Below are 138,529 nucleotides of genomic sequence, written 5' to 3' on the forward strand. Positions count from 1 at the left end.
GACAATGTAGTCTCTTGGACCTAGAAAATGACAAGGGAAGCCATCGACACTAAAAATAGGAAGAGATCTACTCCAGGGGAAGTTCGTCTGATATTAGAATTTATTACTGTTAGATTTTCCTTTTGGTCCTATTGAATTGATTACTGCACAAGATGATAACCTCTTGTTTTTTTATCTGAAGTTGCTCATTTGCTGGGAGAAATTAGAAAAAAAATTAAAAACAAAGCATTGGCATGATTATTTGTTGTCACCATACTAAGATAATGTTTTGTGATCATAAGTTGAATTAAATCTTCTGATATTAGGTCTCAGCCATAGTCTCATGCTTGTTGGGACCAGAGCGAGCAGAACAGATCCAGATATATGCAGGTGATGTGGTTCCTCGCAAGAAGCCTGATCCGGTAAATATCTTATCCTCAAATGTCTGTTCAATGCATTTGTAGTGAAGACAAATTCATTTGCTTAGAAATTAAGAAGCAAAAAGAAACTTCATTAGGAGATAACGCTTCGTCCCTGCATGATCTGAATTTTGGAATCTCTTGCAACAGCCTTCTCTGTACTTCTTTTACTCTCTGATATCCATTGATGTACAAGGATAATCTGTGAACTTCAGTGTGTAGCTATTTTAAACGAATGAACTGTGTTTTCTCTTCAACAAGTTGCAGTAGAACTTCAATTTGAGGGGATATGTCTCTCTAGTACTGTCATAGCTGTGAGATAAGTCTTCAATGTTTAATACCGTATACTTTCTTCCTGGCAGGCCATTTATCTGTTAGCAGCCAAAACCCTTGGGGTTGATCCTTCATGGTACTGTACAAAGAAAACTTGCACTGGGATTGGGAAATTATGTGATGACACCTTTGAGAAGTTATATGATTATAAACTGAAGCTGATAGTAAATAATTTTATTATAATTTTACATTTTCATTCTGAATGCTAAACTCTGCCCTTTATGGTCTCAGTTGTGTTGTTGTAGAAGATAGTGGCATAGGTCTTGCAGCTGCCAAAGCAGCTGGAATGAAGTGCATTGTGACCAAGAGTGGGTAAGTGCTTTTTACTTGAACCAACAACCAGCGTCTCTCTTCCTGGTGGATTTTTCGGTTCTCTTTTGTTAACCGGACTCTTTTACTTGGTTTCTGAAGTTCTATCTTGGTGTGACATCTTGTTAAAGCATAGCCTGAGTAACTTCTTAATCAAACTGAGAGCTTTTCAGAAAAACTTCTGGCGTCTTTGAAGTTCCAAAATAAAGAAAAAAAGAAGTAAAAGATGTATGATCAGGAAGCCAATGGTTTCCAATGCTTAACGTCTTGAACCCGACTCATTCTCCCTAGGATATTTCCTTCAATGAAAATGAAATTATTGACTAGAGGCCTCTAAGCACTTAGGTGAACATGTTGGAGGTGGCAAGTTTCCAAACTTTTACTGTAAGGCCTGAAAAGGGTTTATAGATAACATTTCTGCATGTCTAGTTATATCTGAAGGCTGATTTTTAGCTCTTGTGGTGAGGCTCCATCTTAGATACTTGCTAGTTGTTAGATGCACAAGAGGGTTTGCTTTAGTTGCTTTCTGTTTATACTAGATCAGTTAAATAGTCAAATATAGTACAATGGAGGAGATAGAAGAGAAGGACATGCCTAATCAATACAGGGAAGATAACAAGGGTGATCTAAGTTGGTAGTTACTTTTCATCAAGACAAATTTCAGTCTAAGCATCTATAAGTAATAAGAAGGTATGATTGTCTTATCGTAGCAGTCTAGCAGATACTGTTTATTATTGTTTTTTAAGGACCTTCCATAGTGTATTAGAGGACAGATGCATGCTTTTACAGTCTTAGTGGTTTCCTTCTGAACAAGTAGCAGATTGCATCTTTTGTCTATGCAACTTGCTCTTTCACTTATGCTAGATCTCTCGATCTTTTACCAATTCTTGCAGACCATTTAGCCTGTTGTGAATATCGTTTGATTATTTTCGTATTATATAACTTGTTATTGTAAGTTGGTATTGTAAACGAACTTCTATACTGTGATACTGTCTCAGGTACACAGCAGACGAGAATTTCTCAAATGCAGATGCAGTTTTTGATTGCATTGGAGATCCTCCTGAGGAACGGTTTGACTTGGCATTTTGCGGAAGTCTTCTTGAGAAACAATATGCCAGTTAGTGCATCAGGCACTGTGATTGGCTACACTGCACTTGTTTATGGCAAGTTGTACTCACCACATATCAGTTCATGTACTGTATCTCCCCAGTGACTGTTCAATAAAAAGCCTAAGGTCATTTCATCTCTTGATGCCTTCTCTGCTAAACTTAGTCTCCGAACACAATATATGAACTTCCAGTTTTCCTTTTTCTTTTGTGGACTGGGGAGAGGAGGTGGATAAAAATGGTAAAATTACTATTTGCATAGCTTAAAGACAACTTACAATAAGGATAGAAATCAAAACATAATTTGAGGACAGTAGCACTATGTTGAATTTTTGCCCTATAGTCGGGAGATTTGGTTTTGTAGTCCTTTACAAAAAAATTTTAGTTTTATATACTTCTTATATGAGATCTTCATTTTTACATATAAGAGATGTGAAAAGGTCAGTTAATCCTAAGAGATCATTTCCACTACAATTTTGATCTAAGATAACAAAATCTTAATGAATTTTATCAAACGTTAACATATTTTTTAACGTATGATCCTAAAGTCGAGGGCAGGTTCATATTTCAATTACTAATAGGACTAGTTTGAAAGACTCGTTGAAATTGATCCGCTAGAAAATTAACATTATATACAACATAAGCACATGATTGTCTTTCTTATATAACACTGGCCAAATGAAGTCTGTTGAGTTTATAGAATGAGAATACTTTGGTCTAGCCTAACTAGATCCCAACATATTTTAAATATCAAGAAATTTGCCACATGATAGACAAACGTGCACACCGGTGCACAAAGTTCCTATTACGTGCGGGTATGGGGTTAGGAAAAGATGAGATTGCATGAATTTATTGTGTGTAACTATATTATGTATATTTTATAAAAGATTATTTTACGACTTAAGTTCATAATCTCTTGTTTTACCTTGCATTCAGGTTAGGTAATAACAAATTTGGAGCGATATATTGAAAAAATCAAAAAATACGCCAAAATTTATAGAGAGTAATTAAGAGGAAAAGTAACTTATCAGAGAGAATTGCGTAACTTTGATGCAAAGGAACATATGAATATTTAGTTTGGAAATGATAACAAATCAAATGAACCATACTCATCAAAATAAGTGTTTCCTTTTTTAAGGATAAGCCTTTCTATTAATTTTTAAAAACTTGGCCAAACATATTATATTATTTTTCAATCCTATAAAATATTTCCATCTCCGAATTTATGACATATATATATTTTTAAAAATTTGTTCAAAAGAAAATATCACCTTTTTTATATTTAAATTATTTTTTTAAAACCCTTTTTATTTTAACCTTACTGATATAATTTATGATCATACCAATTCTAAGATTTGTTTTGGAATCATATTACCTAATCAAATAATATTATATAAATTGAGACAAAGACAATAATATATTTGAAAAAGTATACTTCAATTTCTAGTCAATGGCACAATGCTTAATTAAATTTCCTAATTTAAATGATTCATAGCTCCCCGCTAACGTTTTCAGCCCAAAGGGCAGTATTGTCATTTGACACTTCGACCTCTGCTTTTATAAGCACTGGTTCCTTTGCACGGAACTGGACACCAAGAATCAGAGTTCCACTGCTGTGTCCTCAAGAAGAAGAACACAAAGATGAAAAGATTTTTCCAACCAATTGAAAAAGATGGATCTTTCAAGAAACCCACTATTTCTTCTGTCTCTTCTTCCGAGAAAGATGGAGAACAAACGACAGAAACAATTTCTGAGGGTGCTGGTGAGAACAAGAAAGAGCCAAGAAAGTTCTTGACATGGAATGCTAATAGCTTTCTTCTTAGGATCAAGAACAACTGGACAGAGTTCACCAAGTTTATTGAGAATCTTGACCCTGATGTCGTTGCCATACAGGTTCTACGACTATGCCTTTAATTTATGGTTTAGTAGCTTTGTCATTGTAATTCTTAATGTTGCCCTTGTCAATGAATCTTGATTTTAGGGAAAAAAGGTGTTTTATTTTTGGACACTTTGATTGTTGATACGTCAAGAAATTTAGGATATTTTTCATCAAATTGGGTAAAGGGGCAGTGGTGTAGTTAGGATTTTCACCAAGAAGTTAAAGGGATTCAACATATACTGTGTATACATAAAATGAAACTTTAATCATGTATAAACAATGTAATTTTCTGCGGAGGGGGTTTGGCCTACTTGGCTCCGTCCCTGTTTAAAAGGGGTGCCAGTTGTCTTTCTTTCATACACTGTTTTATGATCATAGTCTATAGCCTCAAGGCTTGCTTTGTGTTAATACTGAATTTTCATCATCAGTTCCTTCTCGATCCTTAAGCCACTCTTCCTAATTTCTGGATCACCTGTGAAGAGAAGTTGAACTTAAGTTGAAATGTTTCTGATTTTAATCACATGAAAGAAAAATGCTTTGGAAGCAAAATGATAACAACATGGGAAGGAGTAAGTGTCACAGGTCACAGATTTTAACAAGTTGGTTAATGCTAACAGCTGAAGTTGTTTCCTTATAAGTTCTCGCTCGATGGGAAGGAAATAACACATATGAAACCTTAGCCTCACCGACTTTATGAGGGGGGCGGCACGGAAGATTGGTCTGCTCCGAAAAGCTGAGCTTCTCTCACCCTCCTCCCTTTCCCAGGGATAATTTATATAACAGCTATGTAATACAGTAACAGTGGATAAGGTCCATTATAGCTTAAAAATTGTAAGATTGTGCATAAGATGAAAGGAAAAATCTGTTTTGTAATGAGTTTTTGCAATGCCAAAATTCTATTTTGTAATGAGTATTTTCAATGCCAAAATGCTGTGTTGTAATGAGTTTCTTCCATGCCTAATTTGCAATAAAATGGAGTAATCCCTTTATGAAAAAGCAGTTCAACAGTGAACAAAGGATAAGATGATCTTTAAATCAGTGTTGCAAACTGGAAACAAGAGCTTGATGACTACAAAATTTGAAAAACATAGAAAACATAGAAGGACTACGCAAGAAGAAGCAAAAACTAGAGTAAAGAAATTGAGTGTAGATATTTGAAGAGATCAGTCCTTATGGGATCTTTTGACAGACAACCTTCTGATCTGTCACATCGGTAAAAGATGGGCTGCAAATTCATCTCCCAAAAGTATCAATTGCATATAATATTTCAACTGTCTTCATAACATATTAGTGGCCAAATGTTTGCTCTTGTTCATAGACAGTCGATTTCGTCATCTTCTCCATTGTCTTGTAAATAAGTAAGATATTTGCCGCGGTACTTCACGTTGTGATAACCTGGTGCAGTTATCTTCCAGATGCTGTAACCCCAACATCAATAAGAGTTTTGATTCTTTTACTTAAATGTGTTCCTCTTCTCAGAAGAAGTTTAGTCCTCGACCTTTACGTTCATTTTCACTGATAACCTTACAGTGTAGTTTTGATGCCTTTTTTTCTCAACCCTTGTTGAAAGGGGTAATGAAGAAAATAAATGAAGTATTGAGGACTAGCAAACCTGACTATGGCTACACATTGATGAACATTCCTATTTTCTTATTCATATTGAGTAATGCTAGTATTTCAGTTTGATGTAAATTTTTGCAATCCATTCAGTTGAGGCAATCTATCAGTTGATATTAATTGACTTGTTTCTTGAACCTACTTTTTTTCCTCTCCATTCTAGTACTTCTCTCCTGTGCCCTGCCCAAGACACCTTTCCATCAACATTCATGCGACCTTGATACTAACTGACTGCTTGATTTTGCTCTAGCAAGCGGAAATATGACTGCTATAATTTCTGGATTTAGTCATTTATTTTCTAACTAATTTGTGATTGAGGCATAGCTTTTATAGTTGTTCCGTAGTCGTTTATATCTGAATCTGAGGGAATGTCATGCTAGTCCTAGTCTTTGGGGGATGTGATCTTGTAACTTGTTTCATGACTGTACCCTATATTATTGTTTAGTGGTGATAAGGCTTGAAGAATAACTTATATGATCTCAAACTATGGGTATCTTTTTATAGATTAAATAAAGTGGAATGAGTAGATTATTTTACACTGGAAATTGATTGTACACACTAATGAATAAATTTGTGAAGTTTCTAGTTGTCCTCTTATTTTTTGATTATTTTTGCATCCTTATTTCATGTTATAATACATATTTTTGGTTTAAGTTAGCTTGTGACTTCTTTCTTTTTTCACTCTCTTCATTTATTGTGTCCATCTTTTATTTATTTGAGATATACTTTTGAACCATTGTTCTGAAATTCAGCATTTGATTAAGGAGGAAGTTATTTTGTATTATTTATAATTGGTATGAATTCCAATCTAACTGTAAGTTGGTGGTAGGAAGTAAGAATGCCAGCTGCTGGTTCCAAAGGCGCACCTAAGAACCCAAGAGAGTTAAAAGATGATACCAGCGCTTCACGTGAAGAAAAACTGGTAATCATTGCTGGTCATGTTACTAAAGTAATTTGGATGCGGCATAAATATATCTTGCACTATCGCAAGTAATCCTAAATTCAATGCTTAATTGTTGGTTTCCTTAGAAAATTTCATTTCAACTTGTTTGCTGCAACTTTTTTAAGTGCCAGACAGGATTCCATTAGTTGATATTGAGAAAAATATTTGTCCACTTGTTGTGTGATAATGAGGTAGTGATACTTCTTCATTGGGTTTTCTTTTCCCATCATGCAGGTGGTGACACGAACCTTATCAAGTTCACCATTCAAAAATTATAATGTTTGGTGGTCTCTTTCTGACTCAAAATATGCTGGAACTGCATTATTCATCAAAAAGTGTTTTCAACCGAAGAAGGTTTCCTTTTCACTTGATGCTGCAGGTGCCCATAAGTAGATAATTATTTTTTAAAGTGATTTCATTTCCAAAGGGAAATATAATGATGAAGATGTTCAGCATTTATGTTGAGTACATTAAATACAAATATACGATGAAACCAGGTCTTAGTGCCCTAGGAGATTCACACAATGATGGAGCTTTTTTCCTTTAGGAGAAGCACCCTTTGTACTCCCGCCCCAACTGACACCGGTGGAGGGGGAAAACAATTTATATCACTCAATTGCTGCTTCAGTTTGATCAGTGAATCGTTGTTTAAATAAGTTATGTTCTAGGATATTCTATCATATTCTGTGGATGTCCTAACATGATGTTCGGTCTGGTATAGAGGAAGAAGCAAAAGAAGCCTGGAAGCAGTTGCAATTTGTTTCTCTTGTTGGAGAGGACTTTCAAATAGGCAGTTTCAAGTCCACCCTTTTTCCTTGCTAACTTTATCAGCCCAATGAGGATTACCTTTTACTCTTATCAGTTTTTTTTAAAAACAAGCTGAAATTATAGAGATTGATAGGTCTTTGCTCGTCTTCTGCTAAAGTTTGACACCGTATTATGCAGCTGCTTGATAAGAATTTTTCCATTTAGCTAATAAAAAGTTGTATACTTATTCGGTTTAGGTCTCATTGGAGTTTGCTTTAGAAGTATGTTTCTAGTTGCCATACACATTTGAATTTGGTAGCTTAAATCAGACCTTCAAAGAAACGAAAAGCATAAATATTTATGTACTTCCAAGGATGTCTTGGTCAACTTGTTGCCATACTGTATATGTGATGATAACTCTCCTTCTCCTTACCTTTATCAAAAAAAATAAAAATAAACACCCCTTCGGCTTACCGATATAAGCTTTTTTTCCAATATAGGATCAGTATCATGTTTGTGTTTTGAACTACTTGAAGGTAACGAAGATTTATACCGGTGTTTGTGTCGTACGAGTGTGACATGTTAACTTCTATCAAGCTCCAGTCTTGAAAATGTGTCACCAACAGGAGTCATGCAGCTATATGCTAAATATTTCAGTTATTTTCAAAACAGACACTGACAACAATCTGACTCATAGTGCTCCTCTCTCTGTCGTTCTTTCCCCTAATTGTCTTAATGATATGCTTGATTCAACTGGCTAACATAGATAATAAACTTGAGAAGTGTTTGTATGCTTAGGTTCTAAGCATGAACCAGATGGTCGAGTTATTTTGGCTGAATTTGAGACATTCCGAATATTAAATACATATGTGCCAAACAATGGGTGGAAAGAAGAGGAATCTTCATTTCAGAGGAGAAGAAAATGGGATAAAAGAATGCTAGAGTTTGTTCTCGCAACTTCAGATAAACCCCTTATTTGGTGTGGTGATCTTAATGTAAGGTACAGTTCTGTTTAATTTTTTTATTTTTCACTTTACTTTGTGTTTTTATGTACTTGTTGTACTTGACTACCTAATTCTTTTTCTGTTTTTTTTTTTCCGTTTCTCATTTTTTTTGTCTCCCTTTATGTCATCTTTGAAAAAGTGAAGATCGTTGGATTACTGACAAATTATCATGAATACTCTTAGAGTCTTGGGCAAAAGCATGAGTTGTTTTCTTGATGTTATAAATCCACACAGCTATTTGTCATAATGTTTCTGATCACTTGCAGTTCCATTACTTCTGAATTTTGACATTAAAAAATGACCTTATTTCATACATTCGAAATTTGTTCTGGGAATTTCTATGATACTATCCTTTTTCTTAAATGTCTTCCCTGCAGTCATGAGGATATTGATGTAAGTCATCCAGAATTTTTCAGTGCAGCCAAGCTCAATGGTTACATTCCACCGAACAAAGAGGTAATATGCTATCATGACAACAATATTTCTTTATTGTCAATCTAAATGTATATACTAAATAATACAAAGACCTCATCAATGTGGTGCGGCTATATCCCCTTTCCTGCTGAAGACTACCCGATGTCTTCAATTATGTGACTGGGATTCTTTTTCTTTTCCCCTGTTGGGCTGTAAATCCTTGCTCTGAATTGCTAAACTTTTGGCTTAACCTAGTGTTATTGATGGACCCATGTCTGTTTGCTTGGTGAAGGAATAGAAGTGAATATCGTTAAAACTGGCGATATTCACTTCAATTCCTTCAATAATGCCACACAAATATGGATTTCCTTATAAAAAAAAAAGTGAATATCGTTAAAACTCAATTTTGATTATTCCACTACCTTGGCAGTATATATGTGTTTGCTAATGTTTTTGGAGGCAGAATGAAAGGGTTTTTGGGGATTTGGAGGGCCACAGTAATTTAATTGGAAGTGAGAGAGAAGAGCGTATAGCCCTAACATGTCAAGAGTTTGTTTATAGTCGCGTCTCTTGTCACAGTCAGCAAGGTTGAGACTTCCAGGAAATAACTTTCAATTGCAAAGGCAATGCTCCAGGTGAACTGACCAGTGGCGAACAAGTTTAGTATACTAGGGCGCTTTAGAGAACCACGTCGAAGGAACTTGGCAAAATGACCCTGTAACCTGGGGAGAGGGGATGCTCTCACTAATAACCCGTTAACACCAATAATCAAATTGTTGAATCAAGACGGGCCTGTAGTGTTTCGCAAGAAAAAAAGGTATTTTGTAAAACGTTTTCGCTCAAGAAAAATGCTCGTGAAGAACCGTTGCTCTTATAAAAAAAGCTTTCTATTTTTTTTTCTGAAAATGTAATCACTAGACGTATCACTACAAGATAATCTCTTGTGTGTCTATTATTTGATACTTTTCAGTTACCTGTATAAACAATATTACCACTAGGTGGTCATGGAAAAAACAATATTACCACTAGGTGGTCGGGCTGTGATCTTCAGTATGAGTAGCCCATGATTTTTTTTCTGAAGATAGTAGACAATATCATATATAAACAAGATGACTATACAAGTTGTGGTCACCCAGGCCAAACAAGTATTACAATAGGAAGACCTAAAAAGCTTTCTTAATGTAATTTAAAATATGAAAGATAGACTCTGCTTCTTCAAAGTATTCTTGTTTACATCAAAAATAATAAAGGAATAAGCATTTCATCTTTAACTTCTGTATAGAGCTCCCTTTATCTTCGAAGCATCTTTGATTCCTTCCATAAAGTCCACCAAATACATGCTGGGACAATCCTCCATTTCACTTTTTGACTGGAGAGTCTTCCTTCTCTGTTCCAACTTATAAGAACATCAGTTAAGTCCTAGTTGATGCCTCTCAGATTAATGAAAATTTTCCATAGCTGATCTGCCCATTTACAGTGTAAAAAGAGATGGTTGATTGTCTCTGTTTGCTCGCACATAAATAACATCTGGAGCATAGTTGAAATCTCCTCCTTGCTAGGTTATCCTGTGTTAGGACAGCCCCGTTTGCCAGTAACCAAACAAACCAGTTTACTTTGTAGGGGATCTTTACTTTCCATATCAACTTCCATGGCCAGCATTCCACCTGGTTGTTTTATCTGTTAAAATCTCTATAAGCTGATTTTACTGAGAATCTTCCTTGACTGTCCTCTTTCCACACCATGCAGTCTTCGCTATCAGTCAATCCCTGCAATTGACCAAAGGTATTTAGGAACTCTGTCATTCTACCCATCTCCCAATCATTTAGGAGGCCTTCTAAGTTGAAATTCCACCCATTATCTGACCACATTTCTTTCACAGTAGTGTGTTGATTCTTGATTCTAGCATAGATTGTAAATATCGGGATAACTTTGCTTTCATTGGACAGGCTTATCCAACTGTCTTTCCCTGAAGGATGCTTTTCCACTTGCTTAGTAGTAGGCTCTGATTTTGGGCTTTGAGGTTGCATATACCCAGACCTCCTTCCTTCTTACTGTTAATTAAAAGTTCCCACTTCACCAGGTGTATCTTCTTCTTCTCAGAGTTTCCCTCCCAGAGGAAATTTCTTCTCATGGCATTGATCCTCTCAGCTGCACTTACAGGCATAGGAAATAAGGACATCATGTATGTGGGAATAGCCCATGATTTTAGATGGATAGAATGTTTGTGAGACAGAAGTCTTACCGAAGAGACAACATACCTGCCAGTCTGAAAGGGTTTTTCTATAAGAAGAGAAGCAAATTTAAAAATAACTCCTATTGTTATTTCGTGGTGCTTTGCTAATATTCTGGATTATGGCAAATTGGAGGTTTTCAACTTTTCATGGCAACATCTGCTTATGTTTCCTGAATTAGCTTTTATACTTGGCTGTTCCTCCTGCTATGTTGGATTAAAGTTTTTAGGGTATGTTCCAATAAGTCCTGGATGAGATCGAAGCAGGACCTAGAATAATTTAAATTGCAACTATCTTGTGGTTTTGTCTAACATCCTGACTTTAAGCTATCATGCAGGATTGTGGTCAACCTGGATTTACCCTGGCTGAAAGGAGGAGGTTTGGTGCCATATTAAAAGAGTATGTAAATCTATTCATACTTCTGAATTTCTTAAATATGTCATACATGATTATGCGACATGAAGCTAATGGTTTGTTGTCAGTTATGATTGTTGTGATATTATGTTAAACGACAAATAGCTTCTATCAAGCCACTTTTTTGATAATGGAAAGTGGTTATCACTTCTTAGGGATTATATATTCACTTTTCTGTTGTGGTATATTTGTAACATTGTGACAATAAATCTGCAATTCTTTTTCTCCTTTCACTCTTTTCTGATGCTAGACATAACTAGTGCTTCTGTTACTACTACAAGTGTATCAAATGTAACAAATCTCTCAAGAAATGTTTTGAAAATTTCATCTCAATTGAAACTAGAGTCAAGGGCATCAGAGAGGACTCGAGAAAATTGAGAACTTTTTCTTCGGCAGGGAAGTAGATCTGTCTCTCTGGTCTATGTTCTGTGTTCAGCTTTCATTTTTAGAAGAAAGTAAATAAGTACCCTGTTTTGACAAGGGAGTCTTCTCTCTACCTCTCTGGTCACCCTTTCATTTCCCCTTTTTCTTTTAAAAAAAATTGTTTTTCTTTGGGGCATCTATCACCTTCTTCTGTCTATTGCAGATGTTGAGCTTTTAGATGTGGTGTTAACGAATTTATAATCTAACCACTGATCTAATCAAATGTAAATGATGGTTAGTGTTAGAAGCTAAGTTGCTCGGACTTTTCACTTTTGGTGCCACACCCATGTCGACACGACGTGGGTGTGGGATCCATACAGGATTTGGTCAACCAATTTCTTGTACTTTGACCAAAATAGAGAAAGATACCTATGATTTTTGTAATCAAACCAGAAAAGCTAAAGAGAAATTGATGAAAACGGAATAGGTTGTCTGTAGAAATTTCTATATCGGTCCTTTTCTTTTTATCTCCATTTGGAGTTCACTTCATTAATATTTTCACCTCGGAATACCTTATAAGTTTCCCACATAATGTCTCATAATTTAGACATATAACTCTATTTTTAGACGAATCCCCGCACCGTATCCGTACCCTTAAATGTTAAAATTTAGATCATGAAGGATCAGACCTCTAGATCCACACCTGCTTCGGACACCTGCATCGAGTTCGAGCAACTTAGGTTAGAATCATGTATGAAGCTCACATGATTGCTTTAATGTTGTTCAAAATCTTGTGTGGTTATGTGATGTAAGCTGATGGAAGATAAATTTGAGAATAAATGATCACTTGGGAAAAAGCTTAAACTAGTTGCAAAAACAAAGCTACTTAACTGTGAGTAATTGAAATACGGGGAAGTAGATTATATGGAATTGGAACTCATAAGGTGCTATGTTTGGTCTCATGAATCTATTTCTTTTTGAGTTAATTTTCCATTGGATAAAACCTATGTAAATTCATTTTATTGTCTGGTTTTGTACCGTTACGTGATATTCCTGTTTCTCAGAGGAAAGCTAGTAGATGCATATAGATTTCTTCACAAGGACACGGACATGGAATGTGGCTTCTCATGGTCAGGAAATCCAGTTGGGAAGTAAGTGATTTTCTTCGTAAACATGCTCTTGTAAAAGTAGTAGTTTGTTTTACCACCACCATGTTATTCGTTCTTTTTATTTGGTCCTCTATAGAAACTGATGGTTCCGATGATAACATTACTTGCAGGTATCGTGGGAAAAGGATGAGAATAGACTACTTTATTGTATCTGAGAAAATGAAAGACAGGATTGTTTCATGTGAGATGCATGGACGAGGGATCGAATTGGATGGTAAGTTAATCTCAAAATGAAACAAAACATCATGAACCTAATGACTGCTAAGAAATTGTCAAAAAGAAGTAAATTTGTGACCTCAAAACATTTAATGTTCTACAATTGTCATAACTGTAACATTTACGCAGATTTTACTGCTTCATTTTCATTTTTAGGATCTCATCCTTCCTACTATAAACCAGTAGCATTTGTTTGTGTGTGATATGAAGTCTCACTAACATTAGCATTTTTCACGTATGCAGCTCGCGTTATTGTCATTAACTGTGTTTTTCTTGTTCATGCCTGTTATTTTGCCGCGTATTTAAAGCTTAATATGTTTTATGAATGGTAGGTTTCTATGGGAGTGACCATTGTCCAGTATCTCTTGAACTCTCTGAGAAGGATGAAGATTCCAAACAAGGTTGAAATGTTTATGTTTAAAGCTAGTGCTCAGTAGTCAGTACTATATGTTTCATGCTAAAACACTACTTGCAGATCTTATTAGAGGTAATTTTCTAGTCCCAACTCCTAATCCCCTAGATTAGCCTAATTATTTCAGTTGTTAGTGTGGACACATTTCCTATTAATTTAATGACAAGATTTGGAACACTGATTGTGATGGTTGTCATTTTTAGTGTGATTTTTTTTTTTGTTTTTTCCCTTCCAAATTAACAGACTAGAAGCGTTACAGAAAGTAAAGTTACAATTTTTATAATTGAAAACATTTTTTTTTATAGGAAAAAAACAAAGCCATAGAAGTTTTGTCACTGTATGTCAGCTTAGAACCTTTTCTTTTCTTAGTTTTTTTTTTTGTTGTTAATTTGTTCATTGGTTTTATTTTTATTCTAAGTGGAGGTCCAGGTTATGATTAATTAATCAAGGTTAGGACATCACTGATGATTAGAAACAATATATTAACCTAATATTGATGACTAGACAAACACAAATATTGACTTTTCTAAACTAGTACGATAGGCTTTTGTGGTCTGGTCCTCTCTGAACTTTGCACAGAAAAAGCTTAGTGAATCGAACTGTTTTTTTTTCTTTTGATTTTGAGGGTAACATCATAAGGAGTTTATAGTGTTTTTAGTCACAAAAGAAAAAAAGTTTCTTTTTAAATTTCCTGGCAACTTCAACTTGAATATCCAAAAGAAATCAAGAGAAGAAACTGAAGTGGAAACTTAATAGATGTTTGCCACAATTTCAGATGATTTTCTGTTTTTGACAATCATGATTAATATTTTAGACATTAATTCCGACTTCAAATCTCATTGGATAATTAATTAGAGAAACTTAAACGTATTTGGTTATAATTTCCTCTGAAGGAGAATATATTCAATGATTTAAAGAACCAATTACTCTGCTCTGTTGGCCACCAAAATAAGCATATTAGCTGATACCCACTTCCCCAGTTAATTGATTATACCAAATTAATGAATTATAAGATATGTATTTATCACTTAATTATGAGTGAGTAATCTATACTCACTATCAAAGTTAAATTTCTTGATTTGATATAACCAAATAAGAATATTATGATTGCATATAGAGGTAAATTATTGGTCTTTCAATAATATCAGAGCATATTTGTCATGAGAAAATTATAAATCATTTATATTTTTATAATAAATAACAAGATAATATTCATAGATTGATGGAAAAAGAACATATATAAACAAATGATTCTTTTGGTATTACCCAAAACAAACTTTATGTTATTGTGCACGCACTAATTATTAGCTACTTCAACAATTGGTTTTTTGTTTTGGTTCAATAGATGCTTATATATAACTTATTATTATAAGGTTAAAACTAATAATCATTTTTTGAGGTTAAAAATGTAAAGGTCGTGTTCAATTCCTATAGTTGCGTGTTAGACCTTTCTCAAGTTCCAAAAAGAAAATTTATTTGTTCTATAACTATATTATTTGTTCTAATATTTTTTTTTATTGTCATAACATATAATATTACGTAATTTAAAAAAATTAGTATGATAATGCGTGCAAGCTGATTCAAATACTATAGTTATCAAAAAGAAAACATAAATGATTTTATAAAAAACATGATTATTATAATAAAATTGTTATAAATAATAACTGTTATAGGTCTGAAATAACGCAACTAAATAACATGTTGTAAAATAATATTTCCATATTTGTTTAATTCAGTGAAAAAAAAATCCTAAAAAGAAATGTATATATAATACAACAAGCGGCCAGTAAAAGCAGTATGCCAGTGTTGCCTCACTTGGAGTGATAAATTTATGTTATAATATTATTTAAAATTAATACACAATATGTTCAAACTCAATGAGGCAACAAGCCAATAGGAAATGTACTTATGGTAATTAGTAGTCTCCTTAAATTGTGAAGATGGTCAATTTTTTTTTAATTTTAAATTGGAGGTAGGGAAAAGAAAAATGGAGATTACGAATCAAATTTTCATCAATAAAGTAAAAATTCAGATAGTCAACCAACTAAACTATTAAGATTTTTCAAAATGATCAAAATTTTCCTCCTAAAAATTGAGCATTTTTGTCCTTTGTTATATATTAGCTCTAATCTTAACTCGTCATTAGAAAAAAATGTTTTAGTTTTTGTTTTTTAACTCCTAACGAAGCTTCAATCTAAATTTTAAAGTATAATGGAAAGTAATTTTTAACAACAGTTCAATATTTTAACACATGAAACTTATTCAGTTTACGCGGAAACTCAATTAATGAAAAGGGCAAATAAATCTGCTAACCAACACGTAACTAATCTGGAAAGAAACGCCTTTTTTTATAGTTATAAAATCACTTTGATGAAAAGCAAATGGATAATTTAATAAATCAAATAAACGCCTGAAGAAAGAGTAGAAGTGAACCCAATGAAAAAGTATAACGACTCTTGTTAACTCACCTTTAGAAAGAAAATAAAAAAACTCATTCTTGATTTTAACTTTGTAAGAAACTCCAATGTGATGTATAACGGAAAGTAATTTTTTACTGTAATTAAATATTTTGATACGTGAGAATTTATTCATTTTATGGGGGAGCTCAGATGAAAGGAGCAAATAAATTTGCTAACCAACAAGCACAGAAGTGAACCCAATTAAAAATGAGCAATTTCAAACGGTAAAAATACTATTTTTTTGACAAACTTCACCTTAAAAAAAATAAAAACTAGTTATATATTTAATTGAACGTTCAAAATAATTATATTTGTACAAAAATATATATTTACTGATTATTATTTTGATTGGCAAAAGAGTGAATATAGTAAAAACAGTGTCATTTTCAAGAGTGTGCTGTTGAAACCCAAATAAAAACCCCACTCACATTTTATTTGTTTTACTTCTCCCCTGTTCTGCCCTTTTTTCTATCCTCTGTTTTTTTTCTTTTTTGCCACAAAGAACAGAGGAGAAATACTACTAAAACACACAGCTCTAACTGCTAGTATAAAAATTACTTCACTTCTCTCTGCTATAAATACCAAAGAGAAATGGGAGAATAGAGAATCTCAACACCTCTTTCTCTCTCCTCTCTCTTTCTCTCTCTCTGTCTACTTGCACAATGTTTCTTTTATAGATAGATCTTACATATACCAAAAAAAAATTATTTTGATTAATGGCAGAGGCAAGTGGGAACATTGAGGTATTTCCATGGCTGAAAACCCTACCAGTGGCACCAGAGTATCATCCAACCCTAGAAGAATTCCAAGATCCCATTGCCTACATTTTCAAGATCGAAAAGGAAGCTTCTAAGTATGGAATTTGCAAAATTGTACCTCCAGTACCTGCACCACCGAAAAAGACCGCTCTTGCTAACCTAAACCGGTCACTTTCAGCTCGGCCCGGTTCTAATGGCCCAACATTCACTACTAGGCAACAGCAGATCGGGTTTTGCCCAAGGAAGCACCGACCCGTTAAGAAACCCGTTTGGCAAAGCGGAGAAACCTATACGGTTCAGCAATTTCAGGCTAAAGCTAAAGCCTTTGAGAAGAATTACTTGAAAAGGAATTCCAAGAGAGCATTGACACCGCTTGAAGTTGAAACCCTTTATTGGAAGGCAACTGTGGATAAACCCTTTTCGGTGGAGTATGCAAATGACATGCCAGGTTCTGCATTTGCCCCAAAGAGGGCTTCTGCGGCAGCAGGGGGTATTGGGGAGGTGGGTACTCTGGCGGATACAGAGTGGAATATGAGAGGGGTGTCAAGGTCAAAAGGGTCTTTACTGAAGTTCATGAAAGAGGAGATCCCAGGGGTAACTTCCCCTATGGTGTATCTTGCCATGATGTTTAGTTGGTTTGCTTGGCATGTTGAGGATCATGACTTGCATAGCTTAAATTACCTGCATATGGGTGCTGGGAAGACTTGGTATGGTGTGCCCAGGGATGCAGCTGTGGCATTTGAGGAGGTGATCAGGGTCCAAGGTTATGCAGGAGAAACTAATCCTCTTGGTGAGTCTTATTGGCACTCCTAGTACATGAAACTATTGATATTTGCTCAAGTATTTGTCCTGTTTTCTGTTTCCTGTCATCTGTACCTTTAATGATGAGGAGCAGTATAAGTCATTACCCTTCTTTTGTTTAGTTGTTTTGCCAGCAGTGGATTATGCAAAATTGAACTAAATATGGGGGCCTCTTCTACTCCTGGCCAGTCTATGAAGCAACAGATTTGCTCAACTCTGTCTCTTTTTGCAGTTCACTGCAAAAGAATACAAAGCTCTGTTTAACAATGTCCAGGGATATAATTCTCTGTTAAGTCATACATGGTTATTCTTAAACAAGTACTTTATTCTGCAACAAGTTTGATCCCTTTGTTTCTTTTTGATGATTGACCTCAGTTAATGTTAGATTAATTCTAGTTATATATTCGTCACATTACATCTTTAACCAGTATACGCAGCGAGCTTGAACTCTATAGTTTTGTATTTTCTTTCAGTTACCTTTGCTACACTTGGGGAGAAGACCACAGTCATGTCACCTGAAGTACTGCTTAGTTCTGGTATTCCATGCTGCAGGTGAAATACTGGTGTTTGCAATTTCCGTTTTTGTGTTATTGGTGGTCTACAAATTAATAGTGTTGGCATTGTGATGACCTCTGGGGGTTTAATTGCTTCTTGTTTTGTATACATTGAGGATATTTTTTGTAAGCTTTTAAGCTGAATGGGTATAGGTTTCATGACAGAGAACTATAGTGGAATAAGAGAAAGGCAGATAATGTATTTTCTGCTGGAGAAGACACTTATATGGGAACCATTAGTTGCTGGTTTTTGGGGAAAAACTATCAATAGTATTTCAATTATGGAGTGGCTTATAGCTGTGTCATATGCGACGTATTGAGGATTGATTTCTAAGCCTCTAATTGTTTTCCCAGTAAACACTATTAGATGAACGTAGAGACATCATCTTTGTGGATGCATGATATATTTCTCTGGTTGCAAGACACCATTTCAAGTCCTGACTATCCTATTTGAATTCAGGCTGGTGCAAAATCCTGGAGAGTTTGTTGTTACCTTTCCACGAGCCTATCACTCAGGGTTTAGTCATGGTAAGACAGTTTATTTGTTAAATGTAATTTTGTATTGGATCTATTTGTTTCTATGTAGTTGTTGTGAAGGAAGATAGTGACCAGAAAATGACAATTGTTGGGCTTTGAACAATTTTAAAATTTAGGATTTAATTGCGGGGAGGCTTCTAATATTGCTACTCCTGAGTGGTTGAGAGTTGCAAAAGATGCTGCGATCCGTAGAGCATCAATTAATTGTCCACCAATGGTGTCACATTTCCAGTTGCTTTATGATCTAGCACTTTCACTGTGTTCAAGGTTTGTTTTCTTGCCATAGGTAAATTTGATTCTGTTATTGTTCTTGAATTATTGGAACCTTAAGGTAAATTATAATAGACTTCCTATAGACCTTTCCACAGGTTTCGCTTTGTAGCTCTAATTCTCTTATGGTTTATGATATCATGCTTATCTTCCTTATTTTGGTTTATTTGTGACGATTCTTTAACCCATTTATTATTGATGTAAAGATTAACGATTTGACTAATTAATATATTCCATTGTTTAATGAATTCCGTTAACATCTTTTTATAAAGAAATCATTTAAAATAAAAATGGTGGTCTGAATTGCAGGAATTATTTCAACAAACATGTTTTAACAACTTCAGAAATTGCACGGAAAAGCAGGTAAACAAGAAATGAAAGAAATAATAGAATATACCTAAAATGAAAAAGGCTTCCTACGGAATAAGAAAGGAAACACACTACAGAATACCCCAATTTCCATTCCAAATAAAAAATAGTAAGTTTTGGAAAGAGGCTTGACGAGGAAGGAGGATGAACAAAGAATTAGCGTTCGAACTTTCGAATTCCTATGACCAGAACTTGTGTTTTGGTAAAAGAAATATATGAAAATAATAGATGTTGGAAATTGAAGAAGAGAATAGTGCATAGCAAAAAGTACGACGACGGCCTTGCTCTTGAGCCAAATGAGGGTTTGGTTAAATCATCATGGGACAAACACACTTCTCCTCTCCTACGTTTCCAAGAGAGAGATAGAGAGCAAAAGGATGGGTGATTATGACAGTCATTTTCCTTGTTCTTTTTTTAATGGCAAAAACAACCATTACTTTGCCCGGCTTCAGTTGCCTTGGTTCGACTAAAATAAATATGGTGGTTTGAATTTGCAGAATTTTTTCTTTTAAAAAAAGATGTTTATAAAATTAATTAAACAAAAGAGTATATTAGTAAAGGGTAAATTAGGCAAACAATAGAATTTTCACATTAATGGTAAATGGATTAAAACAAAAACTACTACGCCTCAGTCCCAAAAAATTGTTACAAAGAAATATAAACAAGGAATGTACACGTAGATTGTAAACCGCAAGAGAAGTTAGTGTTACGAAGCGGAACTTGAGGGGATTTCTCTAAAGTTATCTCAAAGTAAAAAGAAAAAGCAGATTACTAGTATAAAAACATTCTATTTGTTAAGCCTTTTGGAAGGAGATAAAAGGAAAATGACTGGCATAGAAATTTTTCTATACAAGCCATTCCATTTTCTTCAATTTCACCTTAGCTTTTGTTTGATTACAGAAATTATAAGTATCTGTTTCGAATTTCTCGGTTGATTTTGGTCAAAGTACCCAAAATTGATCGACCAAATCAGGTACCGATCCCACACCCATGTTGTGTCGACACGGGTGTGGCACCGAAAGTGAAGAGTTTGAAAGTAATGGATCTCCCATTCTTTTGAAGTAGTTACCCTATGCCTGTTTACGACAATATTTAAGAATTATTTGACCTTCTAATGCGATCACCTTAAAAGATTAGGAATTTGTTGCTGTTTTGTAGTTTTAACAGTGACATTGTATCGCCATGGTTATTTTATGAAACCACATGTTTAATGTCCCTACCAATCTATGCAAGGAAATAAGACCCTTTTAGGGAAGCTGATCAATGCAGTTCTGTTCATATGCTGATACTTCTTTTCTGTTTTAGCGTATTATAAGGGGGTTTGGGAGTGTGGATGGACAATGGTTAATGATAGTTTCAGGTTTTGTGTAGAAATGACTGTGTCTTATTCTCAGTTTCTTTCTGAGGTTACCAGATTTAAGGGTGTTCTCCCACTCCTACTGCATTACATTTCTTCTTGCCATTGCTGCTGTTTCTTTCTGTAGCATAATCTCCTATAGTATGGAGAAAGAAACCATTAAAAGACTGGATCCTTCCAGATGATTTTCCTTTCTTGTCTTGCCCAAAAACTTTCTTTATTCTCATTGGAGAAAGACTCTCCCGCGGATGATTTCATCTTTGTCTATCCGGTTGCAAGGAATCTTAAATTGAACTGGATAAATAGTAAGTTTTGTACTCCTGCATCGAGAGGGTCACACCGACTGATTATATATCTTTGATTAAATCGCTGCTTCCTTGATTTTATGGTGATTTAAACCTATTGGATATGTTTAACAATCTCTTTAGAACATCATGTATGTTAGGTAATGGTCTCTTTGTTGGTTTCTTTATCATCTTTAATCTTCTAATGCAGAGTACCAAAGAACATTAGAATAGAACCAAGGAGTTCTCGCCTGAAGGACAAGAAAAAGAGTGAAGGAGATATGTTGGTCAAAGAACTATTTGTTGAGGATTTGAACTCTAACAATTATCTTCTTCACATTCTTGGAGAAGGATCACCTGTTGTACTTCTCCCTCAAAACTCTACAGGGATGTCTATTTGCTCTAATTTAGTAGCTGGATCCCAGTCAAAGGTAAATTCCAGGCTGTTCCCCAGTTTATCCAGTTCAGATCACGAGGTGAAAAGTAAAAAAGACTCTGCATATGATGATCTCAAGTTAGGCAGGAAACAGGAGATGAAACAATTTGCAGGCATCTCTTTGGAGAAAGGAAAGTACTCTTCTTGGCACAGTGGTAACAGACTGCCAGACTCTGGTAGAAAGGATGATGCCCAATCCTCTCCAGACACCGAAAGGGTGAACCTGGACACTGCAAGAGGAATGACTTACAAATGCGATACACTGTCAGAGCAAGGACTTTTTTCTTGTGCAACTTGTGGGATCCTATGTTATACGTGTGTGGCCATAATTCGACCAACAGAAGCAGCTGCTCATCATTTGATGTCATCTGATTATCGTAACTTCAATGACTGGACAGGAAGTGTAGGTGGCGTAACTGCTACTGGTAGGGACCCAAATGCTGCAGAATTAGATTCCAGTTCAGGTATCTTCTTCATGAAATGATCTGTCACAAATTATGCAATTTCTAATATTTTAAATCCTGTCTTTTTTTTTTACTCACATGTCTGGTTGACAGGACAAGTTATGGTTAAACTTTATGTTTTGATTGCAGGACGGTTTGTTAAAAGGGCTCCAGGTGGCTTGATTGATATCCCAGTAGAGTCATCTGATCGAATTCAGAAATTGAATAATGGAAGTGTAGAAGGGCTTTCAAGGACCAAAGCACGCAAAGAAACTTCTTCTCTTGGCCTGTTGGCTTTAGCTTATGCTAATTCGTCAGATTCTGATGAAGACGAGGTTGAAGAAGATATTCCTGTTGAAGCTTGTGAAAGCAGACATATGGATTCTGAGGATGAGGGTTTTCTCCGAGTTATTGATCCTTACGGAAACCACAGACAAAGAAGAACTGTATCTCAAGGTAGAAACTGTCAAAAATTTGACAATTCCATTCAGTTGGAGAATGAAAGTTACCCATCAGGGGAATCAAATACTTTGTTAGGTAGGTCAAGCCATCAACTAAGATCCTATCAAGTTGCTGCAAAGTGTATTTCCAATATAGGGGAAATACCACAAAACAATGCTGTTGCTCCATTTGATAATGCACATATTCAATTTACTTCAACATCTGATGAAGACTCTTTCAGAATACATGTATTCTGTCTCCAGCATGCTGTACAAGTAGAAGAACAGCTCCGTCAAATTGGTGGAGCACATATTTCTCTTCTTTGTCACCCAGGTGAGCTCTAGTTTGTTTCTGACTAAACAGCTTACTCTTGCTGCAACAAGCTTTTCCTTTCATAGGCTATTCAATGTTCGTCTAGGGAGAAAAATGGAGTTCTGGTCCCGGTTGCACCTGAGTATTTACTTTTAATATTCATCTGTTAAATGAGATAACTGATTTGTGTTCATATTTTTTCATCATGATTTTAAAGATGAAGTGTAACAGCTACTATTCTCTAGGAAAGAAAAGGTTACTGATAAGACTTCATTGGGTAGTTTTGAGAAATATAAAAGACTATGTAACTGAAAACATCCAAGTGGTTTATAAATGTACACTGACACCATGAAAGGTGAGATTGGAAGAAAAACAGCTTTTTATTTTTGTACTCATGTAGCTATAGTGTTGGTATCACCCTATTATTCTGATCTTGTGGTTCAATCACTTGGTATGATTCTTTTGCATATCCTTGACACATCTTGAAATATTGGCAGACTATCCCAAGCTAGAAGCTCAAGCTAAACAAGTGGCTGAAGAGTTGGGGAGTGATCATTTCTGGAGAGAGATTTCATTCCGCGAGGCCACTAAAGAAGATGAGGAAATGATACAATCAGCTTTGGAAATTGAAGAAGCCATACATGGCAATGGGGACTGGACTGTGAAATTAGACATCAACCTCTTCTACAGTGCCAATCTAAGCCGTTCTCCTCTCTATAGTAAACAGATGCCTTATAACTTCATTATATACAATGCATTTGGTCGTAATTCTCCAGATAATACCCCAGAAAAATCAGAGTATACTGGTAGAGGGTCAGGGAAGCAGAGGAGAGCAGTTGTTGCTGGGAAATGGTGTGGGAAAGTCTGGATGTCTAGTCAGGTTCATCCTCTGCTTGCTGAGAGGACTATTGATGAAGAACAAGAACAGAACAAAAGCATCTCAGCCCAGATTAAGACTGAGGTGAAGTCTGAGAGACCATGTGAAAGGACTCCGACTGGTAAAACTGTCGCTTCTACTTCCAAGACTGGAAAAAAGAGGAGTACAGCAGAAAGTAGGAATGCTTTGAATGCTCAATTAATAATAACAGATGATCACGATGATTCTTTACTTAGTAATGTCTTTCAGCAGCACCGGAAAACTAATCTTAGGAGTAAGAGGATTAAATATGAGACTCCTGAACCTCAAAAGGATGTTGATAAGAAGAAGATATTTGGCTCACTCATTGATGATGATCCAGATGGTGGGCCTAGCACTCGTCTGAGGAAAAGGATTCCAAAACCGAGCAAAGAGTCGCCCGCCAAGTTGGTGAAGGCCAAACCAGCTCCACCTAAGCAGCACGAAAGCAAGAAAGGAGAGAAAGGTCCCAAGGTCAAAATTCCTTCTGCAAATAGCAATGCAAAGAAAGAACCAGTAACGAAGGGTCCTAGAAGTAATACTGGTAAAAGGATGAGGGAAGAAGGAGAATATCATTGTGACTTGGAAGGGTGCAGTATGAGTTTTAGCTCAAAGCAGGAGCTTACATTGCATAAAAAGGATGTCTGTCCTGTCGAAGGGTGCAAGAAGAAGTTCTTCTCGCACAAGTATTTGGTACAGCATCGTCGAGTTCATATGGACGACCGTCCTCTGAAATGCCCTTGGAAGGGCTGCAAGATGACGTTTAAGTGGGCATGGGCTCGAACTGAACACATAAGAGTTCATACAGGTGAACGTCCTTATGCTTGTACTGAGACCGGCTGTGGTCAGACATTTCGTTTTGTGTCAGATTTCAGTCGTCACAAGAGGAAGACAGGTCACATTTCGAAGAAGGGAAGAAGTTGACTAAGGAAGCAAATTGTAATTTGACATGACTGATGGAACTGTTCAGTTAACAGACATAGGGGTAGGTGTAGGTTCAAGTCTCGTTTTGTAATTCTCTCTTGGTACCAGATAACTCTCCTCAGTCAAAGGTACCTCATTGGCCCCATTCATTGATTTGAAGTAGTTCAATTGCTTCAATCCTGTAAGAATTATTTCCAAAATCAAGGAATTTAACATTTGAAATTGAAATGTGGAAGTGGATTCTTCTGTTTTTTCCATTTTCTCTCTTGTTCAATTGCTGCAGGATTGGACTCTTGTTATACTCGTGTCAGATAGAGGGACTGAAAGTTCAAACATATTTAATGTAGTCCTAGCAACATCATTATACAATATTTACTTGAGGAACAGATCTAGACATGCTCATCTTCAACTAGTCTTAACACTATAGATCAAAGAATTCAGTCCTTTATTTTCTACATTTATATCTTTTTTTTTCAGAATGCTTTTGTCAAGCTTTCTTAGTATTTTGGCATGGTTTCTTCACTTCATTATTATTATTATTATTATTATTATTATGCTTTTCCTTTGAGTGTAGTGTTTATAGGAAACAACCTCTTTACCTCTCAAGGTAAGGGTAAGATTTATTACTCTTTTGGAATTACACCGGGTGTGTTGTGCACCAGATTAGCCATTCTACACTGAATTTATCTTCCACCAGCTATTGATAGCTTGCTAAAGACCATTGAGTTTGATTTTTGGGGATATTTAGTATTGTAGTCCACAACAAATATTATTTTATGACATTTTCTACTGGAGATCTGTTAAAAAGAACACAAAAGATCTATAAAAATAACACGAGATCTTCGTATAAATAATTATTTTATTTTTTTCAAATTATAAGTGCGTATAGGAGATCATATCCTCGATATTCTTGCAACTCATTGAGTAAATGTGATTTTTCAGCCACTACACAGTATGCATATGTATATATACATGTAACGTATATGTATATCTATAAAACAAATAACAATAGTCAATAGGAATATGCTATGTGCAAAAAATGCTTTTCTTACCAATTGCCTTTTTATAAAGTAGTTGAAGAATCTTTTTCCTGCCAGGTTTTTCAAATCGTGTGAAGAGTGCAATAAAACAACTTTGTGCTAGTACCAAATCTATTCTAAAATAAAAATGAGGATTAATTACAAGCCACCATAAAAAAAATTAAAAAATGAACAGGAAATTAAAGAAAACTGAGGGTTTTTTGTTGATTCTAAAATAAGTATTAAGAGCTTTTTCATATTCTATAATTTATAATCAAAATGAAGGCTTTGTCAATGAATAAATATTATCGAATGAAAATTAAAAGGCTTTGTCAAATTTAAAACAATTTTGGAAGGTTTCAGTACCACATTGTAATTTTAATTTGTTAGATTTATATTTGTTCATCGCATACTTTATAATTTGTACCAGAATTGTAAGTCATAACTTAAGTTGTAATTTCTCCAATATTGACATACTTGTATCTTTATTGTGTAATTAAAAATTATCATGATCATACAATATATACCTTTTCAAATTATATTTTCCAATTTCTTAGCAAAGCTTGTTTTTCAAGTTTACTCGAGCAATCAAATTCTTGGTATTAGGCAGCCTAAAAACAAATTTCATATGTAGCAGCAACATGTATTTTATATAATATAAAATTCAGGGACGATTGAGATTCCTCCGTTCTTAATTAAAGGTTTTGGATTTGAGTTTCTGAGAATGAAAATAATTTCTATTAAAAGCATCGTCTCCAAAAATAGGCAATGTGATGCAGTAAATCAAAATTTAGTATCCCGATGCATATATCGAACAAGAACCAAAATAAAGTCATTAGAAAACTAGAAAAATTTATCTATTTCTCCATCTAGCTAAATGATAAGCACTTCAATATTTGAGAGAGAACATTTTATGGTGAAAGAAATCTTGACAACTTAATTGATTAACCTATTAAAAGAAAGAGTATCACTTATTTGAAAGATAGAAATTTACCGATTGCAACTTGGTATTGCGTTAATATAATAAACTGTGTCCATTATTGAAAGTGATGTCTTAATTAGAAACAAGCTCGAATGGTGTAACTATTGTTCCGTTATCTTCAATAGGAATCTAGAAAAAATGATTTTTTTCATAAAGATGTAAAATGATTTACTATGTACTTCTTCTGTTCTATATTAATTGTCATATTTTCATTTCACACGTCTTATAAGAATTTATAAATAAGGAGTGTTTGCTTTACTAATTTATCCGTACCTCTTTTTAATGTAATAAATATTGTTACTTTAAAAAAATAAATTCATTTAAGGACAAAATGAAAAAAACTTAATTAATTCTATCTTAATTTTGTAAATTGCCAAGTATTTTATGGTCCAGATATTTTTGTAAATTCCATCTTGATTTTGTATATTGACAAGCAAGAAGGGAAAGGGGGACTATATTTTAAGGAAAACACTTTTATTTTATTTTATTCAAACACTATAAAAATACTTAAAAATTATTTTGGCTAAAAAATACTTTAAACAAGCCAATCTAAAAGGCTTCTAAAGAAGTACTCCCTCCATTCCATATCACTTGTCCACATTACTAAAATTATTTATCCCAAATTTCTTGGTAATTTACAAAATCAAGATATAATTAATTTTAAAAAAATTTCATTTTCCAATCAAAATAATTTTTTTGAACATGTAGATAGTATTGATCACCTGCATAAACACTAAACTTTCAAAAAATTTCTACCATTATTAATCTTGATATTGATGAATAAGACATATAAATAAAATGTATTAAAAAGAGTTAAAAGGTAAATTAATAAAAATAATTTTCTTATAAATAATTTTTTTTTAAAAAAAAAATAGGAAAGTAATATAAAACGGAGAAAGTATTACATAAAAGGTTGTAGTGAATTTTACTAAACACAAAACACTCATATTTTTTGCCTAACAAAAACATGGATAAGTGTAATAAATGTCCTAATTATCTTTAACATACATTTGTACAAAATTCATGCGAGTCCAATGATTACTCAGTTTGCTTTGACAAACTTTTGTAGACAATAAGTGTTCTTTTCTTAATAAGGGATTTGATGAAGTTCGCATTAAATTAACACCTTATTATACTTAATAAAATCGAATGACCTTTTATATATCATTTGTTGAATATAATAAATTCATTGTTTGATAAAATACATTGATAATTAATAATAAAGGATAAATCAGAATATAAATAATATTTTGATTTATTAAATTAGACAAATAAAAAAAGATATTTATTAATATTGAACAAAAAAAATTGGAAGAATTTTAAAACACCGACAAAATTAATTTTTAAATTCAAAACTCAACACTCTTTTCTTTATAAATAAATATATATATATAGACTCGAAATTTAAACTTTATAGATTCAAAATATTATAAAATTTTATTATCTAATCGAGTTACTAGAATTGAAATTTAATATTTATACCTGTATAGACTATAGTTGCTCTATGAATATAAAAAATCTTAATAGGGAATAATTTTAAAAAATGATTTGGACATAAATTATTTTCCGTTGGACCACCATTCAAAAAGGAAATGTTAAAAGGATTATGGAGAAAAAGAAAAAGGATAAAAAAGGAAATCAGCAAAGTTAAAGTAAAAACAAAGTACAAATGCGTGAAGTACTATTTATTTTGACTTCATTAGCCACTGTCCCATTCAAGACACTCACTTTACTAAATTCCTCAATTAGGGTTTTTACTGATTGAAATGCAGAGCAACAACAATGGAAGCAATTGAAGAACAGCAAAATCAAAATCAATCACCAGATCACACTGAAGAGTTACGGTTAGGGCTTGAATCCCAGGATTCTGAAACATTGTCGTTACCGTCCGATCTCAATTTCCAAAACCCCGATCAAAATCGACCCAAAGCTGATGAGGATGAGGATGAGGATGAGATGGCGATGCAATCCATCTGCGATGAGATTAAAAATCTGATCTTGAGCCAGGCTTTGGATGAGGATGGAGGAAACGAAGATCTTCACCACCTTGATCGTGAAGAAGGTGGAGAACTCAAGGAAAGATTGGAAGATGAGATTGAAAATGTTGAAGGGAATGATGATGGATGGGGATATGAAGGTGAGTATGGTTTTGATCATTATGATGAGGATGGTGATGAAAACAGGAGTGGAAGTCGGAATGGCAATGAGAATATTGGGGAAAACGAAAATGGTTATGAGGGGGATTCTAAGGAAGCAGGGTTTAATGCTAATAGGATTAATAAGAGGAAGATTAATTACCCTTTAAGACCTGATGCTCAGGATTGTCCTTATTATATGAAGACAGGGATGTGTAAATTTGGATCGAATTGCAAGTTTAATCACCCTTCCAGAAGAAAAATTCAGGTACAATTTGGAGTTGCTATTGATGCTACTTTGTTATCAAAGTTCATTTTATTGATCGATCTAGTAAAATTTGACTGCAAGTAGTATGGTCTGGATGAATCTTTTTCCAGAGGGTAATGGGGTAATTTATCTTTGTTGTTTTATGTGTTGAGTTGCAGAGAATATTAGAGTTCCGTTATTTTGCATTTCTGAAGTAGTGGGGGATTGGAGGTAGAGGTTAGCTCAATGATAGGTTTTACTATATTACTGGCACTTGCAGATTGTACAAGCTAATGTGTGGGTAATGGATGGTCGATTTACTTTCTTGTTTTATCTACTGCAATGCTCTTCGAAGTCATGTTTAGTTGACATATTTTTTCCTAGTCAGTGAGTAGGATTGCAATTCATTGGTTTTAGAGGGAGGTCGCTTTATCTTTGGTGTGGTCTTCATTGCATTTGCTGTCTTAATATTTATTCTATTTTAAAGCTTTGCTGATGTTAGCTTCTTCTGTCAATTATTAGCAGGGGACAAAGGAGAAGGGGAAACAAAGGGAAGACAGCCAGGAGAGGCCGGGGCAGATTGAATGCAAGGTTGGTGGAATTTATCATTGTTACCTATCAGGGAAGAAAAGGCAAATCTTTGGATATACTGTTCTTGTTCTTTTATGAATAATTACTTTGATTGAGGATAAAGATATCATTACGTGGTGCTATTTGATCTTTTCTGAAATTCAGAATGCTTAGATTCACAAACTTGATCTCTGGTGTTCAGAATTAATGCTAACACATTACTTTTGCTGATAGCTGGTTCATGATTATAGACCTTACACTTACCAGTATATAAAATGGATGGTCAAATGCTGTCTCTCTCTCCCCTCTCTGTTTCTCTCTCGTTGATTTATTTGGTTAGTCATCATTGAGATTGTGAAGGTTATGATTACCAACACAGATTGTAGTGCAATGGTGAGACTGCTTCATCTTAACTAGAGGTTTCGGGTTCGAGCCTTGGGTATGGAGAAAATTCTGTTGGGAGTGCCACCCCAAAATGGGCCATGCAGTGGGCTACCCGGATTTTGTCAGTGCTCCAATGTGGGCACCGGACATCGGGTGAGAAACCAAAAAAAAAGGTTATGATTAGGGTGTTCTATAAATGATTGATGTCTAGGAAGTGGTTTTACTTCCTATATCCCATTTTATGTGGCGGTTTTTCCTTGCACCCATTTTATGCGAAATGCCCAAATTGCCATGTGAGAGTTCTACATGTTCTTTCAAATTTCTCCCTCATGGAAGGTGAACTTTTTTAAAGGTAAACTGGGGATGATAAGTCTAAATAGTTATGTGACATTTTCTTGAGACAAACTATAAAAGAAACTATGCCACATAACTGGCACAAAGACAATGCTTAAGATCATGCTGAAGCCCTAGTATATTGGGGGGAAACCAAGAGAAAGCTAATGACTGGGTTAATTTGGTAAACATTGATGTTTTGAACATGGAAGCCAAAAGGTAAAACATCAGTATTTTTGTTGATGGAATGGATGGTTTAATGATTGAGGCATAGGAGCAATACGTCGGTATTCGAACCTCGAACTCCAACTACAACCACACAGTGTGAATCATTTCACTCCAGTTTTGGAGGGTTAGTTTACTGTATATCGATGCTTGTGGGTTTTACCAGGTTTCCCTAAGGACTAGTCGAGGGCCACTTAGTATCCTTACTCAAAAACAAACAAGGGAAAAAATATCATTAATCATAACGGTTTAATCCTTGCCAATTTGTCTTTAATTCAATTAATAAGAGCAAAAGAATCCAGGTGCAAATGTTCACTCGGTGAAGATTAAAGTTGACACACATTTCTTATGTCAATTGCTTGGAAGTTGTTGCCACCCAAGTTCCAATTCCTTTCCTCCATATTCTATATTGATAGGCCTAGCAGAATAATGAGTTTAATAACATGTAGCCATAAGCAACTTTGGGGAGATAGTTTGAATTGGAGAACAAGATGGCATGTCCAAGGGATTCCATTCTGTTTTAAAGTTATTCGAGAACAATTTAAAAATTAAGTATAGGTGGGTGTTTGAAAGAGTTAGAAATAAAGTTGAGGGAGTTGATGAATGGAATTAGAGAGTTAAGTAGAAAAGGAATGGTGTTTGTAGGAGGAGAAAAAGAGAAAAGAAGAGGGGAAAGAAGAATCAGCTAACATGATAAACATTCAAGTGATTAGTTATAAACAAAAATCAGGGTGCTATGGTTGAAAAATTAGATCGTAACAGAATTCTTTCATCAGTTAAGCTATTGGTGATAGAATGAGTAGATTTGTGAATATTATAGGGTTGAAGGATCAGGGGGTAAGAGTTCAAGGAGAGGGATGAGGGGTTATTAAGGGATTCCTTACATGGTTTCATACAGATGATGTAGGTTGGACAACAAGATTGTAGGGAATTGAATTTAGTACCATAGAGGAGAGATGTGGTTGGCATTGAAAGTTTTGGAGGAGGGGATAGGGAGGCAGACAGTCAGTCATAAGTTGTGTGGGGAGATAAAACTCTGAGACAAGATGGCTTCACAACACATTCTTTTATTTATGTTGAACAAAATGAAAGAGAGCATTGTCAATGGGCTAAGCTAATTATATTCACTCTACGAATTTAGGAGGAGTCTCAATTAATCCATTGTTGTGATTAACCAAAGAAGAATGCGGGCTGAATGTCAAGTGAATTTGGGCCTACAAATCCAACAGAAGAGTATAAGCTTTTTCAAAAAAGTACTTCCTTTAAACTTGAGGAAGTGCTAGAGGTCACAACACCTCATCTAAAACTGCTTGTTGAAAGAAGATAGATATTTGATACAACTCTGATTGCCAGTGATTGAGTCAATTACATGATAAAATTGAGTAGGTAGAACTACTTTGCGAGCTAAAGTAAAAAAGACACCTTACAACGAAAATTGATACTTTCTGCATTGGAATGGATAAAACATTATTTAGAGAAAGCTGAATAGAATGGATTCTATGAGATTGGAGAAATATCAATTATATTCTCAATTTGGCCATTTTTGGAATCTCACTAACTTTGTCAGAAGACCAATAAGCATATGTCAAGGGGATCTTTTATCCCTTATGGTGTGGTGTTGTTCATAATGGACATGAGATACATTTATTAGGATGACATATACATTGGGGATGGGGACTATATAAGGTGTTGTACATTTAGTACGGTGGGAAAGACTGATATGTGAGTCGCTATTTGCAGATAATCTATTGGTTTTGGTACTGAATACAGAACGGTGCATTCCCGACCACTTAAAGAATGGATTACTATGCTTCCAAACAATATCAAGGTTGAGGAAAAATATGTAGAAGTATGAGATTATTTAGGGTGTGAGACATTCAATATCAAGAAGTTAACGGATGCCTTCACCTGAATGTTACTCTCTTTTGTAGATGTATCTGTGCCTAGCATTAGGTGCGACACATAAGGATTGTTGTATAGTATGAAAACTAGTCATCAGAAAAGCTAAGAAGATAAACTGATCTAAAAAGGGAAAAGAGATACTTGCTCACAAGTACTTTGTTAAGCAGTCCAACTTATTATATTCCATAACTATCCAAATCTATAACAATACCTCTTCTCAGCTCTCCGTTACTGATTCTGAAGTGCATTAGAGAAGGAGTCATTGCTGATAAATATGAAGTGTATCCCCAGATGAGGATTAGTTAGATTGTGTTACCACATGGAGAACTTGATGAATCAGTGGAAATATAAAGCAGGCCATAAAATTGGAACATCTTCTTGGAATTAAAAATGGTGTTGATATTTCCAAGCAACTTTACATTTTTGAATATGTTTGACATCTCTAGCTTGGTGGCATGGATGCTAAGTGTTTCTTTTGTGGGTAGGGGTGGGGGGAATTACGGTATATAAACTTCAAAAGAAATCGGAGATGAAAGAGTTTAACAATATGTTTAGATTGTTATACAAGCAAAAGTTTTTAATTATGGAAAAACACAATGGGCAATGGGAAGTGTCGAGGATGACAACTTTACCTTAAATCATTTTAAGGTTAACTAGGGTGAATTGAGCCCTTCCCCCTATATAAGTCATTATAGCACCGAAGTTACCTTTTTTACTTGTGCAATAGTATAAGGTGCAATTCTAACTATCGAGATTTTGGAGGAAAAAAATGCATCACTTGGTCTTTTTTGTGCAAAAAAAACAGGAGAGGATGTTAATAATTTGCCACTCTAACACTTAGTTGTGTACATGCTTGACAATGTAGGGTATAATATATATTTGGAATTAAATTGGTGATGTCTAAAGCAATTTGAGGTGTGTTACTTAGGCAGAAGCTAGCATAGAAAGTGCCTACTTTGGTCATTATATGAATGAGTGGAAAATGAGTACAGAAGAGCATTAGGAGTTGAAAATACATTTGTGCAAATTCTGATACTTTTTTGTTTGTGAACGTAAAAGGTAAGTTGTATAGAGTAGTAGTTAGACCAATTTTGTTGTATGAGGCGGAGTGTTGCGCAATCAAGAACTCTCAATTCTAGAAGATGAAAGTTGTGAAAATGAGGATGTTGAGATGGATGTGTGGGCTTCCTATGAGAGATATGGTCAAATGTGAAGATATTTGGGCAAAGGTGAAACCGTGGAAATGATCTCTATGGTGGACAAGATGTAGAAGGCTAGGTTGAGATAGTTCAGGCATATTAAGAGGAGATGCACAGATGCACCCGTGAGGAGGCGTGAGAGGTTGATGTTGGAGGCCTGAGGAGAGATAAAGGTAGGATGAAGAAGTATTGGGAAGAGGTGATCAGGTAGGACATGACAAACCTTCAACTTACTGAGGACATGACCATTGATAGGAGGGTGTGGAGGTCGAGGATTCGGGTACACGGCTATTAGTAAATAGTTTCGTGCCTGGTCTATATGATTAGTAGTATTAGAGCCCGTTTGGATTGGCTTATAAGTTACTTATAAGTTGTTTTCAGCTTTTTTGAGTGTTTGGGTGGCCGACTTAGTCATTTTGTGCTTAAAATAAGCTCTAAATAAATAATTGAATTTGTTTGGATGGATTTATTTTGAGCAGCTGATAAGTTGAAAACAGCTTATAAGTCAAAAAAAAAATAAGTTGGCTTGCACCTACTTAATTTTTTTAACTTGTAAGCAGTTTTCAACTTATAAGTTACTTAAAATAAGTCCATCCAAACAGGCTCTTAGTATTATTTTCGGTATTTTCATTGTTGTACTATTTCTATATTTCTCACTCTCAGTTTTCTACTACTAGCTCTGTCGTATGCCTTTATTTTCTTACTATCTTGCTATTGTTACTACTCATGTCTTCATAAATGTTGTGTTTTTGCTTTCTTTGAGCCGATGGTCTATCAAAAACAATCAGTTTCTGAGACTACCCGACAAGGTAGGGATAAGTTCTGTGCATACTCTACCCTCTCTAGATCTCACTTGTGGGACTATACTGGGTATGTTGTTGTTGTTCTTGTTTGTGTACATGTTTTGAGCACTTATAATATCCCAACCCGTAGATGGTTGGATGCTCTTGGTAAAGAACGATATATTTTGTAGAAGATTCTCTGTGTGCATTTTTTTATGCAAAGATTTGTTTTGATACATCAAAGTTACCTTGTGTGGTGTAGAATTTTCGATAAATTCTTGTGTGTAGATTTGACATGGATACTAAGTTTTTTGGATTGAAGACCGAAGGAGATACATTCATACCCTGCCGATTTCTAGGAGATAAATTCATAGCCCCTCTAAGATTTCAAATGCATCTCTTTGAAACCAGTTTTTTAGACTTTGTTTCAAATTCGATAAATATTGGTTGATATAAAGGAAAATAAGAGGGGCCCTTAAACAAGTAGGAACAAAAGGATGGAAAACTTAATCTGAAAGAAGCAGTAAGAATTTGCATTCCAGTAAGGTCCTGAACTATTTAAGAACTAAAATAAATTACTTGCTATATCATAAATTTGAAAAGCAGCACGTTGAAATCTACTTTTTTCCATCTGTATCTGCGCCTTTAAGTTGGAATGCTGAGGAGAAGATTACCACCTTTTTGTCCTTATGTTGGAGAGGTTTGTTATTCCCTTCTCTCTCTGTTTGGGGAAGTTATCCCTTGTATTAGAACCTTACCTATTTCTTACTGATAGTAGATTTATGGGCAGGGCAGTGAGTTGATTATGATGTTTCTTCTGCTTTTGCTCCATTCAGGAAGTAATTTTCTTATTGAAGTTTGTCAGTGTAGTGACTTTCGATTGCATAAGTAGGTAAATTTTGGGGATATCCAATCAAAGGTTCTATATGGTGGAGAGAATGCTTCTTTTGCGAGGAACTATGTAAATTCCCACATCTGGATTTTAGTATTTTAGTTGAGCAATAATTTGATACACAAAATTCAAAACAACACTGCTCAATTATTCCCTATGCTGCAATTTGTATACATGCAGAAAATTCATAATTTCGTTTATGTAGTGTTCTTAAATATCTTCTTGGATATATTTTGAGATGGGACTGAAACATGGCCGAATGTGTTTTTGGGATAAGGAAACATGATCGTATGTCATGTAGAAGCTATCAGCAAAACCTTGACTATCTTGATGTGTCTACTTATGGATCCTTTGCCTTGTGCAGTGATTGAAATTGATTTTTATTAATGATGCAGACATGCTTTTTTTTTTTGCTTTAAGTGATTAATGGGTTGACAATGATGAAAAAGCTTAATAAAAAATAATGATGAGAACAGTAACTGTTAAAATATTTAGTTGTTGGTACAACTGTTTTTCTTTGTTATTTTCTGAATTGTATGCTCTTTTTAAATGCTTTTGTTGTGCCTTTTAAGCCCTGGTCTTATTGCTTGTGTCTTCATTTTCTTGTTGATGAAACTTAATATCTTTTTTGTGCAGCAAGTAATTATGTTTGGATACAATACCTGAATAACTTTCTTGATTTTGGTGTAATTACTTTTGTCTTGATTTCCCTTTTTTCCCGTTGCAGTATTACCTGACATCAGGGGGTTGCAAGTATGGAAAAGCTTGTAAATTTATTCATAGTAGGGAAAAAGGTGTCATCTCACCAATTGTGGAGTTCAACTTTCTTGGCCTGCCCATTCGACTGGTATTACATCTTTCCGTTGTTTCAGAAGTTTGTAATGAGCGTTTTCTCCCAAGGGGTCATATTTGTTAATCTTCATTTCAGGGGGAAAGGGAGTGCCCTTACTATATGCGTACTGGCTCGTGCAAGTATGGGTCCAACTGTAGGTTTCATCATCCTGATCCTACCACTGTCGCTGGAGCTGATCCATCTTCTGGATATAACAATGCTGGAGCTGTCCCCGGACAAGCCGCCTCCCATTCAGCTGCATCTTCTTGGTCTCCACCTAGAGCATTGAATGACACAGCTCCTTTTGTACCAATGATGTACCCACCAACCCAAGGCATTCCTTCTCCAAATACTGAATGGAATGGGTATCAGGTAGTCCATAACTTAGCTTATTATCTGTTGTATGTTGTTTTTATGATGTGTGCTCTGTATTGTAATGTTGTACCTTCTGGCTTACTGGAATGGGTATCAGGTAGTCCATAACTTAGTTTATTATATGTTGTATGCTGTTTATGATTTGTACTCTGTATTGTAATGTATTCTACCTTCTGGTATGCTAATACTTGTTTCCCATCTTTAATATAATTTTATTACCTCATCAAAAATGATGTGTTTTCTGAAGATTGCATTATCATATCTCTAGTGCTTAACTTAGTCCTTCTGACCTCTTTCCCGAATTATCTGAAGCAGGTACTTCCATCTAGGCAAGTGATATTATATGGTTTTAACGTCTATTTCTGTAGATAAGAGATGGCAATTTTACTGGTATATTTTAGCTTTACCTTGAGGACTATACTTGGTCCATTAAAAGTCAAGGCACTCGTTCTTGGGCTAGAAAGGAAGTTGCTTGTTATTGGACAATATGATAAATGCTAAATAAAATAATAAATTTATATTTATGTTATTCTTAATCAAAAAGTTTATATTCAATTCTCATTTTCTGTGAAATTTCTCGAGTGAGGTTCTTATTTTACTCCGCCTGTTTTCTTAAAAGCGGTTTACTATTCTGAACTTTTGGGTTTTGCATTTTGTTTAATAAGGTCTCTGACTTGGTAGCTAGACACCTTTGCTGCCTGAGCTTACTTGTTTCTTCTTTTTTGCTGTTTGAGGCCCCGGCTTATCCAACATCAGAGAAAAGACTACCTACTCCTCCAGCATTTGCTATGAACAACCCGGCGACCAAGACCAATTTCTATCCATGGCCTCAACAGCCACAGCTGGTTGAAGAATATCCTGAGCGTCCTGGTCAACCTGAATGCAGTTACTTCATTAAATTTGGAGACTGTAAATACAGGTCTAACTGCAAATTTCATCATCCAAAGTCTCGAATATCAAAAGCAAACGCAAGTACTCTTAATGACAAGGGCCTGCCGCTAAGACCTGTATGTTTTTCTTCTTTCTGGATCTTAAACTTGTTTTATTTTTCTTCCTAGAATTTGAAGTTTCTTAAGATACAAATGTGTTATAGTTGATCAAATTATCTCCTAGTTGAGCCAGTACCCTTTTGCCAACATATATTACTTTTCTAGAAAGTATCTTGGTTCTTTATTTGCATTACTCATTTTTCAAGGTATGTTGCTGACTTTTGTTCCTCCTACGTGTCTTGTTTTTTTTTTCCCCATATTTTTTGTAAATGCAGGATCAAACTGTGTGCTCATTCTACAGCCGCTATGGGATATGCAAGTATGGCCCTGCTTGTAAGTTTGATCATCCAGAAAATTACGTTGGATCTGCATCAACTGGTGAGTCTGACTTTGATCAGCATCAGCAATCACAGATGTCTCTTGGATGGCAAGGACGGCAACTGGAAGTGGATCACTGATACAGCAGTTTATACGAGTAATTTTTGGACCAGTTCGATCTAGAGTTTAGTTTAAAACCATAAGCCAATGGTTGATCTTCTGAGACTTGAAACTCCATCAACTTCAGTTCAAGTTCTCAGATCTATTTAGAGGGTGGTGGGATAATCTCTCTATGTTTCATGTTGTTAAAAGCGCAAGCGAAATAGGATACTGTAAATTATTGTTAGAGCATTTTGTTTTAGATTAAATGAAGATATTTGGATACTGATATCGGGTGTTCATGATTTCAGAAGGGGATTGATCTGGGTTATTTATCATGTTTTCCCCTTTGAATACAGTCTCAAATCTCTATTCATGATTTTCGTTTCAAGATTTTCTGTTTACTAAAACTATTTCAAAAATCTTTTTCCTGTGTTCATAGCTCCCATGGGAGGTTACTGCTTCGAGATATGTAAATCTTTTTCGTGTTCACTGCTTTCCTCTTCTTTTACCTCTAAAATATTTAAGGATCGTTTATATAAAGATTGAGTGATATTCTGAGCTATCATATAATTGAAGCTCATTCCAAAATTTACTATAAAAGTACTGGGAGATATAACTTTTATCAGCGTAAAGAATATTTTAAAACTTATTTTGATGCATACTAAAAAAGTTTACAATCATTAGAAGATTACTTTTCAATATTATTTGCCGTGAGCTTACTAGAAAAACAGTTCGTCGGGTGAATTAATCAGTTAATATTTACTTCGTCTTGGTAGACTCTCCATCTTAATTATGTCGTGTTTTTCTTTTTGAAGTTATTTTTTAATAGGAGTTTTTGACTATTTTACTTTTATTTGTCTTACAATAGAATCTCCTTCTGTGTCACTTTTTAGGTGTTTGTAGTTTTCAAGAACAATTACTAGTAAGGATAAAATAAAAATTAATTTTATTTTGAACTTCTAAAATAATAAATAATTTCACTACAATTTTTAGAAATAACAATAGATAATTTGAGACGAAAGAAGTAATGCTTTTGTACATTATTAATTCTCTATTTGTATGAATGTTGTGGTAATGCTAAAATTTGAAGAACAAAATTGTTTTCATGAAACAGGTACCTTAAAATAATGATATTTAATGAACATGATAAGTGAAGCAAAGTGAACGAAGTGTTATTTATTTCTAAATATTTGCGTGAATATTATTAGGGATTCATTAGCTTTAACGAATAGCTTTTCTGTAATAATACCAAGTGTTAACTAGAAAAATTGAAAGGGGGGACAATAACACTTGAGATGGCATGAATTGTCAAAAGTTCAAAAGGAGGACATTAGTTTCTATGACTCAGTTGCAATCTTACTATCTGAAGAGAAGAAAACGACTTTTCAATTCTCTATATGAAAGAAGATACAGAGCTAAAATACAATTAGTCAAGGATTACAAAATTATGGGAAATTAACCTGTTCTCAAGCGGTAGTGTGACAGATGTAACAGTAACTAACATTAGAGAAGATATTACGCAAACTACTACGAAGAAATGTATACAAAAAGAGGAGCAAAATTGTCATGATACTAAATACAACCAAGATAAATTCAGTCACCCCATTAACTAAATCCAGACAGAATTCCATAATCCAACAACTAAAGCCAGGGGAAGTTTAAATACTCTTCAACCATGGAGTTGTATTGCCTGAGCAGAAGGCGAACAAACCCGTCTTCATGTATGCTACTTTATGGGGCTTAATAGTCAAAATGTCACATCAAAACTACAGATGGAACTTGAGATGCCAAAGTGATGTCTACAATAGTTAATGTACATGAAATCTCAGAGTACCCTAACTATGAAATACTTAGACAAAAGGCATATGATACAATCTACCAATTTGCAAACTATACAAATTCTACATGGTTATGGGCCTTCTTATAAGAACTAAAATGTCGAGGGTTCAACATTTGCTTTGTTACCAGCAAGAATGAGAGAGATCTCCAGACCACGACTGAATGCTTGGTTAAAGAGTATCCGCGACTGGAAGGTAGAGACAAATGGAAACCACGATAATATTGCCACTGGAGCAAAAATAATGATACCCATCCCAGCATCATACATTCTAGCAAATTCCTTCACAGATTCCCACAGACCCAAACTCCACACAACCCTCTTCCATGTGATTGCCAGCTGCAAGGAAAATTACAATGTGCAACTTTAAGAACAAAACGGATCTGTAAATATAAAACATATTCGTGTATTATCCTACAAAACAGTCGCATAAAGGTTATCTTTACTTACTTCCTCGCTAGGATATAAATTTTTTAGCAAATAAAAAGATGTCAACACTTAGATAAAAGAGTGAGTGAGGTGGGATCCAGGTTGTGCAATGACTGCAGTATGAACTCACAAATGATGCAACTGCCAAAAACTGAAATTAATACCTCCATGACATACATATGCAAATATATACGCCGGGCAAACACTTAAAAAGGCCATCAAGAGAGGCTTGGCTTTACATTCCAACAGGATGACGGTGAGAATTCACAATTGCAGAAATGAGTTCAAGCATGCTATAACAAATTTGACACAAACTATTCCAACAGTAACTAAAGAAGACAATTTTTAACACCATACAGAAGCAAAAATTGTGCACGCAGTTGTCAGAAAGTAGAAGCAACAAAAATATGTTAGAAAGCAGCCCAGGAGCTAGCTAACTTACACAAAGGACAGCCCAACCAGTTGCAATAAAGGCGAGCACACTAGCAAACAAATCAGGAACAGACAGTCTGGTAAGAGCCACAACAAGGCAAAGAGCTGCAACAAGTCCCAAAGCTGTAACTCCTTGAATAAATCGTAGCATGAGCTGGAAGTTGGTGGATTTTTTAGGACTGAAGGTAAAGATCTGCAATTTGATAGATTCCAAGATTATTGAAAAGTTAAGGGCATTGCAGTTACCTAAGACTCAATAAAGCAAGCCAATAACATCACAGACAGCGGAATACCTTGAAAATCATAACAATTCCCACCAGTACAATCCAAGAAAAGCCATATATCTAGTTGTACAAAGAGTTTCAGTTAGTGCTGTCGTCAGAAGAGAACATAATCAACACAACACAGAAATAAATAGTAGCACTCAACATCAAATCATAAAGCAACACCATAACATCACTAAATCTGAGAACATTATTAAAAATTCAAAAGTTCACAAAACTAGAGAGAATGCATTATTCTGTAATAAAGTTTTCTCGCACCATATATCAATCAAAAGCAGTATCCCTGCTGGAAACGTTTTTGCAGATATAGAGCCCGTTCGGATGGGCTTTAAGTTGGTCAAAAACAACTTAAAGCCCCTTTTTAGCTTTTGGACGTGTTTGCCTAATGCTAACTTTAAGCCATAAAGTTCTTAAAGTCAGTCAAAAATGAAAAGTTAGGATTTCTAACTTATTTCTTTCTAAGTGCTTAAAGCCATTTTGTTTGACCATGGAAATTACTTTTATATCCCTTATATTTTAACTAAATTCCCAAACTACCCTTTTTATTCTTTTAATCCTAAAATTCAAACACTTATTTTCAACATAAGCACTTTTATCCAAACACTCAACTGCTTATTTATAAAAATAACTTTCAGAACTTCAAAGTTCTAAAAGCACTTTATACATAAAAGTTACTTTTTTAAGCCCATCCTACTGGATCTCAATCTATACACTTAGTGGAGCGCGAGCTTTATAACTATAAGTCTTCTTCTTGCATAGAAGAACGCAACTGTTGCAAAAACCGGGATTTTAGTAGTAGGCGGCATCCCGGGCTCATACTCAGTTTCTCTGGTCAGTTCTTATGTCTTCTTTCACTGATATCAAACTCTCCTAATTATTTATTAAATTCGTTAAAGCAAAACCTGTTTAAATGATTCCTATCTATCTGCAAATTGAATAAAGAATTAGTAGAATATGTTCTATTCTTCACTAGCTTTTAGTGAAATGTACGTAATAGATGAAGAGAAAATTAAATTTAAGAAAACAATTCCAACCAGAGTAGCTCCCATTATCTACAAATCCAATAGACATATAACCCAATAAAAGTTTTTTTTCTATGCCCCAAAGATGAAAAAAAAGAGAGGAAGAATCAGCATAAGTAATCTAGGATGCTTATATTGCATGTCCAAGAACACACAAGCTTTAGATCTTTCACACTGAGAAAATATACAAATATACAAGTTCATAGTAGCATTAGTTTTGCATTAGAAAAATTGTATACTATGAATGTGTTTTTTATTCCAAGGATATCCCCTAAATATATTCACATAAAAAACAACCATGTACGCCCATTATAAGAAACTTTATACTGTTGACATTAAGGAATACCTACTGTAGTGCTACAAAGACATTGGTTCATTCCATGAAGAGAGTACTAAATGTTTGACTTAGCATGCAATTAATGCAAAAACATACCGCAAGGGAAGTGTCCTTTCCCGTCAACTGAAGTTGATAGACAATGCCGTACTGGAAGAGAAAAAATCTGAGACTCAATATTGTCTCTAGTATCCGTCCTCTCAAAGTTTGGATATGAATCTGCAATATAAAAAACTTCAGTGATAGAAAGAGCAGTTTCCAGAACTTCCTTTTTTCCTTTTCTTTTCATTTTTAAGTTTCTTTTCGAGGAGAGAGGGAGATCCTTTTTTTCTTCTCATAAGCAGTTACATCTTCCAATTGAATGATTCAACTTCCTAGGAATGGTCTGGTAGCCTAAAACTTCCTCATATTACTTTTAGGCAGAGGGAGTACAGAGAAAGGAGACAGAAATGAATATCACAATTTAAAAATGTCTAAACTGTTTGCATCAAAAAGAGGAGACAAGTGGTTGATACAGTACTGGCCAGAATGCAATTGACAAGGAAAAGAGAGCTCATGAAGGTATAATTTAAGTAACAAAATTTAAAATTAAAAGGCACATAAGTCGACCTGTTCTTCATCCCACCAGGACTCCCAGCTGTCGTCTCCCTTGACACCTACTCCACCCTTGTACATAAGCCAGTTGGTCCAATCATCAAAGTCCTCAACAGTCCTGTAAAATAATGACAAGTATTGACAGAATCACGGAATTATCAACAGCTGTAACAGAATCACAAATCACATTTGGAGGTTGACAAGTGAACAAAAGAATAAGGAAAAAATGATGACAACTATGATGTTTAAAAGGATAGTTACTGTAATTACATATTTTGATTACTTGCTATTATGGTCCATCCATGAATGAACTCTTTCCTTAATTGAAACTTTTAACAATCCTAAAAAATCAAATTACAATACTAGATGATATAACTACTTTATCTTATTTTGAATATGATGTGACTAATCTTATTTTTATTTACCATCTCTTTACCAAACTCAAATTTAATACGTCATTTCAGAATTTCTTCACCAAAATTATGAAAAGAGTTAAATGGGTCAATCAAAATGGTAGGAAGGGAGTATAACTATAATGGTACCAAATCTCATCAATGTTCTCAACTCTGGCAAAAAGCAGTTTGAAAATTACATGGTACAGTAAAACAGGTGCTTGTGTAAAATGATGCAGTGGAGAGCTGTAAGACCCCGGAAGTTGGAAAGTCGAAAAATGGAGTTTTAGATGGAAATCACAGAAAATCTGCACCAGATAGGGACCACGAGACCCATCAGGGGCCGTACTCATCTTCACGGTCCGTGGAGGGGCCGTATAAGTGGCAACAAACAGGGGAAGTAGGGGGAAGGGTCTACGGCATGTGGTGCGTATCACGGACAGTGAAACCATCCGTGAATCTAAACCCCTAGGACCCCAAGTCCCTTTGAGGACCAAGACAGGATCCACGGTTCGTGGAGCCCAGTACCGACTATGGTGGCACCCTACCCCAAGCCAAACTTACCCTCAGGACCACGATCCGCGGCGAGCTTCACGGGCTGTGGTGGTCTTTCGTGAAGGTGACCGATTCAGTTAAGTTCAAGGGGTGTATCTGGGAATTCACCCAAATCCCAAAATCTTCTCTCTAAAGCTTTCTCTCAAGGTTCATCTTTTTTCTCTAGCAAATTCCAAGAGAAATCAAAGTCAAGTCTCCAATTCATTGCATTTAGGACTTCAAAGTGATCAATGTATGTGGGAATTCACCTATGGATCCTTTCATCCATGGAGTACCAAGGTTTTCGTCAAAATCTCTTTTATGAATTTCTTCTTCTAAGCCCTATTTTTTATGAAGTTGCATTGGGTCATCTTAATTATGATTTATCGATTATTGATCAAATTATGCATAGTTCAAGTTACACTGCATGATTTCAAGTTGATTTTCATGGATACATACTATTTATTATTTTCAAGAATTTATGATCATGATTTACAAAGGATTTCTATCAATGATTTATGAATGATTATCAAGGCTTATGAATGACTCATGAAAGTAATGAATGATGATGAATCATGATTTCAATGATGTTTCCAAGCAAGTATCAATGGTTGTGAAAGGTAATTCTCACACACTCATGTTAAAGAGGTGAAAGGCTTTTCTCACCAACTCATGGATTCTTATGAATCAATCATGTTAATGAGCTACTCTTATGATTATTTTATGATGAGGATTGATATCTATTATTGTCTTTCCTAATGATGTTAATGACCATGTTTTCATGAATTCTGTTAGGATAATGACTAAGCACTGAGGGGACTTTAAGATAGGGTTCGGTCCGGTAGCCAAAGTAGCTACCTAAGGGAATCCTAGTAGCAACCTTTAGTCCCTAACTACGTTGCCCGCATAGGTGTATTATGCCAATATGGCCTAGCTAGTGGATCCACAAAATAGCTCAATGTTAAAGAAAGGTCCCATCACGGAGTCCACCTTGGCAAGTAGCCTCTCCCTTCTCGGTGTGGGAGTACATCAAATTTCATGTTATAGCTCACATGGTCTTAAATGTCGATTAAAGATCTTATCCCACAACAAGGTATATGAAAAGGTATAAGTTCTCATGATGATGTTTTGATGCATTAACCACATGATTATGATGATTAAATGTTTTCAAGGTTTTACTCATGTTTTAAGATATTGGTCATGCATCACATGTTCATATTGCTTATGTCCTATAATTATTGTTCATGCATGCTTCTCACATACTTAGTGTATTCCATGTACTAACACATAATCTGGCCTACATTGTATCATAATTTAGGGACCGATGATCATGCACCTCTCACTCGTAGCTAGAGTTGAGATTTACTTTCTCATTGTTGATGACAGTTTATCTTTTCCTTATGCTCTTTTGACGTTTATCTTTTATATTGGGTGAGCTAGGAGCTTGTCTAATGCCCCCATCTAGACTAGTAGAGGCATGTTAGATGTTCACGGAGTCTATGTTGACGCATCCTTCGATGTTGGGTTTTTTCTCTTTTCTTTGAGATATTTCTATTGAGACTTTACATCCGCATCTATGGTGTAGCTTTATGGCTTTATTTACCTTATGTATGCTCATGTATAATATGCTAAGAGGCTTGGTTGGGGTCCTTCGGAATTCTAATCATCGTGTCACACCGAGGGCATAGCTTGGGTCGTGACAAGCAATCATATAGAAGAAATTTCCATAAAGAACAGTAAATACAAGAAATAACATACTTTTGCCATTCAAATCCAGAGGGATTGAAGATGTAAGGAGCAAATAGCCATGATATAACAAGGAACCAACTGCTGAGAGTTAGTAAGATAAAAGACGTGGTGCCTCTACTCGTGTAACCATAAGCCAAGTATACCATAAGAAGCAAAGCCACTTCCAACCTGTGGATTGAAGAGTTTCAATGACAGTTCTAGGAACAGAAGAAAATTCACAGATCAAATTAATGGGGTCTAGGACTCACGCTTTAACAAAATGACTTCTGGAGTAAAGCCTATAGTTCTCTGCAAACTTGATGTGACGAACAACAAAACCTCGTCCAGTCGCCCGGTACTGTTTTATAAGTAACATGATGGGTTATTCTGGTGCCTAGTATAAGTTCCTTCAGAGTGAAATTCATACAACCCACTTACCTTTGCACCACCGTGGAGGATAGTGCGCCCAAAATAGTGAGTCCTGGTCCCAAGAGAAAAAGTAAAGAAGACAGAACAAAACTGAAGCTGCATCGTAATAAAGCTGAAGACAGCCTGCAAAATTAGTGCATGTGAATGCAAAGCAAAATAACTAGAAACACCAATTTAAGCAAACACAAAATGACAAAATCCATTGTTATCTATATGATAACACGAGATACAATGCATACCTTTAGTAAACCAAGTTCAAGAATGAAACCCATTATCATGGGAACTGCAGTGAAAATTCCTATCTGAACAAAAAATTGAGCATTCAAAGCGGCATCTAGTGCGGTGTTACCCAAAATTTTAGCTCTCTTCGATATTCCTTCATCAAGTCCAGAGAAAGCCTGCTTGCAATAAGAGAACTGCTGAGACTTATATAATGGTAGGCAGGAGCAATCAAGTACTGTCAGCAACCGTCTAATAACTGTAGACAAATACCATCTCATTTGAAGGATCAAAACATGTTGTAGAATTGGATGAACAGTGAAACATAAGGATGCTGCAGTTATGGTTTAAAATCTAAACATGTGTATAAAGTTCCTCATCCTTCCATAGAATACAATTAAAACCTGCAGTTTTATCCATCCTTTTTTCTCAATGATATCTTTGTAAGGTTTATGTGTTCATAGAAATATATCTAACTGTGTCAGAGAGAGACGACTGACGCCAGGGAAAGATAAATGTTCTCAAACATCCCAGACCAAACTATGAGCCCGTTTGGATGGGCTTTAAGTTGGTCAAAACCAACTTAAAGCCCTTTTTTAGCTTTTGGACGTGTTTGCCTAATGCTAACTTTAAGCCATAAAGTTCTTAAAGTCAGTCAAAAATGAAAAGTTAGGATTCCTAACTTTTTTTTTCGAAGTGCTTAAAGTCATTTTCTTTGACCATAGAAATTACTTTTATATCCCTTATATTTTAACTAAATTCCCAAACTACCCTTTTTATTCTTTTAACCCTAAAATTCACATCATTTTCCTCATTTAAGCACTTTTATCCAAACACTCAACTGCTTATTTATAAAAATAACTTTCAGCACTTCAAAGTTCTAAAAGCACTTCATACATAAAAGTTACTTTTTTTAAGCCCATCCAAACGGGCTCTATGTTTGCGAAGATTTTTATCTTTCAAAATATAAAGAGGAAAAGCTGAAGAGCTCACTAACGTTGCACTTCTCTCACTTTTTTTTTGTGAGAATTAGTTGGTAAGTTCATCTATTTTCTCTAAATGGTCCTTACCATGATTCATATTAATAGAACCAACAGATCAAGTTAGAAGTATCAGTGGTGCAACAAGAGGCAAGATTAATCTAGTTTAACATCTCAAGAAAGTGCATGTACATCACTCCACACTCATACAATAGTAACAAACAACAGAGACTATTAGAATAATAGAAAAAGAGACATGTTGGAAACATTTTACCAGATATGCTCTTCCATATAAGAAAATGTACACAGTAAGGACTGTCATCTGCAATAAAGAAAAAAAAATTATGAGAAAAGCCAGTCAACAGGAAAGATACATAATTTTCTGTCTAAAATTATATAAAGCTAGCCTTGAAGGTAGGACAATATAGTTTAGACTGATCATTTATAGGAGTTAAGAAGAGAAATGTGCCTAAAGCAATTGTTGGAATGGGTGAAGATGTTAGAATGAAACAAGCACATAAGTAGCAATACTTTTGTTTCAAATATCATATTATGACCTGATGTTGCACCGTCTGTTATAGAAAAAACTGACTCACAATAGTTCATTAGACTGACATCTAAAATAAATATTAAATTAAGTTACTGATCAGAAAAGAAAGCTGTAATGTTTTTTATAACGACTATATGAATTTTACATGTTTTCCCCATTTTAATCCTCCCGGTAGCTTTTATATGTGATTAATGATTTGCGGGGATGAATGATAGCTCATTTTGAGAGTACAAATGGGATGTGCATAGTGAACTGTTTATATCTTGCCACTTCAAAAAGTTTTGGCCACGTTCCAGAAGAACGTTATTTTATGTGGGGGGAGAATATAATAACCAACAATTTAATGGCTATTTGATGATGAAATAGAAGAAAAAAAGAATTAAGAAACGGAAAAAAAGAAAGAGAAAAGGCAAATACCCAATTTAATAATACAGAAAAAGAAATCAACGTGCTGGTCTGCTAAAAGCAGAAAGAAGCAAACAAAAATAAAAGAAGAAGAAACACTGAAATCCTCTCGTCGAGCAGAATCTTTTGGTGGTTGTGAATAGGGAATTATGCCTTATTGAGCAGAGTTGACTTTTTCACTCAAACCTTTGACCGAAAATTTAACTTTTGAGGGTTGAGGAGGTTAGAAGTGCTATTAGTAGAATGAGCAGGGGGAGAGCAACCGGTCCCGATTCCGATAGATTTTTGAAAGAGCACTGACAAGGGAGGTATTGAGTGGTTGACTAGGTTGTTCAATGTTATTTTGAAAAATACTAAGATACCCGACGAATGGAGGTGGATACAATAGTTCCATTGTACAAGAACAAGGGTGATATCCGAAATTGTAATAATTACAGAGATATCGAATTGCTGAGCCACACTATGAAGATCTGGGAGAGAGCGGTGGAGATGAGGATGAGGAGAGGAGTGTCCATCTCAGAGAATCAATTCGGATTCATACCGGTGTGGTCGACTACTGAAGCAATCTGTCTTATGTGGAGATTGGTGGAGAAACATGGAAAAGAAAGAGGGATCTTTATATGATTTTCATTGATCTTGAAAAGGCTTATGACAAAGTTCCAAGGGATGTCCTCTGAAGGTGCCTGGAGGCTAAAGGTATCCCAATGGTGTACATTAGGGGATAAAGGACATGTATGAAGGAGCCAAGATTCAGGTTAGAATGGTGAAAGGAGACTCAGAGTATTTTCTTGTTGAGATGGGACTTCATCAGGGATCTGTACTGAGCCCTTTTCTTTTTGCCTTGGTGATGGATGAGCTGACACGGTCTATTCAGGAGGAGGTACCATGGTGTATGCTATTTGCAGATGACATAGTATTGATTGATGAGACTCGGGACAGAGTTAATGATAGGTTGGAGATTTGGAGACAAACCTTGGAGTCCAAAGATTTCAAATTGAGCAGGACCAAAATAGAATACTTGGAGTGCACATTCAGTGTTGCGATGGATGAAGAGAGCATGGAAGTGAGGCTTGCCACTCATCCTATTCCCACGACAGAATGCTTTAAATATCTTGGGTCCATCATCCAAAGTAGTGGGGACATCGACGATGATGTCGCGCATAGCATTGGGGCGATATGGATGAAATGGAGGCTTGCCTCTGAAGTGTCGTGTGATAAGAAGGTACTATCTAAACTTAAAGATAAGTTCTATAGAATGGTGGTTAGACCGTCGTCGTTATATGGAGTGGAGTGCTGGCCAGTCAAGAACTCACATGTATAGAAGATGCATGTTGCAAAGATGAGAATGTTGAGACGGATGTGTGGGCATATTAGGAATGACAAGATTAGGAATGAGGTTATTCGAAAGAAGGTGGAGTGGCCTTTTTGGCACACAATATGAGAGAAGAAGACTGAGATACTTTGGGCATGTGCAGAGAAGGTCTATCGACGCCCTAGTTAGGAGGTATGAGTGGTTGGATTTAGGGGTTATGCGAAGGGGTAGAGGTAGACCAAAAAAATATTGGGGAGAAGTGATTAGACAGGATATGATGCAACTTCATATCAACTAGGACATGTTTGGGAAGAAGGCTAGTAGGGATAGAACGGTTTAACGTTGGTTATAGGACTAGTCGTGCCTTTATAGTTGTGTTGCTATTGCTTTTCGATTATCACATTATTTTGCTACTGTTATTGTTTGGGTTTGATAGAATTTAGATTGCTCTTCGTTTTAGCCGCTACGCTATATCTATTGTTTTTTCTTGGTGTAGATACATTTGAGTTGAGGGTCTTTCGGAAACCACCTCTCTATCTCCATGAGATAATGGTAAAGTTTGCGTACACTTTGCCCTCCCCAAACCCCACTTGTGGGATTTCACTGGGTATGTTGTTATGTTGTTTCAATTTTCGAACCGAAAATAAATATAGAAAATAAATATAGCAATATGAGTGTCATTGAATTCGTATTCATATGGAGAATGTATATTTGAACAAATTTTGATCATTCGAAAGCGTTATGAAGGGCCATAATAGCACTAGTTTTATATGTCTATTAGCTTTACCCTAGTTCGTAATTTGATGTTTGGGCTTCGATTTGAGGCAAGTAGAGATTTCCTTATACTTTCAAGTGTTAGTTTTGATGTAATAAATTAATGTAAGGGTAATGGGTAACAAAAGGTTCCCGTATAAACTAGATAACGAGCAGTTATGCAGGTACTTCCATGATATGGAAAAATTTACATCAAATAGAATATAGGTAATTAGTATTCCATGACTTGTGGTTTTATTGAATTGTTGATACTTGTGAATTACATAAACTTGATTATCCTTGGTTATAGGTTCGATTGATGAACTCATGTTATTTATATTTGTTCATACATATTCATACCATTCTTATTGTTGCATGATAATTATTGAATGATATTGCTCATTGTATTAATTGCGAAATTCATATTATTATTATGCCGATAGAAAATGAGTCCAACGAGTATATGGACCTAATGAGTCTCCCATGGGTCCCGACTATCCAGCTGAAAAAGTGTGTATACCGATTTTTTGGCCAGTGCATTGCATTGCATTTCATATTGATATGGTGTTGAGATGGTTGTTATATTGATTTGACTTGATACATCTAAAGCATACTGTGATATCATCTGTGGTTTATCTGATTGCAGACAATATATGCCTTACTTACTTTATTATGCTGACCTTGATTCTATAAACTCTGTGTAATAATTTATTTTATGGTATATTTATATTTGTGGAAAAAGGAATTGCTATGATTGTATCTCGTTATCGCTTCTAGGAAGGTTCAGTAATCATAGCTTGTTGAGTACACGTGCTTCCTATACTCACTCTACACTTGCTACACATTTTTGTGTGCAGAGACTAATCCATGTACTAGCGGTACTCAAGTGTACTTGCATTCGAGGTTGTTGTAAAGTTCAAGGCTAGTTGCTTATTTCCTTTTAGACAGTTGTTTTAGATTTTTCCGACTTGAATAGTATTCATAGATGCTCTTGTACCAGTACCAAGCCTTTGGGGTTGATTTAGATTTTGACTCTTTTATTCTACAGTTATAAAAGTTAATTGCTTGTTTCATATTACTTCAACATTTTTTTTAAATGGTTAATAAAGGAACATGGTTCGTCTACAGGGATGGTGGATACCCTCACGGTCACATGGAATTTTGGGCCGTGACAATTTTTCCTTGAGTCAATTGGAAACAGTTCCAAATGAACATCCCATGGGGCAGCCATAAGTTGAACCTACCTTCCTCCCAGTCAGCCATATAACTTCAGTAGCAAAGGTTTGAGCAGCCTCTCTACCTCCCAAGGTAGGGGTAAGGGCGGCGTACACACTACACACTACTCTCCTCAGACCCCACTTATGGGATTACACAGAGTCTGAGTATGTTGTTGTTGAGGAAAAAACAACAAAATTAGTTTAGACTAGCATGACCAGAAGTGAGGTAATGGCCTATCTTCTTCTTTTTTTGCGGTCCCAGGGCGGGGGGGGGGGGGGGGGGGTATGGGAACAGGACAGAATCTGAGACATCAAAAAAAGGATAGATCAAGTAACTTGGGAAACAGGGAATAATAGAAGGAACAAGAGAGATTTGATACCATTGTACAAACATAATAACCAACTGTGGTGAAGAAGAATGAGAGCATCCTAAAGAAATCAAAAAGTTGGCCAATTCTGTACACATCCCTGCTCAGAACCTGCTCTCCATTTCCACCAGCGACCTTGCCTTCAAATAAAGCTATTTGATTTAAACCAACATCTCTTCCCTTTCCAACCTACATTCATCAACACAGCCTTCAGGATAGTAAAAAAGAAATCTAATCAAACGCAAGCAAGTGCAACTAAACCAACCTGAATATACTCATGGTGGGTAATATTACCCTGCCTTAAAGTGGAATTAAAACCTGCAAAGAACGGTGGAAACCACAGATACAAAGCTAGAAAATCATATACCTCAGAAAAAAGAAAAAAACACCACAAAAGTTACAGGCATAGAACTGTCAGCTTAAAAGAAAAAACTGCCATTCGAATAGACTATTGGCTGAACATCACAGAAAGTCATCCTCTGCCCAAATAACAATAGGAACTATCATGTGAAGTAGCTCTATTAGTTTTCATGATCTGAAAAATATTACCCGATCACTATGTGTGGTCCAGATTATAGATATACCAAACAATGGGAACCAGACAGAAAACAATTAGGAGAAATGCGGAAAATAGGAGCTACTATGAGTACGCCAAGTCTCTCAAACTTACCGGCATAGATGTCTTCGCTTATGTTGATAACACGTGATGCTTTACTAATGCCACCCCGTGTGATATGAAAGATTCGATCGAAGATATCAGGATGTCCATAGTGCATTCGAACCCTGCAAGCCACTTGTAAAAATGAAAAACTTTTCCGACCGATTTTTTCACCTAAGCAACTTTGTACAAGAGAAGCTCACTCGTGGAGAGCAGAGTGATTGGCTTTGAACAATAATTTTATAGAACATACCCAGTGTAGTCCCACAAGTGGGATCTTTCGGGGGGGGGGGGGTAGGATGTAGGATATACGCAGACCTTACCCCTATCTTTGTGAGGTAGAGAGGTTGTTACCTATAGACAATAGATTTATATTTTGATAATTATCGACAACAGTTTATTAATAGTAAGAGAATGGCGTGCACAGGAAATGGGAACAGACCAGAGATTCTTGCCACATGCTTCTTAATGTGTTTAGGCAGGTCAAATAATTGTAAAATCAGTGCATGAGTTTCACCTTGCAACAGTTGCACAACTGGTACAAGAGTTTGTCTTTTTCCAATTTTGTTTCACGTACATAATTTTTTAAAAATGGAGAAGGAAGAAAGAAAGAAAAGATGCCCAAACACTTCTTCGTATTTGAAGAAAAAGCATAGCAAACGGTAAACTGTGCCAATCCTACAGCAACCAAACTCTCCCCCCCCCCCCCCCCAAAAAAAAAAAAAATCACAGAGACTGACACACTGATATATACCTATTATATATGTGTCAGAGACTGTTTATTTATCAAGAAAATGTGTACAAGGAGGAGATAAAAAGAATGACTTCACAGAAATAAGGTATAGTCCCTGAATTCCCATGTACTACCAACCCCATCCACGCACATATAATTGTAGTAGGTAGCCAATGAACTGTCACTATTTCATTGCAGATTTTGATAAACAAAGAGTAAAAACCAAAGAGACCGAAAAGAGATGGAATTTTTTCATTAACCTGAGGGGTATTAGATGGACCATGCCTAGGAATGCTGCAGAAGTTAGCATGTTGGAATAGAGATGGAAATAAGTCAGGACACAGGGAGAGATGGAAGATTGTCCCTGCTTGCATCTGGTGGACTATATGGAAGGAAAGAAATCAGAGATGTTATGAGAACAAGAGCATCCCATTCCAAAGCATTAAATTGAATTGCCTAGTGACCTTTTATTTTTGGTGTATCCACAATGTACCTAAGAAGCCGGGGGACATCACCCTCCCTATTTTTAGCTTAGTTTATGAGGGAGATAGGTGCTTAGTTTCTTTTTGACTTTCCCTCTATACTTCTGATGTAATTACTACAGGAGTTCACTATTGGTGTATTTCCTTGTCTATAATACCAGTTAACTTTATCAAAAAAAAGAAAAATAGACGGAAAAGAGTGTGAGAAAGACTGGTTTAGTTCTGTCAACATTGAAACAAGGAGAAAAATCATTCAAACATCCAATATGTCGGGTTCCTTGAAGGGAATGCCCAGATTTCTTAAAACAAAATAGGAAAATGCTCTTTATGTTTCAAAAGACGATGGAGCTTCTCTAGTGCCTGTGTGCAACATACCCCAACCGACAATACATACTACTAGCCTTAATGGGGAAAAAAGAAATAAAAGTTGGGGCAGGGGCGGCAGCCAATACGTAAAACTACTTCTACAAAAAACAAAAGTTTATGATCCTAAAACTAGCCACGTCAGCTTACTACATTGGTAACTGGTACGAAATAAAACAGTTTCAAGGAATCTATTAGGACCCAAAATTGTAGTCTTGGTAGACTAACATGATAAGAACATATACTATAACCTTAGCCCAAAGGCTAAGAAATGTGAGAGTGCTCTTAATAAGACAGATACATATAAAATCTGAAAGAAAAACATAGAATGTAGAGCAGCAATGGGTGCCACTATTTCCAAAAGCTTTCTATTTATATTTGTGAATTAGTACCTTCTCACCATGTATTAACACCTCAAGGTAATCTGAATTGATAATATATAATGAAATGCGAGGAGAAGACGAAAAACTAGAAATGACCAAAACCAATTCTGAATCAACCAGCAATAACATGCTTGATGCTAGTGAGAATTTCTATTAAAGTGATCTCACTTTAGACAACAAGATCAACCTAGGTCAAAAGATACTAACTTGAGAGGCTTTGCTAAAACACGTTGGCCCAAAGTGACAAAACTGGTTTCCTGGTTGGACATAAACCAAGCGAGCGAAGAGACACTGCACAGTTGAAAATATATACAAAGTAGATTAACAATATTATCGGAGGAAAGATAGTTCATCCCAGATTCAACAGAAACTCACCTTCCAGTAAAAACATGCTCCCTAACACCAAGAATAGTGGGTGGTCGGAGCCCATGTTTACCATGGAATTCCTCCAGAAGATTTCTGACTTTCATTGCTTCCTCAAGGTAGTTATCCTGAATTAGAGAGGGACAAATATATTTATGCTGAGGAGAAAAGGAAATGAAAAAGAACCTCTACTTAATTTTTTTGAACCTCTATTTATTTATATTTACACTTCACAGTTAAATGTCACAAAAATATATCATCCAAAATGAGTTCCTGCTGGCAAGACAAGACTAGAACTACAAAAATATACAAATTTACCGCAAAATAAAGAATACTGTAACTTGCATTACATTAATCACGATTCACATAAATACACAGACACGCAAATATTTGAGGACAAAGGTGTCGTGAAAGCAATAATTTAAGAGAGATGCGCTTTTTATTGAAAAAACATGAAGAATTCCTGATTGCATGTTCAGTATGTGTAAGCTAATCATATACATTCTGGACCAAAAAACAACATTTACCTAATAAGACAAGCATTAAGAGGGAAAATTACTTACCTGATTCATATCAATGGTTTGAACTGCTTCCCCACGGGTAAATATTACAGCATGGTTCTGATTTTCCGGTTTGCCTTCTCCAAGTTTTGGATCTCCAGGAAGCTTAACTGAATATATTTCCTGTATGTGTTTTTTTTAGAAAAGAAAAAAAGCCAATTCCATCTAAGTGGTTCATCAAATACAATTATTGCCAAAATACATCCTAAATCCAGAATGACTGTTTGCCCAGTCCCAAATCAGCATGGCTTATCAGGATTTAGAAAACACCACATTATCAGGTCCAAGGCATGAACCTCCATGGTTTTAGTTCACCAATCATATTTACAAAAAAGAAATCATTGGTAAGATAATAAAGAATTGATTACCAAATAGGAGAGTTTTTTTCGAGACATGCACTCAAATAAACAAAATTGATACATCCGTGATCTACTTCTCCTATAACCTCTTCAATACTTGTCAAAATTACTAAAAGCGTTTGCAAGATGCATGAATAACACACCCTCACAGTGGAATACCCAAAAAGTAATTACTTCAAACTCTCAGCACAGCATACATGTCATTCCACTCCAATCCTAACATTTATGAATTTTCAGCATAAAATGCTTTCCAACTGGTTAGTCATCTGTGCTCTACTTGAAGAACTTCTATCATAATTCACTGCACATACAAGATGCCTCAACTATTGTAGCTCTTCACTAATTATCTCTTCTGTTTCAAATTACTCTCCACATCACTTTGCCTGTTTCAACTTGCATCTGGCATATGCTTATAGTTTTAGATGAGGGAGTGAGTTATTGTGTCATCATCTGGTCTTGGGAATCTCTCACATCCTGAGTTAGTTTTAGGAAGAGTTCGATCCAATGTCCATTTTTCTTAACATATAAACATATTAGAGTCTTCTTAAGCTGAGGGTCTTTCGGAAACAACCTCTCTACCTCATCTCTGAGGTAGTAAGGTTTGCGTACATTCTACCATGCCCAGACCCCACTTTGGGGGACTACACTGGGTATGTTGTAGTAAATACATATTCGAGCCAGAATCTTCTCAAATCTTGGTTTACCTAATGCCCCAATAGAATGTTGTATGCACTTCAGATGTCTACTCTTGAGTGCATTGGAGAGTGTCGGAGTTTCTTGTATCAGTTGAGGGTACGGGGTTGTTAAGTCCTAATGTGGCCCTGGGAAATGCTCAACTCATGAGTTAAGTTTTAATGGTTTGAGGTAGGTCTAAGATTCATTTTCTTGACAGAACCAATTTGCATCATTTGTATCCTCTACGTCTCTTCAATCAAATCAATCTATAACCGAATTTCCTTGTAATCCGTCTGGATAGGATCACTCAACTGTCGATGCTTCCTTAGAAACCACAAAGGACAAAAAACAGCTCTGTTTATAAACCCAGCTAATATAGGGGCACATATAGCACCAAGGCCCAACCAACACCAGATATGCCAGCAGTGAAATGCAGGCGACTAGTACTTGAAGCATTTGAGGACCCAGTTAAGGACCAAAGACACCATAACATACTATAATTCATTAACCAAAGATTGCCGCTGTTTGTTGAGAATACATTTAAAATAACAAAAGTGCGCTCTCCCTAACCGCGTAAGCTTTTAGATGAGATGGCCACACACTTGAACATGGTATCAAAGCAGGTATAGGTCATGGGATTGAATCTCACCGCAGTGCGCTCTCCCTAACCGCGTAAGCTTTTAGATGAGATGACCACACACTTGAACATGGTATCAAAGCAGGTATAGGTCATGGGATTGAATCTCACCGCCACCCATTATCAGAAGAATTTCCACGTGCTAGGCCATGAAAAAGAATCAGGCCCGCACATGAGGGCATGTTGAGAATACAATTAAATAATAAAAGTGAGATCTCTCTAATGGCTTAAGCTTTTAGATGAGATGGACACACACTTCAACAAAGTTATTCAACAATAGACCATACCTGATCTTTCCCATGTGCATCAGCTTTAACAAGCTTTGAATAAAATTCCTTTGAAACTTTCCCATCATCCCCTGCAATCTCCTCAACATGAATGAAAGCAACACGAAGTGCTTCATTCCTTGCATACAACATAAGATGCATAAATTCAGGCATCCTCAAACTATAAATGTGGACAAAAACAATCAAGATGTGCACCATCCAATGAAATACTGAGTATAACATCCTCGCAACAAAGCACGTACGAGGCAAAGAGATATGGAAAAAGAATCATGTAACAGTTTGCTCAACTACCATGCATATGATTAATAGTTTAGGGTATTCACATGCAAAATCAAGGAAGGAAAGACTTCCGGTATTTAGGACAAGGAAACATGGGAAAATACAAGACGACTCAAACTTGAAATCATAGGTTTTAGGTACTCCCTTGCAATATGCCAAAAGAAAATAATCTAGAGTCCACAACAATTACTACGCCTCAATGTCAAGTTAGTTAACGATATTTTGCAATAGTATATAAGAAAAAAAATCTGACTGATAAAAATGTCATCAATGTAATGGTGCATCAAAAGAAACTAAATATTAATTCAGACCTTCGCAATAAAAGACCAATATCCGTAGCCTCTGGAGCCTTTCGCTGTTTTTGCTGCCCATAAATTTGGCATGAAATTACATAAGTAAACTTCAAATCAGCTTGAGCCCGTGCTTCTCGTGATAATTCAAACCCTTGACTTGTGAGAAAGTTTGTGTGAGAATGGCCATCCACTCCTTACAAAAGACAAAAGGAAAAACCACATCAGTAAATACAGGCTTTCCATTTGATATAACAACAAATACTAAATATTACCAACCTCCTAGAGATCTCCTTTCCAAGTAACTTTGTAGCATTAATGCCCTTCTGTAATACATCATACCACGCACTATATACAAAATCACATTAAAATAAACAAGCATTGTTAAATAACCAAAAGATACTAGACTACCAATTATAGAAACATAATTACCCTGAGAACAATCAAACCTGTCCTAGCTAGAGTTTGGCCCCGGTAAGATGCCCAAAATCGAAGCTCCAAGGCATCACTGGAGCCTTCCTGAATGTCATTATCACCACTATCACCTCGACCAATCCGCTCCAAAAAATTCTCCCACTCATCTAATATGGAACATACACGGTGGCAAAGATTAAGACAATAAAACAGTAAGGGAAGACAAAATACATAAGGCAGTGATTGATCATAGAGGCATTATCTTATCCAATGAGATGAACAACAAGATAAAAATTTATAATAGTCCCGTAAACAAACATTATATCAAATATTTTAAATAAAAACAGGATACTATCAGGAAATATATGAACTCATTTTCCCTCGATTCACAGGCTCTGCAATTCCACTTTCCAAGAAGAAGCCACATGACTGATGGTGTCTTCTACTAATGGTTTCTTCCACTTCTTCCTCCTATTTTCCTTTCAAACAAATGACTCTTTCCTTTTCATCTAGTATTCGGACCTATTCTTTTACTACTTTTGATTTGGTGCTTCTCTTTCACTTTACTCATCCCTTGCACTAAGTCAATTACAATGTAATCAAATAAGAAACTGAATGCCGCAATTTAACTCTTCTTTATGGTTAATTGGAAATGAAAAATAAAAAATGTGCTTCGTGTTATCTTTCAATGACCTCGTTATTTTTTGATAAAGTAAATAGTTTGGTTGATGACGTGAGAAAACAAACACCTGTGTACAAGTAGTATACTAAAAACTAGAAACTCTACCCCAAAATATGGTTCTCTACAACAGTCACCGACGTTTATACAAGTAAGAACCTCGTGGGTGCACTAAAAACATGAGTGTACTCCTCAAGTTTACATTGGCATTCTTAACACCTTCAAATGCTCTCTATTCCTCCATTCCAAATAACCCATATAAGGGTTAAAGGAGCAACATCCCATGCCCTTGAGCTTCTCTTCCTTTTTTTAATAATCCAACTTCTACAACATTCCCTTTACTTGGAAGCAACCACTATACTTTGACCCAACTCAAAACCTTCCACCACAGAGTCATTGCTCATGACAATGCAATATGAGGTGATTTACATATTCTTCAGAACATCTGGCACATAAAACATCAGCTAACAAGTGTAATCCTCCTCTTCCTCAGGTTATCAGCTAGGCTTCCTAGCTACTAGCCACACCAAAGAACACACTTCATATGCACCCTAAGAGTCTTTATAAAAATAATGCCATAAAGTCATCTTCTCACTCAACAACAGTTTTTAGTTGTAAGCTTTACTAGAGAACATCTTGTCTCTCCTTATAGCCCAATCTGGAAAACTAGTTTTGGATACTTAGACCGAATTCGAGAGAGAAATTCTGAACAGATTCAATGATTTTTGTAAGCAAAACAAAAACTAAGGTGAAATTGAAGAAAATGAAATATCTTGCATATATAACTTTTTATTGCCACTCCTCTTTCTTTTATCTCCTTCCAGAATTTTGCTCCTGATCAATATTTTCTACTCAAGTTTTCCACATAATATCTCATAACTTAGGTTTTATAACTCTATTTTTAGCTATTCGAATTATTTTTAGCCGAATCCCCCGCACCCGTATCCATATATGGATCCATATCCCCGAATCTTAAACTTTAGATCATAGAGGATCCGACCTCTAGATCCGCACCCTTATCGGACACCCACACCTGAGTCTGAGCAACTTAGCCCTTAACTACATATGCATCTGATCACATATGTATTATCTATTCTAACAAATAATACAAAGGAGGTTTCTCAATGCGAGATCTAACAACATCTCTCTCTGTGGCGTCAGTACTAAGTACGCTATGGTTCAGGGCTTTAACAGGTATATTGATAGAGATTAATCGTTTTATCCCTGTGATCGCAAATCCCAAGTTCGTCTATGAAAAGCAGATCTAATTGTATTAGTGTCTATAATTGATTTCTTCTGTGTTACTAAGGTAGTTTCCACCGCTTGTCCAAGGTTGAGCCCTGGGATTTGACAGCGGACTTAAAAAGCCACCTACAGACGCTTTACGCCCAATCATTCCGGATAATGCTTGCATTCTCTGTATTACCGCAGCTGCTAGCACAGAACTAGCCGATGCTCATTCCCCAGATACCGTCATTGCTTCTTCTCCGGGGAAAAGATGTTCAATCCCTAGATCTTTCACTTTAAATCCTCCTTGTTTTTTCTCTAACATCAGCCCCATATTTCAATGACCTTGTTATTATATTGTTTAATTTTGTTTATGCTGATAGCTTTTCTTTTTGATAAAGTAAAGTATTTCATTAATAATATCAAGGCCGAGATGGCCACATACAAAAGAGATACCCAAAAAGGAAAACCTACAATACCTTGTCCTTTATACAAAAAGGAACTACATTGGTGCACCAAAAGAAAAATACGGGAGCGGAGGCTATTCCTCTGATGAGCAAAGCTCATCTCTGTTCCTTCAAAATCCCTCCTACTTCTCTCTCCAAATAACCCACATTAACATGGGAGGAGCAACATACCAAAACCTTTTGCCTTCTTCACCTAACACCAGACCATTAACCTTCCAAGTGAGCATAAACTCCATCAAGGATCCAGGCATCTCCCATGAATGCCAAACCAACTAAAGATATCCCACAATAACCTTGTAGCTAAGTTGCAATGTAACAGAATATGATGCATGTCTTCAACTATCTCCTTTCAAAGCAAGCACCAACTAACGCACATAATTTTCCGTTAGCTCGGTTTCTCCACCATCAAAATCGGCCCCACATCGTCACCTGTCTCCTTACCAAGGAAACACCAACTAACGCAAACAATCTTTCGTTTCCTCAGGTTCTCCGCCATCAAAATCACCCCTTTAGCAGCTATTTAAGTGAAGAGCATTAATAACTTGGCTTAATAACTCAGACTCTTCACTTTCGGTGTCGTACTTTGTAAACACGATATGGGTAATGGGTGTCTGATCCATTTTGAATATAGTCAACCAATTTTGGATACTTTGACCAAAATAGACTAGAAAAATTCTGGACAAATACAATGATTTCTATAATAAAAACAAAAGTTAAGGTGATATTAAAGAAAATGTAATAGCTTGTACATAGAAATTTCTATATCAATCTTTTTCCTTTTAGCTCCTTTTGAGATTTTCCTCTTGATCAATAGTTTCTCCTCAAGATACCTTGTATAATGTTTCATAATTTAGACATATAACTCTATTATTAGTACCTAGATATGTACCCCAAATTTTAAAATTTAGATCATGAATGATCCGACCTCTAGATCCGCACCCGAGTCTAAGCAACATAGATTTACATAAGAAAATAATATCATGAATGTCCAATATACATTAATAACGACCAGTATCATCATTTTGGTATATTGGATGTTGAATTAGTAATTTTAATTGAAATTTGATTTCACAATTACTAAATCCATATATGCATGATAATTTTTTAATTCGTTAAACAGTGTTCACTTCAATAAATTATGCACTTCAAAAAATCGCTTTTAAAAATACTGGAGAATACTTCAAAAGCAACCTCATTTTGAAATTAAAAATTATTACATTTTTTTAAGATTTAGGATACGTTTGGTATGTATGATGGATAAATGGAGAAAATCCTAGGATAAATTTTTAGTACCCCTTACTTCCTTGTTTGGTTACAAAATTTGGGATAACTTAATTCTATGATTTATAATTAGTATAGGGATAAGTTATCCCTGCTTCTGGGTGGAATAATAATCATTGGATAACTAATCCCATGATTTAAAAAAAAGAAGATAAAATGACAAAAATACCCCCACAAAACCTTTTTATACATCACTTTTCTCACCCTTTCCACTTATGGAGAGTGTTTTTGTAAATATACAACTTATTCTTAGAAATTATGCAATGCAACAAAACAAACATTCACTAAGGGGTCGTTTGGTTGGGAACAAGTCATCCCAAGATTAGCTATCCTGGGATAAGGTGGGATAACTTATCCCAGCATGTATATGGGATAACTTATACCATCATTATGGTATAAATGATGGGATAAGTTATCCCAAACTTGCCAACCTAACAAGACACCAAAATTTTATCCCTAGACTATTAACTATTTATCTTTATCGCTTACACCAAACGATCCTAAGAAATAACACTAGGATACCTAACCTCATCAAAACTCTTCTTCAAACCAAACGACCCCTAAGTACTGTATAATTTATTCAATTTGCTCGATCACGCCCACCCTAGAAGTGAACTAGAATCTAAACAAAAATGTATTGTTTACAAATAACACAATATCATCTTACCAACCAAAATTTAAAAGATAACATGAAAATGGTCGGTAATTAATTTCAAGGCGGACTTAACGCCACTGAATTGAAGTAAATGCCCGAAATTCAGATCTCGCAGTAAAAAAAAAAGAAGAGCATTTGTTGTTATAGAACACGGAATTCAACGGTAGCAATGACAAAAAATACAAATAGAAAAGGAAAAGGCAGAAATACAATAGAAAGTTGTATACAGATCACTACTCGTTTCTGCATTTCCTTAATTGAATTTTGGTGAATTAGGACAAAGTTCCTCAAAATCTCCGCTGACAATAAACTTATAACCGATGCATTAGGCATTTAGTTCAATCTTACATTCTTCTCCTCCGTTTTACAGAAACAAGCAATCAAACATGAAAATTAACCTGACCACTTGTCTGGAGCCTGTATTACATGGACTCATAATGGGTGCATACAGGATACAGGTGTGTACAAGTACATAGACGAGATACGTGTCGATTTCAGTGCTCTTAGTGTAACTTAATGAATATCCACAAAACAACCACATCCATCTGACACAAGTACATCAACGAGATGAAGGATCCATGTGACATATCAAACAGCAACACAGTTAATCTAAATTGCTGATTCAAACAAGCTTGGTCAATTAAAAGGTTAAACAAAATTGAAGAGAAGTAGGAAAATCACTTTTCTGAACTTCTCCAACGTAAAAATAGGAATACAAAGAGAAGGAAAGTGAAATTTTCCATTTTCCTTCCTGACGGTTAAAGCCAAGATGTAACAGATCTACCAACAAGAAAGTCTCAACAGCTATGCACAAGAGATTAGTAACTGACCAAATGAAAAAGATACCTGGAAATATTTTCTGAAGATAGAAAAGGGTAGATATGCCATCTTCATTTTCTTCTCGCAGATCAGAGGAACTATATAGCACTGTTTCACTATAGTAAGGCGTGAAGACACTGTTTCCAATATAACCATATTAGGAAACATCCAGATTTTGTTCTTATGTCAAAAATTTAACCAAAAAAAGGTGACAGCATCAAAATACCAGAATGATATCATCTCACTAACTGGCTTAGCTGGTGGCATGTCCATAAATAAAGAATTTGTAAAGAACTCCAATCTTCTTCTTGCTTCGAGATTCTTAGGAATGTTAGCAGCCGAATCCTTCACAGTAAGAAGTAAATGCAGCCTTTTCACCTGTTCTTTCTGTAAGATGCACAAGAGATTAAACAGCTTACTATATCAACAAAGGGGACTAGCAAGGGGGGGAAAAGGGGCTAAGAAAGCTACTGTAAAATAGCATGACACATAAATGAAAAATTCAACAAAAAGTACTAGATTCGTACAATTTCAGGATCTCTAGGCCACTCCACCCTAGAAAAGAGTCGTCCCTCATTCCTTGCCCTTGCTAATATATTCCAAGTATCGAGCTGCTCTCTGCCCAGATAAAGAACATATTTAACTCTCAAAACATCCCAAACAACGAACCATTTGATGTTTGAGCAAAATAATCATGAAAAAGATTCACCTTAAATCAGATGACAGCAGATCATGGGTAACAACCTCATACAGATCATACATAGCTTTGGCAGCACCCTTTGAAAGTTCAGGAGTTTCATTGCGAATCTGAAATGGTACAAGAATTTGGAAATACAATGAGAGACATGAGTGACATAATATCATAAAAGCACAAGATGTATTTAAAATAAGAACCAAGACTAATAATGTGAAATCCTAAGAGTGAGCAGCTTAACACAAAATTTATTAAAAACAATCTCAGAGACAAACAACATAATATGGAAAGAATCAAACTTAGAAGCAGGTGTTAAACATAGATTACCTGTGTGATGCAGTCAGTGAAACACCAAAAAAAAAATATAAGGGGAGCCTACGACATGGAAATCTGCTAGATGTGCTGCATAAGGTTCAGTTAATTTCAAAATTTTGCACTTTCTCTCATTTATGATCCTGACATGGGATTTCATTGAATGCCACATCGCCTAAAATCTGCTCCATCCGACACAATTTGGTCGCCCACTTTCGGTTCGGCAAGATTACTAAGAGAGCGAGTACAAACATGAACTATTTATTATTCGCTGCGATACATGTAAAACCAACTTTTGACTAATGTAGTAGAAACGCCCGTGGTGAGAATAATTATACGAACAAATATCGCTTCAGAATGATATATTGGAAAAGTCAACGAGTTTTATAGGTATGCCAATTTTTAGAATAATTCTCGATTCCTCCTCCTCCTTCAAAATAGCTCCCTCTTCCCTCTGACCTAACTTGGTAGCCCACTTTTAATTCAGCACGATCACTAAGAGAGCGGGTACAAACACGAGCAGTTTATTATTCACTGTGATACATGTCAAACCACATTTTGACAAATATTGTGAAAATGCCAGTGGTGAGAATAATTATATGAACAAACATTGCTTCAGAATGATATATTGGAAAAGTCAACGAGTTTTATAAGTATATCAATTTTTCAAATAACTCCTCCTCGGTTCCTCCTCTTTTTGATGAACTGGTGAAATTTTGATTGCTTGATTTCCTCGCCGTTCTTTTTATGAACCGGGAAAGTCTTGTTTGCTTATTATTTATTGATATAAAATTTCTCTTTACATTTTTAGAATATATAAATTTTGTGTTATATCCTTACTTGTGACTATTTATGCATGGTCAAGATTTTAAGAAATTGAGTATAAAGATTCATATTCAGTTTTAAGGTATTGACAATTGTCATTGTCAATTTTATGTGTGCTATTTCGACCGACTTTGAGCACAAGCTCAAGCCTCTTGCTTGTTACATTGACTTGAATTGAGCTCAAGCTATGAAAGTATTTGTTTAATCAGGAAAAGCTTGAACAAAGAGCAGTTGAGCCAAGCCAAGCTACCCATGTCTCAGCTCACTAGCACCCCTGAGCCAGCCACAGGCACTAATGTTATGAGTTGCAACACATTTGGTATGACAAAACCACTATAAGAAAAACCCACATGCAGTTACATAAACCAGCATTGGCTATTCACAAACACTGAACAAAAGTCTGCTATAAATTTCTAAAAGAAAATGATCTAGAAAATATTAGGTGATCTATATCCCTACATCAAGAAGATCCAAATTGTCTATCCACTGAGATGAACACAAGATTCAATTATGGTAGCGTGTTTTTTACTTGGCTAGCTGCTAAAAGGTTTATCTTGACAGCGGAAAATCTTGGAAAGCAGAAAGTTGCTTGCACAGCAGGTGTTATATGTACAAGGAGGAAGGCGAGGACATGTCATGTTCCTATTCAATGTGATCTCACAATGATATTATAGTGGGATATGCTTAGGTGGTTTGGTACCTCATGGGCAATGCCAAGAACTGTGAAAGACTTGATGTTCCGTTGGAGGAAAAGACGCAGGACATGGAACGTGGTTCCACTAGCGTTAATGTGGGCGGTGTGGAGAGAGAAATAGGAGAGCTTTTGAGGGGGAAGAGTCGAGATTTTCTCAATTCAGTAGTAGCCTCTGATCACTTGCTTTCTTTTGGTGCACCCTTAGAGTTCCCAATTGTATAGAAGATTGGATGGAATTTGTAGAGAATCATCTATTTTTTTTTGTAGATTCTCTACCTTTTTCGTATACCCCTTGCATACTGCCAGACTTTTGGCCATCTTAATAAATGAAAATATGTTTACTTGATCAAAAAAAGGTAAAAACAGATATGATAACACACAGGCAGGTGAGGTCAGTTACCAAGTGGACTACTTAACAATCTCAACACGAACAATAGTACAAGGTAGAATGTTACCAAAAGTCCAGTCAAAGCTGTAAATCTTGATAACACAATTGGAAGTTTCTTCAGTGATAAGGTTATGACAAGTGAACCCTCCATTATGCTACTGTTGATCTCTCGATATATTCTTTCAACCCTACCATCAAGGAAAACATGAACATTGACCACGTCAGAGCAATAACAACATCAAATAAACCATACGCAACAAGAAAAACTAGGTAAACTCTTGTTTGCCAGGGATAAGAAGTCACACCAAAGTCTTCCCTCTCCATCGACCAGAGAGTATAAGATCTTCTCGATACTGTAATAGCACTCCTGGACAGCATAGGACATGTACTCATCCCTGCATATTCTAGTCCACAGATCTCCTTGTGTGTCTTTGCAATCCAAAGCCAAATCAATAGCCAGCAATATCTGTAAATATTGTTCCATTTACAAACAGAGTGTGGATACTCTCCGACATAAAAATTATAGGAAAAATTCTGCTGTGAGCACCTTACTGCAGAGAAGAAACAGAGGCCATTGTACAAGTCGTAGACTTCCCATGTTGCTAGGCATTGAAAGCAAATCCATCTCCCTAGGGAAAATCAGGACATTGGAACCATAAAGAAAATATTTGAGAATGAAAAGCAAAAGATTATAATAGGGAAAGGGACAACTGCCAAATTGGGTCACAAGAGTCAGAAAATTACCTGTTACTGACGTAATCCTCTTCACGCAAACTTTTAATAATATCATTCCAAAATGGTGAAAAGAGAGCTGCATATGCTTTGTTGTTATCTTGAGATGTCTGCAAAATTGAAGAAACTTTTAGCTATACATGTTATAATGGAAGAACATATTAACTATAGACATACACAAAACACTACCTCAGAGTGTTGGACTAAGAAAAAGTAATGATTCCTTAATCATATCACATCCATATCAAGGAAAAGCACAAGTATATTGATAATCCATACAGATCAGAATGCACATTCAGCACATATTTTAGGTTTGAATGGATACTGAAGACTACAGGTACATTTTTAAGTATCTTTCTATTTGTTTTTATCAGGTAAATATTTCATTAATCACAAGGCAATAATCGGTCATATACAAGACGTATACCAAAAAGTAAAGAACCTACAAAAAGAAATGGTTCTCTACAAAAGAGACCCAATCCACTATACAACCCAGAACTACAGGGGTTCACCAAATATAAATAAAAGATCGGACACTACTCCTCAACTTGCTCAACTCTACCCCTTCAAAATCCCTCTTGTTTCTCTCTCCAAACAATCCACATCAATGTCATAGGCACAACATTCCATACCCTGTACTTTCTCCTGCTTCTTCCAGTTTTCCAGCAAAACAACAGGGTTTTTTTTGAAACTGGCAAAACAATAGGTTTCCACAGATCTCAACATTGTCCAAGACATACCAAACCTGCTAAACATATCCCACCAGAGTCTCGCGGCCAAGCTGCAATGTAGAAGAGGATGATCTTTTTTTTGAAAATTGGTAATTCGTGTTCCCCAACATTAAGGCCTATGCTGGCCACCTCCAAAAAATTATCGGCAATGAGCCTAGGAAACACAAACTTGTAGAAGAAGAGGATCTACCGCCTTCTTGCATAAGTAACACCAGCTCATGCAAACAACTTTTCTTTTTCTAGGGGTTCTACATGGTGAAGATCGCCCCTCTAACAATTAACCATGTGAAAAAACAACCTTCCTTGTCATCTAATAAACCAAATCGAGGTTTTCAGAAAAAGTCTCTCCTGCTCTCACCAAAAGCATCTCATAAAAGGACTTGACAGAGAATGCACAATTGTTCCCCAACTTACATCTCATCGACTCAAGTCTATAGATTGGCTCGCAATGCCTATGGAGTAAAGTTAGCATCCTTTAAAACTCAATTATGTCCCATTCCTGGAAAACCCTCCAAAACCTCTAATCCAAGAACGTTTCTTCCTCGTGTCCCCCTTAAGCAAGGTCGACTTCTGCACAAGGGTTAACTTCTCTTCCAAAAATATTAATGAGAGTTCGACTGCTGCAAGCCTGGCACCTTCTCTTCGACTGATGCGAAGGTAAGTTTTCTCTTCGCTTCTTCTGTTCCTCTTCTTCTCTTCTCCTCTATTTTCTATTTTTTCCTCCTCTTCTTCTCTTCTTCTTTTCTCTGTTGCTACTTGACTGCACTGTTGAGGCTGGGTTACTCTTTTTGGTATTCTTCTTTTATATTTTTCAGTTCAACTTGCTGCATTTATTTTTTATATTCTGCTTGCTTTTTTTTCTATTCTGCAATTATTTTCTCTGTTTTGTAATTTCTTTCCCTGTTCTTCTCTGTATTTTGACTCTCTCCTGCAATTTTTTCTCTGTTCTGCTCTGTTTTTTCATCTCAGTTGACTGTCCATTTTCATTGTTTTGTATTTTTTTTGTGTGTGTGATTGTAGTAAATTCTGCTTAAATGACATCAAGCCAAAAAGAGAACCAGCTTGGGCATATGGAACTTCAATGGGAAATAACTGAAAAGTCCAATGTATCTATTGTCAAAAGACATACTACGGTGGAATACATTATCACAAGAAACATCTAATTGGTGGTTATAGAGATGTCGTTGTATATCAAAAAGTTCCAGATTTTGTTACGGAAGAAATGAGAGAGTATGTTAGGAGAAAAATGAGGTAAAAACTCAAATGAGCCATGTCGCACCTATGGTTAATTGTGTTGATGAAGATGATCAAACGGATGAGGATGGTGTTGAAGAAGCCAATGATATATCAATGGGATCTCACTCAAAATCTCAAAGAAAGTCTTCAACTAGTGGAGATCCCTACCTCAATCCCCTTTAGATACCAAAAAATCCAAAACGAACTCCCATTCACTATAATAGAGAATCTAGCGGTGGAAATGCAACTGTTGATCCATGTTCTCCACTTGACCCCAAAACTCATCTTCATCATAATGAAATCCAGAAAACACCAATTTGCATGGTCCTAAGCTTTCTCAAGATCCAGCTTACATAATATCACGACTCACCTTTCTTCTTTCTAGAATCCACCAATTCATATGCCTCAAGAACTGCATCTAGAATCTGCCTTCCTTCCACTAACTTCCACTAATGCATTTTGCAAAGTTGACAGTGTCTCTTCCAGCACCTTCTTTAATCTTCTTTAGTCTATTGGAAAGCACCTTAGAAATCATCCTATAGATACTTCACACCAAACTAATAGGTATAAAGTCCTTAATGTTTGTCACTCCTTCCTACTTCAGTAACAACAGTAATAAATGATGCATTAGAATACTATGGAACTGCCCGATTCTTGGGACTCCACAATGGTTTCCATCAACTCTCCCTTAACTGTCCTCCAACACTGCTGAAAAAAACTAAAGTGAATTCATCAGGTCCCAAGGCCTTGTCTTATCTCATATTTGATATGAAACAGTACATGCGGGATAAACATGCAGATTAATTCCTAGTTTTCAATTTAACCTTAGTCAATTGCTCAATCTTACATAACCCCATCGAAAGTACCCAAAAGCCTGAAATATTTCATCTATTTTTTTTTAGAAAGGTAACGTTTACTTCAATATATCCACAAGTATACTACTCCTTCAAAAAGTTTTACTTACATCATTCCTAAGATCTTCTAGTTACAGCCAATCAATAACATTAAACACATCTCCAGTATCTCCTATCACTATTTGCTTACACCAAAAATAGTAAAGCCCTAAGGCAGTTTACCTTTATCTTCTGAATACTGTTTTGTTTTCCTTCAAAACATCTTTGATTCCTTTCATTCCAAATCATCCACCAAATTCATTGTGTCACGAAATCTTGCTATGGTTGTCATTTTCCAATCATTTAGGTTCCTTCTCAGAGACAGGTTCCACCCTTGTCTAGTCCATAATTCTGCCACTGTTGCTTCTTGTGCTTGGCTCAGACTATGTAGTACAGGGAAAGCATGTTTGAGTGTCTCCTGTCCACATCAAATGTCATTCCAAAAAGCTACTTTTTCTCCATTGCCCACCTTACAGCTTGTTCTCTCCCTGAACAGTTGCCATAGGTTTCTGATAGATCTCCATACACTACAATTATAACGGTTGGTCGCCACCTGTGTCATCCATTTGTCCTCCTTGCCATGTTTTTCTATTATTACTTCCTTCCATAGAGATACTTCAGGTGAGACAAATTTCCACAGTCATTTCATCATCAAACTCTTGTTTTGGGTACTCAGCTCTCTGATGTTGAGTCCACCCCTCTCTTGCTTACCAACAGTTCCTCCCATTTGACCAAATGGTATTTGTTCTTATCTTCACTGCCCTGCCATAAAAAGTTCCTCCTAATTGCATCCGCCTTTTGGTTACATTGGTTGGTATAGGGAATAATGATATCATGTACGAGGGAAGGACATCTAGGACACTATTAACTAGAGTTAGTCTACCCCTGAACATAAATATTGACACTTCTAGTTTGCAAGCTTTCTTTCACACTTTTCAATTATTCCACTCCATATTTATTTTGACTTGCTCTTGGCCCCAAAAGGCATTCCCAAGTAGATTGTTGGTAATTCACCCACTTTCCTTCACAGTTTGTCAGCTAAGTCTCCAATATCTATCACTGTGTTGACTGAATAGACGAAACTCTTGCTCCAATTTATGTGCACACCTGAAACAGCCTCAAAAATATTGAAGATAACCCTCAAAATCAGCATCTGCTCCACTACTGCATCACAAAATACTAGAGTGTCATCTGCATACTGTAGATGAGTAATCTCTAGGTTATTTCTTGTATTATTCCCCATATTGAAACCTCTAATCCAGCCCTTGATTTTTGCATTCTAAAATAGGCTGCTCAACCCTTCCATGGCCAAGATAAAGAGAAAAGGGGATAAAGGGTCCCCTTGTCTCAAGACCTCTGTATGATGAGAAGAAGCCACATGAGCTTTTGTTGATCAAAATAGAGAATTTCACTGAGCTCATGCACTGTCTAATCCACTTTAGCCATTTCGTTCCAAATCCCATCCTTTGCAACATATTCAGCAGAAAGTTCCAATTCAAATGATCATATGGCTTCTGGATATCCAGTTTACATAAAATCCCTGGTTGGTTATCTCTCTGCCTGGAATCAACACATTCATTGGCTATCAATACTGCATCCATGATCTGCCTATTCTTGATAAAGGCCATTTGTTGTCTGTCTACTAGCTTATGTATCAATTTCTTTAGTCTTTCAGCCAATAGTTTTGCAATTATCTTGCACACTCCTCATACTAGACTTATTGGTCTGATGTCATTTAGCTCCACATCCCCCGTAGTATTTATACTCTTCTCAAATACCCCTTCCTCAAGGAATTTTTGAACTGCCGCCACCACTTCTGTTTTGATGACTTCCCAACACTGACTAAAGAAAGCCATGGAGAAGCCATCTGGGCCAGGGGCCTTGTCTCCAGCATATGCTTTGATGCTTTCTAGGATTTCCTGTTCTTCAAAAAGGGCCATCAGTTGGTTATTATCATTTTCATCAATCATAGGGCACTTTCTCATTTCTTAAGCCTGGCCTCCAGTCCACAGTTTCAGCATATAACTTCTCATAGTATTCTATGATTCCTTCTGTATCTCAGCAGGTTCAGTCACTAACTCCTCCCAGACTTTAATATTATTAATAGTGTTGGCTCTTATGTGTGCATCTACTGTTTTATGGAAGAAGATTGTATTCCTATCCCCCTGTTTCAGCCAAACTTCCCTAGATCTCTGTCTCCATCTTGTTTCCTCTTTTTTGACTATTTCTTCAAACTCAGCAGTAAGAGCCAATCTGGAAGTTATCTCCCCTTCCTCCAAATTTCTCTGATCCTGTATCATATCAAATTCTGCTAACTGATTTAGTACCAGTTGCTTCAGCTGCCTCAGATTGCCTTGGCTGGTCTTGCTCCACTCTTTCAACTTTCCTTTCAATGCCCTTAGCTTTGCTACCAGTACGAAGTCTGGTTTTCCATGGAAATGAGAAAACTCCCACCAGGTTTTAACTCTATCATTGAACCTTTTGTAGTCAGCAAACTTGAAATATGATTTCATTCTCCCCCATTATCCACATTGTAGCATCAATGGGGAATGATCTGAGACAATTCTCTGCAAAACAGATTGTTTAATGTTCCTGAAATTTGAGTCCCATTCTTCAGAGATCAGGAACCTGTTTAGTCTTGCTGATGTGGAGTGTCTGTCACCTCTTCTCCAAGTGAACTCTCCCCCTGCTAAGTTTAAGTCCATTAATTCCATGTCTTCAATGAATTCTGATAGTTCTGTCATTGACCTGCTGATTCTGTTGCAGTTGAACTTCTCATAAGAGTACGTTACAGTGTTGAAATCCCCACATAAGAGTACCTTTGGTTGCCCCCAGTTCCCACCAAGTTTCTTCCCTTTCTGCTCTATCATTCGGGGCATAGACACTTGTTAGGTTCCATTTAAGATCCAGATTCTTCCCAGAGAAACAACAAGAAACTGAATATGCTCCCACACTACTCACTTCCCCTCCCATATTCTTTTATCCCACATAATTATTATGCCTTCCCTCATCCCACTAGCCTCTAGTTGTACATAATCTGCCCACCTACTACACCAAACTTCTCAAACTATATTGGAAATCTCCTCATCCATTTTGTCTTTTGAAAACGTACCACATCTGCTTTCCAAGTTTTAATCATGTTCCTGATAATACTCATTTTCCTCCCACAATTCAATCCCCTAACATTCCTAGACACAATGTTTAAATTCATTGATCCGTAATGGCCAAATACCCGTTTACTTCTAGTCCCGTTGCTATAGAAGTTAGAATCCAGTTGTAGCTTTTCTAGTTCCAGTAACCCTTTCCTCTTGCCAATTGTCTGTTCACTCTCTTTCCCCCTATTTTCTTGTTTATTGCTATCAATCTTCATCAACAATTCCTTCACCTTTTCCTCACACCCTCTGAAATTCACCCCAAATTCTGAGCTTAGCTTAATTATATTTTGTTGAACCCAATCTGAAGTGCTCATGTCTTCTTCTAGGAATTTGATACCCAGTGGGATAGCTTCCTCCATACCTCCGTTTATATTCTCCTCCTTCAATGGTTGCACCATTCCCATTATACTCTTCTCCCCAATTCTTCTCTATTTGTGACGGACATCTCCACCACCCATCTCGCGACTTCCAGTTCCCCTCCGTCTCTATTCCATCGTGTGATTTGGCTTTGGAATTTGTTTTCCTTAGCTTTGTTTGCTTATATCTCGATATTTACTATGTCTTCAGAATGGGTTATTAAAGTTTGGACTCTACCACAGCTATTAGGTCCAAAAATTTTGGGCCCAATTCCTTTTGACCTCTATATACATTATATTCCCCCCTTTAAATCCCAAGCCCACTTGCATGCAGGACCCCTCACACGAAGTCCCCACATGCCCATCCACCTTTTACGCTGGTTGTGCCTCATTTTTCTTTTGCAAAAGTTGATCCTCGGTATTGACCACTGGGTATTTGCCTTTCTCCTCTCCTCCGAGAATCTTACGGTGACTAGAGCTTCGCACCACACCGGAATAGTATAAGTGAAGTCATCACAAGTTACTTCTACTTCTCGGGGAATCCTCTCTCCATCACCTCGTACTTTGATTCAGGCCTAGTGAAGGTGATACCTAAGAGAAGTCTCCTCCTCTATCTCGATAAAACCTCCACATATGTCGTCGATCTCCTTGAAGACCTTATGTGACCACAAATTCAAAGGTAAACCCAGCAGCCCAATCCATACCATCTCTCCTTATCTCTACCGGCCAGCAGTCCGTCGTTTGTTTCCACCATACGAGCTCCAACTTCATCTTCCTCCAGATCCATTGACCTATTAAGACATGCTCTGCTACCACTTTGGATGGTAGTTCAAACATGAAATGCCCATCATTCATGGTATACACTTTGATTTCTATCGCCAATTTCCAAGAATTACAAGCCCATCTTCTTACATCGTTCAAACTGGGGGTTTCATTTGCTTGGCACTAGGATTTTCCTAAGATGCACCTATTCAATAGATCATTTTCTGGTTGAGATTCACCACCTGTGATTCTTACTTTGTTCCCTGTACTCTGTATTATGGCCATCTCCGTTGCCTCTGTCATCCATCTATCTCGGCAGAAGGCTTCTCTGTAAGACTTGTGAAGCTGTTTTCTGTCCTTCACTGCAGTCCCCTGTGTTTTGTCTGGTTCATAAATGAACCCAGCAATCTGGTGAGCCATATTCCCTCAACCTCTTTTGGGTGTGGACTCGGGAGTTATTATGACAAATTTGTTTTGGCAATGTCATGCTATAAAGCTGATGTATCTCCCACTTTCATTGTATTAAAGAGTGCAATAAAATTCTGCAAAATGGTCCTTCATGTTCCACCTCTTAATTGTCCTTCCCTGTACTTTTGAAGCTTCAGTGAGTACAACAACTAACCATTTCAGGACTTTAATGCTAACTTTCACTCTTCTAATCAGGTTTCGGCGGCACTCCATCCATTCAAACCAACGTCCGACCTCATCTTTGCATCTCGTGATGTCGTAGGACTTGAACCCTGTGTTGTAAAAGATATTGCCCTCCCATATTGTGAGTGTTCCTGCAGCCTTGCGGGACCCACCCATCTGAAACCCAGAGTTTGGATAATTTAAACTGAAAGCTGACAGACCTCGATTAATGTACCTGAGAGCATTCTTTCCCCTTCAATATCTACACTGATTTTTAGGTGGAAGTAAAATTTCTTCTATTAGAAGACTATTTAGTCATTTTTTACCCCATATAACTTACCTCCTCCCTCATAATAAGCATGTGAGGTTCTCAGGATAACTTACCCAACCCAAAGACATACCAAACACAAACTGTATGAAAATTAGCCCATCCTCTCATCCTTACAATGCATATAAAACGACCCTAAACCTACAGGGGTAACAAAATGAAAACAATTTGATCAAGAAACTAGCTCACAAAAAGATAATTTTGATCACCCTTAGGATGCGATTTGCTTGTCTAGTGAAGCTACAATAACAAAAGGCGGCCAAGTTCAAAGATGCTTCCAAAGTAACAAAGAGGAGACTTGGTTGTTGAAACCGTATGTGTTTTAAAGTGGTATGGCCACTTTTCACCATGCTTCTTACAAATGTTTAAGGTCATATTTTGGGATAGGAATGTTGAACTTTATTTATTAATATCGGAAGATCCATCCGTCTACAGAAATCAGAAAGACTGCATAATAAGAAATGACAAGAGATACTGATTGCTCTGCTAAATAGATGCCTGAAGGAGGATGCTGTGAAAAGGCTAACTGTACATTCAGAGACAGCCAGGGAAGTCAGCTTTCTTTTAACATGTATTTATTGGCATGTGAGGGATATTCAAAGTATCACGAATAATTTTTCAGCCATGGAATGTCAACATTTGGTATCAAACTATGCTGCTCTGTATACGTAACTCAAACGATGTGGTACACCTCAAAGAGAGAAAAAAAAATAGTGAATAGTGTTAAAATAGATATAAACAATATTCCCACAGCTAAAAATAGTAAAAATGAAATTCAAAGGATTTTATCGAGAGGATCCTTCTAGCAACAAAACTGAAACCAAGTTGTATCAATCTACATTTAATAACATTTTAAAATGAAATATTGATTATCTTAGGAATGAACACAAATAGATCCCTGGCCATGATAATTTCAATTAAGTGACTAGATGGAAAGCAACTCCGAAGAGGACGGAATCAAGATGAAACTCACCTCTGATAATTGGCTATCAATAGTCATCCTGTAAAAGCATAAAAGTAGACATGTTACACGAATGCAGTATCGGCAGAGGATTTCAAGATTACACGCTTCACATTAATTGGTAAGAACATAACAGGGCTGACCAACCAACATGTAAAGAAAAAAAATTCTGAGCATATGTAAAAAACTTAATTATACTATTAAGCAACATAATAGGTGACGAACAATTGACTATCCCAAGGGCCATCACCTTTTTGTCTGAGGTGACACAAGGTTCTTCACAAAGGCTTCAGGAAAGCTCTCAAAACGTTTATGCACCATCTCAATTGAGCGTATCTGAGAAATTCAATATTTTAAAAGAAAACATTACTTTAGGATAAAGTTGCTTAAAAAAGATTTACAGCATACAACTAAATTGGCAAGAAGATGCACAAGAAACCTCATTGTTTTCCAGGAAAATTAAGAGAATTGAAATTTGATATTATACCTCCCCTAAGCGAGCCCGCGCTCCCATTACACCGCCAACAATTGCAGATAATAAAGTGTACCATATGTGAATATCCATGAGATAAATCTGGAAATGAAGGGTATTTAAGAGACGAACCAACACCAAACCAATATAGACAAAAGGAATACAAAATCCAACAAGACTTTTAGTAAATGAGGATTACAGCCATAACCTAAAAGGCCCTACCAAAATCAGTAAGGGAAATATTACCAGCAATCTCAAACAGTAATGGATCAGCATTACTATCAACTTCTAAAGGAAATGGCCCTTATTACTGGCAGTATTTGGATAAGTATAAAACTTTAATACGAACAAGTGCGTTCCTAGCGGTAATAATTGGTGAATGGATAGTTTAATATTTGAAAATCTGATGACTTTATTCCCGTTCCACTGCCTTTTTTGCACTTTATCATAGCAATGACTAAACAAACTTAGTATATCTCTTATGGGGCTTGCTTATTGAATAAAACACATTCCTTGAATGGAGTTGACAGGGTAAGAGTCAACTTCTTTAACTATAGATTTGAGTTTTTATATACTAAGGAGAGGAGCAAGATTCTGCAGAGGATCTTCCTCATACCACAGAATTACATTAACATAACGGAATGCAAAAGTGCAAAAAGAGAAAATAACTAGGCATGGGGTTGATTTGAGGATATCTAACTATAATCAGATTTGATTTTATAGGATCTTAGTTGATCTGATAAAATCAGATATGATATCCTATTAGATAGTTTAAGTAATTAGATCAAATAAGATCATCCCTTGATTCTCAAATCAACTAGAATCAAGGGATCAGATTCTTTGTTTGATTGTTTATTTCTCTGTACTATATATTTGTAGTTCTATAGATGAATAACATGTACAATTTTGGTACCAAAACTTACATGATATCAGAGCAGCTTTATTTTTGTGTTGCTTATGACTAAAACATCATTTACTGGGCTGCTTGACCCACTGGCATCAACATAAGCCGAGAGTTCTGTTAACAAAGTTCCGACCGAGACAACAATGAACCAAGGCAGCGATTCTTCTCATATTTCCTTTCAGCTTACTTCTCACAAGCTGAATGGCAAGAATTATTTGGAATGGGCATCTGTCCGTTTGGCAATTGATGGTTGAGGAAAACTTGGGCACCTGACTGGAGAAACGAGCAAGCTTGAATCAGGAGACCCGAAAATAAACGCCTGGAGAGCAGAAAACTCAATGGTAATCCCTTGGCTACTAAATTCCATGGAACCTGCCATAGGTAAACCATATTTATTTCTTCCCACTGCTAGGGATGTCTGGGAGGCTGCTAGAGAAACTTATTCTAATGTAGAAAATGCCTCTCAGATTTTTGAATTGAAAAATTTTACTGTGGAAAGCTAGGCAGGGAGAGAGGTGTGACTATTTACTATAGTGAGATGGTTTCCCTATGGCAAGAATTAAGTCAATGCTATAATGATGAATGGGTTTGTTCTAAGGATTGCGTAAAAGCAATGAAAATGAGAGGGTATATCTGTTTCTAGTAGGGTTGAACCAAGATTTCGACGAATTTCGTTCTCGACTTACTGGGAAAAATCCACTGCCAGTTTGAGGGAAACTTTTTCTGAGATTGGGTGAGAAGAAACAAGGAGGAATGTTATGCTGAAAATAGATTTCGATCTGGAAGCAAAAATATAGATTCCTCAGCTTTAGTTGTTGCGAAAAATGAAAATGACAAGAAAAAGAAGTGGTGTGATTTTTGCAAAAAATATTGGCACTCGTAAGACTTGCTGGAAAATCCATGGAAAACCGCCTAACTGAAACAAAAGAAGGGTAGACAACCATGGCAGCCAGGCCTTTCAGTGTACCAGCGGAGAATCGTGGTGAAATCTTCAACAGAAATGCCACCATTCACCAAGGAACAATTAGAGCTACTACACAAACTTCTCCAATCCAGTAAACCTGATCCTTCTACTCCCACTTGTTCTTTTTCCCAAACAGGTAATGTGCCATCTGTCTTTTTAAGTACTGATTCAACTGGTATAAGCTCTTGGATCATAGATTCAGGGGTTAGTGATCACATGACATGCAAATCCCATTTTTTTCTCGACTTATACTCCTTCATCAAGAAATAAAAAGGTCAAGTTTGCTGATGGTTCCTTCTCAGCAGTTGCTGGAAAAGGAACAATCAAACTAGCCCCTTTTTTGACTCTTTTTGATGTCCTTCATGTTCCAAAATTGTACCATAATCTGTTGTCCATCAGCAAATTGACTCAAAACCTTAATTTGCGTGCTATCTTTGACTCTGTCTCATGCGTATTTCAGAACAAGGTCTCGGGGAGGATGATTGGCAATGCTAGAGAGTTTGAAGGTCTCTATTTTCTAGAAGATGGTTACAATTCAATAAATTTTAGTTCAGCTTGTTTGAAATCTGTTCTAGTTGATAATAAAGTCATGTTATGGCACTAAAGACTTGGTCACCCTAGTTTTCAATATTTGAAACTCTTGTTACCTCAGTTGTTTAGTAATAAAAGTACATCCTCTTTTCAGTGTGAATTTTGTGAAATGGCTAAACACAGATGTTCACCATTTTCTTCCAAAAAATACCATGCCACGAAACCCTTTAAGTTAATCTATAGTGATGTTTGGGGGCCTTCTAGGTTAGCAACTGTAAATGGGAAAAGGTGGTTTGTGAGTTTCATACATGATCACACCAGTGTTATCAAAGGCGAAAAGCGCAAAAAAGCCCTAAGGTCCATTAGGACTTTAAGCGCAGAGCGCAAATAAAGTGTGGGCTCTACTGAAAAAAGGCGCAGAGGGAGAAAAGATACAAATATATATATATATATATATATATATATATATATATATATATATATATATATATATATATATATATATATATATATATATATATATGTTTAGTCCAAGACCAATGATTATAAACATGAATGACAAATATATAACCAAAGAAATTGAAAAAAAAAGTATGATAAAGTAAAATATCAATTGTTTAGGGTCACTTCTTCAAAAGAGGCTCATTGGAAAGGAAAAGTTTGCCTTAGAACCTTGGTGACCACACTAAAGTGCATATAAAGCAAGGTAAAGCACTAAACACGTTTTCAGCCTTGCTTCAGGACTTAAGCGCGCTTAAAGTGCGCCTTTGACGAGACTAGATCACACTTTACTAACTTGGGTGTACCTATTGAAAGACAAAGGGGAAGTAAAACATATGTTTGAGGCTTTTTTATACTATGGTTGAGACACAATTTCATAAGAAAGATTTAAATATTTCGGAGTGATAATGGGGGAGAGTTTTTCAATGACCAGCTAGCCAATTATTTCACTTCCAAGGGAATAGTGCACCAAAGTTCATGTCCTAATACACCCCAACAAAATGGAGTAGCAGAGAGAAAAAATAGGCATCTTATGGAAGTAACTAGAGCCTTAATATTCACAAGTGGAGTCCCTAAATTTCTTTGGGGAGAAGTTCTTTTGACATCCACCTATCTTATTAATAGGATGTCTTCCCGTGTTCTAGGTTTTAAAACCCCTTTCAGTATGTTCAAGACATACTTCCCTACTTCTAGATTGACCATTGATCTATCTTTGAGAATCTTTGGGTGTAGTGTATTTGTTCATGTCCATGATCATAATAGGAGTAAACTTGATCCACATGCTAAAAAATGTGTTTTTTGTTGGCTATGCCTCTAATCAAAAAGGATACAAGTGTTATGATCCAAATACTAGGAAGGTTATTGTCACAATGGATGTCACTTTTTTTTGAATCTAAATTGTTTTTTGGAACTCATCTTCACGAGGAAAAACATAGTGAAGATTCAAGGGATAATAAGGATCTTCTTGACGTCACATATGACAAACAAAAGAATTTAGGTTTTATGATAGATACAGGAAATAGTTCTTTTGGTAATAACAACCTCAATAAGGTAAGAGATCCCAACGAAAATAACGAAAATAAGGAAACTGAGACAATAGAGCTTTTTCATGATACAACTAATGACAAGAACAGGGAACAAAAAAAGGAATTACAGGTTTACATGAAAAGAAATTGGAACCAAGAAAAAGAGATCAAAGACTCTCATCAGAACCAAACGTCCACCCCGCAAGATCTCACTGATATACAAGGTAATTCTCCATAACCTAATTCTGATTTACCCCTTGTAAGTTTAGACCTTGATCTTCCAATTCCCAAATGTAAAGGGGTAAGAAAAGTCACCAACCATCCCATGTCAATATTTGTGTCATATAGAAACTTGTCCCCTACGTATATAGCTTTTCCTTCTCAATTATCTGAAATGGAGATACCGAGAAATGTGCAGGATGCTTTAAACATTTCTGAGTGGAAAGAGGCAATTCTAGAGGAGATGAACGCTCTTGAGAGAAACGAAACCTAGAAATGGTGGAAAGAAACCAAGAGCTACAAGTGGGTGTTCACCATCAAATTTGAGGTATAAGGCACGATTGGTAGCAAAAGGGATCACTAGACCTACGTAATTGGCTATCTTGAGACATGCGCTCCAGTTGACAAGTTGAATTCAATAAGGATTGTTCTAACCATTGTTCCCAACCATATTTGGCCCCTCCAACAACTAGACGTGAAAAATACATTCTGAACGGAAAACTCGAAGAAGTCTACATGGATCCACCTCCGAGTTTTGAAGAAAGGAATGGAACTAGAGTGTGCAAGCAAAAGAAATCTCTCTACGGGCTCAAACAATCTCCAAGAGCTTCATTTGAGAGGTTTACTCAGTTTGTGAAAAAACTAGGGTATACTCAAGGACAAGTAGATCATACCATGTTCATTCGACATTCTATTGAGGGAAAGACAACTATCTTGAGAGTGTATGTCGATGATATCATACTCACCGGAGAAGACTTATCCGAAATGAAGAATTTAAAAAAACAATTGGCATCGCAGTTTGAGATCAAAGATTTGGGCCAGTTGAAATATTTTCTTGGCATGGAAAAAGCATGATCAAAAGAAGGCATTATGGTGTCACAAAGGAAGTACTAGAACTTCAAAAAGAGACAGCGATGAGTGGTTGTCGTCTAGCTGAAATACCAAATTGATTCGAATATAAAACATGGAAACAAAGAAGGAAAAATTCAATTGACCAAAGTCAACATCAGAGACTGGTGGGGAAGTTGATCTACTTGTCACATACTCGACCTGATATAGCTTTTTATGTAAGCTTGGTCAGTCAATTTATGCACTCTCCAAAGGAAGAGCACCAAGAAGCGGTCTACAGGATACTAAGATACCTGAAAAGTTCACCGAGGAAAGGACTGTTTTTCAAAAAAGGTCAGGGGCATTGAAAGCTTTACAGATGCAAATTAGGCAGGGTCTACTACTGACAGAAAGTCAACATCCGGATACTGTACATTTATCTAGGGAAATCTCATGACTTGGAGAAGTAAAAAACAGAATGTCGTAGACTGTAGAAGTGCTAAAGCTGAATACCGATCTATGTCCCATGGGATCTGTGAAATGGTTTGGCTCAAGAAGATGATGGAAGAACTGAAAAAACCATTTGGTTTACAAATGAATTTGTACTGTGACAATAAAGCCGTCATAAGTATTGCTAACAATCTAGTTCAACATGATAGAACAAAGCATGTTGAAGTAGATAGGCACTTCATAAAAAGAAGATTGAAGAAGGAAGTGTGTGCATGCCTTTCATCCCAACAAATCAGTAAATTGCGGATATTTTCACAAAAGGCTTGTTCAAACCAAAATTTGAAATTCTTGTAAGCAAGTTAGGCATGAAAGATATTTACATGCCAATTTGAGGGGGAGTGTTGTGATTTGAGGATATCTAACTATATAAACCAGATTTGATTTTGTAGGATCTTAATTGATCTGATAAAATCAGATATGATATGTTATTAGATAGTTTAGTTAATTAGATGATTAGATCACATAAGATCATCCCTTGATTCTCAAATCAACTAGAATCAAGTGATCTAATTCTTTTATTTGTTTCTCTGTACTATATATTTGTAGTTCTATAGATGAATAATATGGACAATTTTTGTACCAAAACTTATATAGTAATTAGAGGAGGTTAACGGGTAATCCGCAAGATGAGAGGGAGAAGAGTAACTCGACCAAACAAGATTCCGATGAAATTTTAGAAGAGCGCAGGCAAAGTGGGTTTGGAGTGGCTAACGGGATATTTAATATCATTTTCAGGACGACAAGAATGATCGAAAATGGTGGTGTAGCATAGTGATCCCATTCTACAAGAATAAGGGTGATATCCAAATTGCAACAACTATAAGGGTATCAAACTACTAAGCCAGACCATAAAAGTTTGGGAGAGGGTGAATGAGATGAGGAAGAGGAGGACCGTGTCTATTTTCGAGAACCAATTTGGATTCATGCCAGAGCAATTGAAACGGATGTGATTCACCTTTTAAGGAGATTGTTAGGAGCGGTATAAGGACTAGTAAAGTTACTTCATATATGGTGTTCATAGACCTAGAAAAGGCATACAACAAAATTCCGAGGAAGATATTATGGAGAAGCTTGGAGTCTAGGGATGTACCGGTTGCATACATTAGAGTTAGGACATGTATGGTGGACCCAAGACCTGAGTAAGGATAGTGGGAGGAGACTCGAAACACTTCAGAGTAAAGATGAGGTTGCACCATGGATCAACTTTCAGCCCGATTTTATTTACCTTGGTGATGGATAAATTGGCACATCATATTCAAAAGGACATATCATAGTGTATTTTATTTGCAGATGACATAATATTCATCGACAACACACAGCAGAGTTAATGGGAGATATGAAGAAGAACCCTAGAGTTTAAAAGCTTCAGGCTTAGCAAGACTAAAATAGAGTACATAGAGTGAAAGTTCAGTGTTGCATAAAAGGAGGCGGATGGGGAAGTGAGAATTGATACACAAGTCGTCCCAAAAAGACAAAGCTTTAAGTATCTTGGCTATATCCAAAGAAATAGAAGATCAATGAGTATGTAGCACATCGTATTGGAGTCTGTTAAATGAAATAGAGGCTAGCATCTGATGTCCTATGTGACAAGAACATGTCACTAAAACTTAAAGATAAGTTCAATAGAGTGGTTGTTAGATCTACATTGTACGAGATGGGGTATTGGTTAGTCAAGAACTCGCATGTACAAAAGATGAAGGTAGCAGAAATGATGATGCTTAAATAGATGTTTAGGCATACTAGAAGAGACGAGATTAGGAATGAAAATATACGGGACAGGGTAGGAGTAGCGCAGTGGTGACCAGATGTAGGAAGCAAGGCTGAGAGGGTTCGGGCATGGGCATGTAAAAGAGGAGCACATATGCCCAGTGAGAAGGTGTGAAGGGTCGTGGTGATAGGTCTGAGGAGAGTTAGAGATATACCGAGAAAAAATGGGTATAGGTGACAACACAACCCTAAATAGGTTAGCATGGAGGTCAAGGAATAGGGTAGACGGTTAGTAGGCAAAAGAGTGCTTTCTCTTCTCACAATGGTAGAGCAGGTTTCTAGTCTGGAGCATCTATGCATTCACTTATCATACTATAACAACTATTCTAGCATTATCTTATGCTTCAATTTTATTAGTATTGGTGTTTTCTTTACTTTTATCCTCAATATTTATATTGTCAAGACTTCTCTTTCAACAATATTTTCATCATAGCATTTTACTCTAGCATTTATATCATAGTCTCGTTATTCTTCCGTATTAGTAAGCGCATTAGCGCACTATAATTTCTTGTGCTCTGACTTCTGTTATTATCTTTCTATTACTTTATGTGCTTTGATTACTCTATTTTATCGGTGTCGCTTTCGTTATTTGCGTTATTTGTTATTTGCTTTCCCATATCATTTTGAATTTCTTAGCCGTATCTGACCTCCTTTTATGCTTCTTTTGAGCCGAGGGTCTCTCGGAAACCGCCGTCCTACCTTGGTAGGGTAAGGTCTGCGTACACTTTACCCTCCCTAGACCCACGTTGTAGGATATCACTGGGTTGTTGTTGTTGTTGTTGTGTATTTATATCAAACCATTTTCTGGAAAAACAATTTTCTTGAGTCAAAGGTCTTTTGGAAACAATCTCTCTACCCTACAAAGGCAGGGGTAATGTCCGTGTACAGTGTACACCCCACCCTCCCCAAACCTCACTCGTGGGAATATATTGGTATGTTATTGTTAGTCGAGTATAGTGTTGCTATATTGTTAAGATAAGCTTAAAAACATTTCAGAAAGCAATATCTAAAACAGAGAAAGTATGTTATTGAAATCAATAATGAACACTTACAGCTACAACAGGAGCCCACAAGCTAACAATTGTCAAAAAATTATTGTTGTCTGCCAAAAGAAACACAAACATACATCAGAGACCTATTTCCCATCTTGACAAAAAAAAGTTCATTTTCTCTTGGATAAAGAAGAACACTAGATATTCAACAACTATCTATAAGTCAACAAGTATGTAAAGATTTGACCCAAAAATAAGGAGGTTAGACAGCCAGACTAAAAAAGTTGGGTTTCCTCATTCGATGACCAGATTAATGCACAAAACTTAAACTATTACTAAAATGCAAAGTAAAAGCATTCAAAGATTAATTACAGATGAGGACATAGGAGGAGGAATGCATCACAAGAAAATGAACATTTTAGAGTAGCTGGAAGATCTCAAGTTTCCTTCCACACCAGTCATTCATTTCCTTCCTAAGCTGGAAGACAGTGTAATCATTGGTTCAAATGTTATTAATTTACTGTAAACCCAGAATATACCTTTTTGATTAAGAAAACCAGCATATACCTTAAAGTAATGTCACCAGAACTGAAGCAATCCTAAATGGAGTTAGTGTCCATTTGGATAAACTTACAAAAAGTAACTTATAAGTCAAAAGTTAGAAGTCATAAGTAGGGGATACCTAAATTTTGACTTTCAGTTTTTATTTTTTTTGGCTTAAAGGTGAGTGCTTAAAAGCACTTTTTAACTTTTCCAAATACCTTCAAAATTTAAAAAGTGCCTAAAAGCCAAAAACGCCTAAAAATAAGCTAATCCAAACACCCCCTTTAATATTGGATCACACGGACACAAAAAAGAAAAGTTGACTTACTCTTTGATATGAAATCGTGCCAGGAGTATGGCAGGGAAGGCAAATTGTATATGATCTGAGTAGGCTCAACTAGCGGTTTGATCTGCAATTGTTATCATAGCAAACAAATCATCTAAACACAGTGAAACTAAATTGCACCATATGAACTTTAAAAATAAAAGATACAAAAGAGTGATAATTTAAAAGCTAAACACCATCATCACTTGCCTGAAGAAAGTAGGCAAAGGTGAACTTGCACGCAAATATCACCAACCAATAGAGCGAATATCTGCAGCATTTAAAATACATGAAGACCTCAAACATATGAGAACAAGCCATAATTAGCACTCGGCTCAAGTAAAGCATTTCGAAGCAGTTTGAAAACATCAAAAAGACTAGGCTACTGGGATAAATTGACCACAATGGAGCTGCAATTTATAGGCTAAGACAACTTAACAAGTTATACACAAAAAAGTAGAGGAAGTATAACGTAATATAAAAAAAAGAACCAAAATAAAATATAATAAAATGTTAGTCGTGGAAAGTTGTTTGGACTCTTCACTTTTGGTGTCGCACATGTGTCGACACGACCTACGAGTGGTCGTGTCATTCGTATCGGATCTGGGTAATCGATTTTGGGTACTTTGACCAAAATTAATAGAGATATTTGAGACATATACAATGATTTCTGAAATCAAAACAATAACTAGGGTGAAAACATAATTTAGGCATATGCTTTTTTTATCGTTAAAAGATAATTGTATTAAAAAGTCGGCAACCAGAAGGTGCTTTAAGGTCACCTCAGGACATCACTACTGAATGTGCATTGAATTCAAGGAGTCTATCATCACCTCTATATCATTTGATAAAGCTATATTTCACCAAAAACAGAGTATTTGGAGTGCAAATCGGTGTTGTGTTAAGATGAAGCAGATGTGGAAGTGAGGCTTGCCACATAACCTATTCCCAAGAGAGAAAGTTTTAAGTATCTTGGATCCATATCCAGGGTAGTGGGGACATCGACAGTGACATCGCATTGGAGCGGCATGGATGAAATGGAAGCTTGCCTCTGGAGTCTTATGTGATAAGAAGGTACCACCCAAACTAGAAGGGAAGTTTTACAGCGTGGTGTTTAGACCGTCCTTGTTGTATGGGATGGAGTACTGGCTAGTCAAGAACTCACGTGTTCAAAAGATGCATGTTGTGGAGATGAAGATTTTGAGATGGATGTGTGGGCATAATAGGAACGACAATATTAGGAATGAAGTTATTCGAGAGAAGGTAGGAGTGCCTATGTGGCGGACAAGATGAGGGAAGCGAGGTTGAGATGGTTTGAACATGTGCAAAGAAAGTGCTTTGACGCCCCAGTAAGGAAGTGCAAGAAGCTAGTTATAGGTCTAAGTTGCTCGGACTCGGGTGAGGGTGTCCGAGACAGATGCGAATCCAAGAGTCGGATTCGGTATAATCTAAATTTTAAGATTCGGGAATACAAATCCGAGTATGGATACGGGTGCGGGAATTCGGCTAAAATATTCAATATTATAAAAATATAGTTATAAAGATAAAGATATTCTTCCCCTCAAAAAAGATAGAGAAAGTCATTCAAGACCTTCAACCAACTCTTCAACCAACTCTCCTAACAGACCATTGTTACTGTCTACCATAAGTCGGAACGGAACACAACCGCTTGAATATTTAGCATCTCTTTGTTTGGATTGAAACATGAAGCTACGAATATTGATCAAGAGGAAAAGTATCTTGCTCAAAGTATCTGATGTGGGTTGACCGCATCCTCCACCTACACCCGTCTGATGTATCTAATGTAGGTTGTCCATGGACTCTTGGTCAAAGTATCCGATGTGGGTTGACCGAATCCCACACGTATCCCGCACCCACACCCGTCTCGTGTCGACACGGATGCGGCAGCAAATATGAAGAGTCCGCGCAACTTAGTTATAGGGGGGTACCTAAAGGGGCAGAGGTAGGCCAAGAAATATTGGGGAGAGGTGATTAGACAAAATTTGGCATAACTTCATATTACCGAGAACATGACTCTAGATAGAAAGGAGTGGAGGACGCGTATTAGGGTAGAAGGTTAGTAGGAATGAAGTGGTCTTGCCTTATGTTGTGTATTGTGTTTCAATTATCACACCATTTTGTTGTTGTTATTGTTTCTTTCTTGTAGACTTTACATTGTTTTTCTTATTAACGACTATGCATTCTTCGTTGTTTCTTCTTCTTCTTCTTTTACTTGGGTTTGATGCAGTTGAGCCGAGGGTCTTTCGAAAACAGTCTCTCTATCTCCTCAAGGTAGTGGTAAGGTCTGGGGACACTCTACCCTTCAAGACTTCACTTAGTGGGATTTCACTAGGTATGTTGTTGTATATTTCACCCAAAAAAAAGAAGATGCAGTTATACTTAATAATTTGGGACACAGGGGATGGGGCGAGAAGTTCCACTTTGTTCATATGGAGACTCACATACAGAAAAGAAAATGGGAAGGGCTTGGTATTAAAGACTTAAAAGGAACTTAACAAGGTCTTCCTTGGTAAAAGGCGGTGAAGATTCAAAGTCGAGGTTAATGCTTAATAAGGCCTTGCTTGGTAAATGGTTGTGGAGATTTGGGGTGGAGCTTAATGCTTTTTGGAGAGGGGTGATTTTTGACAAAATACGGGGCAATGGAAGGCGATTGGAAAACTAGAGATGTGACTGTGCATTTTGGGTGTGGTTTGTGGAGAAAAATCACGAAGGAATGGATGATTTCGAAGTAAGCGTCTCATTCAAGGCAGGAGATAAGAGAAGGGTTGACTTTTGGGGACATAAGTAGTGTGAGGATATTTTACTGAAAAAGAACTTGCCAAGCTTACTTAGAATATCTTGCCAAAGGGACATCGATGATACAACAAAATAGGGAATCACAAGGTGGAGACTTTTTGGGACTTGTGATTTAGGAGGGACTTCCACGACCAGGAGATGGCCGAGTTGCAAAGATTGTTGGCTCTATTCCACAAACAAGTAATTGCGATTGATATTTCTGATACTGTAGTGGGGGATGGGGAAGAACGGCATGTTCTCTGTAACGCAGTTTGGATATCCAACGTGCTGAGAAAGGTGTAATTTTTCACTTGGCTAGCTACGAGAAGGGTGATCTTGACGGTGGAAAATTTTAGAGAGCAAAAGGTTGTCTACGTCAGCTGGTGTTACAAGTGCAAGGATGCGGGAAAGGATGTAGATCATCTTCGTCTTCATTGTGGTCTTTCCGTGAGGTTATGGTGGGATATGTTCGAACAGTTGTTACTTCTTGGGCTATGCAAACTATGAAAAAATTAATGGTCAGTTGGAAGAGTGGGAGGAGGAGGACGTAAAGAATGGAACTTGGTTCCATTAGCAATACTATGGATTGTCTGGAGAGAGAGAAATAGGAGAGCTTTTGAGGGGATAGAGTCGTGCTTTCCTCTATTGAGAATTAGCCTTCGATCCCTTATTTACTTTTGGTGCACCCACAGAGTTCCCAATAGTATAGAAGTTTTGGATGGAGTTTGTAGAGAATCATCTTTTGTTGTAGATTCTTTACCTTTTGGCATATTCCTTGTATACGGTCACGTCTCTGACTATGCTTATGAACGAATAAACATTTAATTGATAAAAAAAAAGAATAATAATAATAATAATAATAATAACAACAATTAAATATTCAAACTTGCTCTAAATATTTATGCATTCTTTTCATTCCAAATGGTCAACCATAATTTAAGCATATTTTTTTAAACTCTTTTTATATATTTGAAATATTTTTAGTCAAACCCATATCCATACATAGATCAATACCCCCCGAATCTTAAAATTTAGCTCATCAAGGATCCGACCTCTAGATTTCCACCAGTAATTTCAAAGGCGCGTTTAAGCTCTGAAGCGAGGCTCAAAACATGTTGAGCACTTCGACTCGCTTAATGTGCGATTTCGTATCGTCAACAAGGCTTTAAGACATTTTCATATTTTTCCTAGCCAATGAGTGTTTCCAAAAGAGACTATTCTAACAATTGAAATTTCACTTTTATCTCAATTTTTCAATTTTGTTGTCCATGTATTTCTTATTCGTCCAAAGTATGGGTAAGGTCAAGTACACAGTTCCCTCTCCCCATGCCCCACTTTTAGGATTACACTTATATGTTATTGTTGTTGTATAATTTGTTATTCGTGCTTATAATTATTAGTTTTGCACTAAGCATATATACTTGTATTTTTCTCCATTCACGCCTTTTTTAATTAAAGCTCACGATTTACTTGCGCTTTGTGCTTAAATTCCCAAAAGACTTTTGCGCTTTTTGCTTTTGATTACACAAAATTTGCACTCGTCTCGTACATCCACACCCGAGTCTCAAGTAGTTAGTTGAAACTTAGATACAGATTACATAAAGGATTGGGAATCACAACTACAACAATAACCATAGTCAGTACCACAAATTCACATCTCCAGTGTGTTATTATACTTGTATTTTCTTGTTGTGTACCAATGGCGACTGAAGTAACTGAAAACCATGGATGAAATTATCCATTTAACAAAATATTCCACTAGTATAAACAAGAATCAAGACTACCGTTACACAATCCAAAAGCTGAAACGTTAAAAGAACAAACCTTAAATAGTCAGTTGTTTTCTCAACAAGACCACGGCCAACAAAGTATCTCTCCTGGAAATATAATCAATATGTCAAACAAAATGAACGAAGCTAAGTGGGAAGAAAGTCTGATAATATATAGAAGAATACCTGATAGATCCACTTAAAAAATTGGAAAAAAGATTGATCAGACATTTCCGATAGCTTGTGACAGGCAGGTAGCTTCATCAGGAGCGCAAAAACTATTCGTATGCCAGCATAAACACCCAGAACCAGGATATAAAGGCGGAAATAAAAAGGGTCTTTGTTTGTATCCCTCTCTTCTAAAAGTTTCCTGTATTGTGATTACATCAGATAGCAATCTTTGAAGAGAAAATACAAGAAGAAAAAATAACTCCTAGAGAAAAAAGACTTACAGATAGACATATATTACAAATGCTGAGCTCACACCGGTCCAGAAAAACCTGATAACAATCCTTGATATAGCCATTCCTCTCGCAGTACTGTAGGCCCCAAACATGAGAAGCACATCCAACAAACCTAAAGAAGAAGCGAGATGACACAGTAAACAAGAATGAAAGCAGAAGAAAAGAAAAGACTAATAATACATAAGAGCAATAGCACAGCTGCCAACTTACTCTCTATGAAATTCATAACGGCAAATGTAGGGCCAACACTGAGCAGTTTCTTGAAAGTGTCCAGATTGATTTTCTCATGGCTGAAGGCTATGATTGTTAATGCCTGAACATTAGAGGAAAAAGGCGATAAAACCCCTTTTATGTTTTAGATCAAACTTGGAGGATAAGCCAAAACAAAACAAAAAAACTTGGTTGATAAGCAGCATGAGAAAAACGAATATAACCTGGAACATGACAACCAAAAAGATCCACAAACGATGAAAACTTCGGTACAAGTGAAGGAAAGTCCGATGCTCAACAAATGTGCTTTTTCCAGTCTGCCGGTTCAGAGGAATAACAAAAGAGGACAAAATTAAAACTAAAGAAAAATGAGAACAGCATAGTACAGTTAATATTGAGGAAATGGGGATATATACTGGGGGAAAAACTAAAACAAACATAATGCAAGTCAAAATGATTAAAAGGCACAGTAAAAAACAAGCGAAGGAACAGCATGAGAAACATTAGTTAATCTCTTGGGACACGTGACAAATTAAAACCAGATTCCTCAAACCCAAATATTCATGCCTACAGAAAGCCCTTTTAGGAGTCATCCTAAACTTCACCAAATTCAGTCACGAGCCAAAAGCAGTCTTAACACAATCCACAATCATGAAATAGGATAGGAAGACCTTAAGAAACAACTTTCCTCACCATGAACAGAAAACAACAACAACAACCCAGTGAAATCCCACAACGTGGGGTCTGGACCATGAACAGAAAACTAAATCAAAATTATTAGATATGTAACAAGTCTAGAGAATCAAATAGCATGTTTCAGTTTGTCATAAAAATCAACCCAAAGAGACATTCTATCATGTGAGACAGTTCATCGTGTGTTTATTATCTGATGACACAGTAATGTTCTCACGCTTCACATTCAAGTCATTAGTGATACAAATAGAAACCAATTCAAGACACAAAATGAAAAACTAGAAAATACACATAGAGACACAAAACAGAAGACTATGTCACGCTTCATCGGAAGGACATATGGAAAAAGTATTTCAACTCTAGATATTGTATATGTAGCATCTAACTAACCAACTCATAAGTCGAGACAAATTTTAGTACAGAGTAAACCAACCCTTTTGCCTTTCTTAGGAGGCTTCCGCAAGAATGAGGAATCCTTCTTAAAAGGCCAACCCAACTCAAAGCAAGCAGGTGACCTGGATAAGCATCAGTAACAAAGAATGAGATCCAATTCCATGGGGCTAAACTCATTTTGCACATTAAGAAGGAATGTACGGGCTAAATTCAAATTGCACATTAAGAAGGAATGTACCAGAAATATTCATTAAAATCATCATAATTCCGCCACTTTGAGTGCGCAGCTTTCCCATTATTGTTTCTTGCAGCTTCCTGCAGATTAAAAAAAAACGTCAGAAAGAATAAACATTGGTAAATAGGTTAAAGAAAAGTAAACAACTCCCAGAACAAGCACAAAATTTACTGAAATATTACAAGATATCAAGATAGCGTTCTAAAGATTTTATGAAGAGTAAACACCATTGCAGAACATACTAACACATTCCTCTACCAACTTGCCAAAAAGATATCAAATGACACTACAAATATTTTAGAAGATGCACATTCAATACGCTGCACATACACAAAACCTACTGCTTGTAAAACATCACGCACTGCATAACAAGGATTCACCACACCCTTCTGAACAAGATTTTCAGCCATTACAGGAATGTAGCTACAATTGCCACTATCCACAAACCAAAATGGTTGACTATGCTAAAAGATAGACCACTGCGGTTACAATACAGTAATACAGAGCATCAGATAATCCTTATTATGGTTGATATTGGATATGACGAGCAAGAGTCTTAAGTATGGGGAGTTGATGTTCGGTCTAAAATGCATATATTATGTTATTTTTTGCCTCGATTGCACCATAGGAGCACAGAACGAAGGGTACCAAACAAAAGTCAGAAATTAAAAGGTGAACATCATTCATTACCAAACAAAAGTCAGAAATTAAAAGGTGAACATCATGCATTTGCATTGAGATCCTTGAAGATATGGAAGCATACTTTTTTTAAAAAAAATAAACGAGGGAAATGGAAACATAATATGACAAGTATCCACAATTGAATGCACAAGCATTTTCCTACCACAGGCTGGGGAACAAATTGGTTAAGCACGCATACTACCTTTCATAGCATAACTAAGCTATTCAAACTTCACCAAATTCTTTCAGTTTATAGCGCTCCAATTTTGATTTTGCAAGCACATTTTCAAGTAGTGTTCGATCGATTATGCATTAATCAATATTCGATTGATTGGAGCCAAGATCATCTCATCTTCATGGCGCACAATCAGATTTCTTATCAAGTATTATTCATAACTCAAACAGTAGTTGTAAGTACAGAAGTGAATTAAAGTTGGAGTAACGGGATAAAATGAGATAAAAGGGCTCACCGATACTATTGTATCATATATAGGACGAATAATTTGTTCCAGAAAAGACACAGACTGATTCGCGCCCACACAACTCGTGGCTGGACTGGCTTCTCCATGATCCAAAATAGCATCTAATTCTCTAGCCATCTGCATAATTCAAAATAACATGTGAACCCATCAAGATACATATTCAAATATTTCTGTGGCCCCAATTTGGAGTCCACATGTTATGCAAACGGAGAGATAACTAGTGCTGGAGGCTACTTCGCGAAAAGAAAAAGAACACTATAACATCCTTATAATAATCTCATCTTAACATTTATCTTAAAATAATTTCAAACTGACACCACAATGACAAAAGCAGAAAAGGTCGGTAATACTTTAGAGTCTGCATAAACTATCCAACAACGACTAAGCACCAATTATCATGCACTCAACAACATATTTCCACTCATGTTCTCCAAAACTGTCCATTAGGACACGAGAAAAACTGGACTCATGACAGATTCACAGTCACTCAATCCAGTTCACTATGAGTACAAATGCTATGACCTTATGACAAGTTGGCAACATAAGTACGACGGCAAGTACTATTGAGTGGAAGGAGCATATAAACACTTCGGCTATGTGAAGCATGTGATCATGTATATGGCACATAGAAAATGAAGACACATGTGTTGCCCAATCAATAAGTGCAAACAAGTTGAATGGGCTTGCAAAATATATGAGCAACATCTCAATGTATTTGCCACTTTGTTATCAAAAAATCCAAGGAATTCTTTTTCTTAGCATATTTTGATGAATGCAATCAAATAGAACACTCAGAGGCACAGATTTTAATTCAAAAATGTGATAAAAGATCTTCGGCATTCAGAAGAATTACTATCCCAGTGCGAAGAGAGGCAGGCCAACCAACTAAGAGAAGCAGTCTCACTTATGGGAAGTAGAAACAGAGCCAAGAGGTTTTCAAGGAATACACTCCAAGATAGAAGGATATCAGTTGACTTCCAAATAAACAAAAGCTGCGTAAGTTAATTGGAGAAAATGAGAACATATCTTCTTTTCGAAGGAGAGGAGGGAGAGAACCAAGAAAGAGGAATTAGAAGCCTCGGGAGAAAAAACATTAGCCAGATATTATCAACAAGAACACAAGAAAACAAACAGAGAAAGGAAGAGAAATCCCCAGTCAACTGCCTTAAAGATTACTGAGCATATAGTAGGTGGTGATTTAGACACTTCAAACTAGAAGAAGTGCAACAGTACAACACAGTTGGAATGGACATCCTATAAGACTGAAGTGGTTAAATAAAGGACAGATCACAGCGTCATCTTTTTGACTGTCATGAATGCCATGATTGCAAATGAAGCTGTGGACTCAAGAAACAAACAAAAGAAACCTGGTGTACTCTGTAAGCTGGATATAGAAAAGGCATATGATCATGTTAACTGGAAGTACTTAATAAAGATGCTGGAAATGATGGGTTTTGGGCAGAAGTGGCTGAATTGGGTAAAATTTTGTATCTCAAAAGTTAGCTTCTCAACCTTATCAATGGCAATCCTGCATGATTCTTTCAAACTCAGAGAGGACTCAGACAAGGTGACCCCTTGTCCCCCTTTCTGTTCCTGATCACTGGAGGGCTTAAACAACATGATAAAGACAGCTAACTTGAGAGGGTGGTTAAGGGGCTTTGATTTGGCAAGCGAAGGCACTGAGAGATTAGAAGTTACACACTTGCAATATGCAGATGACACCCTAATATTTTGTGATGCTGAGGAGGAACAACTAAAGTAGCTAAGGGCGATTCTAGTTCTGTTTGAAGGTGTATCTGGGCTACATATCAACTGGAGAAAGAGTGTGATGTATCCTATTAATGAGGTGAGCAACATGAGTTGGTTAGCTTCAATCCTGGGTGGTGAAATAGGAGCATTACCAACTACTTATTTGGGAATGCCCTTGGGAGCCAATTCTAAGTCCATAGAAATCTGGAACAGTGTGACTGAGAAGTGTGAGAAGAGACTAGCCAAGTGGAAGACTCAGTACTTATCCATGGGGGGTAGACTGACCCTTATCAACTCAGTACTTGATGCTTTACCAACCTATATGATGTCCCTTTTCCCTATTCCAGCAGGGGTCATTAAAAGGTTGGATAGCATCAGGAGGAATTTCTTGTGGCAGGGTAACAAGGAGAAGAAAAATTTTCACTTGGTAAAATGGAAGGAAGTGAGGACTGATAAGAGGAATGGAGGGATGGGGATAAAGAATCTACAACTTCAAAGCAAGGCCCTAAGCATGAAGTTGTTATGGAAGTACACAAACAATAATCAGATGCTATGGAGGAAGGTGATTGGAGCCAAATATGAGGAAGAGGACAACTTTACAACTAAAGAAGTGAACACTCCTTATGGGGTAAGGCTCTGGAGATCAATCAGGAGTCTGTGGAATGAAGTTAAAAGCAACTCAAAAATAAAAGTTATGGATGGAAGGAAGACCAAATTTTGGAAGGATAACTGGCATGAGAAAGGGAACATGGAAATACTTTTCCCAGACATTTACAACATGGTTTTGTTCCAACAAAGCACCATAGCAGAGCTATGGTCCCCACAGGGTTGGAATTTCAATTTCAGGAGACATCTGAATGACTGGGAGATCATGAGAGTGACTGAATTTTTCAACACAGTGGACACTTTCAATGGAGTGCAGACAGGTGAGGATGTTCTGTGGTGGACAGGAGATGACAGGGGAATTTTCAAAGTCAACAAAGCTTATAAGATGATGGATCAAACAAACCAGTAGGGTACAAAATGGCCCTGGAAACAAATATGGAAGAGTAGGATACCTCATTAAGTTTCATGCTTTGTCTGGTTAATGGCTAAGGAAGCAGTCCTTACAAAGGACAATGTCATGAAAAGGAGGATAACCTTGTGCTCCAGGTGTTTCCTATGTGGTGAAACAGCTGAGACAGTTGAGACATCTATTTTTACATTGCCAATACACCCAACAATTATGGAGAATATTTCTCAGCATTAAAGGCATTTCCTGGACCATGCCTAGGAAAGTGACTGAGGCCTTAATGAGCTGGGAGGAAGAAGGGGTCCATGCAAAGGACAGACATAGATGGAGAATTATACCTAGTGCTATATGGTGGGCTATCTGGAAAGAGAGGAATTCAAGATGTTTTGAGAACATAGAGAACAATGTGCAGAAAGTTTAACTTAACTGCATTTTTCTTTTAGTTTTTTGGCGTAATCAATCATACTCAAATGACACTATCTCGATTATTGATGTTCTAGATTCAATCTAATTATAGAGAAGTGAAATTAGGAGTACACTTGTATATAAGGTTTCAATACAACCCATGTATTGTCTTGTGATATAATACAAAGTTACCAAGTTCAAAAAAAAAATTAGATCCTACCTCAACCAAGGAATGCTGGAAAAAAGTTTAGGACCTTAACCACGAATATTATATAACATTTAAGTTCCAAACAGGATAGATAGTATAGTCAATCCAGCTATCAAGTGTCATACCAGATCCTATGTATTACAATGATTGGCAGCATTCACCTTACAGTATATTTTGAAGAGACCATAAGCCTGTCATGCTTCAGGTTCATTGAAACAGTCTAGGTTACATCATAGGTTCAGCTAAATAAATAGTTCATCAACTAAACATGATTTACATGGTTTTGAAACCGCACCTTTCAGCTACTACACATTGTAATAGAATATCAGAAATTACATCTTTATAAGTCTTATGATATTTGAGTCAGCTTGTGTAAAACGTAATACTTGAGTAGTTTCATTTTAGAAAATATATCTATTATCTTTGATTTCACGCATTTATACTGGGACAGAATATGTCAATAATCTATTTAGCAAATCATCACTAGAAAAGACGGGCACGAATTCCCAGGCGGGGAAACTATCTCACACAAAACAGCTTATCAAACAGCAAAATAGCTCCAGTTCAACCACTAATCAAATAGCAAAAGAAACAGAAAATAGAGACTGACTTACATGGTGGAATATGTAGCAGATGCATTCAGGAAGGAAACGGACATTTGCAGCTTCACCCCATATGCAGAAGTAGAGTGAAACAAGAAAAAGCTTTCTGTCCCTGTTAATGGCTTCTAATCTGTTGACATGATTGAAATGAGAATATATTGTAAATTACATAAGCACTATATATAACAAAGTAGCAGAACTGACTTATTCCACACAAGCCGAATTCGCAAGTATCTACACCACTTGATGTAATTATCCAAGACCTTCAGAAACACCTCTGTGATAACCTTCTCATCTATTGTCTGTCAGAGAAAAAGCACATAATTTGGAGTGTAAACCTTATCCCTGAAAATGAAGGTACAGATACGATTTGGTATATAAACTGTAATGCCACTTTCAACTGCATTGACCATTTGAGAGTATCAGCTTAAGGTTCCTATTAAGTCTTCAAGGGAAAAAAAAATGGATTGTATAGAAGATAGTGCAGCCAACCATCAGAAAGAACTTTGACTCATAAGTAGACCTATATCAGAATGTCTCCAAAACTATTTCAACCAACAAGCTCACAACAATTATTCAAATATTTAAAGAAGACAAAGCTATAAATGTAATCCTGAAGGGTGATGCTGATGCATATACAGCTGAAAAGAGAAACTAGTAGGGAGTTAACGACGATGGTTACTCATCTCAAGGCTGTGACACAGCAATTCTTCTAGATACATTTGAAACGGAAATATGCTCAAATGCATTAACTTGAAGTTCATATGACGATTCTACCATGTGACATCTCAGTCATCATATGAACAATGTTCCATATGCTTATTCAAACATAAATAGAAAAAGAGCCAGTTTGGACATGCAATATGAACCATGATTTGAAATCATGATATGAAATCAGACTGATATTAAGTTGAGGTGTTGTTTGGACATGCAATTTAGATTTCTTAAGTTGTATTTATTTTCATAAACTTGAAAAACCCACAAGTTGTGAAAACTATCAAATTTCCCAAATTCTTACACGATCTTACCAAATGAGCACACCATAATTCATAAACAAGATATCAGGATATCCTAATGCGCCGCATTGATAAATCGCATATCTCCATGTTCCTTCTATAAATAAATAAATGTTTGTAATTACAAACTTTCAAATACACATAATTTTATAAAGACCCACTAGTCAATAATAGTAGTAACTAGTTATATTTAAATATAATCCTTCCATATGGTACGAACAATCTATTTACGTCAAGCATGAGTTCGTTTTTTGACAAAACATGAAATGATGGGTTTTTTTTTACAGAACATAAACTTATGGGTCAAGTATTATATTTAAAATAAATTGAAATCATGACTTGGTATCCCAAATCATGCTTTTTGGAGAACATGATCCCAAATTGCATTTCCAACGCTAATTTGAAATCATGACTTCATATAGCATGTCCAAAAGCAAGCTAAGACAGCTTTAAAATTGTGGTTATAGCCTTATAGGGTTGAAAATATAATAGATATCCAAGGAATTATCAATATTAATAAGCAGGACATGATGAAAGAGGGAAAAAAAATTAAAAGTAATATATTGAAAATAACTCACTTCGCCTTCTTGCTTATCAGTCAACTAGGGGATATCTAGTCGAGAAAGAAAACTACTTCCTTGAACCACGAAGGTATTACATGACCAGTGGGGAGATATACCATTAAGTATTCTCATTTTAACAGTGTTAACAAATTCACCACCACACTAGCGAGCACATCTCCTAAACCTTTCCATGTAACTCTTATTTTGTATATAAAATTGTACACAGAGCTTTTACCCCTTCAATAAACTGAAGACTTATATTTTATGCAACGACATCAGTACACCAAACAGATAACCAGGTGCTCTAATAATCAATTAATAACTCACTGGATCTGCCTCAACAGGTATCCCAAGTTGTGACTGGGCATTTGCAACAATGAGGATGACATTCTCGCGCTGGTTCCTTACATTGTCTTTCTGCACATAAGAAAAACACAGATCAGCAAGAATAGTCACACAACTCAACAAAGTAGCAAGTCAGAACTAAAGTTATAGGACATGAAACCACTAGAGCTAATGGTTAGATTTACAAAATTGGCTTTGCCTATCCTATAGTTGATCATTTTCATTTGCAACTTGCATACAGAGGTATACAATACACAATCCTATGCAGTTTCAGTGAGATTGGTTTGGCAAGACTGTTGTGCCAAAGGAGCAACATCCCAACTCAAAACAACGAGGCCTCCATGGAATAGAAATCACCAACTTTTCCCCATAAGAACACTTTTTACAGCTAAAGAAGTTCTCGTGACGGTCAAAGCTATGCTAAAGCATTCCACCAGTGCAATATCTTGAAATTTAACTACTTACCAATATTATCTGACGAAGGAAATTTTGCAGCATTACAAGGAATTATGCAATAAGACAGTATTTGGTTTTGTTAGAGAACAAAGGTAATGGCTCATATTTATACATACCCTACAATGTATTTTGGAAGGCAGGATAACTTTTTTAATAGCCAACAAGAGAAGTTCACTAATCAAATAGCAAATACTAAATTTGGTAAAGTGAAGCTCACAAATTCTTTTTGAGTGTCTTACAAAATTAGAAATAAGGCATCTCAAAATGGTATTAAACACCAACCTGAAAGCCAAAGACATATTCTAAAAGATCAAACATATCCATATCCCGCTGTCCAGGAATCTCAAAATCAGCGGGAAGCTGAGGGAACTGCTCAGTGTACTTAACTGCTGACATGGCACCCAGAACCTGCATATGTTTCCCAGTACAATTACTTCTCTCTGACACAATACATGAATGAATATAACGGATCTGTAAAAATATTGAAGAATAGATGATTCCTCAAAGACAGCCAAGCATATAGACATATTATAGAATAGATGAACCTCCAACGGCAGCAAAGAAGTGTAGTCCCAAAATAAAAGGAAACCTAACACTCAATCCTCACGTTCAGAAACTAATTTAAATTAAGCAGAATACCAATTAAACAGGTGACAAGCATAACATGCAGTTTGTCCTTATCAGCTTCAGTAGTGTCAGGCACGCAAGCCCGCATTCTTCTAACGTTAAATAGGTATTAAGAAAGGAAGAAAGCACTGGTATTCACAAACCTGTTGTCGGGAAGTTTCACTGAAGAGAGACAGGAAATAAAATCAGGTCATACAACCAAAATAAATAATAAGGCCACACTTCAGAACAGGCACTAAACTTAGAGCTAAAAGATTAAGTGATAAAAGGGAATGGTTAGGAGATTGATAAATTTGATAAATAGACAAATAAGCAAATAAATATTTCAACATTCTCGACTGCCTGAATATATTTGCACGCAAGTATCTACGTAACACAACCCTATTCTGGTTTGACTAGCATAGAAACTAACAAAGTTCCAAATGGATATAGGAGTTACCTAGATATATGCTTCAAATTATAGTTGAAGTGAGTAAAAGTGGTTAATTGTTGAATAGATCGCACATCAAGTTATAAATATTTCGCATTTTGGCTAAGATGGAAGATATTGTTGTCTAAGGTATAGAGTCAAACAAATTGGAACGCAAGGAGTAAGAAGATGAAGTTGTTTATGTGGTACTAATGATTAAAGCAGAATGGGAAAATCTTACTGCAGAGTGGTAATAGAATAAAAGATAAAATCAACATTCTTACCTCTGGGAAGAAACCAATTGCATTGGTCAATGATGGTGCCTCTAGAGGAACAATATTGTATGGTGCAAGTTCCCCCGATAAAGTAGCATCAGATTTCTTGATCCTTTTCAACTGACCAAACCATGAAAGAAGTCATAAGTAGGGAACTAGTCACAGACAATACTCAGACAAAAATACAAAGAAGCGAAAAGAAATATTACCTCCTCCATTATAAGCCTTCCCACACCATCAGGAGCTGCATCTTTACTCAGAGACTCCATCACTTCAACCACAGCCCTCAAGGTAGCGAATACCTTTCTCATTTCTGAAAATCTAAGTCCCAACCTAGAAAGAATAAAAGAACAAAATAATCAGTGAAGCTTTTTCGTTTACAAAAAGATCAAGCAAGGATCAACAAAAAAATCTAAGTTCCGCCCTCAACTTCTGGGATAATAAAACAACTATTCAACAATAAAAATTCATTACTGTCGCAATTTTGATCATGATACAGATTATATGCTGAAAGTGAATATGCTAGCCAACTGGAAGAAAGCTGTCTCAAAGCACTGCAGCAAATAGAAGATGAACAGAAAAGATGCCTCAGCAGACCAAGCCACTTTTACTATGATTCCTAAACATTAACCAACCCACTCAAAGGACACCAAGGCAAACAATGACAAGTGTCTCAGTTTGAATGCTGCAGAACCACGTGAAACTACAGAATATCTTCGAGGCTATAAATGACAATTTAAGCTGACAAGATTTAATGACATATTTACTATTTTCTCTCAGGATATCTAGTAGTGCATATCATAAAGACTAAAAACAGATTCCTGATGGCTGATAGAAAATCCCTCATATGATGCGTAATGCTGCAATCAAATGTTTCAGTATCAGACATTTCAAGCCATAAATTTACATCATTATCATGAAAAGTTTGACAAGATTCTTACAACCCATTTTAATTTTAAAAAGAAGATTAATTCCATCTCTCAGGCAAGCACAATCTTGAGCAATTGAATCAGCAAACCTATCACTCCTTACTGCAAAATACACCAAAGACGAATACGAAGTACGCAAAGTAACACTCAGATATAGCAGTAACAGAAACATACTCTCCTAAATTTGCACTAACTGCTCCAGATTCACGCCATTTTTGCTCCTCTCTTTGAATATCGTCCACTTTGTGCTGCCTTTTGTATTGCTGATAAAATTCCCATAAGCGTTCCATGTCACGATTACGGTCTATCCGAGCCCCTTCCTTTTTGGCAAGTTTTTGCTGCACATATTGAACTCCAATCAAACTTCATCACACTCAAAGGATACAGGACATGCTAAAGGGTTAACTGATTACTGTTTCACATATAAGATTAGGTGGGAATTTTTTGGCTTTTTGTTGTAATATGCAGGATGTAAAAGGATGAAAATTCCATGATAAATTACATAGAATCTTAACAAGGATAGGGCTTCCACGGTAGGAAGCCTTCTTTTTTTTTCTTGCAAAAAATTATATAAATATAAAATGATAGATTTTTTTTACAAAATATAAACTTGTGGGTCAATTATTGTATTTCAAAAATGTGAAATCATGAAATGAAATTCCCAAATCAAGCTTTTTGGAGAACTGGGAATTTCATCTCATGATTTGAATCACGAGATGAAATCGCATGTCCAAACGCCTACGTAGTTAATTATCTAGTTTTTGTAATTGTTTAGTTTATTGTTGCTTTCAATTCTTAATTTGAAATACAAAAACAACTTCTCTTCTTTTTTTTTTGCAGAATCAATTGATGAAGAAAAGCAAATTGATAACAAAAACAACTTACAATTTGGGTAAAAGTTAGGTTAGACAATCAATCACATACGAGTACATCTTTCACATGACACCCAAGATTCCCTATGGGATTCGACCCCAACCTTGTTGGGCTCTATATTTGACACTAATCGATCTACACCATAGTTAGGGTGTAATTTGAGTATATCAACACCCATTCCTATATACAAATAAGAACTACATAGGTGCACCAAAAGAAGATAAGGGATCATAGACTACTACTCGATTGAGCAAAGCTCATCTCCAGCATTTCAAAAACTCTCCTATTTCTCTCTTTCCAAATGAACCACATTAAAGCAAAAGGAATAACATTTCAATTTTCATGCCTTGTGCCTTCGTCTCCTAGCTCCACTCTTTCAATTGAACATCAACCCTTCATCGGATCTTGGCATTACCCAACTGACGCCAAACCATGGAAACGTATCCTCCCATAACCCCATGGCTAATTTGCAATGTAACATAATATGATCGACGTCCTCACCAGCCTCCCTACATAAGAAACATCAGCTCATGTAGACAACCTTTGGCTTTTTAAGGTTTTCTATAATTAAAATAACCCGTATAGTAGCTAAACACGTGAAGAAGCCACCTTCTTTATTGACCGATGGTGAATCTTACTTGACCGATCTACTAAAAGGAGTGAATCTCAGTTGTGAAAATCAAATTTTCAGAGGTGATACTAGAATTGGTATTGGTATCTGGTTAGTAATCAATCTGAGAGTTTCCTCAATCTTGCTCTTTTGATAAAGTAAAGTAAGATTTTATTGATAATGGGAAACTCCCATAGACAAGAGGTATACTAGTTACTGATCAATCCAGGAGTTTCTTCAATCTCACCTTTACAATCAAGTAATATTTACAGGAGATATACCAAGACGTAGAGAATCTGCTACAGAAGGTTCATTTTTTATCATCCTTTTCTATATTTACTTTCGATATTTTGATCTATCCAAAAAAGAATTTGAAAATTATACACGGTTGATCATTTCATAGATTTTGTTGAATTGTAAAGTAAAATATAAACACAATCACTACCACATCGCCCAAATGATCAAATCAACATATATATGCCGTCACGAACCAGAAATCAACGTCATAATAACTTTCCTCAACTATGCGGCATTTTAGATAATTGCCTTAAATTAAGATGGTCCATAATTAGCATTTTCAACTTGAAAAATACCTTAATAACAGACATTAATCCGGTTTTAAATTGAAGAACACCTCGACCATCGCTGTTGGGATCCAAATTTTGTGCCATTGAATATGCCTGCTCACATACTTTAGCAAAAAAAACAATATCAGACAAAAGATCCCAGCTAGAACCAAAAGAAATTTTAAAATTAAGATAAGCATAAAATTATGGGCGAGTTATCTATATTTGGGCTCATTTTGACACCCTACACATGCACATTTATATATATACTAGTTTAGTGTGCACGCGTATTTATATATACTGATTTAGTGTGTGCGCGTATTTATATATACTAGTTTAGTGTGCTCGCATTGCACGTGTGCATTGCGTCAATTAAAAATTTTATACACTACAAAAAATATGTAAAATAGAAAATAGCATTAAATAGATGTAACTTCATTTAAATGGAAAAAACTATTAATCATATTTATTTAGGCCATTAAAGAAGAAGAAAGCATGTCTTACAAAAATCCTCACATATATAATGTGTGCATTGATAGAATAAAATTCTAAAATAAACTGTTGAAAAATAACATAAACTCGAACAACAAATACATTTAACTCCGCTTCCTCCTTCGCTTCTCATAAGAATATGATGATTAATTTTAACAATAACATATATAACCCGTAGCTAATTTAAACAATTAAAGTAGACACGACCAGCAATTAAGGGGTTTTCTAAATCCTCTCAGGCACACTTCCCTAAAACTCTCTCTCCTACATTCAAGGAGAGAGAGTAACCTCTTTCCGGTAGGCCGCCTGAGAACTACCAACCTCATCATTCCCTCAGCTATCTTCTTCTGTGATAGCTTTCTCCCTTCCTTCACTTCAGTTTCTTTCCACATACATGGGGAAAATAGGATTTATTTCAACGCCGGTTTCAAGTCATTCGATATTACCAAATGGACATCTGGCGAGGACGTCTGGTTTGATTGGGTAGAGCGAAGTAGAAACATGATGAGAAGAATAACTCTCAGCAAAAGAGTGATGGAGTGGGTTTGTTTTGTCCTGAAAGAAGCCTCAAACGACAACAAGAATCTTGTGAGGAGATGGAGAATGAAGGACCAAATGGCAGAGTATTTTAGTAGAAGGAAGTTTAATGCTTACGGAAGATTTATGAGTCTTTGTCTCTAAAGGTGCAGACAGAGCAGTAGTTGTTCTGCCAGAACTTCAATGCGGGTTGGAAAGACATTGCACTCAAGATAGGAAACTTCATTAACTACTCACCACCAAGAACATTAAAAGCTCCACACATAATGGATGATACTAACCACCCATTTGCCAAGGTCGGTCGTTAAGGGCAATAAATGGCAGTCATATACCACTGAAGTTCTAGAAAGCAAAAGGCAGGAGGTTTCCACTATTGCTACAATTGAGTATGACAGAGGTTTGCTTGGTAGTTGTATCACAGGAAACTTCGGCAATCTTGACTCTGAGATGCCAACCCTCTCCGAGGTTAGGAAATGGGCATCGTCAACTTGGAAGAAAGCTTTTGGGGTTAACATCTACAAGATGATAGGCAGTTCTTTCCTTTTTGAATTCCCCAATAGGAATATGGCTGAACAGACACTTCAATGAGGGTGGACCTAGAAGAAATCTAGGGTTTGTTTAGAATGGTTGAACCCTATAGTTGGGTGCATGCCGGCGGCACAAAAGAGCAAAACGACTAGGGCTACCCCTTCCCTTATGGTCGCATGAAATTTTCCAACAAATTGGAGACCTTCGTGGCGGCTAGAAATCGACGGAGTAAGAGACTGAATTGAAGAATCACCTGACATGGGCTCGAATCGAAGTAAAGGGGATGGTTGGAACGTTAAGTAACTATCTCGAAAGAGGGTCTAAATTTCTTTATCCCGATTTGGGTGGAAAGAAAACCTAGTTTTGAAAGAGCTCTGGTGGTGATTCTGGCGCCGGGAGACGGAGAACTCAATGGCACAATAAAGAATTTTGTCCAACGGCCCTTAAAGTTGACAGCTATTGACGGGAGGAGTCAGGGTCATGGGGGAGGGGGATATTTCAAATTTTAAACACCACGTGGGGTCACGTGAGGAGCATGGGATTTATTTGGGAGAAGCACAATATCCCTTGGGCCATTTTGACAACAATAATTGTGTTGGGCCTGATCCAACCCAATTTATTTACAACAATGTTGTGGAGGAACCCGCTAATGAAAGAAGGGGCATACTATTAGTAGAACTCACGTCGAGCAAACCCCTTTTGAATCAGTTCGATAATCTATTTGGTACTTTGCAGTTGGCGCTGAAACATGGCAAAGCTCCAGCTAGAGAAATCGACAGCAACATGCTAGTGGTATCTAGGGAAGAAGAAGGGGCATACTATTAGTAGAACTCACGTCGAGCAAACCCCTTTTGAATCAGTTCGATAATCTATTTGGTACTTTGCAGTTGGCGCTGAAACATGGCAAAGCTCCAGCTAGAGAAATCGACAGCAACATGCTAGTGGTATCTAGGGAAGAAGAAGGGAGTTCCAAAGTCGAGAGGAAAGGAGACACGAAAGGGGAAGGTCCAATCCAGGAACAACAGCAATTTTCAATTATTGATTTGTCAATCAACGGGGATCTCTGGGAAGTAGAAGAGTAACTCCACTACAAGCAGAAGAAAATGAAGTTGTTCTGGCAAAGGAGTCGGAAGCAACTGCCTGGGTTAAAAATAATTTGTTAAAACTCAGTAAGATGTTTCGGAATTGATTATAAAGGCCATGAGAAGGAAACTCTTAAACTACTTATGCAAATTGATGGGAGTAGGCAAGCAAGAAGAATAGAACCAACCACATATATCAAGAAAATCATAAGCAAAGTCTCGCTCGGGCTGAAAATTTTGATTACCTTTGATGTAAAATTCAAAAGTGGTGGAGGTAGATCAAAGGGGAAGGGGAAAACTCAGAATGACCAATGAAGCTAAAAATAGTTTCATGGAACGTGAGGGGGCTGAATGATCAGAGGAAGAAAAGAATCGTCAAGAGCCAACTTTAAGACTAGAAAGCAGACATAGTATGTTTGCAAGAAACAAGATTAAAAGGAAACTTTCAGGATCACATTAAATAGCTCGAGGGAGGAAGATGGACAAGGTTAGTTTGTCTGGAAGCCGGTGGTACCAGAGGAGGAATAATCATGATGTGGGATTGTAGGGTCTAGAAGGGAGAAGTGCTAGAGATGATAGGAGCCTATTCCCTAACCTGCAAATTTGAGGCAGTTCTGCAGGAATTTTCTTGTCATATCTCTAGAGTATACACACCTAATGGCAAGATAAAAAGAAGGTTAGTTTGGGATGAACTAGGGCAGTGAGAGGATTGATAGAAGGTCCTTGGGCAATTTGTTGAGATTTTAATGAAGGCTAGTTTTTGATCATATGCCTATTGCACTTCAATGTGGTAGTTGGGAGGTCCCAAATTCTTATTTCAAATTCCAGAATTGGTGGTTGACAAAAGAAGGTTATGCGGACAAAGTAAGTGACTGATGGAATTCTTTAGAGTTCTCGAGGAGACATGATTACATCTTAGCCTCTAAACATAAAGCCCTCAAAAGTCAAGATTGCTTAACCAAATGGCAGATCTGGACCCAAGGACCTTGACAAAAGAGGAAGTTGATAACAAAGTTGAGTTATATTTGGAGCTGGAAGAAGTCCTAAAAAATGAGGAGAGTGTATGGAGACAGAAATCAAGGGCACTATGGCTCAATGAGGGTGATAAAAACACCAAGTTTTTCCATCAATCAGCAAACGTCCATAAGAGATGCAACCATATTGACAAATTAGAGGTGCAAGGGGAGACTATTATGGAATCAGCAAGAATAAAAGAAGAGATAGTCAAATTCTATAGTGAGCTTTATTTAGAGGAGGTAGAATGGAGGCCTACTGGAAACATCAGCAACTGTCCTAGGATTACAAAAGCTGAAAAAGAAGTTTTGCAAGGAGAATTTGAAGAACAGAAAGTTTATAATTGTCTTAAGATGTGTGCAGCAGACAAAGCCCCAGGCCCAGACAGCTATACTAAGGGTTTTTACATCAACTGTTGGGAGGTTCTGAAGCATGATATCATGCAAGCTTTCCACAACTTCCATTCTAAGGAGATGTTTGAAAAAAGTTTCAATGCTACCTATATAGCCTTGATACCCAAGAAGAAAGGGGCAAAAGAGTTGAAAGATTTCGGACCAATTAGTCTAGTAGGGAGTTTCTACAGATTGGTCTCTAAAGTCTTGAAAGAAAGGTTGAAAAGGGTGGTGCACACATTGGTAGACTCACAACAAATGGCCTTTATAGGAGGCAGACAAACTATGGATGTTGTGTTGATAGCCAGTGAGACAATTGATTCAAGAATTTCTTAAAAGAAACCTGGCATTCTATGTAAACTTTACATAGAGAAATCCTATGATCATGTCGATTGGGAATTTATCTTGCAAGTCCTAAGGCAAATGGGTTTTGGTGCTAAATGGGTCAACTGGGTGAAGTTTTGTATCTCAACAGTGAAGTTCTCCATTCTTGTTAATGGTGGCCCTGAAGGCTTCTTCAATGCACAGAGAGGGATCAGACAAGGGGACCCCATGTCTCCGTTCTTGTTCATTTTAGCCATGGAAGGTCTTAACAACATGGTAAAGGTGGCCAATACTAATGGATGGATCAAAGGTTTTGAAGTGGACAGAATCAATAACCAAAGAATGGAAATCACTCATCTTCAGTATGCTAATGACACTTTAATATTTTGTGGGGCAGAAGAGGAATAGTTGAAGTACTTGAGAGTGATACTAACTCTGTTTGAGGCCATCTCAGGCCTGCACATCAACTGGAGGAAGAGCCACATTTATCCCATCAATCAGATTCCTGAATTTCCCGAGAATCTCCCCATTACATTTTTTTCTGTTCATGCGTGCTCTATAATTGAATGGAAGTGAAAAATTCAATTGAATTTGAAAACCATCATACTAACAATTGAAACCAAAAAATCAGTCACACTACTAACTGCAACATTTGTAACATCGAAAACATAACTACACCAAGTAGAAAAAAACATATTAGGAAAAACTCCAGTTCAGAAGGAATCTGTTTTACCATATGGCTGAAATCGAATAAACTGGCTTACTTAACACTCCCTCTATTCCATTTATATGACATTCTTCTCTTTTTAATCCGTTCCAAATAGAACGACACATTTTTATAATTGAAAATTGTTTAACTTACACTTCTCACTTTACCCCATAACGATAAGCTAGCTATAAAAATGTCATGTTATGTTTACGAGTACCAAGCTATATGGCGAATTAGTCTATCTTTCTTAAACTCCGTTCTACTCTAAAATCAACTAGAGCAAAAGTGAGAAGAGGGATTAAAAAAACCTGAAAATGACAGCAAGTATGAAAGTAAAACCTGGGATGAGGTTGAGCATTGATGAGGCAAACGAAGCATATGTATAATTAATCCCAGTATACCCAGTTAGCTGAGCTGAGCTACTCTAAAATCAACTAGAGCTGATATGGAGTTGCCCCACTAGCACTCATGTGGATCATGTGAAAGGAAAGCAATAGGAGAGCATTCAAGGAAGCAGAAAACGACTACATATTTTTCAGGAATAGCAACTTTCTAGTTTCTTTTTTTAAGCACCAATGAAGTTCAGGTGTATAAAAAAATTGTGTTTCTTTCATGGGGAAACATATTATTTTGTAGAATACCGAATACTCTTAATGAAAAATAGGAACTTTCACATTCACAATACAAATAAGTAACTACAACAAATCAATAGAAGAGAAACAAACAATGTAAAGCGCAATATAATAAAAAAAAAACGCTAAAATTGCACGTATAACTTACAAATTCTGGCGACATTGGGATCTTCATCCTGTATCTCATCAGCCGCTTGAAGAATCGCATTAATGTTGGTAGTTCGCTGAAGCGAATCGGGAACGGAACCTGCGATGCCACTAGGTGTCCTCCCGTGTCCGGGACCGGTCTGCCGGAGCTGCTCCCTCCGTAACGTAGCTCGCACCAGCCTCTCCCAATTCTCGTAAACCCTCGCCATCCTCAAAAAAAGAAAAAGAAAAAAGTATAAACAAAACCCTAGGGCTCTACAAATCAATCAACTTATCTATGTAGAACCCTAAAGTAAGTTCAAATTCAATTCAAACGTCTCAGATCTAATTGGAAATGAAATGAATCGGTGAATACGTCAAGTTTTGGTTTTTCATTTTCTTTCTCACTTTTTTCTTCTAACGCGTGGTGGGAATTTGCTTTAAACTTTCAGCCTTCACCATGGAGATTAAGGAAGTAATTACCTGTGTTTTAGACCATTTTAATTATCTGTTTCACTCGTTTTGACTCGTCAAAGAAAAAAATGTGAGGTCTGTCAGAATTGGGTGGTCTGCGTTTTTTTTTTTCTATTAGAAAGATGAAGAGAAGTGTTGGGTCTAGATGTTTTAAGTGGAGTTGGGCCGGGTTTTGTTGAAACTTTGGGCCTAATAAAGGTCCAATTTTGGACGGAAATGGTCCTAAATTGGATTTAAATTGGGAAACTTACATAAATATAATATATTAAGAAAATATTTATCATTTATAATAATAATATTTTTTTCATTAAACACTTATAATACATTTATAATACAGTTTTAATATAATTTTAATACATATTAGCAAAAATAATTTATAAAACTCATATAATACAAGTTTTATTCATAGATAATATATTTATCACGCACTTTAATACACTTATAATACATTGTGTCAATTTTTTACCAAACAAGTATATTATAAAAAACACTTATAATACACTTATATTGCATGCATAATTCACTTTTAATACATGATGGATATATCATAATACTGTTATGTATTACTATAGATGATAATAAATAAAAAGTATCGCTAAAATCAATAATTATTTATTAAAAAGTGTTCTCCCTGATAATTTTTTCTTTAAATTGATCTTGAAATTGACTCAAACAAATAGGTAAAGGGACCAGGTCCCTTGGGAATTTTTCATCGATAATTTGAATCCAATGAATACGATACGAAGCGAATTCAAATTAACTGATAAGCTTCTTATTTTAATAAAGTAAAATAATTATTAAATTACCAAAATAAAATATTGATTACACGTTAACGATAATTTGACTAATAAAAAAGACGTAAATACGTAATTGAGTTAAATATCATTTTTGATATGTTTTTTTTAATATTAAAAAAAAAAAAGGGCAGCCCGGTGCACTTAAGCTCCCGCTATGCGCAGGGTCCGGAGAAGGGCCCGACCACAGGGGTCTGTTGTACGCAGCCTTACCTTGCATTTCTGCCAGAGGCTGTTTCCAAGGCTTGAACCCGTGACCTCCTAGTCACATGGCAGCAACTTTACCAGTTACTCCAAGGCTCCCCTTCGTTTTTTTTTAATATTAAAATCAATAAATATGAAACTATATATTATACGTATATCGAGATGTATATATTTTATAGAAAAATAGAAAAATTGCCTTGAAAATGATTTTAAAAGATTTTTTTTGATTTTGAAAACAATTATTTCAAATTGTTTGAAATTGAAGAAACTTGAAAATTAATTTAATTTTGGAAGGCCAAAATTGGGTGTCAACAGCAAGAAGTTGCTTTAGCAATGTAATAATACTAAATAATGAATGGTGTAAATGTATAAAATAAGGAAGAGAGTACTAAAATAAGAATTTCAAAAATTAATGACTAAAATTAAAATAAGATAAGAAATTTTGTGTAATTAAACCTCACAAATTTATGTTGAAAATAAAAGAGAGAGAAAATTTAATTGTCAATTACACAAACTACAAAATAATAATTACAATAATGATAAAAATTTTAAGAAAATCATAAAAATCAATGTGTTATTATAGAGGGGGGGGGGGGAAGCTTAACCATATTTTGTAGAAACATTAACATCTAACCACATCTCTTCGAGACCTTACTCATTCTTGACACATTGTTGTGACTTCAAAACAAATGGTACCATAATAACAAGAACATATCTATTTGTTTTCATTAAAATTAAGAGGGTTAGATCTAAATTCACATTTGAATTATTAAATTATTATTTCTATATTAAATAATAAATAACTGAGATTACTTATTTTTTAACATCTGAATGTCCATAGCTTATTTTTTTCTAAACATAACAAAATATACAAACAATGTATATATTTAAGATCATTGAAAATGAGAACAAAAAATATCAAAAAGCAGAAGATCCTATGAAATTTCTTGGATTGGACTGGGTTAACCAGATTATACTCTAAATATTCACCCAGTGTTTTGGGCCTGATGTTTAACAAAGAGTAAATACACAAATTTTATTAGTTTAAAGTCTAGTTATGTGTCTTTTTGTTAGTTTTCGAAATTATATTTTGTACCATATTTACTTCGGTAAATACATGTATTTGGCGCACTTAGATTCATCTAACTAGATATGTGTGTGCCAAATTAGGTGTAATTTATTCCAAGTACACCATATTCAAGCGTGATTTGTATGTATCTGAATACACTGACTTTCTGACTCATATCTCTCCTCTCTCGCTAGCCTCTCTCCCTGTCTATCTATATATTCAAAATGTATCTGATATCAAAAATACATGTATCTAATATCTTTGATACATGTATCTGACTTAAAATTTGAAGAAGTGATGTACATGACTTGAAATCTAGATTGAGGCTATTAAGCAGTAAGACAATATATAATTACTTCAAACCGTAGAGTGGAATAGTATTTATGGTATGAATGTTGGCGTAATTAGGTAGTTTTTTCAACACAAATCCAATTAGTTCAGAACCTAATTACGTGTCTTCACTTTTATTTTCGAAATTACCTTCGCATTTACTTTGCCAGATACATGTATCTATCGCACTTAGATATATGTATCTCATATACATACTAGTCAAATTAGGTATAGTTTGTTCCAAATACATTATATTCAAGAGTGATTCACTTTTATTTGAAATATGTTGACCCTCTCTCTCGCATCTATCCTCTTTCGCTCACCTCTCTCTCTCTCTCTCTCTCTATGTATGTGTATTTTAGAATGTATTTGGTATCAATGATACATGTATTTAGTATATTTGATACATGTATTTGACTTAAAAACCGAAAAAGTGGTGTATTTGACTTGAAATCTGGTACAAAATTATTAATTAGTGACACAATATGCATTTTGCATTAAAATTTATGGTAGAAATGTTTGTGTAATTTAATAGTTTTTCCTTCAATAAAGGATACTGGGTTATTCGCATGAATGTCCCTAATTTGGGAACCTTAAGTAATAATAGTGCGAAAAAAAACACTTTTTTATAATTTTTTTTTAAAAAACACAAAAAAATTCGCTAGCCATAAGTTATGCATTATAAGACGGGTGAAAATAATTTTCACCCAGACTTTGTTTTTAAAATCAAACTCCCCCCTTAATTTTGAACAATAATCAAACTCCCCCCTTTATCCATGCATTGTCCATTTTACCCTTGTTATATCACATTTATTTAATATATATTTATATTATATATAGTTTACTTTTTATCATAGATATTTATAACTTTTTCTTTAAGTACTTTAACATTATAAGTAAAATAATATTTTAAAGAATTTATCACAAAATTTAATATTATTCTTATGACCATTATTTCAATATAACATGCATTAAGTGTGTGTATATGTATGTATACGTATATTTTTTCTTTTCTCCATCATTTTACTTCATGCGTTTCATATTACTTGACTCTTCTTGATATATATGACACCTCTTAAAAAATTAATTAGAGGTGTATTTTACTAAACTAACATGTTTGAAAGCTTAAATTTGACTATTACTACTTTATGCAGTTATTTAATTTTAAGGGTAGACATAAAAAGATATTAAAAATTTCTTAAATTTCATAAATTGGACAAGTAAATTAAAACAATTATTTTTAGAATGAGAGACAAGTAATATAAATGGCGGTGGTTATTCTCTTCTATATAAATAAACAAGTTTGTTTGACATTGATGGAGTATTACATAAATTATAATCTAAAATAATTTAAAATCTAAATAATACAATCTTTAAATTTTTTCCTTAATTAAATTAATTATTTGTATTTCCTACATTGAAATATATTTGTATAGTTATTATTCTCTGCTATTTTCACTTCTATAAATAAATATTAGAGTTTTGATTATTATTATTAAACTAATTTTCTCATTATGCTAATTTACTTCATTATAGAACGTCATTAACTTATTTACTTAATTAGTATTTTTCACTTTTTTCCAAAAAATAATGTTTATGCTTTTATGAAAAGTTTGTTACATTAAATAAAAAAAATGAAAATATCATGATTTCTAAAGAAGTAAAAAAAATTGATAAAGAAAGGTATAATAGGCATTTTAAAAATTTAATTAGGGGAAAGGGGAGAGTTTGATTATTGTTCAAAGTTGAGGGAGGAGTTTGATTTTAAAAGCAAAGTTGAGGTGAAAATAATTTTCACCCTAATAAAACATATGTTCAATTTTAGAACATTGTACCTTAAGAAATTTACACACGAACTTATGTCTTTTACAGGCATAACATGTTCCTTGAATTTTTTTTTTGGACTTAAACATAACTTATGTCTTGGGGCATAAGTTTAGTAGTATGTACTTTTATTTTGGGGTGTAAATTTAGAGCCTGTTTGGATTGATTTATCAAACCTATTTTAAAGTTATTTTTAGCTTTTGAGAGTGTTTGACAAAGTTAACTTAAAATGACTTTAAAAAAGATAAAAATCAAAAGTAGGACTCTCCCTATTTATTTATTTTTAGTTTTTTGACTTAAAAGTCATTTAAGTTTAACTTTTTTTTATATATATAAAAGCTATTTTTTTCCGCCAATCCGAAAGGACTCTTAGTAACATGAACTTGTGTCTTATAGTTATAGAAACATAACTTGTTAGCAATTCTTTTTTTAATAATAAGAGTAAATATTTTATGTTGCGAATTAGATAGCACTGCATTTATGCCGCAGAATAAACAATTTTGCCAAACGAAAGTAAGTTATAATTAAGGATATTTCGAAGGATAAATTTTCATTAAATAATCAGTAGATGCCACACATGTCTGGTTGCCCACAAATTAAATCACAATCTATAATAAAGATCAAAGGTCTCAAATTTTTAGAGAAATGAAAGTTTTTTTTCTCTCTCTCTTTTCTTTAGTTTTTCTTTTACTTATCCAAAACAAGGGAAAAAGAGAGGCTATTTATTAATTGAACTAACATGATCGTTAATGTTAATTTTATGATAGTCGCTAAATATCCTTTTTTTTTAAAATAATAATTAAAACTTTCATGTAATTTTAACTTTAAACTAGTAATGGGCTTAACCACTCATGCTCGCCGTTTTTTTTCAATTGTATAAAAATCTCAACGCCAAAAAAACAAGCTAGAGGTCATTTGGATTGGCTTATAAGCTGTTTTTTTTTTTTGAGTGTTTAGCTGACCAACTTAAAGTTATTTCGTGCTTAAAATAAGCCCAATAAATAATTGGGTTTATTTGGATGGATTTATTTCAAGCAGTTTATAAGTTGAAAACAGTTTATAAGTAAAAAAAAAGTTAGTCTGCACCTACTTTTTATTTTTTTTTAACTTATATGTTATTGTTGTTGTATAATTTGTTATTCGTGCTTATAATTATTAGTTTTGCACTAAGCATATATACTTGTATTTTTCTCCATTCACGCCTTTTTTAATTAAAGCTCACGATTTACTTGCGCTTTGTGCTTAAATTCCCAAAAGACTTTTGCGCTTTTTGCTTTTGATTACACAAAATTTGCACTCGTCTCGTACATCCACACCCGAGTCTCAAGTAGTTAGTTGAAACTTAGATACAGATTACATAAAGGATTGGGAATCACAACTACAACAATAACCATAGTCAGTACCACAAATTCACATCTCCAGTGTGTTATTATACTTGTATTTTCTTGTTGTGTACCAATGGCGACTGAAGTAACTGAAAACCATGGATGAAATTATCCATTTAACAAAATATTCCACTAGTATAAACAAGAATCAAGACTACCGTTACACAATCCAAAAGCTGAAACGTTAAAAGAACAAACCTTAAATAGTCAGTTGTTTTCTCAACAAGACCACGGCCAACAAAGTATCTCTCCTGGAAATATAATCAATATGTCAAACAAAATGAACGAAGCTAAGTGGGAAGAAAGTCTGATAATATATAGAAGAATACCTGATAGATCCACTTAAAAAATTGGAAAAAAGATTGATCAGACATTTCCGATAGCTTGTGACAGGCAGGTAGCTTCATCAGGAGCGCAAAAACTATTCGTATGCCAGCATAAACACCCAGAACCAGGATATAAAGGCGGAAATAAAAAGGGTCTTTGTTTGTATCCCTCTCTTCTAAAAGTTTCCTGTATTGTGATTACATCAGATAGCAATCTTTGAAGAGAAAATACAAGAAGAAAAAATAACTCCTAGAGAAAAAAGACTTACAGATAGACATATATTACAAATGCTGAGCTCACACCGGTCCAGAAAAACCTGATAACAATCCTTGATATAGCCATTCCTCTCGCAGTACTGTAGGCCCCAAACATGAGAAGCACATCCAACAAACCTAAAGAAGAAGCGAGATGACACAGTAAACAAGAATGAAAGCAGAAGAAAAGAAAAGACTAATAATACATAAGAGCAATAGCACAGCTGCCAACTTACTCTCTATGAAATTCATAACGGCAAATGTAGGGCCAACACTGAGCAGTTTCTTGAAAGTGTCCAGATTGATTTTCTCATGGCTGAAGGCTATGATTGTTAATGCCTGAACATTAGAGGAAAAAGGCGATAAAACCCCTTTTATGTTTTAGATCAAACTTGGAGGATAAGCCAAAACAAAACAAAAAAACTTGGTTGATAAGCAGCATGAGAAAAACGAATATAACCTGGAACATGACAACCAAAAAGATCCACAAACGATGAAAACTTCGGTACAAGTGAAGGAAAGTCCGATGCTCAACAAATGTGCTTTTTCCAGTCTGCCGGTTCAGAGGAATAACAAAAGAGGACAAAATTAAAACTAAAGAAAAATGAGAACAGCATAGTACAGTTAATATTGAGGAAATGGGGATATATACTGGGGGAAAAACTAAAACAAACATAATGCAAGTCAAAATGATTAAAAGGCACAGTAAAAAACAAGCGAAGGAACAGCATGAGAAACATTAGTTAATCTCTTGGGACACGTGACAAATTAAAACCAGATTCCTCAAACCCAAATATTCATGCCTACAGAAAGCCCTTTTAGGAGTCATCCTAAACTTCACCAAATTCAGTCACGAGCCAAAAGCAGTCTTAACACAATCCACAATCATGAAATAGGATAGGAAGACCTTAAGAAACAACTTTCCTCACCATGAACAGAAAACAACAACAACAACCCAGTGAAATCCCACAACGTGGGGTCTGGACCATGAACAGAAAACTAAATCAAAATTATTAGATATGTAACAAGTCTAGAGAATCAAATAGCATGTTTCAGTTTGTCATAAAAATCAACCCAAAGAGACATTCTATCATGTGAGACAGTTCATCGTGTGTTTATTATCTGATGACACAGTAATGTTCTCACGCTTCACATTCAAGTCATTAGTGATACAAATAGAAACCAATTCAAGACACAAAATGAAAAACTAGAAAATACACATAGAGACACAAAACAGAAGACTATGTCACGCTTCATCGGAAGGACATATGGAAAAAGTATTTCAACTCTAGATATTGTATATGTAGCATCTAACTAACCAACTCATAAGTCGAGACAAATTTTAGTACAGAGTAAACCAACCCTTTTGCCTTTCTTAGGAGGCTTCCGCAAGAATGAGGAATCCTTCTTAAAAGGCCAACCCAACTCAAAGCAAGCAGGTGACCTGGATAAGCATCAGTAACAAAGAATGAGATCCAATTCCATGGGGCTAAACTCATTTTGCACATTAAGAAGGAATGTACGGGCTAAATTCAAATTGCACATTAAGAAGGAATGTACCAGAAATATTCATTAAAATCATCATAATTCCGCCACTTTGAGTGCGCAGCTTTCCCATTATTGTTTCTTGCAGCTTCCTGCAGATTAAAAAAAAACGTCAGAAAGAATAAACATTGGTAAATAGGTTAAAGAAAAGTAAACAACTCCCAGAACAAGCACAAAATTTACTGAAATATTACAAGATATCAAGATAGCGTTCTAAAGATTTTATGAAGAGTAAACACCATTGCAGAACATACTAACACATTCCTCTACCAACTTGCCAAAAAGATATCAAATGACACTACAAATATTTTAGAAGATGCACATTCAATACGCTGCACATACACAAAACCTACTGCTTGTAAAACATCACGCACTGCATAACAAGGATTCACCACACCCTTCTGAACAAGATTTTCAGCCATTACAGGAATGTAGCTACAATTGCCACTATCCACAAACCAAAATGGTTGACTATGCTAAAAGATAGACCACTGCGGTTACAATACAGTAATACAGAGCATCAGATAATCCTTATTATGGTTGATATTGGATATGACGAGCAAGAGTCTTAAGTATGGGGAGTTGATGTTCGGTCTAAAATGCATATATTATGTTATTTTTTGCCTCGATTGCACCATAGGAGCACAGAACGAAGGGTACCAAACAAAAGTCAGAAATTAAAAGGTGAACATCATTCATTACCAAACAAAAGTCAGAAATTAAAAGGTGAACATCATGCATTTGCATTGAGATCCTTGAAGATATGGAAGCATACTTTTTTAAAAAAAAATAAACGAGGGAAATGGAAACATAATATGACAAGTATCCACAATTGAATGCACAAGCATTTTCCTACCACAGGCTGGGGAACAAATTGGTTAAGCACGCATACTACCTTTCATAGCATAACTAAGCTATTCAAACTTCACCAAATTCTTTCAGTTTATAGCGCTCCAATTTTGATTTTGCAAGCACATTTTCAAGTAGTGTTCGATCGATTATGCATTAATCAATATTCGATTGATTGGAGCCAAGATCATCTCATCTTCATGGCGCACAATCAGATTTCTTATCAAGTATTATTCATAACTCAAACAGTAGTTGTAAGTACAGAAGTGAATTAAAGTTGGAGTAACGGGATAAAATGAGATAAAAGGGCTCACCGATACTATTGTATCATATATAGGACGAATAATTTGTTCCAGAAAAGACACAGACTGATTCGCGCCCACACAACTCGTGGCTGGACTGGCTTCTCCATGATCCAAAATAGCATCTAATTCTCTAGCCATCTGCATAATTCAAAATAACATGTGAACCCATCAAGATACATATTCAAATATTTCTGTGGCCCCAATTTGGAGTCCACATGTTATGCAAACGGAGAGATAACTAGTGCTGGAGGCTACTTCGCGAAAAGAAAAAGAACACTATAACATCCTTATAATAATCTCATCTTAACATTTATCTTAAAATAATTTCAAACTGACACCACAATGACAAAAGCAGAAAAGGTCGGTAATACTTTAGAGTCTGCATAAACTATCCAACAACGACTAAGCACCAATTATCATGCACTCAACAACATATTTCCACTCATGTTCTCCAAAACTGTCCATTAGGACACGAGAAAAACTGGACTCATGACAGATTCACAGTCACTCAATCCAGTTCACTATGAGTACAAATGCTATGACCTTATGACAAGTTGGCAACATAAGTACGACGGCAAGTACTATTGAGTGGAAGGAGCATATAAACACTTCGGCTATGTGAAGCATGTGATCATGTATATGGCACATAGAAAATGAAGACACATGTGTTGCCCAATCAATAAGTGCAAACAAGTTGAATGGGCTTGCAAAATATATGAGCAACATCTCAATGTATTTGCCACTTTGTTATCAAAAAATCCAAGGAATTCTTTTTCTTAGCATATTTTGATGAATGCAATCAAATAGAACACTCAGAGGCACAGATTTTAATTCAAAAATGTGATAAAAGATCTTCGGCATTCAGAAGAATTACTATCCCAGTGCGAAGAGAGGCAGGCCAACCAACTAAGAGAAGCAGTCTCACTTATGGGAAGTAGAAACAGAGCCAAGAGGTTTTCAAGGAATACACTCCAAGATAGAAGGATATCAGTTGACTTCCAAATAAACAAAAGCTGCGTAAGTTAATTGGAGAAAATGAGAACATATCTTCTTTTCGAAGGAGAGGAGGGAGAGAACCAAGAAAGAGGAATTAGAAGCCTCGGGAGAAAAAACATTAGCCAGATATTATCAACAAGAACACAAGAAAACAAACAGAGAAAGGAAGAGAAATCCCCAGTCAACTGCCTTAAAGATTACTGAGCATATAGTAGGTGGTGATTTAGACACTTCAAACTAGAAGAAGTGCAACAGTACAACACAGTTGGAATGGACATCCTATAAGACTGAAGTGGTTAAATAAAGGACAGATCACAGCGTCATCTTTTTGACTGTCATGAATGCCATGATTGCAAATGAAGCTGTGGACTCAAGAAACAAACAAAAGAAACCTGGTGTACTCTGTAAGCTGGATATAGAAAAGGCATATGATCATGTTAACTGGAAGTACTTAATAAAGATGCTGGAAATGATGGGTTTTGGGCAGAAGTGGCTGAATTGGGTAAAATTTTGTATCTCAAAAGTTAGCTTCTCAACCTTATCAATGGCAATCCTGCATGATTCTTTCAAACTCAGAGAGGACTCAGACAAGGTGACCCCTTGTCCCCCTTTCTGTTCCTGATCACTGGAGGGCTTAAACAACATGATAAAGACAGCTAACTTGAGAGGGTGGTTAAGGGGCTTTGATTTGGCAAGCGAAGGCACTGAGAGATTAGAAGTTACACACTTGCAATATGCAGATGACACCCTAATATTTTGTGATGCTGAGGAGGAACAACTAAAGTAGCTAAGGGCGATTCTAGTTCTGTTTGAAGGTGTATCTGGGCTACATATCAACTGGAGAAAGAGTGTGATGTATCCTATTAATGAGGTGAGCAACATGAGTTGGTTAGCTTCAATCCTGGGTGGTGAAATAGGAGCATTACCAACTACTTATTTGGGAATGCCCTTGGGAGCCAATTCTAAGTCCATAGAAATCTGGAACAGTGTGACTGAGAAGTGTGAGAAGAGACTAGCCAAGTGGAAGACTCAGTACTTATCCATGGGGGGTAGACTGACCCTTATCAACTCAGTACTTGATGCTTTACCAACCTATATGATGTCCCTTTTCCCTATTCCAGCAGGGGTCATTAAAAGGTTGGATAGCATCAGGAGGAATTTCTTGTGGCAGGGTAACAAGGAGAAGAAAAATTTTCACTTGGTAAAATGGAAGGAAGTGAGGACTGATAAGAGGAATGGAGGGATGGGGATAAAGAATCTACAACTTCAAAGCAAGGCCCTAAGCATGAAGTTGTTATGGAAGTACACAAACAATAATCAGATGCTATGGAGGAAGGTGATTGGAGCCAAATATGAGGAAGAGGACAACTTTACAACTAAAGAAGTGAACACTCCTTATGGGGTAAGGCTCTGGAGATCAATCAGGAGTCTGTGGAATGAAGTTAAAAGCAACTCAAAAATAAAAGTTATGGATGGAAGGAAGACCAAATTTTGGAAGGATAACTGGCATGAGAAAGGGAACATGGAAATACTTTTCCCAGACATTTACAACATGGTTTTGTTCCAACAAAGCACCATAGCAGAGCTATGGTCCCCACAGGGTTGGAATTTCAATTTCAGGAGACATCTGAATGACTGGGAGATCATGAGAGTGACTGAATTTTTCAACACAGTGGACACTTTCAATGGAGTGCAGACAGGTGAGGATGTTCTGTGGTGGACAGGAGATGACAGGGGAATTTTCAAAGTCAACAAAGCTTATAAGATGATGGATCAAACAAACCAGTAGGGTACAAAATGGCCCTGGAAACAAATATGGAAGAGTAGGATACCTCATTAAGTTTCATGCTTTGTCTGGTTAATGGCTAAGGAAGCAGTCCTTACAAAGGACAATGTCATGAAAAGGAGGATAACCTTGTGCTCCAGGTGTTTCCTATGTGGTGAAACAGCTGAGACAGTTGAGACATCTATTTTTACATTGCCAATACACCCAACAATTATGGAGAATATTTCTCAGCATTAAAGGCATTTCCTGGACCATGCCTAGGAAAGTGACTGAGGCCTTAATGAGCTGGGAGGAAGAAGGGGTCCATGCAAAGGACAGACATAGATGGAGAATTATACCTAGTGCTATATGGTGGGCTATCTGGAAAGAGAGGAATTCAAGATGTTTTGAGAACATAGAGAACAATGTGCAGAAAGTTTAACTTAACTGCATTTTTCTTTTAGTTTTTTGGCGTAATCAATCATACTCAAATGACACTATCTCGATTATTGATGTTCTAGATTCAATCTAATTATAGAGAAGTGAAATTAGGAGTACACTTGTATATAAGGTTTCAATACAACCCATGTATTGTCTTGTGATATAATACAAAGTTACCAAGTTCAAAAAAAAAATTAGATCCTACCTCAACCAAGGAATGCTGGAAAAAAGTTTAGGACCTTAACCACGAATATTATATAACATTTAAGTTCCAAACAGGATAGATAGTATAGTCAATCCAGCTATCAAGTGTCATACCAGATCCTATGTATTACAATGATTGGCAGCATTCACCTTACAGTATATTTTGAAGAGACCATAAGCCTGTCATGCTTCAGGTTCATTGAAACAGTCTAGGTTACATCATAGGTTCAGCTAAATAAATAGTTCATCAACTAAACATGATTTACATGGTTTTGAAACCGCACCTTTCAGCTACTACACATTGTAATAGAATATCAGAAATTACATCTTTATAAGTCTTATGATATTTGAGTCAGCTTGTGTAAAACGTAATACTTGAGTAGTTTCATTTTAGAAAATATATCTATTATCTTTGATTTCACGCATTTATACTGGGACAGAATATGTCAATAATCTATTTAGCAAATCATCACTAGAAAAGACGGGCACGAATTCCCAGGCGGGGAAACTATCTCACACAAAACAGCTTATCAAACAGCAAAATAGCTCCAGTTCAACCACTAATCAAATAGCAAAAGAAACAGAAAATAGAGACTGACTTACATGGTGGAATATGTAGCAGATGCATTCAGGAAGGAAACGGACATTTGCAGCTTCACCCCATATGCAGAAGTAGAGTGAAACAAGAAAAAGCTTTCTGTCCCTGTTAATGGCTTCTAATCTGTTGACATGATTGAAATGAGAATATATTGTAAATTACATAAGCACTATATATAACAAAGTAGCAGAACTGACTTATTCCACACAAGCCGAATTCGCAAGTATCTACACCACTTGATGTAATTATCCAAGACCTTCAGAAACACCTCTGTGATAACCTTCTCATCTATTGTCTGTCAGAGAAAAAGCACATAATTTGGAGTGTAAACCTTATCCCTGAAAATGAAGGTACAGATACGATTTGGTATATAAACTGTAATGCCACTTTCAACTGCATTGACCATTTGAGAGTATCAGCTTAAGGTTCCTATTAAGTCTTCAAGGGAAAAAAAAATGGATTGTATAGAAGATAGTGCAGCCAACCATCAGAAAGAACTTTGACTCATAAGTAGACCTATATCAGAATGTCTCCAAAACTATTTCAACCAACAAGCTCACAACAATTATTCAAATATTTAAAGAAGACAAAGCTATAAATGTAATCCTGAAGGGTGATGCTGATGCATATACAGCTGAAAAGAGAAACTAGTAGGGAGTTAACGACGATGGTTACTCATCTCAAGGCTGTGACACAGCAATTCTTCTAGATACATTTGAAACGGAAATATGCTCAAATGCATTAACTTGAAGTTCATATGACGATTCTACCATGTGACATCTCAGTCATCATATGAACAATGTTCCATATGCTTATTCAAACATAAATAGAAAAAGAGCCAGTTTGGACATGCAATATGAACCATGATTTGAAATCATGATATGAAATCAGACTGATATTAAGTTGAGGTGTTGTTTGGACATGCAATTTAGATTTCTTAAGTTGTATTTATTTTCATAAACTTGAAAAACCCACAAGTTGTGAAAACTATCAAATTTCCCAAATTCTTACACGATCTTACCAAATGAGCACACCATAATTCATAAACAAGATATCAGGATATCCTAATGCGCCGCATTGATAAATCGCATATCTCCATGTTCCTTCTATAAATAAATAAATGTTTGTAATTACAAACTTTCAAATACACATAATTTTATAAAGACCCACTAGTCAATAATAGTAGTAACTAGTTATATTTAAATATAATCCTTCCATATGGTACGAACAATCTATTTACGTCAAGCATGAGTTCGTTTTTTGACAAAACATGAAATGATGGGTTTTTTTTTACAGAACATAAACTTATGGGTCAAGTATTATATTTAAAATAAATTGAAATCATGACTTGGTATCCCAAATCATGCTTTTTGGAGAACATGATCCCAAATTGCATTTCCAACGCTAATTTGAAATCATGACTTCATATAGCATGTCCAAAAGCAAGCTAAGACAGCTTTAAAATTGTGGTTATAGCCTTATAGGGTTGAAAATATAATAGATATCCAAGGAATTATCAATATTAATAAGCAGGACATGATGAAAGAGGGAAAAAAAATTAAAAGTAATATATTGAAAATAACTCACTTCGCCTTCTTGCTTATCAGTCAACTAGGGGATATCTAGTCGAGAAAGAAAACTACTTCCTTGAACCACGAAGGTATTACATGACCAGTGGGGAGATATACCATTAAGTATTCTCATTTTAACAGTGTTAACAAATTCACCACCACACTAGCGAGCACATCTCCTAAACCTTTCCATGTAACTCTTATTTTGTATATAAAATTGTACACAGAGCTTTTACCCCTTCAATAAACTGAAGACTTATATTTTATGCAACGACATCAGTACACCAAACAGATAACCAGGTGCTCTAATAATCAATTAATAACTCACTGGATCTGCCTCAACAGGTATCCCAAGTTGTGACTGGGCATTTGCAACAATGAGGATGACATTCTCGCGCTGGTTCCTTACATTGTCTTTCTGCACATAAGAAAAACACAGATCAGCAAGAATAGTCACACAACTCAACAAAGTAGCAAGTCAGAACTAAAGTTATAGGACATGAAACCACTAGAGCTAATGGTTAGATTTACAAAATTGGCTTTGCCTATCCTATAGTTGATCATTTTCATTTGCAACTTGCATACAGAGGTATACAATACACAATCCTATGCAGTTTCAGTGAGATTGGTTTGGCAAGACTGTTGTGCCAAAGGAGCAACATCCCAACTCAAAACAACGAGGCCTCCATGGAATAGAAATCACCAACTTTTCCCCATAAGAACACTTTTTACAGCTAAAGAAGTTCTCGTGACGGTCAAAGCTATGCTAAAGCATTCCACCAGTGCAATATCTTGAAATTTAACTACTTACCAATATTATCTGACGAAGGAAATTTTGCAGCATTACAAGGAATTATGCAATAAGACAGTATTTGGTTTTGTTAGAGAACAAAGGTAATGGCTCATATTTATACATACCCTACAATGTATTTTGGAAGGCAGGATAACTTTTTTAATAGCCAACAAGAGAAGTTCACTAATCAAATAGCAAATACTAAATTTGGTAAAGTGAAGCTCACAAATTCTTTTTGAGTGTCTTACAAAATTAGAAATAAGGCATCTCAAAATGGTATTAAACACCAACCTGAAAGCCAAAGACATATTCTAAAAGATCAAACATATCCATATCCCGCTGTCCAGGAATCTCAAAATCAGCGGGAAGCTGAGGGAACTGCTCAGTGTACTTAACTGCTGACATGGCACCCAGAACCTGCATATGTTTCCCAGTACAATTACTTCTCTCTGACACAATACATGAATGAATATAACGGATCTGTAAAAATATTGAAGAATAGATGATTCCTCAAAGACAGCCAAGCATATAGACATATTATAGAATAGATGAACCTCCAACGGCAGCAAAGAAGTGTAGTCCCAAAATAAAAGGAAACCTAACACTCAATCCTCACGTTCAGAAACTAATTTAAATTAAGCAGAATACCAATTAAACAGGTGACAAGCATAACATGCAGTTTGTCCTTATCAGCTTCAGTAGTGTCAGGCACGCAAGCCCGCATTCTTCTAACGTTAAATAGGTATTAAGAAAGGAAGAAAGCACTGGTATTCACAAACCTGTTGTCGGGAAGTTTCACTGAAGAGAGACAGGAAATAAAATCAGGTCATACAACCAAAATAAATAATAAGGCCACACTTCAGAACAGGCACTAAACTTAGAGCTAAAAGATTAAGTGATAAAAGGGAATGGTTAGGAGATTGATAAATTTGATAAATAGACAAATAAGCAAATAAATATTTCAACATTCTCGACTGCCTGAATATATTTGCACGCAAGTATCTACGTAACACAACCCTATTCTGGTTTGACTAGCATAGAAACTAACAAAGTTCCAAATGGATATAGGAGTTACCTAGATATATGCTTCAAATTATAGTTGAAGTGAGTAAAAGTGGTTAATTGTTGAATAGATCGCACATCAAGTTATAAATATTTCGCATTTTGGCTAAGATGGAAGATATTGTTGTCTAAGGTATAGAGTCAAACAAATTGGAACGCAAGGAGTAAGAAGATGAAGTTGTTTATGTGGTACTAATGATTAAAGCAGAATGGGAAAATCTTACTGCAGAGTGGTAATAGAATAAAAGATAAAATCAACATTCTTACCTCTGGGAAGAAACCAATTGCATTGGTCAATGATGGTGCCTCTAGAGGAACAATATTGTATGGTGCAAGTTCCCCCGATAAAGTAGCATCAGATTTCTTGATCCTTTTCAACTGACCAAACCATGAAAGAAGTCATAAGTAGGGAACTAGTCACAGACAATACTCAGACAAAAATACAAAGAAGCGAAAAGAAATATTACCTCCTCCATTATAAGCCTTCCCACACCATCAGGAGCTGCATCTTTACTCAGAGACTCCATCACTTCAACCACAGCCCTCAAGGTAGCGAATACCTTTCTCATTTCTGAAAATCTAAGTCCCAACCTAGAAAGAATAAAAGAACAAAATAATCAGTGAAGCTTTTTCGTTTACAAAAAGATCAAGCAAGGATCAACAAAAAAATCTAAGTTCCGCCCTCAACTTCTGGGATAATAAAACAACTATTCAACAATAAAAATTCATTACTGTCGCAATTTTGATCATGATACAGATTATATGCTGAAAGTGAATATGCTAGCCAACTGGAAGAAAGCTGTCTCAAAGCACTGCAGCAAATAGAAGATGAACAGAAAAGATGCCTCAGCAGACCAAGCCACTTTTACTATGATTCCTAAACATTAACCAACCCACTCAAAGGACACCAAGGCAAACAATGACAAGTGTCTCAGTTTGAATGCTGCAGAACCACGTGAAACTACAGAATATCTTCGAGGCTATAAATGACAATTTAAGCTGACAAGATTTAATGACATATTTACTATTTTCTCTCAGGATATCTAGTAGTGCATATCATAAAGACTAAAAACAGATTCCTGATGGCTGATAGAAAATCCCTCATATGATGCGTAATGCTGCAATCAAATGTTTCAGTATCAGACATTTCAAGCCATAAATTTACATCATTATCATGAAAAGTTTGACAAGATTCTTACAACCCATTTTAATTTTAAAAAGAAGATTAATTCCATCTCTCAGGCAAGCACAATCTTGAGCAATTGAATCAGCAAACCTATCACTCCTTACTGCAAAATACACCAAAGACGAATACGAAGTACGCAAAGTAACACTCAGATATAGCAGTAACAGAAACATACTCTCCTAAATTTGCACTAACTGCTCCAGATTCACGCCATTTTTGCTCCTCTCTTTGAATATCGTCCACTTTGTGCTGCCTTTTGTATTGCTGATAAAATTCCCATAAGCGTTCCATGTCACGATTACGGTCTATCCGAGCCCCTTCCTTTTTGGCAAGTTTTTGCTGCACATATTGAACTCCAATCAAACTTCATCACACTCAAAGGATACAGGACATGCTAAAGGGTTAACTGATTACTGTTTCACATATAAGATTAGGTGGGAATTTTTTGGCTTTTTGTTGTAATATGCAGGATGTAAAAGGATGAAAATTCCATGATAAATTACATAGAATCTTAACAAGGATAGGGCTTCCACGGTAGGAAGCCTTCTTTTTTTTTCTTGCAAAAAATTATATAAATATAAAATGATAGATTTTTTTTACAAAATATAAACTTGTGGGTCAATTATTGTATTTCAAAAATGTGAAATCATGAAATGAAATTCCCAAATCAAGCTTTTTGGAGAACTGGGAATTTCATCTCATGATTTGAATCACGAGATGAAATCGCATGTCCAAACGCCTACGTAGTTAATTATCTAGTTTTTGTAATTGTTTAGTTTATTGTTGCTTTCAATTCTTAATTTGAAATACAAAAACAACTTCTCTTCTTTTTTTTTTGCAGAATCAATTGATGAAGAAAAGCAAATTGATAACAAAAACAACTTACAATTTGGGTAAAAGTTAGGTTAGACAATCAATCACATACGAGTACATCTTTCACATGACACCCAAGATTCCCTATGGGATTCGACCCCAACCTTGTTGGGCTCTATATTTGACACTAATCGATCTACACCATAGTTAGGGTGTAATTTGAGTATATCAACACCCATTCCTATATACAAATAAGAACTACATAGGTGCACCAAAAGAAGATAAGGGATCATAGACTACTACTCGATTGAGCAAAGCTCATCTCCAGCATTTCAAAAACTCTCCTATTTCTCTCTTTCCAAATGAACCACATTAAAGCAAAAGGAATAACATTTCAATTTTCATGCCTTGTGCCTTCGTCTCCTAGCTCCACTCTTTCAATTGAACATCAACCCTTCATCGGATCTTGGCATTACCCAACTGACGCCAAACCATGGAAACGTATCCTCCCATAACCCCATGGCTAATTTGCAATGTAACATAATATGATCGACGTCCTCACCAGCCTCCCTACATAAGAAACATCAGCTCATGTAGACAACCTTTGGCTTTTTAAGGTTTTCTATAATTAAAATAACCCGTATAGTAGCTAAACACGTGAAGAAGCCACCTTCTTTATTGACCGATGGTGAATCTTACTTGACCGATCTACTAAAAGGAGTGAATCTCAGTTGTGAAAATCAAATTTTCAGAGGTGATACTAGAATTGGTATTGGTATCTGGTTAGTAATCAATCTGAGAGTTTCCTCAATCTTGCTCTTTTGATAAAGTAAAGTAAGATTTTATTGATAATGGGAAACTCCCATAGACAAGAGGTATACTAGTTACTGATCAATCCAGGAGTTTCTTCAATCTCACCTTTACAATCAAGTAATATTTACAGGAGATATACCAAGACGTAGAGAATCTGCTACAGAAGGTTCATTTTTTATCATCCTTTTCTATATTTACTTTCGATATTTTGATCTATCCAAAAAAGAATTTGAAAATTATACACGGTTGATCATTTCATAGATTTTGTTGAATTGTAAAGTAAAATATAAACACAATCACTACCACATCGCCCAAATGATCAAATCAACATATATATGCCGTCACGAACCAGAAATCAACGTCATAATAACTTTCCTCAACTATGCGGCATTTTAGATAATTGCCTTAAATTAAGATGGTCCATAATTAGCATTTTCAACTTGAAAAATACCTTAATAACAGACATTAATCCGGTTTTAAATTGAAGAACACCTCGACCATCGCTGTTGGGATCCAAATTTTGTGCCATTGAATATGCCTGCTCACATACTTTAGCAAAAAAAACAATATCAGACAAAAGATCCCAGCTAGAACCAAAAGAAATTTTAAAATTAAGATAAGCATAAAATTATGGGCGAGTTATCTATATTTGGGCTCATTTTGACACCCTACACATGCACATTTATATATATACTAGTTTAGTGTGCACGCGTATTTATATATACTGATTTAGTGTGTGCGCGTATTTATATATACTAGTTTAGTGTGCTCGCATTGCACGTGTGCATTGCGTCAATTAAAAATTTTATACACTACAAAAAATATGTAAAATAGAAAATAGCATTAAATAGATGTAACTTCATTTAAATGGAAAAAACTATTAATCATATTTATTTAGGCCATTAAAGAAGAAGAAAGCATGTCTTACAAAAATCCTCACATATATAATGTGTGCATTGATAGAATAAAATTCTAAAATAAACTGTTGAAAAATAACATAAACTCGAACAACAAATACATTTAACTCCGCTTCCTCCTTCGCTTCTCATAAGAATATGATGATTAATTTTAACAATAACATATATAACCCGTAGCTAATTTAAACAATTAAAGTAGACACGACCAGCAATTAAGGGGTTTTCTAAATCCTCTCAGGCACACTTCCCTAAAACTCTCTCTCCTACATTCAAGGAGAGAGAGTAACCTCTTTCCGGTAGGCCGCCTGAGAACTACCAACCTCATCATTCCCTCAGCTATCTTCTTCTGTGATAGCTTTCTCCCTTCCTTCACTTCAGTTTCTTTCCACATACATGGGGAAAATAGGATTTATTTCAACGCCGGTTTCAAGTCATTCGATATTACCAAATGGACATCTGGCGAGGACGTCTGGTTTGATTGGGTAGAGCGAAGTAGAAACATGATGAGAAGAATAACTCTCAGCAAAAGAGTGATGGAGTGGGTTTGTTTTGTCCTGAAAGAAGCCTCAAACGACAACAAGAATCTTGTGAGGAGATGGAGAATGAAGGACCAAATGGCAGAGTATTTTAGTAGAAGGAAGTTTAATGCTTACGGAAGATTTATGAGTCTTTGTCTCTAAAGGTGCAGACAGAGCAGTAGTTGTTCTGCCAGAACTTCAATGCGGGTTGGAAAGACATTGCACTCAAGATAGGAAACTTCATTAACTACTCACCACCAAGAACATTAAAAGCTCCACACATAATGGATGATACTAACCACCCATTTGCCAAGGTCGGTCGTTAAGGGCAATAAATGGCAGTCATATACCACTGAAGTTCTAGAAAGCAAAAGGCAGGAGGTTTCCACTATTGCTACAATTGAGTATGACAGAGGTTTGCTTGGTAGTTGTATCACAGGAAACTTCGGCAATCTTGACTCTGAGATGCCAACCCTCTCCGAGGTTAGGAAATGGGCATCGTCAACTTGGAAGAAAGCTTTTGGGGTTAACATCTACAAGATGATAGGCAGTTCTTTCCTTTTTGAATTCCCCAATAGGAATATGGCTGAACAGACACTTCAATGAGGGTGGACCTAGAAGAAATCTAGGGTTTGTTTAGAATGGTTGAACCCTATAGTTGGGTGCATGCCGGCGGCACAAAAGAGCAAAACGACTAGGGCTACCCCTTCCCTTATGGTCGCATGAAATTTTCCAACAAATTGGAGACCTTCGTGGCGGCTAGAAATCGACGGAGTAAGAGACTGAATTGAAGAATCACCTGACATGGGCTCGAATCGAAGTAAAGGGGATGGTTGGAACGTTAAGTAACTATCTCGAAAGAGGGTCTAAATTTCTTTATCCCGATTTGGGTGGAAAGAAAACCTAGTTTTGAAAGAGCTCTGGTGGTGATTCTGGCGCCGGGAGACGGAGAACTCAATGGCACAATAAAGAATTTTGTCCAACGGCCCTTAAAGTTGACAGCTATTGACGGGAGGAGTCAGGGTCATGGGGGAGGGGGATATTTCAAATTTTAAACACCACGTGGGGTCACGTGAGGAGCATGGGATTTATTTGGGAGAAGCACAATATCCCTTGGGCCATTTTGACAACAATAATTGTGTTGGGCCTGATCCAACCCAATTTATTTACAACAATGTTGTGGAGGAACCCGCTAATGAAAGAAGGGGCATACTATTAGTAGAACTCACGTCGAGCAAACCCCTTTTGAATCAGTTCGATAATCTATTTGGTACTTTGCAGTTGGCGCTGAAACATGGCAAAGCTCCAGCTAGAGAAATCGACAGCAACATGCTAGTGGTATCTAGGGAAGAAGAAGGGGCATACTATTAGTAGAACTCACGTCGAGCAAACCCCTTTTGAATCAGTTCGATAATCTATTTGGTACTTTGCAGTTGGCGCTGAAACATGGCAAAGCTCCAGCTAGAGAAATCGACAGCAACATGCTAGTGGTATCTAGGGAAGAAGAAGGGAGTTCCAAAGTCGAGAGGAAAGGAGACACGAAAGGGGAAGGTCCAATCCAGGAACAACAGCAATTTTCAATTATTGATTTGTCAATCAACGGGGATCTCTGGGAAGTAGAAGAGTAACTCCACTACAAGCAGAAGAAAATGAAGTTGTTCTGGCAAAGGAGTCGGAAGCAACTGCCTGGGTTAAAAATAATTTGTTAAAACTCAGTAAGATGTTTCGGAATTGATTATAAAGGCCATGAGAAGGAAACTCTTAAACTACTTATGCAAATTGATGGGAGTAGGCAAGCAAGAAGAATAGAACCAACCACATATATCAAGAAAATCATAAGCAAAGTCTCGCTCGGGCTGAAAATTTTGATTACCTTTGATGTAAAATTCAAAAGTGGTGGAGGTAGATCAAAGGGGAAGGGGAAAACTCAGAATGACCAATGAAGCTAAAAATAGTTTCATGGAACGTGAGGGGGCTGAATGATCAGAGGAAGAAAAGAATCGTCAAGAGCCAACTTTAAGACTAGAAAGCAGACATAGTATGTTTGCAAGAAACAAGATTAAAAGGAAACTTTCAGGATCACATTAAATAGCTCGAGGGAGGAAGATGGACAAGGTTAGTTTGTCTGGAAGCCGGTGGTACCAGAGGAGGAATAATCATGATGTGGGATTGTAGGGTCTAGAAGGGAGAAGTGCTAGAGATGATAGGAGCCTATTCCCTAACCTGCAAATTTGAGGCAGTTCTGCAGGAATTTTCTTGTCATATCTCTAGAGTATACACACCTAATGGCAAGATAAAAAGAAGGTTAGTTTGGGATGAACTAGGGCAGTGAGAGGATTGATAGAAGGTCCTTGGGCAATTTGTTGAGATTTTAATGAAGGCTAGTTTTTGATCATATGCCTATTGCACTTCAATGTGGTAGTTGGGAGGTCCCAAATTCTTATTTCAAATTCCAGAATTGGTGGTTGACAAAAGAAGGTTATGCGGACAAAGTAAGTGACTGATGGAATTCTTTAGAGTTCTCGAGGAGACATGATTACATCTTAGCCTCTAAACATAAAGCCCTCAAAAGTCAAGATTGCTTAACCAAATGGCAGATCTGGACCCAAGGACCTTGACAAAAGAGGAAGTTGATAACAAAGTTGAGTTATATTTGGAGCTGGAAGAAGTCCTAAAAAATGAGGAGAGTGTATGGAGACAGAAATCAAGGGCACTATGGCTCAATGAGGGTGATAAAAACACCAAGTTTTTCCATCAATCAGCAAACGTCCATAAGAGATGCAACCATATTGACAAATTAGAGGTGCAAGGGGAGACTATTATGGAATCAGCAAGAATAAAAGAAGAGATAGTCAAATTCTATAGTGAGCTTTATTTAGAGGAGGTAGAATGGAGGCCTACTGGAAACATCAGCAACTGTCCTAGGATTACAAAAGCTGAAAAAGAAGTTTTGCAAGGAGAATTTGAAGAACAGAAAGTTTATAATTGTCTTAAGATGTGTGCAGCAGACAAAGCCCCAGGCCCAGACAGCTATACTAAGGGTTTTTACATCAACTGTTGGGAGGTTCTGAAGCATGATATCATGCAAGCTTTCCACAACTTCCATTCTAAGGAGATGTTTGAAAAAAGTTTCAATGCTACCTATATAGCCTTGATACCCAAGAAGAAAGGGGCAAAAGAGTTGAAAGATTTCGGACCAATTAGTCTAGTAGGGAGTTTCTACAGATTGGTCTCTAAAGTCTTGAAAGAAAGGTTGAAAAGGGTGGTGCACACATTGGTAGACTCACAACAAATGGCCTTTATAGGAGGCAGACAAACTATGGATGTTGTGTTGATAGCCAGTGAGACAATTGATTCAAGAATTTCTTAAAAGAAACCTGGCATTCTATGTAAACTTTACATAGAGAAATCCTATGATCATGTCGATTGGGAATTTATCTTGCAAGTCCTAAGGCAAATGGGTTTTGGTGCTAAATGGGTCAACTGGGTGAAGTTTTGTATCTCAACAGTGAAGTTCTCCATTCTTGTTAATGGTGGCCCTGAAGGCTTCTTCAATGCACAGAGAGGGATCAGACAAGGGGACCCCATGTCTCCGTTCTTGTTCATTTTAGCCATGGAAGGTCTTAACAACATGGTAAAGGTGGCCAATACTAATGGATGGATCAAAGGTTTTGAAGTGGACAGAATCAATAACCAAAGAATGGAAATCACTCATCTTCAGTATGCTAATGACACTTTAATATTTTGTGGGGCAGAAGAGGAATAGTTGAAGTACTTGAGAGTGATACTAACTCTGTTTGAGGCCATCTCAGGCCTGCACATCAACTGGAGGAAGAGCCACATTTATCCCATCAATCAGATTCCTGAATTTCCCGAGAATCTCCCCATTACATTTTTTTCTGTTCATGCGTGCTCTATAATTGAATGGAAGTGAAAAATTCAATTGAATTTGAAAACCATCATACTAACAATTGAAACCAAAAAATCAGTCACACTACTAACTGCAACATTTGTAACATCGAAAACATAACTACACCAAGTAGAAAAAAACATATTAGGAAAAACTCCAGTTCAGAAGGAATCTGTTTTACCATATGGCTGAAATCGAATAAACTGGCTTACTTAACACTCCCTCTATTCCATTTATATGACATTCTTCTCTTTTTAATCCGTTCCAAATAGAACGACACATTTTTATAATTGAAAATTGTTTAACTTACACTTCTCACTTTACCCCATAACGATAAGCTAGCTATAAAAATGTCATGTTATGTTTACGAGTACCAAGCTATATGGCGAATTAGTCTATCTTTCTTAAACTCCGTTCTACTCTAAAATCAACTAGAGCAAAAGTGAGAAGAGGGATTAAAAAAACCTGAAAATGACAGCAAGTATGAAAGTAAAACCTGGGATGAGGTTGAGCATTGATGAGGCAAACGAAGCATATGTATAATTAATCCCAGTATACCCAGTTAGCTGAGCTGAGCTACTCTAAAATCAACTAGAGCTGATATGGAGTTGCCCCACTAGCACTCATGTGGATCATGTGAAAGGAAAGCAATAGGAGAGCATTCAAGGAAGCAGAAAACGACTACATATTTTTCAGGAATAGCAACTTTCTAGTTTCTTTTTTTAAGCACCAATGAAGTTCAGGTGTATAAAAAAATTGTGTTTCTTTCATGGGGAAACATATTATTTTGTAGAATACCGAATACTCTTAATGAAAAATAGGAACTTTCACATTCACAATACAAATAAGTAACTACAACAAATCAATAGAAGAGAAACAAACAATGTAAAGCGCAATATAATAAATAAAAAACGCTAAAATTGCACGTATAACTTACAAATTCTGGCGACATTGGGATCTTCATCCTGTATCTCATCAGCCGCTTGAAGAATCGCATTAATGTTGGTAGTTCGCTGAAGCGAATCGGGAACGGAACCTGCGATGCCACTAGGTGTCCTCCCGTGTCCGGGACCGGTCTGCCGGAGCTGCTCCCTCCGTAACGTAGCTCGCACCAGCCTCTCCCAATTCTCGTAAACCCTCGCCATCCTCAAAAAAAGAAAAAGAAAAAAGTATAAACAAAACCCTAGGGCTCTACAAATCAATCAACTTATCTATGTAGAACCCTAAAGTAAGTTCAAATTCAATTCAAACGTCTCAGATCTAATTGGAAATGAAATGAATCGGTGAATACGTCAAGTTTTGGTTTTTCATTTTCTTTCTCACTTTTTTCTTCTAACGCGTGGTGGGAATTTGCTTTAAACTTTCAGCCTTCACCATGGAGATTAAGGAAGTAATTACCTGTGTTTTAGACCATTTTAATTATCTGTTTCACTCGTTTTGACTCGTCAAAGAAAAAAATGTGAGGTCTGTCAGAATTGGGTGGTCTGCGTTTTTTTTTTTCTATTAGAAAGATGAAGAGAAGTGTTGGGTCTAGATGTTTTAAGTGGAGTTGGGCCGGGTTTTGTTGAAACTTTGGGCCTAATAAAGGTCCAATTTTGGACGGAAATGGTCCTAAATTGGATTTAAATTGGGAAACTTACATAAATATAATATATTAAGAAAATATTTATCATTTATAATAATAATATTTTTTTCATTAAACACTTATAATACATTTATAATACAGTTTTAATATAATTTTAATACATATTAGCAAAAATAATTTATAAAACTCATATAATACAAGTTTTATTCATAGATAATATATTTATCACGCACTTTAATACACTTATAATACATTGTGTCAATTTTTTACCAAACAAGTATATTATAAAAAACACTTATAATACACTTATATTGCATGCATAATTCACTTTTAATACATGATGGATATATCATAATACTGTTATGTATTACTATAGATGATAATAAATAAAAAGTATCGCTAAAATCAATAATTATTTATTAAAAAGTGTTCTCCCTGATAATTTTTTCTTTAAATTGATCTTGAAATTGACTCAAACAAATAGGTAAAGGGACCAGGTCCCTTGGGAATTTTTCATCGATAATTTGAATCCAATGAATACGATACGAAGCGAATTCAAATTAACTGATAAGCTTCTTATTTTAATAAAGTAAAATAATTATTAAATTACCAAAATAAAATATTGATTACACGTTAACGATAATTTGACTAATAAAAAAGACGTAAATACGTAATTGAGTTAAATATCATTTTTGATATGTTTTTTTTAATATTAAAAAAAAAAAAGGGCAGCCCGGTGCACTTAAGCTCCCGCTATGCGCAGGGTCCGGAGAAGGGCCCGACCACAGGGGTCTGTTGTACGCAGCCTTACCTTGCATTTCTGCCAGAGGCTGTTTCCAAGGCTTGAACCCGTGACCTCCTAGTCACATGGCAGCAACTTTACCAGTTACTCCAAGGCTCCCCTTCGTTTTTTTTTAATATTAAAATCAATAAATATGAAACTATATATTATACGTATATCGAGATGTATATATTTTATAGAAAAATAGAAAAATTGCCTTGAAAATGATTTTAAAAGATTTTTTTTGATTTTGAAAACAATTATTTCAAATTGTTTGAAATTGAAGAAACTTGAAAATTAATTTAATTTTGGAAGGCCAAAATTGGGTGTCAACAGCAAGAAGTTGCTTTAGCAATGTAATAATACTAAATAATGAATGGTGTAAATGTATAAAATAAGGAAGAGAGTACTAAAATAAGAATTTCAAAAATTAATGACTAAAATTAAAATAAGATAAGAAATTTTGTGTAATTAAACCTCACAAATTTATGTTGAAAATAAAAGAGAGAGAAAATTTAATTGTCAATTACACAAACTACAAAATAATAATTACAATAATGATAAAAATTTTAAGAAAATCATAAAAATCAATGTGTTATTATAGAGGGGGGGGGGGGGAAGCTTAACCATATTTTGTAGAAACATTAACATCTAACCACATCTCTTCGAGACCTTACTCATTCTTGACACATTGTTGTGACTTCAAAACAAATGGTACCATAATAACAAGAACATATCTATTTGTTTTCATTAAAATTAAGAGGGTTAGATCTAAATTCACATTTGAATTATTAAATTATTATTTCTATATTAAATAATAAATAACTGAGATTACTTATTTTTTAACATCTGAATGTCCATAGCTTATTTTTTTCTAAACATAACAAAATATACAAACAATGTATATATTTAAGATCATTGAAAATGAGAACAAAAAATATCAAAAAGCAGAAGATCCTATGAAATTTCTTGGATTGGACTGGGTTAACCAGATTATACTCTAAATATTCACCCAGTGTTTTGGGCCTGATGTTTAACAAAGAGTAAATACACAAATTTTATTAGTTTAAAGTCTAGTTATGTGTCTTTTTGTTAGTTTTCGAAATTATATTTTGTACCATATTTACTTCGGTAAATACATGTATTTGGCGCACTTAGATTCATCTAACTAGATATGTGTGTGCCAAATTAGGTGTAATTTATTCCAAGTACACCATATTCAAGCGTGATTTGTATGTATCTGAATACACTGACTTTCTGACTCATATCTCTCCTCTCTCGCTAGCCTCTCTCCCTGTCTATCTATATATTCAAAATGTATCTGATATCAAAAATACATGTATCTAATATCTTTGATACATGTATCTGACTTAAAATTTGAAGAAGTGATGTACATGACTTGAAATCTAGATTGAGGCTATTAAGCAGTAAGACAATATATAATTACTTCAAACCGTAGAGTGGAATAGTATTTATGGTATGAATGTTGGCGTAATTAGGTAGTTTTTTCAACACAAATCCAATTAGTTCAGAACCTAATTACGTGTCTTCACTTTTATTTTCGAAATTACCTTCGCATTTACTTTGCCAGATACATGTATCTATCGCACTTAGATATATGTA

At 35.9% G+C, this 138,529-nt stretch overlaps 6 protein-coding genes across 11 annotated transcripts in view; 4 read left to right on the forward strand and 2 right to left on the reverse strand.

The window, feature by feature from the left end:
- The window catches only part of LOC129895026 (CBBY-like protein), a 4,105-nt gene extending 1,822 nt beyond the window's left edge, over positions 1–2,283 (forward strand). Inside the window, exons 5-8 of the mRNA XM_055970654.1 lie at positions 306–401; positions 761–807; positions 963–1,043; positions 2,039–2,283. Of these exons, the coding sequence (XP_055826629.1) occupies positions 306–401; positions 761–807; positions 963–1,043; positions 2,039–2,162 (348 nt within the window). The 3' untranslated portion in view covers positions 2,163–2,283. The remainder of the gene's footprint in view (positions 1–305; positions 402–760; positions 808–962; positions 1,044–2,038) is intronic.
- Positions 2,284–3,740: 1,457 nt separating this feature from the next.
- On the forward strand, positions 3,741–13,736 carry LOC129895698 (DNA-(apurinic or apyrimidinic site) endonuclease). Its single transcript, XM_055971445.1, has 9 exons — positions 3,741–4,039; positions 6,472–6,564; positions 6,820–6,964; positions 8,131–8,332; positions 8,714–8,792; positions 11,319–11,380; positions 12,823–12,909; positions 13,038–13,141; positions 13,476–13,736. Exons 1-9 carry the CDS (start codon positions 3,788–3,790, stop codon positions 13,547–13,549), a joined length of 1,098 nt encoding a protein of 365 aa, XP_055827420.1. The 5' UTR covers positions 3,741–3,787; the 3' UTR covers positions 13,550–13,736.
- Positions 13,737–16,479: 2,743 nt separating this feature from the next.
- On the forward strand, positions 16,480–24,781 carry LOC129894141 (lysine-specific demethylase REF6). Its single transcript, XM_055969682.1, has 7 exons — positions 16,480–17,562; positions 18,047–18,125; positions 18,588–18,655; positions 18,781–18,931; positions 21,156–21,844; positions 21,974–22,597; positions 23,074–24,781. Exons 1-7 carry the CDS (start codon positions 16,731–16,733, stop codon positions 24,393–24,395), a joined length of 3,765 nt encoding a protein of 1,254 aa, XP_055825657.1. The 5' UTR covers positions 16,480–16,730; the 3' UTR covers positions 24,396–24,781.
- A 3,300-nt stretch (positions 24,782–28,081) lies between these two features.
- Positions 28,082–38,013, forward strand: LOC129893999 (zinc finger CCCH domain-containing protein 67). Of its 2 annotated transcripts, none has more exons than XM_055969478.1 (6): positions 28,082–28,799; positions 29,301–29,369; positions 35,793–35,912; positions 35,994–36,269; positions 37,007–37,279; positions 37,537–38,013. In XM_055969478.1, exons 1-6 carry the CDS (start codon positions 28,179–28,181, stop codon positions 37,717–37,719), a joined length of 1,542 nt encoding a protein of 513 aa, XP_055825453.1. In that variant the 5' UTR covers positions 28,082–28,178; the 3' UTR covers positions 37,720–38,013. The 2 variants fall into 2 exon arrangements, with proteins under 2 accessions (XP_055825453.1, XP_055825454.1); XM_055969479.1 differs by having other exon boundaries at positions 29,304–29,369.
- Positions 38,014–39,242: 1,229 nt separating this feature from the next.
- On the reverse strand, positions 39,243–110,167 carry LOC129895538 (callose synthase 10). 2 transcript variants are annotated; one of them, XM_055971260.1, is made up of 52 exons: positions 110,077–110,167; positions 109,616–109,824; positions 103,785–103,882; positions 101,883–102,046; positions 100,989–101,112; positions 100,789–100,899; positions 99,751–99,876; positions 98,995–99,084; positions 97,293–97,390; positions 97,101–97,218; positions 93,101–93,229; positions 91,953–92,029; positions 91,755–91,836; positions 90,853–90,945; positions 90,629–90,731; positions 90,407–90,530; positions 90,141–90,324; positions 90,010–90,062; positions 85,600–85,660; positions 85,393–85,474; positions 84,582–84,631; positions 76,296–76,382; positions 76,059–76,144; positions 75,821–75,848; positions 66,769–66,866; positions 66,572–66,653; positions 66,330–66,490; positions 66,092–66,212; positions 63,821–63,918; positions 63,639–63,729; positions 63,338–63,498; positions 63,139–63,248; positions 58,019–58,150; positions 57,849–57,917; positions 57,591–57,765; positions 57,001–57,118; positions 55,046–55,165; positions 54,495–54,610; positions 54,327–54,410; positions 52,171–52,283; positions 51,766–51,818; positions 51,513–51,689; positions 47,170–47,217; positions 45,936–46,094; positions 45,706–45,819; positions 45,537–45,625; positions 45,298–45,456; positions 42,629–42,731; positions 42,119–42,238; positions 40,673–40,723; positions 40,390–40,572; positions 39,243–39,857 (listed from the first exon to the last, which is right to left on the reverse strand). In XM_055971260.1, exons 2-52 carry the CDS (start codon positions 109,821–109,823, stop codon positions 39,612–39,614), a joined length of 5,727 nt encoding a protein of 1,908 aa, XP_055827235.1. In that variant the 5' UTR covers position 109,824; positions 110,077–110,167; the 3' UTR covers positions 39,243–39,611. The 2 variants fall into 2 exon arrangements, with proteins under 2 accessions (XP_055827235.1, XP_055827236.1); XM_055971261.1 differs by lacking the exon at positions 110,077–110,167 and adding an exon at positions 110,002–110,020.
- Positions 110,168–115,556: 5,389 nt separating this feature from the next.
- Positions 115,557–136,029, reverse strand: LOC129895539 (callose synthase 10-like). Of its 4 annotated transcripts, none has more exons than XM_055971265.1 (18): positions 135,478–135,857; positions 129,647–129,744; positions 127,745–127,908; positions 126,851–126,974; positions 126,651–126,761; positions 125,613–125,738; positions 124,857–124,946; positions 123,155–123,252; positions 122,963–123,080; positions 118,963–119,091; positions 117,815–117,891; positions 117,617–117,698; positions 116,715–116,807; positions 116,491–116,593; positions 116,269–116,392; positions 116,003–116,186; positions 115,872–115,924; positions 115,557–115,762 (listed from the first exon to the last, which is right to left on the reverse strand). In XM_055971265.1, exons 1-18 carry the CDS (start codon positions 135,683–135,685, stop codon positions 115,699–115,701), a joined length of 2,046 nt encoding a protein of 681 aa, XP_055827240.1. In that variant the 5' UTR covers positions 135,686–135,857; the 3' UTR covers positions 115,557–115,698. The 4 variants fall into 4 exon arrangements, with proteins under 4 accessions (XP_055827240.1, XP_055827238.1, XP_055827239.1 ...); XM_055971263.1 differs by adding an exon at positions 135,939–136,029 and having other exon boundaries at positions 115,674–115,924; positions 135,478–135,686; XM_055971264.1 differs by adding an exon at positions 135,864–135,889 and having other exon boundaries at positions 115,674–115,924; positions 135,478–135,686.
- Between the last annotated feature and the right edge of the window lie 2,500 nt (positions 136,030–138,529).

The sequence above is a fragment of the Solanum dulcamara genome, chromosome 7, assembly GCF_947179165.1.
Source record: "Solanum dulcamara chromosome 7, daSolDulc1.2, whole genome shotgun sequence".
NCBI classification, from domain to species: domain Eukaryota; kingdom Viridiplantae; phylum Streptophyta; class Magnoliopsida; order Solanales; family Solanaceae; genus Solanum; species Solanum dulcamara.

Coding starts and splice junctions, on each gene's coding strand:
- LOC129894141 (XM_055969682.1), top strand. CDS start 16,731: ATGGCAGAGGCAAGTGGGAACATTGAGGTATTTCCATGGCTGAAAACC. Junction 17,563..18,046: donor AGGAGAAACTAATCCTCTTG/GTGAGTCTTATT, acceptor ATTTTCTTTCAG/TTACCTTTGCTACACTTGGG. Junction 18,126..18,587: donor TCTGGTATTCCATGCTGCAG/GTGAAATACTGG, acceptor ATTTGAATTCAG/GCTGGTGCAAAATCCTGGAG.
- LOC129893999 (XM_055969478.1), top strand. CDS start 28,179: ATGGAAGCAATTGAAGAACAGCAAAATCAAAATCAATCACCAGATCAC. Junction 35,913..35,993: donor TTGGCCTGCCCATTCGACTG/GTATTACATCTT, acceptor TCTTCATTTCAG/GGGGAAAGGGAGTGCCCTTA. Junction 36,270..37,006: donor CTGAATGGAATGGGTATCAG/GTAGTCCATAAC, acceptor TTGCTGTTTGAG/GCCCCGGCTTATCCAACATC.
- LOC129895698 (XM_055971445.1), top strand. CDS start 3,788: ATGAAAAGATTTTTCCAACCAATTGAAAAAGATGGATCTTTCAAGAAA. Junction 12,910..13,037: donor TCAGGAAATCCAGTTGGGAA/GTAAGTGATTTT, acceptor CATTACTTGCAG/GTATCGTGGGAAAAGGATGA. Junction 13,142..13,475: donor ACGAGGGATCGAATTGGATG/GTAAGTTAATCT, acceptor TATGAATGGTAG/GTTTCTATGGGAGTGACCAT.
- LOC129895538 (XM_055971260.1), bottom strand. CDS start 109,823: ATGGCGAGGGTTTACGAGAATTGGGAGAGGCTGGTGCGAGCTACGTTA. Junction 57,766..57,848: donor GGAAAGGAGATCTCTAGGAG/GTTGGTAATATT, acceptor GTCTTTTGTAAG/GAGTGGATGGCCATTCTCAC. Junction 55,166..57,000: donor ATGCACATGGGAAAGATCAG/GTATGGTCTATT, acceptor AAACACATACAG/GAAATATATTCAGTTAAGCT.
- LOC129895539 (XM_055971263.1), bottom strand. CDS start 135,685: ATGGCGAGGGTTTACGAGAATTGGGAGAGGCTGGTGCGAGCTACGTTA. Junction 125,739..126,650: donor CAATTGGTTTCTTCCCAGAG/GTAAGAATGTTG, acceptor AAACATATGCAG/GTTCTGGGTGCCATGTCAGC. Junction 123,081..123,154: donor ATTCGGCTTGTGTGGAATAA/GTCAGTTCTGCT, acceptor TCATGTCAACAG/ATTAGAAGCCATTAACAGGG.